At 40.7% G+C, this 129,548-nt stretch overlaps 1 protein-coding gene across 3 annotated transcripts; it reads left to right on the top strand.

Annotated features, from left to right (window-relative positions):
• The first annotated feature begins 62,863 nt into the window (after positions 1 to 62,863).
• On the top strand, positions 62,864 to 123,801 carry Zc3h12c (zinc finger CCCH-type containing 12C). Of its 3 annotated transcripts, none has more exons than XM_052760335.1 (6): positions 62,864 to 63,016; positions 87,488 to 88,239; positions 104,831 to 104,970; positions 112,733 to 112,967; positions 115,753 to 115,859; positions 116,415 to 123,801. In XM_052760335.1, the coding sequence occupies exons 1-6, from the start codon at positions 62,993 to 62,995 to the stop codon at positions 117,809 to 117,811; spliced, it is 2,655 nt and encodes an 884-aa protein (XP_052616295.1). In that variant the 5' UTR covers positions 62,864 to 62,992; the 3' UTR covers positions 117,812 to 123,801. The 3 variants fall into 3 exon arrangements, with proteins under 3 accessions (XP_052616295.1, XP_052616299.1, XP_052616297.1); XM_052760339.1 differs by lacking the exon at positions 62,864 to 63,016 and adding an exon at positions 63,389 to 63,487; XM_052760337.1 differs by lacking the exon at positions 62,864 to 63,016 and adding an exon at positions 82,276 to 82,500.
• Positions 123,802 to 129,548: the final 5,747 nt, after the last annotated feature.

Genomic DNA, 129,548 nt, shown 5'->3' with positions numbered 1-129,548 from the left:
GCCTTACCCCAGGTAGATTGACCATGCTCAAGTAGATGGCTTGACATCCATGCACATTTGGATAGTGCTAAGTTTAGACTAAGCAGGTTATATTTTTTAAAGGAAATGAAGTTGGAGTGTGGGACATGGCAAGAGACCTGGGAGAAGTTGCGGGGGGCGGGGGGGGGGGGGCGCGTCTGGGAGTACATATGATTAAAATCATTGTATACATGTATTAAATTCTCAAATAATAAATAAGGCCACTAATTTTATGTTCAGTCAAAAAGCAATATACTTTATTAAACATTTCGATGAAGATTGTAGAACTGTAGTTATAGGAAGGCAGGTAAGACAGGAAGAAGTCCACATTTCCATAGAAGATACATTCTGGAGTAAAGACACATCATGGGCAAATTAAAAGTCAGATTGCTTACAACTTCTAAACCTGCATGGGTATTATAGAAACCAGCAAGGAAAGATATTACAGAAGCCGACACAGTAGACGGTACAACAGCATGGATATGGTTTGTGCTTGTTAGGGTTACATGGTACAGGTAACAGATGTCAGCACTGCCTAGTGAAGGCCGAAGAATGCTTTAGAAGAAAAAGAGAGAATGTATTAGAAGGGTATGAACTTCTCATGGGCACTGGAGACAGGGAGTCCGACTATAGCAATGTCTTATAACCAGGTGGTCTGATCAAGGAGCCTTGCTAGGAGGGAAGTCCAATGATCTGGAGCATCATCGCTGCAGGAATGAGACATCGGATTGGCTTAACGGGCACGTGCACCATTGTCAGCCCTTGGGGAGCAGTTAATAGCACCCTGAGCATAGTCCCAGCAGACATTCTCTGGTAAGAAGAAGACAATTGAAGAAGAAGAAGAAGAAGAAGAAGAAGAAGAAGAAGAAGAAGAAGAAGAAGAAGAAGAAGAAGAAGAAGAAGAAGAAGAAGAAGAAGAAGAAGAAGAGAAAACGAAGAAGAAGGGGAGGGGAGGGAAGGGAAGGGAAGATGAACATAACTTGGGCTGTTTAATAGGTTGTGTTAGGTTTCCCTGTTTTCACTCACGTACAAATTCAGGAGGCTAGAGATGACTTCATCTGCCTGTCTCTCTTTTACCTCTCTTGAGCTAATCAGGCCTCGGTGGGAGTTATGCAATAACCCATGACAACGACCTAAAGACACTTGTAAACACAGTGACTACTAAACTACCTTGCATGAGTTCAAAACTAGCACATTGATAGGGAGGATGCCTTTCAATTAGCTCTTTCAGCTGAGACCATCTCAATCCCTAACCCTCAGATCATCCCAACACCTATAAGGAGCGTGAGTGACCAGCCTAGAGCAAAAGGGTAGCAAGAGGTCAAGTCAGGTAGACGCTTTAAAGAGTGACTGAACGGGGCTGGAGAGATGGCTCAGTGGTTAAGAGCACTGGCTGCTCTTCCAGAGGTCCTGAATTTAAATTCCCAGCATCGACATGGTGGCTCACAACCATCTATAGTGGGATCTAATGTCCTCGTCTGGCATAAAATATATGCAGAAAGAGCACTTATACATAAAATAATAAATCTTTATAAAGAAGTTACTGAAGAATAGAACTCAACAGCTGGGGAGAATGAACTAGTTCTAACCAGTTTGCTACTGTATTAAATATGCTCTGCATCTTGCTTTTCCAGATTTTAAGAGTAAGAATTTCAAACTATAACTAATATTAAAGTTCAGCTAGTTCACTCTTTCCAATTTTACAACTGAAAAAAATAATAAATAAATTCCAGTGATGGGGAATGACTTGCCCAGGATAACACAGCTTTAAGGCAGGGTTCAGTCTTTTTGTCCCAGTTGAATACTCCTTTTACAATGACAAGGTTGAGCTATAATGGAAATAGAAATGCCACTACAGGTGGCACACTCCAGTGTAAAAATCCCTTGGCTCTATGACCTTGGTAAGTCATTTATCTTTCCTAAAGATCAGCATCCTCATCTTATTATTAGGAATAATGATAACTCTGCAGTGGATTCTTCCAAGGATTCAGAGAGGAAATGTTTGCAAAAAGTTTAGATGTTGCTCAGCATCTGCAGGCTTCTGCAGGCTTCCCATGAAAATACGTTCACTCTCTGGTTTGAAACACTTTTTGTTGGGTATTTTCCAAATTCTCCTCCTGATGCAGTCCCAGTGTTTTTAGAATCAAGCATAAACACCCTTCTCTGATCTTCAAAAGACACATGAAGTAGAGTGGAGGGGATACAGTGAAATATGCAGTTGAAGAAAATGGGTGAGGGGGACCAGAAAGTACTTAATTCACATGCTTTGTGTTTATTCATGAAACCACCTAAAATAAAATGTTTTTTTTTTTTCATGGAAAACAAACATTGGTTTTCCTGGGGCCCTCTTGCATTGCAACTAGATTGAGGCCTCTAAGCCAAGTGCATCGTAAACTGAATATTAGCGTCCCCTTGCCATCCTGCTGAACTAGAGGAAGTTAAACTTGTGATTCCTCTTTCATGTGCTACATGCATCACACAAAGAGGAACTAAACCCAAGCTCAGATCACCTGCTAGAAGTGAAGCCCGAGCCATCACTGTATGGTCCCTGCGTGTGCAACCACTGATTGAGAGAGGGTCATGTGATAAATGGGAAAACTCCCAGGGAAAGTAACCGAGAGTACTTTTATTGTCAGCTGCCCCCTCTTTCTCACTCTCTCTTCCTCTCTTATTCTCACAGAAGGCCTTATTATGTATCCCAGACTAGCCTTATAATTCTCTTGCCTCAAGCTCCCAAGCATTTCTATACACCAGCAGACCCGTGTTATTTTAATTTTTGATGCATAATCATTGTCTTACTCAGAAATCCAACTAGACTTGGAGGAAACTGTGAAACACAAGAAAGTGCAGTGTGAATACAAGGACTACATCCATTCACAGAGGTGGGTAGAGGCGTAACTTCTCAACCACAGAAGGGGTGGTCTAGTTGTTAAGGTAAACACTATAGTTGTCCAGAGTTAACCCTGATAATCATTTTGCTGGTTATCATCTTCCATGGTTTCTAGAACATTTATAGCCTCTTTTCATCTTCCCAAAGACCCCATGCTTGCCGTCCGACCAATCATCCTTAGTAGCACAGATGAGCTCGGGGAATATTGTTATGCGGCATTAGGGATGTGCTGGTCATCTCCATCCCACAGCTGCTCTTATAACTTCTTTTAACAATGAACATATTGAGACTTGATGAACAGTTTACAGGGGACATTGAAAATTAGACTCAGTATGGAAGTTAAAAGGTTTGTCATTTCCAGTGTGTGGTTGAAAGGGTCCCTGTTTTCAGAGAATTATATTTAGAGTAGCCAAATCATATTTCTGAACATGAATTGGAAGATACTCTCACTGACATTATTCTTTATACAACAAAACATTAAAAGCCTGGCCAAACTGTAGGTTTGGTAAACAGAAGTGGGTCCAGTCCTCATCTGCTTTTTGTTGCTATAACATAATGCTTGATGGTGGATAATGCTTAAGGGAAGAGAGAGAGATTTATTTGGCCATGATTCTAGCACCTGTAGAGTCTGAACAGCATGGCCTTAGCATCATCTGGGAACACCCCATCTGTGTCATGACACAGTGGAGGGATTGATGGTTGTAAAAGTCATGTGGGCAAGCAAGGAAGCAAAAACACAGGAAGGATCAAGCTATTTATAACAAAATTACTCTCTCAGGTACTACTCTGGTCCTGTAAGGACTATTTAATCTACTCGTTCCCTAAAGACCATACCACTCAATGCTATCATACTGGTAACTACGTTCCTAGTATATGAACCTTGGGGATTTGCTTAAACAACATCCAGTCTAGGAAAATCATTACATGTCATTACCTTTAACTACAAGAAAGTCCTCCATGTTATAAAATATAAATAGTATGTGATCCATTTCTATAAACTGTAAATTGCGCTGTCAAGAATCTTTTCTGATCAGAATGGATGATGAAAAAAGCACCTCCTCCCCTAACCCTTAGCATATGACACGTTTATTTACTAACTTTTTTTTTAAATAAGTACTTATTGAGTCTCTCATAGTGGTCACTTATCATTCTGGGCCAGATGAGGTCCTTGCTGTCACTAAACACACAACCGCATAGAGAGGGGCAAGCCTAGTAAAGCCGTTAGAACAAGTGGGAAGAGTTTTCTGGCAGTGTGATGTGTGGTTGCACTCAGGAGGGATGTCAGCTCCGTCTAGAGGCACAGCATGACCTCCCAGAAGATACTCATATACAATCTGAGATCTGGAAATTTGGGTGAATTAACCAGTTAGAAATATTTCGCAGGCAGAAGTAACGAAATGCGTGATTATCTAGAGATTAGAAATTCCAAAGAGCTGAGATGCAGAGTACAGGGAGGTTGGGGTGAGAAGGGAAAGGGGGGCTTGGAGGCAAACTGAAAGTGCTGAGTTCTTTATGAGCACAAACAGCACACGGTCGGTGCCTTAAGAGCCACAGTCAGGGGAGAAGGCCTTCACAGCACAGTTCACACAGCTACCCCTGTGGCTCCTTTCTGAGACTCAATCTTCCACAAACACTTGGATAAAACTGACTTTGTACAAATATCATTCACAGGCTTGGATATTTGTTTGTTTGTTTATTTGCTTGCTTGCTTGTTTGTTTGTTTTGAGGCAGGGTCTCTTCCTATTCAAGTTGCCTCAAAAAAAAAAAAAACTCAAAACTCAAGTGAAATGGCTGAAATAATGTTTATGAGGACTTCACTCAGACCTTGATCTTCTTCAGGCACATCCCACAAATATTTAACCAATTCTCAAAATAGTCCTATAGAGTATCACTATCTTTATCATGAGGAAACGGTAGAGATATTATTGGAAGCCAGTATGACATGAGTTCATAACACCCTCCTAATGGTCACATGTTCCACATCTAAGTATCCTGTCTATATCCCATGCTCTGACAAGTCCATCAAGGAGCTATCTGTGAACAAAGGAAGTGAGAACATTAGGGATTAAGCACAGAGAGATATTAAAAATGTTAGTGACTTAATAAAGTATTAATTGGTAGAGCTAGATACATTGAACATGAAGTGCAATAGAGTTCTCTTTAAAATTGATACTTTTAGGGCCCAAAGCAACGAAAGTATCCATATATAATGATGACTGGCCTTGATCTAATGAGTGGTAACCATGGTATCCCTTTAAGTGACACCATGGCAACACTGCTGCCTTCCTGTTCTTTGCTTTTCTGCCTCTTCTTAGGTGTCACTTCTAAGGTCTTTGCAGTAACCCACTCCAACACGGCTTTCTTCCTCTCCATCTCAAGAGCCAGAGGGTCAAAATGAAGGCCTTTCCTCAACCTCACCTAAAATAACAGCTAGGGAATTAGGAAATTACACCATTCGTCAAAGGGGAAATTCAGGAGACTCTCATTCCACAGTTGTTTTCCCTTGTCCTTCCGTCTATTGAGCGTTTCTTGGGTTTGTTGTTTTAATAACAACATGACTAGCTATGTCATCTTTGAAAAAAATACTTCTTCCCCTTTTGAGGCCTATGTTTCTTCTTCTGTTTAAAGGAAGCTTAACAAAAATTTTCTTTAGAGGTTACTCCAGGTCACTGTGCTTGATAGTTTTATGTCAACTTGACACAAGCTACAGTCATATGAGAGTCAAGAACCTCAACTGAGAAAATGCCTTCATAAGGTAGGACAGTAGTCAAGCCTATAGGGCATTTTCTTAATTAATGATGGATATGAGAGGGTCCAGTCCATTGTAGATGGTGCCATCCCTGGGCTGGAGGTCCTGGTTCTATAAGAAAGCAGGCTGAGTGAGCCATGGGGAGCAATCCAGTAAGCAACATTCCTCCGTGGCCTCTGCATCAGCTCCTGCCTCCAGGTTCCTGCCCTGCTTGAGTTCCTGCCCTAACTTTCTTCTGTGATGGACTATGATATGAAAGTATAAACAAAATAAACCCTTCCCACTCCAAGTTCTTCTTGCTCATAGCGTTTCATTACAGCAATAGAAACTCTAAGACAATCATCAACTCTAAGAAACTATTATTTTCCTTGGCTTATATTTCAGTTCATCCAGCTACAGTATATGGTTGAAAGAGACATAAGGGGACTTCTAATTCTGCTATACATCTTTGTTTTTCTTGGTTTTCTATATCTCCTACCTGAAAAATACTCAAACATTTGCCATCGTTGAGACCCCTACTAATCTCTGACACACAATTGCTTTCTACTGACTACTCATTACCTACCTCAAAACCTAGGAAGCTCACCACTTCTAGAGACAATCTACTTACTTTGAATGAATATATATCTTCTGGTGTCTCTTCTTTATACTGATATAAAGATTCACTGCCTATAACTGTATTCAACAGAGTCAAGCACTTCAAGCCATATGAGAACTAGGGAGGGAAGGGACCTACTACATAATAGTTACCAAGCCATAGAGTGTTGGGGCCCTTAAAGATCCTGGGTGAGCTTCCTTTTCACGATACATATAAAAAGTAATCTCTGTGAAAACAGAAGACAAAAATACTGACCTTGTGAACAGGAGGAAATGGGTGAAAGTGAACCAGACCTTGTTATGAACAGGGGGAGTGTTTGTGCTTTTTGTAATAAATGATGAGAGGTGACAAGGTCTAACCTATAAACAAGCCAAGAATTCTTCTAATAATGAGAGAGAGAATGTGAAAAACTCAAATGAATCAGCGTCATGAATCAGGCTGCTGAGCAGACCTGACAGTGAGAAATGTGTCCCAGAGTAAGGGTCATGCTATTAAGACAAGTGTAGCATCCCTGTCCTCTGATGAAAAGCCTTGTGAGCTGTCTGCTCTCACAGGGTCAGCCCCCCACTCACTGCCACATGCCCTGGGAGAAGGAGTCGAGGTCATATCTGAAAAGACATTTGTAAGGAAAGTTCACTATAGAGTGACCACCTGCCAAAGGTCAAAGGCTGGGTTTAGGGGCATTCTTTTATTGGTTCCTCTTTGTTCTATAGGGGAATGGAATATTTTGAGTAGTGCAAAAGAGAACATCAGAATAATGCTTCATCTCTGATTGGCTGTGACCTTAAGTAGGTCCCTTAACCTCTCCATAATTTTTTTCTAGCCTCCAACCAAAGGAATGCAATACAGGCCCACTATTGGGGGTCACACATTATTTCTTCTGTCACAGGCACAGTGCTCTTTAAATTCTTTCAATATGTAAGCTCCTCTACCCAAATTATTTCCTTTGACAAATGGCCATAGTAGTGAATATCACAGCTAAGAAATACCTAGGACCCCCCAAGTATGTAGGGGTCTTTCGCAAATCTAGCCCAGAGCTACCAAGGGAGCAAAATTATGCTAGAGACTATGAGTCATTTGTGCATCCTGTTACTAAGAACTCCCTCCCTGGAGAGAAACAAGGCTTCCATAACAAATATAAAGCTATGGCAATTTTTCTTTTTCTTTTTAGGGTGATCTTACCTATAGTGCACACTGGGCCTCACATGAACATCTAAAAGGAATTCCCAAGAGTCTCAAAGGTAGAGACCAGACAATTGTATCATGGTGTCTAGAAGTTGCCATTAAACGATCCCCTTGACTTTCTAGGTAGGCAAACCGTTCTCAGATAAGCATCCGAAGTCTCAAATGAGATGCTTAGAGCTTTCTTCATCCCAGTTCCAGCAAAGACCAAAAGCAATATTTGGATAAAACAGAACAATCAAATTAGTTTGTTGCAAGAGACTCTAAGTCTTTTCCTCACTCTCCCTTGTGTGATGAACCAGAAAACATCAAAAGGAGTGGCCCCCCCAGCAACCCATCTGGCCCCAGGGTGAGGCGTCTACTCTACAGCTCTCTGGGTTAATGACGTAAGGCAGACTGGATACCCAGGTGTTCATCTGTAACCAAAACAGGCAGGACTCTTAAAAGTAGTAATAAAGCATTTGACTGTTATAAACTTATATTGACCATGGTCTAACCATTTCAATAAATCAGGCCTTGGGATTTGTACATGGAGTCTCTGGATAAACTATGCTCTCAGGATACTTCCCAAGTCCACGTGCTGTCGGGTTGCGAATGTGACTATGATGAATCATGACAAAACAGCCTTCACAAGAACCTCTCCTTTCTCTTCTGCACCTTGGGGTTTGCTTTAGTCTGAGTACACCATACAGTCCAGACCTGTTTTCATGAACAGTAGAAACACTAGTGGGATTTCACTGATCACCCTAAGGACACACCTGTAAGAACATCAACTGTATTAACTTAAAACAATCCCTTCTGTGTGTGAGAGAGATTGCCGTGATTGGTTTAATAAAGAACTGAATAGCCAATAGCTAGGCAGGAGGCATAGGTGGGACTTCAGGGCAGAGAGAGGAAGTAGGAGGAGGTGATTGAGGCACAAAGAGATGCCATTGAGATGCAGAATGAGTCTGACACACAAAATGGGAGAGAGGTAAAAACCATGTGGTAGAATATAGATTAATAAAATGTGAGTTAATTTAAGTTCTAAGATCTAGTGGGGAAAGCCTAAGCTAAGGCTGAGCTTTCATAATTATTAATAAGTCTCTGTGTCATTATTTGTGAGCTGGTGGCCCAAAGGCAAGTCCATTATGAATTATATCAGCTATGTACACTCCACTTTTTTTCTAGTTTTCCATGTATTTTCCACCACTAAGATAAACAATAATATATTAAGTCTGATTTTGTTAAAGACTTTTATTTCTCATTCCTGACCAAATATTTCCAAAGATCCTCTGCATTACAAAGAATACCCTAACTTTTTAGAGTTACTTTTTCTAACTTAGTGTGCAATTTTCCTGTGAGCCCACACTTCGCCTGTTTCTGTATTTCCATTCACTCCCTCCACACTGATTTGTACTCCATGTTGTGCCTTTGTGTTCCCGTCCCAATGGTCTCATCTTCTCTTTGTTTCGGATAGCCCCAGCTCCATTCCACTCATCGGCCCTCTCATACAGCAGCCAACACCTGCTGCTCTGAGTTTCTCTCTTTGTTCCCTGGGTTCAATGCACAGCTTCCCTCCCATCTCTCTCTGCCTCCTGTCCTTGTGCTGTGGGCAGGGCCTCTTTGTCTTTCCAGGCTGCTGAGCAGAGGCTGCCTAGGCTTTAAGAGGGCCGCCAGGAGTTGGCATTTGGGCCACAGCTAGCTATGATCTAACTGTGCTTTAATCAGCAGGAAACTTACAGTATTCTAGAAGAAAAGAGGGACACAAAGAACATGCTCTACCTCAGCCTTTGCCAGTGTTCTAGAAATACAAGGCTAACTCTGTCGAGTGTATTCAGACTGGCTTACTTTTGATCTGCAAACAGGACTTGTGGTCAAGCTTCTGGAGTGACTGTTAAAGGTCTTTTCCTTTTTTTTTTTTTAATTTTCTTTCTTTCTGGTTTGCCATTGTTGTTGCTATTGTTGTTTGTTTACTTTTGTGAGTGTCTCATGATGTAGCCCAAGCTGGCCTCAAACTGACAATCCTGCTTCATTCTCCAGATGACTGCGATTATAGGCACGAGTCGCCGCACTTAGCAAGCCTTTTCCCTTTTTGTTACTTTCTCTGTGTGTTCATGTGCATGCACATGTGTGCCGGGAAGAGGGAATCTCAACTGAGATTGGCCTCTGGGGCTGTGTCTCTGAGCAATCATCTTGACTGATAATTGATGAATGATGTAGGAAGGCCCAGCCCACTGTGTCCTGGGCAGTAGAAGAAAGCTAGCCTAGCAAGCCAGTAAGCAGCATTCCTCCATAGTGTCTGCTCTCGTTCCTGCTTGAGTCTCTGCCGTGACTTCCCTCAGTGATGACTGTTACCTGGAAGGGTAAGCCAAATAAACCTTCTCCTCTAATTTGCTTCACATCAGAGTGTTTTGTCGGAGCAACAGAAAGTAAACTAGAGCAACATGTGTGCATGGACGTGTGGAAGTGTGGAAGCCAGAGTTCAGCCTTGGGTGTTGTTCCTCAGACTCTCACCTTGTTTTTGAGGCCCAGAGAGTGCTGAGTAGTGGAAGATGGCGGAAGCTCCGAGGATCTGCTTGTCTCTGATTTCCCAAAGCTGGGATTACAAGCAGTTACCACCATACCCAGGTTTTCCTATGGGTTCTGAGGATGTAATTCAAGTCCTCATGCTCGCACAGGAAGCATGCTACCAACTAAGCCATCTGCAGAGCACAAACCTTCTCTCTTCTACTGCCATTCTGATCTGCCATGGCGATGGTCGTTTCCTTTTTCTATTTGTACTTATCTGCGAACAAAGTCCTTTCACTTCCTTGTGCTGTGCTTTGCCCAGATGCCTTGCTGAAAGATTTTTTTTCTGGTGATTGTTTAATCATCTAATTAGAGACAATAGTCCTTAGTTGAGCAATCCCACATGGAAAAAGATACACTAGACTATTGCTGTTTGTTTTAGCTTTTTGGGGGACCCGCCACCCAGCTACTAAATAAATCACACACGGAGGCTTATTCTTATTTATGAATGCCCAGCCTTAGTTTGCTTAGTTTCTTGCCAGCTTTTCTTAACTTTAAATCATTCCATCTAACTTTTGCCTCTGGGCTTTTCCTTTTCTATTCCTGTACACCTTTCTTTGTTTCTTACCCCATGGCTTGTTGTGTAGCTGGGTGGTTGGCCCCTGGAATCCTACTCCTCTGGCTCCTTTCTTGATCTCCCTCCTCCCAAATTTGTCCTATATATTCTCTCTGCCTGGCAGCCCTGCCTGTCCTTCCTCTGCCTTGCTATTGGCCAGTTCTTTATTAGACCATCAGGTGTTCACACAAACACAGTAACACAGCTCACAGAGTAAAACAAATGCAACATAAACAAAAGTAACACACCTTATAATAATATTCTGCTACACTAGACCTATGGGTCATAAACACCTGCCAGCATGGCCTGATAGGGGCATTTACAAGCAGTTTACCCTATTAATCAGCATGCATTTTTGAGCACATAGTAATTGCCTGTTAGATTTTTGAAGGATTTACAGATGTGTCCCTTGTCCTGGAGAAAGCAAGTTGGCTGGGGAGACAAGACTAATTCACCAAGAGATAAGTGAGGGGGGCGTGCTGGAAGAGAGCTGGGCTACAGATAAAGGCAGAGGCAGAGCCTGGGGAAAGTGGGGAGCACTCCTGCTTTGCACTGAGCCAGGAAGGTGAGTAGAATTAGGAAGGATGCCCAGAGACAAGGAGACCCCAAGGCTGATTGTGATGTTTATCACTTTACATGTTAGAATGCTTCAGATATCTGTCTTTGGACTCTGCTTTGCAGTCTTCCCTGTGGCTTTAATACTAACTAAGCTAGCAGGTTAATGTTTCTGAAGTCTATTCAAGCCAGGCTCTCCCGAGTTCCACACTTCTACCTCTATTTACTTGCTCCTTCTACTTGGTTGATTAGTAAACATTTCCAACTTAACAATCAAAACAGAATTCTTTCTTTCCCCTTTGTAAAACACCACACTCCAAAGTATTTCTGTTTCTCATCTAGGTGAATGGAACCACTAGTCAGTGTATTTGGGATGAAGATCTGGGGTCAGTCTTGATTCCTTCCTTACACTTAGTTCAGTTAACAAGTTCTGTTGTTCAGCTCAAAAGCATTTCACGCTCCCTGGCAGGCTCTTCCATCTCTGCTGTCTCCAATCACTTTCCATTTCAACAGAATAAAATGCAGTTCCTTGGCCTGGTGCTGCATGATCTAGCTCCGCTTCTTTTTCTGACCTCAACCTTCACTGTTCTGCCTCAATCACATGGACCTTTCAATCCTTCAAACACCTCAAGTTCAATCAAGCCCTGGTCCTTACACAAGTTGTTGCTTCCACCTATAAAGATCCTCCTGTAACTTTTTGTGACTCCCGTCTCCTTACTCTCTTTGGGAGAAAAACCTCTCAGACAAAAATAATAATAGAAAGTAAAATAAAATCCTTGACTATCTCAATAACAAAACACATTCCTCTCTCTTTATTTTCTTCATGGTGCTTACCTGGAATTATATATTTGCTTATAAGCTCATAATCTCTTGCTCTACCTGCTCTAAGTTTTATGAAGACAAATCCTTTTCCCACTGCTTCTTCTCCAAGAGCAAGAATAAGGTTTATAGGTGTGAGGTGAGGGACTGATCATTGGCACATGATGATGGGAAATGAGGACAGAGATTCGGTGTGAATAGCAGATCACAAGCAGAGCAGAGACAGAATTCAAGGGTGAAGTAGAGCCTGACTTTATTTTCCCATCCAGGCAATTTGGATCTTGGAATCAAGAGAAGCCCTCCTAAAGAAGGGATCAATCACATATGCACATACCAGCATCCCTACACTGTCCTCCTGTCAACTCTAGTTATCCTTGAGGGATCTGGTCCAAGACCCCTATAAATACTAAAATTCATGGATGCTAAAGCACCTTGTGTAAAACAGCATAGTGCTTACAAATAACCTTCTGTTTACTCTCAGTCATCTTTAGATTACTTACAATGCTTAATACAACATAAAAATCTGTGTGAATAGTTATATTCGTTTGGTGGGTATTGACAAAGAAAAGAATGTCTAGATGTTCAGGAGAGATCTAAATTATTTTTTAACTTGAATCTACACATGCAGAACCCAAAGTTATGCAGGGCTAACTCTGCATACTGAGGGCATGAGGCACATTACCGTATAGGCAGGAGAAAGTCATTCTTTTCACCAATTTGATGGAAATATGATTAGAACTTGAAGCATAAGGGCTACCATTCCCTGAGCCCTTACTGAGCACCAGGATTTTCCCCTAAGCATGTTACACTTACATTATTTCATTCTCATTTGCACTATTATAAAGCAGCCCTCACTGTTCCTTCTTTGTAGATGAGAAAGACTGAGGCCCAGTGAGGCCGTGTGACATCTAAGATGACAGAGTGGCTAGTAACAGAGACAAAATTCAAGCAAAGGACATCTTTAAGCCAAACCCAGTGCCCCTCCAGCCTGCTGTGTGTCCACAGGAAGCAGCAGCAGCAATGCTGGATCAGGAGCTGACCTGTGATCTCAGAACAGAGGGGCGGTGGAAGGTGTTCTGGGCACAGCACTTTTCAGGGAGTATGGGCATCAGCAGGAAGAGGGAATCTCCTGTTAGTCTGTGTTTCCATGACAGACAGCAGTAAAGGAAAAGTAAGCCAAGACAGTGTGTGAATTTCATTATCAAGTGTGTCACCCATAATGCAATGTGGGCCAACTCTTCAACCTTGGTGTAGCCCAATGAGACCCTTTCCTAGAACCACATGTCTTTCCTTTAGTATGCTTGCTTGCCTCTGTTACACATTTTATTGTACATAGAATCTTCTATCATTAAGGACAGTATCTGTTTTTATTTTTGATTCTCTCATCAGATCAAAAGGAACACAATATCTGGTCACTCATAATGATGCTGAAGTTGATTTCTGGGTTAAAGTGACAGGAAGTAGTCCTCTTCATTGTAAAGTACACATCCCCCTTTGTGATTAGCAAAATATAAAATTAAGCAAAGAATAATATGGAGTACTAATTTGGCTGAGAATGACTACCCAAGGTGGATATGCTGTAGTTTATAGTCTGGCAGTTTATGGGAAATCACACCTTGATGCCCCAGATCAATCCATCTGAATCTTTCCTGGCACTAAATAGGTGTCAAGGGCTTCCAAAGCCCCTCAGAGATACCAGTGAACAAGCGACCTCAAGAACCACAGATCTGTCTGCTGGATGGCATTAGCAGCCACTGACGAACTTGCCTCAATTTATTTACAATGAGTTAAAAATCAGTGACTTGCTAACTCTGTAGCTCCTTCCCCCTGCGTTAAAAAGGAAAGCTTCCCTTGCTGGTTTCTGTGGTTACCCCATCTTACATAATCACACCTGAAGATTTGCAGAGAGCAACCACAGATGGAGAGAACATGCAGCATTTGATGTAATCATATTTTAATTAAAAATATATTGAAAAAACAAAAAGAAAAATTTCCATCATCAATGAGGCTATTTGGCAATTGCAAAACACAATTCAACTAAAAAGGCAAGATAAACTCTTAATATTTTCTGGCATATGCCTTGTTACTTTGAAGAAAATCATACATACATTCACATCCCTTAGACATCAGAGACTTAGACAGACAAGATGCTGTATTTTGTTTTTTTATTTTTCAAGACAGGGTTTCTCTGTGTAGCTTTGGAGGCTGTCTTGGAACTCAATCTATAGACCAGGCTGGCCTTGAACTCAGAGGTCCACCCGCCTCTGCCTCCTGAGTGCTGAGACTAGAGTGCATCATCATCGCCCAGCAGATTATGCAATTCTTAAGACTTCCATTCAAATGAGGTGTATGTATGTACTCTGAAACATTACACACATATGCATGTGGATAGATGAGTACATAGTCTCAGTTGTAAACATTCATTTGTGTCCTGGTTCTGGCCTGCCCAGTTCAGCAGTCACCTATTGGAACAGTAGCGGAAATGCCCATTTTGTTGTATGTCCTCAAATTCTTTTCTTCTATTTTCCAGTCACTTTGTTTTTCTGTATACTTCAAATGACTTAAAAAATTGTGTTCTCCCTTATATTTCTGCTCCCAGACTTTTCTCTCTTTTAATTTATGTGTGTTGTCTTCTATTTCTTAGTTCTCTGAGAGTTAAGTTTTTCTACGCTGCCTGGGAAATATTTGCCCAGAGGTTATCTCAGAATGTGTCTTCATATCTTCCAATATTCCTTGATAAAGACAGACAATGGAAGCTTTCAACCCAAGCAGTCATGTGGTCCTCAGATACGACCCACTTCACAGCACATCTGTCAGGATTTGTTGCAAGACCATTTGACCTTCCCTTCCTGCACCGTGGCTGGGCTCACTCATTCCACACGCATTTCCTCTGCTTGGTTCTCAGATGCCATTTTTAACACCAGCATTTCCCTCCATGTTCCTGGAAGCAAATGATTCACTTGTAAACGTTCCTTTGGCCTTGAAGGTCTTTTGCTGTAATCTGTGACTGTGAGGGACACAGAAATCATGGTGCAAAGACAGCCAGTACACCAAGAGCCTGTTACACCCTTGAGTTGGTGGTCCTTTCCAAGATACTTCATATGAGTTTTGAAAAAAAAAAGAAAAAAGGGAAATTTCCTTTCCAGTTTCCCAAACAGACAGGTAAATGTCTTCATAGTGTCCAAGGAAACGAGATAGGACTTGATACTCAACCATACCAATCCAAACTCGGTACTGCAAGAACATGTCTTGTTTATACTTGACTTTAATAGGTATAACCCTTTCTTTCAGCTCAAATTAAACTGATTTGGCAGCTAGAGTCAGGGCACACTCTTAATCACAACACTCAAAAGACAGAGGCAGACAGAGCTCTATGAGTTTGAAGCCAGCCTGGTCGACACAGAGAGCCCCTGGCCAGCAAAGTCTACATAGTGAAACTCCGTCTCAAAAAATATATATACATAGAGATATATAGATGATAGAGAGAGATAGAGAGATAGAGAGATAAATGAAACCTATTTTAGCTAGGCCTGAAATTCCAACACTCCGGAAGCTAAGGCAGGGGGATCCTGAGCTTCGGGTCCATCTGAGCTACAAAGCAAAACCTTGTCATACCACACACACACACACACACACACACACACACACACACACACACACACACACGCACACACACACACACTTTAAAACCTGGTTTTTTTTTTTTAATTAAGTCTACCAGCCTTTTTAACAAGTCAGCATCTTCCTCATGTGATTCTCTGCTGCTAGGTTTGAATTATTTGAAAACCGTGAGAAGTGAGATAAGGAACCTTAGTTTCTCAATACTCCTGTGACTCTCCTAAAATCCTACTAAGATAGCGCACCCACATTTTCTGCCACAAGCACCCTGTCTCCCGTGGTGTCAGCTGACTTTCAGGTACCTCATGGACTGACTGGCCCATAACCTATGAACTGGAAGAACTTTTCAAGATGAGCCAGGCCAATCAGAGTCCTCTCCAAGAAGATGAGTTATATGGAAGTCAATAAGATGAGCCATTGGCAACAAAGCAGAAAATGAAAGTTAAGGACTATCAGACGGTAGGAAAAGCTGAGACAATCTTACTAGACCAGATAAAAGTCAGTCATGAGAAAGCAGAAGCTTACAATCAGTTACTATTGCAGAGTGTTTCGTAACATCTCTGTTGCAACATGTAGTATTTAGATGCACAGTTTATATGCATGTGTGCTTCATGGCATCTGAAAGAATTTGATCGTGTTGTTCCATGACCAGCTCAGCACACTTCACTATTCTCCTGGCTTGAGAAGAAAATTCCATCTCAATCCAGGACATTCTTTATGCCCAGAACATACCTAAAAATTCCAGATGGAATTATTCTAATGGTGAACACTTTCACTGGGTACATAATAGATATCATTTGGGTAGGAACAAGCAGAGGGACTTCAGAAGTACTCTCGACTATATCTAGAAGATCCTAAGGCCTCCAGGCTTCTGGGATTATCCTTCTTTATAAAAACACAGCCAGCAGCTTGGTCCATCGTCCCATTTCCTGTGGGAGGACCAGCTTCCTTCCCCAAAAGTGGTTCATTTGTTCTCATTAGCACCTCACCTCAGTAAGCTTTACCACTGTATTCTCGATCTGGGAGTCAAACCCTGTGTGTACAGAACAGTGGCATTACTCAGACAGTGTACTCACAAATGAGACACCACTGTTCCTCAATGTTCCTGGGTGTTTATCCTTGCATTTTGTTTGTATCTTAATCCCAACATTCTTGCTTGCTCCCGAAGTCTCCACCCCCACCCTTGGCGGCTGCCTATACAAACTTTGAACTATTTGTTTTACTAAAGAGAAGGGCTCAGATGTCTTTTTGTTCCAGGTCCTCACAGGTCCAGTCGCCTGTGATTATCAGTCAGCATCCATTTCAGACCAAGCCCTTCATGCATTTTGCTAAAGAAACATCAATCAAACCAAGGGCAAGTTTGAATTATTAATTGGGTGAGGGGTTGAGTAGGCACCATGGAAAAACATGAGGTTTCAGCAAGGATTTGAAGGAGATTGAGCAGCTGGTTTGCTGAGTTTACCATTATGTTGCTGTTACACTGATAGTGCTGTTTGGGTCAGAAATGTACACTGAAGTCTTGGAGTGGAGGAGGGTGAGAGAGAACAGAGCAGCAAGTTATGGTCAACTTATTCAGGAAAAAATAAATTCTTGTATTGAGTGTGTAGCTTTTCTGTGACTTTGTGGTTGTTTCTAAGTAAAATAATACAAATGAAAGCTCAAGTCTATCATATGGATACTAGTGATAAGGGCAGAGACACTATTGAAGAGGTTATTCCGCCTCCTAAAATGAAAAATGGTGGTGGTTTAAAAGCAACGTTCGCTCTGTCAAGTGATCGGATAAAGAGTTGACACACGGGGCGAGGTTCCTTTGACCTACTGCTGAGTTGTTTGAGGGATAGGAGAGGAAGAGAGGCACTCAAGGATTGCAGGGTTTGGGTTGCAAGCTTCTGGGAAGATTGGAGGAACACGGACACAGAAAAGGCTACATATGTGGCAGGCTGAAGTCACCAGAGGGAGAAGATCAAGGGTTCAGTTTGAATGGGCTGAGTTTAAGATTGGACACTAAAATAGGGCTTTGTCATGTGAGTCTGGAGTTCCGAAGAGTCAACATAGAAATTGTACATAAGCAGCCGCATAACATGAGCTCAGCCTGGGTGTGTATATACAGAGAGAAGAAAGCTACAGCCAGTCGTCAAAGCCTACCATAAAATCCACATGTAGCTATTGCTTTAAAATATTGCTACTTAAAAGGATCAATTTTATTGATAATTGACAGAGCTTAGAAGCAACCAAAATATTCTTTGATAGATGAATGGATAAGTGTTTTTATATAGACAGTGGAATTTTATTTAACACTGTAAAGAAATGAGCTCTCATTCCATGAAAAAAAAAAGCATTGAAGAAACTTAAGTATGTATTATCATGTGAAATAAGCCAATGAAAAGAATCTGTGTGTTTTATGATTCCAATTATTTCACTCTCTAAAATGGGCAAAACTGCACAGCGAGGAGTAAGTGTGGCTGCTAGGGGTTTGTGTAAAGACAGGGATACACAGATGGAGCACAGACTTTTAGGCTAATGAAAATGCTGCCAATATTATGATAACAGAGACGTTATGATGCCATTGTCCAAATTCATAGAGTGTATAACCCAAGAGAAACTGTAATCTGAACTTTGAGCTTCAGGGGATGATCAAGGGTCAGTGTAAGTTCATCAGCCACAGCAGACATGCCATGCTGGTGTGGGATGTGGATACTGGGGAAGGAATCATGACATAGACGTGAGTTTAAGTCTTTGCTAAATATCCCCTAAAGATACCTAGATGAAGGGAAGAAAATTTGTTATACTAAGACTAGTATTTGCTTAAGTTCTCCATAAGTTTTTCAAAGTATCATTTTTATGGGATAATAACCAATATTTCCAAGTGGCCTTTGATTTTTACCTTGCTCCAGGTAGTTCTCTGTCTTGTAGTCCACCTCCAGATCATGTCTTATGATCCCTGACAAAGTTACCCTTTTATGTGGCATAGGTATCATCACATCGTGAATCTGAAGTCAGAAATAGAGAAAAAAGAAAGAAATCATGATGCTGATTTTCACAGAATAAACACTGGTAGACATAACAGAGGGCAGTAGATGGTCAACGTTTCCTAAGACAAAATATGGGTGTGATTGGTATTAATAGAATGTTTTATGGAATTAATGTGTTTAATAACTTGTAATGACTCAAATGCTCAGATACCTCTCAAAGCTTACTGAACTCTAGCCTTGGAGGAGCCCCTCTGGGCTATCTAATTTCCTGTGTAAGAGGACATTTGGGGCAAAATTTTTAATATCTTAACCATTCTCAAACCTGTTATGCTTTGTCATTCCATTATTCATTATTACAGCACCATCTTTATTCTGTTCTTTCTTCATGGTGTACAGGAAGCCTCACCTGCCCTCACACTGCAGCAAAGGATTTAATTGTGAGCTACACTCAAGGTGCTCGTGAACTATACACAATAAAGCTGTAGTCGTAGCCAGCAAAGTCCTTGCTCCAAAAGCAGTTTGGTCTACAACAGAATTCACCAAGAAGTCCCAAGTCTTTTGTTAAAGTAGAGACTGGGCAGTAGGGAGTGGAATACTGTCAAAAATAATTTTGATAATTCCTCCTGACTTCAACCTGGTCTCATCCTGTCCCCTGGTTCTTTACTTCTTGGGGCCTTCACTTCAGGTACAGTGTAGGTGGAAGTTTCTGTCCCATAAGCCACTCCCAAGTAACCACACAGAGTCTTAATATTTACTATAAATGCTTGGTCAATAGCTCCAGCTTGTTACTAGCTAACTCTTACATTTAAATTAACCCATATTTTTTGGGGGGGTGGGGGTTTGAGACAGGGTTTCTTTGTGTAGCTTTGTGCCTTTCCTGGAACTTGCTTTGTAGACCAGGCTGACCTCGAACTCATACAGATCTGCCTGCCTCTGCCTCCCAGGTGCTGGGATTAAAGGCGTGTGCCACCACTGCCCGGCTAACCCATATTTCTTATCTATGCTTTGCCATGTGGCTTGGTACCTTTTCTCAGTATGGCATACCCATCTTGCTTCTCTCTGCATCTGTTTGCTACTTCTCTGACTCTGCCCTTCTTCTCCCCAGTATCCTTAGTCTAGTTCTCCTGCCTAAACTTATCCTGTCTAGCTATTGGCCAGTCAGCTTCTTTATTAAGCCAATCACAGCAACATATATTCACACAGTGTAAAGGAATTATTCCACATCTCCCCCTTTTTGTCTAATTAAAATGGAAGGTTTTAACTTTAACATAGTAAAATTATATATAACAAAAAAAATATTAAGTAAGAATTACAGTTACAATACCCAGTCCATTTGTATTTGGCAAATTTAGAGAAAACACTCTATTATTTATCTTATCTTTGTGAGTCTAAAGTTTTATACCTAATTTACCTTTTTATCATAACTAAGGAAAACTTTAAGTCTAATTGTTTAGTCTTTAACCCCATCAAAGATCCCAGAAGGGTGAAGTGTTACCCAATGAAAGGGATATCTGACTGCCTGGACAGTCACACAAAGTTCTTCTGTGATGTTGGGGTTTCCAATTTTGGCCTACAGGCCTAGTTTATCTGACAGATTTTTCTGAGAAGCAAGGAATTTTGAAAGACCATCCTACCTTATTTTGGCAAAGTTTGGCAGTTGCTTTTTTTTTGCATCCTGCTGGTTTACTTTGGACAGTATACTTTCAGCAATTGAGGCAAGGGCAGTTTCTTCGCAAGAATGGCTAGCTTTTGCCATAAAGAAGACCAACTCCTCCAGGCAATGGTGGTGTGTGCCTTTAATCCCAGCACTTGGAAGGCAGAGGCAGGTAGATCTCTGTGAGTTTGAGGCCAGCCTGATCTACAGAGTAAGTTCCAGGACAGCCAGGACTGTTATATAGAGAAACCTTGTCTCAGAAAACCAAAAAAGAAAAAAAAAAGACAAACTCCATATGGGGTTTCTTCAATGCCCATTATACTCTTTTAAAGTAAATTGGTGCTGTGAGGAGCAGATGTATCCCACTGTCAAGGAAAGTCTTACATTATTAAAACATTTTAAATGCAATATTCTGTAGGTCTTTGAAGTGTTTGAAGATCATCTATCTATCTACATATATTTGTTTGACCTTGAAAACATACCTAATATGACTACAAGTTTGATTATTGTAGATGACTACTAATCTGTATTTCTTAATTATACATTCTATTTTTAAATGAGCTGCATAAACATAATACCCCAAACAAGAGAAGAAAAATACACACAGTATAACAAAATTAACTTTAAATTTGTATCAATAAGCCAAAATCCATACCAATGTAAAATATTTTGAGATTAATGGTTGTTTTTTGGATTAAAGTAGATTCAATAATCTACCCTTTTATCTCATCATTTCTATATCATATCCCCCTTTTTTCCTTTAGGATAAGATCTTTGAATTTAAATCCTTTGTCTAGCTTTTTTCCTAACTATGACCAATAACAAGTTGTAACCAACCCCCCTTAAATGATAATAAACATCCATAACCCATCTTTTGGGAATCTGGGCATCATTCTCCAGACTGCTTCCTGGTCTGGGAGTAGTAGACTCTTTGGAGGAACCCTGAGAAAATCAGGATAATTGTTAAGTCTTGGATGGAGTGTTCTGTGAGGTTGGACTATCTCGGTCAGCAGCCTTGAAGCTGTTTTGGATGCAGGATTGAGGAGACTGTAACAGAAGCATTTTGAGATGTTGGATCACCTGGACCATCTGTTTTCATTGGTATCTGGTCTTCTTGTTTTGAATACATAAACTTTTTTTTTTTTTTTTTTTTTTTTTTTTTTTTTTTTGGTTTTTCGAGACAGGGTTTCTCTGTGTAGCTTTGCGCCTTTCCTGGAACTCACTTGGTAGTCCAGGCTGGCCTCGAACTCACAGAGATCCGCCTGGTTCTGCCTCCCGAGTGCTGGGATTAAAGGCGTGCGCCACCACCGCCCGGCGAATACATAAACTTTTAAAGATAACATATATCTGTATTAATACTAGTATAGATTGTACAAGTCAGCCAAAGATTTTTTTTGTTTTATGTTTAAGCAGGTAAAATATACATGCTGTGTCTTGTAGTTCTTTTAGGTTTATTTCTTTATGTCTGTAGTTAGGATTTCAGGGAGTCTTCCGTGATCAAACCTGACCCATATCAATATGGCATGGATCCACAGCCTCTCATTTCCTGTGGAAATAAAAGCATAATCTCTTCCCCAAAGTAACATATCTTTTGACTTCCATTTTGAAGTCAAGACATTTTAAACTGTATAGGTTCATTTAATCCTGCAGTTTTCATAATCACATGTCTCTTAGTAGCTATTGCTCCTTTCTCAGTAGTCAAAAAATTCAAAAACAACACAATAACATACAGGATCCAGACTCTGTATATTTTCCATCTTTATGTGCCTTTTTTTATATATTACTTTACTCCCTTTTAAAGGACTTTGCTTTATTATTTTAAAATTATATTTTTTTCATCTATGACTTATATTCTCTTCCTCTTCTCTCTCCCAACCCTATGTATATTTTTAAACACACTATAACCTATTCAGAGGCTTTTTTCTGTCTGGATCTATTTTTACCGAGCATCTGATTATTTTTTGATTACATGAAATGAAACTGGTATGTCAGCCATCACCAGTGTAGCTTAGCTTAGTGTATGGCAGAAGTGCACAGTGGCTGGCTCTTCCCGCAGGCAGCTGCCAAGAGATGCACTCTGTACCACAGCCTGTGTGAGAGATTGTGGGAACCTGCCAGGCAGCTTAGCTCGTGGCATGCTGCCAGCTGCCAGGAGGTGTGTTTCTGTACTGTGGCTGGCATGAGAGACATGAAACTAGGAAGCCGAATTTTGCTACAATTTTGTGGGTTTAGAACCTTTTTAAAAGCTTCTTTAGGCCTTATGTGGATATAGGTGGTGGACATTTGGGTGCCATTTGTAGGTAGAAGTTTCTGTCCTGCAAACAACTCCCAAATAACCACACAAAGGCTTAATATTAATTATAAATGTGTGGCAAATAGTTTGGGCATGTTACTAGCTAACTCTTACATTTAAATTAACCCATATTTCTTTTTTTAATTCTTTTTTTTTTCCTTTTTTTTTTTTTTGGTTTGGTTTTTTTCGAGACAGGGTTTTTCTGTGTAGTTTTGGTGCCTTCCTGGATCTTGCTCTGTAGACCAGGCTGGCCTCGAACTCACAGAGATCTGCCTGCCTCTGCCTCCCAAGTGCTGGGATTACAGGTGTATGCCACCACTGCCCAGCTAACCCATATTTCTTATCTATGCTTTGCCACATGGCTTAGTACCTTTTCACAGTATGGCCTGCCCATTTTGCTTCTCTTCGCATCTGCTCACAACTCCTGACTCTACCCTTCTTCTTCCCAGAATTCTGTTTGGCTTTCTCCCTAACCTTATCCTGTCTAGCTATTGGCCAGTCAGCTTCTTTATTAAACCAATCACAGCGACTTATATTCATACAGTGTAAAGGAATATTCCACAGTAGAGGCTACCATCTGCCTGCTTTCTGTTCCTTCTTGCAGCCATACTTTTTGAACTATACTTTATCCATTCTATTTTTCTATACTGGTGAGAAAGCAAATGAAGCTGAAACTGAGGCAAAAACATGCTAAGCAGAATAAAGGGACATCATACTCTAAGCTACAAAGTTCTTAGAATCAAACATGAAGGGAAAGCTTCATGAAACCAGAGCTGGCTATGATTTCTTGGATCTGATGTTAAAAAAAAAAAAGGCAACAAAAGTAAAATGGATGAACTGGACTTCGTCAACACAATACATTTGTGCATCAAAGGATACACTACCAACAGATTACAGGCAGCCTATAGAATGGAAAAAAAACTGTATGTAATTAGTGATCAACATTCTGAATATATAAAATGTCTACAAAGCAACAAAAATATACAACCTGATTAAAAGTGAGGAAAAGGCTTGAAGAGGCATCTTTTGAAAGATACAGAAATAATCATCAAGCTCATGAAAAGATGCATGGCATCTCTAGTCACTGGGGACATGCAGATCAAACCACAATGTAATGCTACTCCATGCTCACTAGGATGATTGATACTAAGAACAAAAGCAAACAAAACCACAGCAGGAAGCATGGAGAAACTGGATATGTGACATTGCTGGAGGGAGTGTAAAATGACCCAGCTCCTCTTTAATACAGTACAGCAGTTCCTGGGGAAACTAAACACGATCAGCAATTCCACTTGCAGATGATGCTAAAATAATTGAAAGCAGGAATCTGGATATGTGTTCACCAGTGGTCAGAGCAGCATTAGTCACAATCCCTAATTGTGAAAACAGCTCAGGTATCCATCAATAACTGAAAGAGTACAGTTTAATGTAGTCTATGCATTGATGGACTATTATTCAGCCTTAAGTAGCATAAAACCCTGAACCTTGAGACTATCACGCTTAAGTAAAAGAGCCAGTCACAGAAAGGCTAACATCATATGTTTTCTCTAATCTAAGGAACCTAGAGTAGTCACTTCACAGAGACACAAAGTAGGATGGTGGTCCCCTTGGCTGGGTAGGGGGAGAATGAGGAGCTTGTGTTTCACAGGTACAGATGAAGATTTTGGAAGACAGATGACAGCAATACGAATGTACTTCATGCCACAAAACTCTACACTTAGAAGTGGTCTAAAAGGATACTTTTATGCTCTGCACATATGCCATATTAAAGAACTGTCATCCAGCTTGACACAAGGCAAAATACCAGTTGTGATTTTTTTTATTAGTCTCACGATCTAAATTAAAATGTGTAAAAACCAAGTGCTAAGAATATAATAAAGGGAAGGCTCAGCTACTGTGTGAAGTGAGGAAAAATTAGACAAGAAGCAGAAGTATTGGAAAGAAAAAAATGAAACATTGTTTATGCAAGGCATGATTATGAACATAGAAACTTCTAATGAATCTACAGAAAAGAAAAACCAACACTAGAATTAACCAGAATAAAATCAGAATTGTTTGAACATATAAAAAGTCTAATTGTCATATCTCTTCCAGCAAATGATTAGAAATATGTTTAAAAGTAGGAAAAATCAAATTGCTAGAATTATACTTAACAAAAAATACACACGATTCTAACTAAGCCAAAAGCTATGAAACACTAAAAGAAATTCATGGGAAGCCAGGTAAATGGTTATGGACAAGTATTTAAAGACTCAATATTATTAAGATACCCATTGTTTCAGATTTATTTGTGGATTCAATACAATCTATATTAAAACTAGGCACATTTTGGCAGAAACTGACGAGACGATTCTAAAATGCAAGAGAATTAGGAACAACACTGAAACCTGACTCCCTGCTCTAAAGGTTTGTTATAAAGCAATGTTAACTGAGACAGTTTGGGGAACACAAGACAAACAGGTCAACAGAGGAGAATAGAGCAGCTCGGTGATAAATCTTTACATATGTACTTGGCTCATTTTCTACAAAATGTTTCCACAACACTAGAATATATTTATGTGGGAAATGAATCTTTCTCCTATTTGTTCTATATTCAATTTCTTTGAGGTAGTCCATAAACTGAACCATAAAAGCCAGAACTATACATTTTCTAGATGTAAACATAGGAAAAAAAGTTTGTGACTTGGGGACAAACCAGTGTTTCTTAGAAAAAACATAAAAGCATTACTAAAATGCTAGCAAATTGGCTTTCATCAAAATTAAAAGTTTCTAAACTTCAAATAGCATTAGTGTTACACTTCTAATTAAAAAATCAACAATTATAAAAGAGTTAGTGATGGAAGCAATGTAAGTGGCCCCTAGAAGCTATCTAAAGCTGTATGACTTTGCTAGCAAGCATGAAAAAAATATTACCACAATTTCCCATCAAGTAAATAAGAACCTAACTTATTTGTAATATATAATAACAGCAACAGCACACAAAAATGGGCACTTTGAGAGAATCAGTTGGAAAAATATTGAGGAAGGAAATTTTCATTATTTAATAATGTTAGCTGTATATGACTGTGTCCCAGCTATTCTATTTCTGAGAAACTCTTACATTTTTGTCTACAAGCACAAACATATCTGTATTGGGCTCTTTATTAGTTTCAACTAAAGCACTTAAAACACATTTTGATATGGGAATTATAAATAACTAGTTTTGTACACCATGAAGCAATTATATGGAGCTATATAACTCTTGCCAGGAGTTATACTAGACTTCTGATATACACACAAAATTTTTCATATACACACAACAGTTATAAAACAATGCACACAGAATGACCCTACCTGTGCATCTCTAGTGTATGCATGTATATATGTGTGTTTTGTATAGTTAGATATCACTACATAAATATTTAAGAATAGAGTTGGCTACACTTCAAAAATTTAACAGTGGTTGCTTCCAGGAATGGCAAGGGACACAACTAAGTATAAAAATCAACTTTAACATTTTTTTCTAGAAGTGTTTTCTTTCATTTGAATCTGTCATTGGAACGTGCCTCTTTCATCAAACCAGACTAAGTGGCATGACTACTTATTCAACTATTTGGAGCCACAAATATTTCCTAAGGTTCATTTCAACATGATAAGATTTTTTTGTGTGTGTATACTGCTGTTGTCATTTAAATAAATGAATAAAGGGAAGGGAAAATGCACATGGAATATGTGCCCAGTTTTCAGTTAAATGAAGCTGAATGAGCAGATTAGGCAGGACTTGAAGGATTTGTGCCAGGCGGTGCAAGGAGAGGGCAACACTCCAGCTTTGCCCACCTCTAATTGCTGCACACCCATTAGGCTCTTCTCTTTGCCGTTTGTCCATGAGTGTCTCAGTGTCCTCAGTCTTAGAGAAACGGAACCTCCTACTTCCTCCTCAACCTTGGGACCCTGGCTATTGAATGTGATGAGCTTCTGGAACTCTGTGCTTCTCTGAATACATCAATGACATTTTTGCTTGCTAGAAATAAAAATTCCACAATTTTCAAGGGGCCCTGAGAAATGTGATGGTACAATTCTGTGCTCCCATTAGTAATGTTCTATAATCCTGATTTCTGGCACACATTACCAGAAAAATAATGACCCAGGCATCCTTTTTTTTTCCATTACCGAAAACCCCATTAGCAGTTTTATTTCAACAGAGTGCTTTTTCCTGTAAGCATTACAAACTGTTTGAAATCAATCTACTTTTTTTTCCATAATTGGATACACAGTTGTTAAAAGTTTCACTTAGTTTTTTAAAGTCATGCTTTCAAATCATCTTTGCATTGATTTACTAAGAATATATAATTTTAGCAAAAAGTTTTAAAATTTTCTTTCAGTCTAAGACAACATTTCACTTTCTAATCACCAAAGCAAAACTGAACAAAGTCTGTAAGTTGGCTAGTCACATCTGGTTGATATTACCTTCCTGATCTTAATATCTGTACTATGGGTTTATAAGAGTATTTTCTTGTTTGTTAAGAAATATACATTGAAGCATTAATGATTATTATATTGTGACTCACTCTCAATCGTATCGGAAAAAAGTTATATGCATACACATACAAAGAGAAAACTATAAAATGGATCATAAAGCAAACACAGATATCTGTCAGAATTTGGTAAATGTGGAGAGGAGGTAATCAGAAATTTTAACATCATTTTTGCAACTTCTCAACCTCCTCAACTCCTTCATTTTGTTCTTTGTTTTTCTGAAGAACCAAACCTATGGCCTTGAACATACTGGGTGTCTTAATTAGTATTTCTATTGCTGTGAAGAAATACCATGACCATGGCAACTCTTATAAGGAAAAGCATTTAACTGGTGTGGTGGTATTGTGTTCCCCAAAATATTGTGCACCCTAATAAGCTGGGGTCAGAGAACAGAACAGCCACTAGATATAGAGGTGAGAAAATGGTGGCACACATGCCTTTAATCCTCTCACTTGGGAGGCAGAGATCCATCTGGATCTCTGTGAGTTCAAGGCCACACTGGAAACAGTCAAGCATGGTGACACAAGCCTTTAATCCCAGGAAGTGATGGCAGAAAGCAGAAAGGTATCTAAGGAGTGAAAACCAGGAACTAGTAGCTTTTGGCCTGGGTAAGCTTTTAGGCTCTTGAGCAGCAGTTCAGCTGAGACCCATTCTGGATGAGGACAGAGAGGCTTCCAGTCTGAGGAAACAGGATCACCTGAGGAATTGGCGAGGTGAGGAAGCTGTGGCTTGTTCTGCTTCTCTGATCTTCCAGCGTTCAGCCCATACCTAGCTCCAGGTTTGTTTTTATTAATAAGACTCTTTAAGATTCATGCACAAACTGGGGCTAGCTTACAGTTCAGAGGTTTAGTCCATTATCATCATGAAGGGACTATGGCAGCATGCAGGCAGACATGGTGCTGGAGAAGGAGCTAAAGAGTTCTACATCCTGACTCACAGGTAGCAGCAGGCAGAGAGAGAGCCACTGGGCCTGGCTTGAACATTTGAAACCTCAAAGTCCACCCCAGTGACACACTTCCTCCAACAAGGCCACACCTTCTAATAGTGCCACTCTCTATGAACCTTTGAGGGCCATTTTCATTCAAACCACCACACTGGGCAAGTGCTCCACCACTGAGCTATACTTCCAACACTATTACAACTTTTTAAAGTCTCAAATTATTTTAGAATAAAATATTACCCTCAAAATGTTTATCAGTTCATTGAAGTGTCCCCATATGCCCCTCTATGCCATACAGCAGCTGCTTTCTCAAGGAGTATTGTTAATTCTGGGTCTTGTGAAGCAATACTGTTACCCTGTGCTACTGAGCATGTGAGAGTCTCAGCCACTGGAGTGTCTGTTCCTGTGTCAGACCATGATCTGATGGCTTTAGGGGACAGTCTAAGCTTTCTTCCATCTCTTCAAGCCCTCTTCTCCTGTTATCCCCACAGCAGCCTGCTTTCCCTGGGCACATTTCTTTCTTTCTTTAATCATTATGGAATCCTTAGTCTTCTAATTATTCCAAAAATCTCCCTCTCACCTGACTCTCCTCAGCCCATATATGTGGTAAACTTAGATGCACCCTCTTTCCAAAGGCCTCTCTTAATTCTTTATCACCTTGTTGACTTTACAATCTGGTTTTTAAGATAAACCTGTCTCAGCAACCTTTCTTCCAACTCACCCCAATGAAGAGGCATTGTACCGGCATCCAGCTAGATGACTGATTTTTTTAAACTAGTGGTTTGGTTTTATGTAGGTTTCCAGTGAACAGAGGGAAAAAAATGAAGAAAATTAGAGGGATGATGGAAAGAAACAGACTTTCTCCTCCCTTGCCTGTAAAAATCCACAGGGAATAAAAGAGGTTGATATGTGTGTATAAAACTACAGGACAGTATTAGCTACTTAAGAGCAGGGTCTTATTCGTGATCTACTTCTGATTTAAAATATGTTGAACCACCAGCAACAAAAGAAATGCTCAAGACAAAGATGACTGAGGTAATGGGATGATTCCCAAACAATCTTTCAGGCTTTTAGGTCAGATGAGAGATCAGCAACAGAGGATGAAGGGAAACCTTGTCTCCCTGGTGAGTTCAAGATCTCATTTGCATATCACGAAGGGTTAATCAAGTGCCTGCTTGGTTTCAGGCAGCCATGAAACACAGGATAATCTGGGTTCTGCTGCTAACACTGTGCTCAAGTATTGTGTTGGATCAGATAGAATGCCCAGAAAGAAACCCAGGGTCAAGTTGAGGAGCCCCCTTCCAGTCGTCACCTCCCTCCAGGAAGGAACAGAATTAGTTTCTGTACCATTTCCTGAGGCCAAGTCTCAACTCCCTACATTTGAACAGTTAGTATTATACAAAGACAACATACAGTCACATGAACAGAGGTGACATTCAGCACTGTTCGTGGAAGGATTGATGAATTAATTGTATCTTGAGTGTAACACACATTGATAAGCATTTATGGACACTGCTTGGATGCTTAAGTAATTTGACTACCCAGTATTATCCAGGAAAAAAGTATTATTTCTGCAGTTATATTTCTAAGCTTTTCCAACTCCATACCCAACTTGCAGTCTCCTCTCTCTATAGGCTCACTGAATCCTTTATAGATATTTGAGCACTCAGCTGAGACTGAAGACCAAAAATTAATCTAGGATTAAATCAGAGTCAAATGCAAATGCAGAGTCAAATAACTTGGATAGCCAGTTCAAATGTTTGCAAGCCGATGACTGACTCAATGCCATTGAGCTGCACTGTATAATTTTTTGGTTTCTAACTCGTTTCATTTATTCATGAAAATAGTTATTGAAAATTTATTATGAGTCAGACAGCATCCTTAGCATTGGAACTAGAGCAAGGGGCAAGCTAACCAGTCCTCGGTACTTATGTTCATTCATTCAAATAGCAGGTGTTAATTGAAGGACTCTTATGTTATCAGGATCTTGACTGAGCATACTTTCCTCCATGAGGTTAGTATTCTAATAGAGAAAAAATGGAAATAAATAAGTTATGTGATCTGTTGGAAGGTCATAAATCTTGGAGGAAATGGGTGGGAGAGGACAGAAACAAAGAAATCAGATAGGAAGTGTGGATTGAGGTATAATTTTAAGCACCATTGTCAAGGTAGAAATAAGAGAAAGTTGTTTAGTAGCAAAATCCAACAGGAGGTGAAGGAGCAGGAGAGAACATTCCAGAAGGCAGCAAATGGAAAGGTCATAAAGTAGTAACACCCTGGGCAGTGGGATGGTTTGCATCTAAAATGTCCCCACGTGCCCATGTGTTTGAACACTTTGTACCTAACACGTGGTGCTGTCTTAGGAAGGTTGTAGAGCAGTGGTTCTCAACCATCCTCATGCTACGACCCTTTAATACAGTTCCTCATGTTGGGGTGACTCCCAACCATAAAACCATTTTTGTTGCTACTTCATAACTGTAATTATGCTACTGTTAAGAATTGTAATGTAAGCCGGGCGGTGGTGGCACACGCCTTTAATCCCAGCACTCGGGAGGCAGAGCCAGGCGGATCTCTGTGAGTTCGAGGCCAGCCTGGGCTACAGAGTGAATTCCAGGAAAGGCACAAAGCTATACAGAGAAACCCTGTCTCGAAAAACCAAAAAAAAAAAAAAAAAAAAAGAATTGTAATGTAAATGTTTGATGACCCTGATGGACGTAGTCAACCCCTGTGAAAGGGCCACTAAAGGGGTGGAGACCCACAAGTTAAGAACTGCCGTTGTAGAACCTTCCAGATGTAGGGCCCCGCTGGCAGATGTAGGCCACTATGAGGAGACCCTGATTCTGGTTCCTATTTCTCTGAGCTATCAAGAAGCCACTCCACAAATTCCCAGACTCAGACCATGTCACTCAATTACCAACCAGGCTTTCCCATGCCATGATGGAATGTGTCCCCATCAGACTGTGAGCCCGAATGAGCCTCAGGCATCACAGAAATAAGAAAAGCAATACATCATCAGGCTTAATAACTAGAAGTGAGCAAAAAAGGGAGAGACGCAAGGGGAGGAAGAAACGCATGGGAATGTAACCGATAAGACTTTGCCTTTGACTGGGTCAGAGGAAGGTATTTTTAAAAAAAATCTCTCATGGAGCAAAGTGTGCTGTAACTCAGCATCTGTGAAAAAAGATACAGAATGAGAGAGAAGCAGTGTGGAGGCTTTGGAGTTTGTGAGAATGCAAAATACCAACAGGGCAGTTGTGCACTATCAGCAGAGGCCCATGCTCTACTGGAAAAGATCATTTGATTCTTGCTGTATTAGAAATATGTTCCTGAGTAAACATGGTTCTAGTACCCAAAAGAGCTAGGCCCACAGAGTACTCACCAGTATTCTTGGAGACAAGCCTTCTGAACACAGTGGAGAGATGTAGTCTCAGGACTTTGGACTGTCTTTCACATCTGCGTTAGTATTTCACTGAAGTAAAAAACAAGGTGGTCAACCAGAGTAGAGATGGATTGGGAAGTATTGTGGGAAAATCCACCCTCTCTGCATGAGGATGCACCTTTAAACAATCCCATGGAAAAACTCCTACATTGAAATCTTAGGGATAGACCCAGTTTTAGACAAAAAAAAAAAAAAAGAAAAGGACCAGAAAACATCTTTACACACACACAGCATCTGCAAAGTCCTTTGAATACCACACCATGCACAAACGAAGTGACGTGGTTTGTCAGGTGTCCATGATGAACACTGCAAGTCTCTTCTCTAAGGGCTGTTGAGATCTGAATCAGGCAGATACCTCTTTGTTCCTGGAAGTCATTTAAATTTAGGTCACTGCATTAGGAGTAGAGTGCCATAGCATAGAGCATGTCCAGGATGTCAGCCGGCTGACACGCTGGTGAAGGGAAGAGAATGTGACTCTAGATCTGCCTCATGCTACCCACGGAATTCCAGTCACCACCTTCCTTCTAACTGCTTACCATCCTGGGACTTGAGAATTCTCAAGACTTTTCCAGTCTTCCCTTCTCTGGTAATAATAGCTCAGCCCACAGTTTCCACAACAGGAAAGCATGCTCAGGATGCCCTTGCTTTCCCAGCCAGATTCCATCATCACCTGGTGCCACTTAGAAACAACTAAAGTGAAGAAAAAAAACACCCTGTGGTAAATATTTTCCTTTTGTTTAGTTTTATTTCTTCAAGACAGGGTTTCTCTGTGTACCTCTGGCTGTCCTAGAACTTGCTCTGTAGACCAGGCTGACCTTGAACTCACATTGATCACCTGCCTCTGCCTCCCTGAGTGCTGGGATTAAAGGTGTACACCATCACTGCCTGGCCAATATTTTTAAACTGAAATATTTTCAAGCATTATCTGAGATCCTCTGGCAGACCTGTTTACTGCCCAGTTTTTGACAATATTGCCTGGCATTTTATAACTGTTCTTCTCATCGCTTCTCGGCCTTTTGGCTAAGATCAAGTGTATAACTGTTCTTCTTTTGCCAGGCTGTGCTGTGCAAAAGAAATGTAAGGAATAGGGAGGTATGACTGTCCACCCATGCAGTCTACCTAACCAAACAAGGCACATAGGGAGCCAGCCTGCCAGGTGCAGCAGAGAGGCCCTTAGCTCCCAGGGAACTTACCTGTGTGTAGCACGAATCTTAAAAGATCTTATTAATAAAAACAAACCCAGGAGCCAGGTATTGGGGTAAATTCTGAAATATCAGAGATCAGAACAAGCCACAGCTAACCTCACTTCACCAACTTCTCAGTTGATCCTATTTCCTCAAACTGGAAGCCTCTGAGTCCTCACCGGAATAGATCTCAGCTGAACTGCTGCTAAAAGCCTAAAAGCTTAAAGGGCTAAAGTTCCTGGTCCTCATGCCTTATATACCTTTCTGCTTCCTGCCATCAGGTCCTGGGATTAAAGGTGTGTGTCACCATGCCTGGCTGTTTCCAGCGTGGCTTTGAACTCACAGAGATCCAGATGGATCTCCGCCTCCAGAATGCTAGGATTTAAGGTGGGTGTGTGCCACCATTTTCTGGCCTCTATGTTTATCTAGTGGCTGTTCTGTTCTCTGACTCCAGAAAAGTTTATTAGGGTGCACAATATATTGGGGGACACAATATCACCACACCTATGGCCTCATCTTAGAAGCCATAAAGATTTGTTCCTTCCTGGAGAATTGAAATTTTTTTATGTGTTTTCTATTTTTAACTTCTCCTTCTAACTCAGTCACTTTTTTTTAATTTACTGAGACAATAAATTATTTAGTGGTATTATTTCAGCATATTTCATTAATATATGTATATCTTAAATATCTTCTTTATATAGACTTTATCTTAATAGAATTTAACCTGTTTTGTCCTTGTTTACCATTTAAATTTTACATTTTGATCATATTAAAAGGCTTATAGTTTATCAAGTTTCTAGGCTTAAGTATTTTACTGCTTTCTGTAACAGACATATTTATTTCTGTTTAATCTTTTCTTTAGCCAGTTGGAGTAAGCCTCTAACTTTACATGGGCAGCCACCTACCTTTAAAACTTGGTCTGTAGCCCAGGCTAGCCTCCAACTCATGCTAGTCCTCTTCCACAGGCTCCTGAATGCTGGGGTTTCTGCTGTGTACCACCATGACCAACTTTGACACAGTTTTAACAGACACTCTCCAATCCTCTCCAGTTTCCAAATTCTCAGCTTAAAACACTAACCCAGGGGCTAGAGAAATGGCTCTGTGATTTAAAGCACTTGCTGTGGTCTCAGAAGACTTGAGTGTGATTCTCAGCACCCCCATGATATTTCACAATCATCATCTATAACCATAGTTCTAAGAGGATGGTGTCTTCTGACCTTCTCAGGCACCAGACACACACATAATACACATGCATCTATCCAGGCAAAACATTCATACACATTAAAGTAAATGAATTTTCTTAAAGTTAATTAAAAAAAAAACCTTTATCCCAGAAAATCCAAAAGTTACCCTTCCTTCCTTGGACAATAATTTTCTATGCTGCCAACGGTGGGTAAACACAATGGCCCACTGCACAGAGACTGTTTAATCAAGTGAATCGGTATGTGGAACAGTAGCTACAATAGTGTTTGCTTCTTCTGCTGTCATCCATCATGTTCTTCTCTTTTTCTGTTTTTTTTGTTTTTGTTTTTGTTTTTTTGAGATAGGGTTTCTCTGTGTAGTTTTGGTGCCTGTCCTGGGTCTCGCTCTGTAGACCAAGTTGGCCTGGAACTCATAGAGATCTGCCTGGCTCTGCCTCCCGAGTGCTGGGGATTAAAGGCATGCGCCACCACCTCTCGGCTTATGTTCTTCTCTTGAAGTTTCTGTGATCTGAAGTCCATGGTCCCTCAGTGTAAAGCCAATGTGGGGAAACCATGCCTTGGAGGGGTTCTGGGGAGGGAGGAGGGTTCTTTCACACTGTCCCCAAGCATATTTCAGCAAAGGAATTTTTCAGACATTATGGTATTCTCCTAAAAAGGAACCACATGGAAGATGCACCACAAACCTCAACATGTAAACACTCTCTGCTTATTTGTAACTAATGTGATTAATCTAGTCTCCAAATTTGGCATACAAGTTCCATTCTTGAGTGGGTCTTCCACCTCCTTTACTTTGGCTTAATGTTCAAAGAAAAGTGAGCCATGATAAGAATCATCCCTAATAAGGATGAAGGTAGCTAGACAGATGATAGGTAGAAGACAGATGAATACATAGATAAATGAGAGATTGGTAAGTAGATATATAAACAGACAGAAGGTAAAAGGACAATGACAAACTCAGGGTCATTCCATCAAGCAGGGATTTCCCCTAGAATGTTTGTACTCAGATAACATCTTACAACCACATTATGTTTAGGTGTGCTTCAGGATATTATTCTACTTACAAATCCAAATTTATAATGACCCCATCGCCAGTCATGGAAGCCTATTAATTTTCTTAGAGACAAAGATAACAGAGAAAAAGTTAGCCTGGTTTAAAACCTTGTTAAATGGACTGTCACTCAACTCCCAAGATCACAATGTAACAACTTGCTTGTGTATACCTGACTCCACTCTTTGATGAGATGAACACAATATGCTTAGTGTTTATTCTCCTACCAGGATGCATGCTGATTGTTCAGGCGTCTTATCTCTAGTAACTGTGATATTCATCTCTGAAAATTACAATGTCAAGATGAACTGTAGTCTTGCCAAAACATTTCCTCCAACAGGTTGGGCCAACAGGATCATTTCCATTTGGCATGGCTGCTTCTCTACAGAAAGCTATTTTAACTAAATGAAATAAAAATCTCCTATCTAATCGGTAAATTTCACCAGGCATTGCTGAATAGAAGACTCTGAAATTAGTCTACTATAAATTTTATTTCTTTCATAGATTTTTCTAGTAGTTATCTCTTCCTTTCTTATTACTAATCTTGGAATGCATATTTTGAATCACATTGAAAATGACCATTTTTATTGCCTGTACAAAATCATTCTCAGAGGAGTAGGAAAAGGGAAAATATAAAGTATTAAAATTAATGAAAACATATGAACAAACAGCTCAAAAAAAAAAGAGCAAGTCTAAAAGGTCAACAACTGTGTAAAAATGTTTAAATTCACCCAGAGTTGGGTAAATTTATGGTAAGAATAGTCTTAAGATGTACTTTATACCAGTCAACTGAAAAGCTTGAGATGATGGTAACACTGGCATTTGGTGAGAGATATAAAGATATTACTGAAATGTGTGGAAAGTGAGATCAAGATATGTTACAGCTTTTGTGGACAGCAAACTCATATATTTACGCACTCATCAATGCCTCATCTCACTTGCGGGAACCAGCCTTTGGAAACAAAGTGCCAAGACTTCAGGACATGTGTAAAATCCAAGAACTGAAAACAGAATAGAAGTCTGTTAATGGGGAAGAAGGCTGAATACATGGGAGTCCATCCACAGAATTCCAGAAGGACACTGGGAAAGAGTGATGGATGAAGATGGCTCCAGGAGCTAGCTTCTTCAGAGTACAGGACAACTTCAGAGAAAAGGTATTTGAATCTATTTGTAGAAGGAAATGCAGGTAAGATGGGGGGGAGGGGGCAGCCTACCTGGCACACTGCACTTCTAAATAAGAAGCATGGCACACCATGCTCCTGAGTATTCCCAGAAGTCAGAACACTGAATTCTGAAGTAGTGTGGGTAGTCGGTAGTTAGCCCATGGATGAGTCTGCACTCTCCATGTCTCCTTTCATGTGCTTCTTCCATATAGAGACCCGGGTGGTATGAGCTCTCACTGTCCTATCCGAGATAATATGCTAACCAATCAGCCGACAGGCTTCTACTATATGAGTAGTTGCTCATGTGCTATAAAGCAGACACTGTTCCCTGAAACCATCTCCAGAGAGGTTCATCTCTGCACCCTTTACCAACCCACAGACATTGAAGCCTTGTTGGGGGATGCCTGGTAACCAAGGCATCTATTCCCATGTTTAAGGGATTATTTTTTAAATCTTAACATGATTAATAGGTTGCTGTGGGATAATGTTTTTGTACACTGGTTTAATAAAACGCTGACTGGCCAGTAGCCAGGCAGGAAGTATAGACGAGCAGACTAAAGGAATGCTAGAAAGAGGAAGAGCTGAGTCAGGAGTCGCCAGCCAGACACAGAGGAAGCAAGATGTGAAGGCAGAACTGAAAAAAGGTACCAAGCCACATGGCTAAACATAGATAAAAATTAAGGGTTAATTTAAGTCTAAGAACTAGTCAGTAATAAGCCTGAGCTAATGGCCAAGCATTTATAATTTATATAAGCTTCTGAGTGATTATTTTATAAGCAGCTGCAGACTGTGGGGCCAGGTGGGACCAGAGAAAAACTTCCAGCTACTATAAGTAGATGATGTTGATAGACAGTAAGATAGATGATGGATAGGTAGGTAGGTAGATGATAGAGATAGATAGATAGATAGATAGATAGATAGATAGATAGATAGATAGATAGATGCCAAATAAATAGGCCTATAGACAGTCATATAACTGTGGATTCAGACATGTAAAAGAACTCATTAGGTCTTAACATGGGACCACTTGGGATAGTCCTGGTTCATAAATGGAATACTGAAGTCTTAATGGAGTTGGGACTGATATTGCAGGCACTCATGATAAAAAGAAGATATATAATATCCTATTCATATAAAATATGCATATAAATGAATGCATAAATATAGTTAACACATCATATATTTTACTTATGCTGCCATAATATATTTGAAAAAATGGTTAGCAAAGTTTACTCATGTCTGTCCCAATTGAATTTTAGGCAAACTATACATTTTCTTTTATTCTTTATGTTGGTTGAGTTAGTTAAGATAATGTTATTCTACTAATAGTTTATGTAACATTACTTCCTGTCATTTATATCCATAAGTATATTCATGTGTATTGGGAAATATGTTCTATATTCTTTAATTCATATTTTCTATACTAATTAATAGTGAAAATTATGAATGAAATAAATTAAATAAGACAATGAATGACATAAATGGGAAAAAGTCCTCTGCCTTCATAACCTTTACATTAGTGGTTCCCAGGCCTATGTTGACATAGAGTTACACTGTTAAAATTAGGTGCTCAGAGCCGGGCAGTGGTGGCACATGCCTTTAATCTCAGCACTCAGGAGGCAGAGCCAGGCGGATGTCTGTGAGTTGGAGGCCAGCCTGGTCTACAGAGCGAGATCCAGGACAGGCACCAAAAACTACACAGAGAAACACTGTCACACAAAAAAAAAAAAAAAAATAGATACTCAGGTTCTGGGAAGATGGCTCAGTGGGTAAACTGCTTGCCATATGAGCCCATGAAAGCCAGGTACAGTCGCTTGGGTCTGTCCTCTAAGCACTCCTAAAGTTAAGGTGGTGGCTGAGACAGGAGCATCACCAGATGCTCACAGTTCAGGTCCTCTCATATATGCAACAGTGAAGAGAGACTGTCCCAACAAGATTTCCTATGCCACATAGTCCTGCCATGATGTCCTATGCAGCCACAGACCCAAAGCAATGGAACCAAGCAACTGGGGACTCATGTCTCTGAAACCATGTAACAAAATGAACTTTTCCTCCTCTTCTGTTGATGACCTCAGGCATTTTGTCACAGTAACAGAAAGCTGACTAACACACAAGGGTAAAGAGGAATACACAGTAATGTGCTGAGCTGAGCTGAGGACACTGTGACCACTAAGAGATTAGAGAAAAGAAATTAGCAAACAACTGAGCAGAGTTTCTCTGGGTCCTTATTATTTAAAAAAAAAAAAAAATGGAGTGAACTATGCCCCACTAGTATTTCAGTCCCCACACATGAAAACATTTAATCACATTCAGACAACCATGTGACCACTGGGGTAGAAAGAAGTTCTCCTGCCTAGGTTTAGAATGGTTCAAGAAGCCAACTGGGGGAGAATAGAACAGGCACCTCCATTACAACCAGCTTTATCTCTTAATGCCCCGTCACTGCCCTTCCCCTCTTGAGGCAGGAAGTGGCTCTGGGCTAAGTTGCATGAGCTCAATATAGCCTCTGGTTATTTATGTTCACACAAAGCCAGGGTAGGAGTCAGTGGTCCCCTGAGAAATCAGATGCTAACCTCCATGTGTTCTAGCTCCACTTCTTTTCAGTTCACACATTCATAATTTAAAATTACTTCAGGCAATCTGGAGGATGTCCCTTAGCACAGACAGTAAGAGTAAGCATCCCCCCCAAAGGATATTAATATAATGTTGTTATGAATCAAGGAAAGGAGTCCATAAAATTTGTTCTCACACCTACTGCCAGAATGTCTCTGTATTAATATGCAAAAGCTAAAAGCATTGTCTCTGATATTCCAATGAATTAAACTGCAAAGTTTAGTGCAGAATAATCCCTTGTACATTAATTTGATTTGTTTCCGGGTAGCACATTGTTCTTTTAATTGGTCCTGGAAAATAGCCCAGAAGCTGAAAGACCTAAGATCCATCTCTCCTCCATCAGTTCCGCCATCACCTCGAGTGGACAGCAGACAGTGGACCACTCTTTTGGTTGTTCCCTGTGTGGTAAAGAGTCTCCTGTGTGCTTATCACGTTGTAGCTACTTCCAGTCAACGCACGCTGCCCACCTAAACTTGTGAAACCATACGGGTGCACAACAGAAACACACAGAGTTCTGTTGTGAGTGCCGCGTTCCCTTACCAGAGCTGGCCCCAGCCACCTCCTGTCCCATGCCTTCCGAGCTGTCACTCTCTTCCCATCACTTCAGTCTTTTATGCTCTTTTGATAGTTCCCTGTCAACAGTCTGTCTTGTCACCCCACGTCTCTCCTGCACCTAATGGTGGCTCTCCTCTTCCAGTGTCCTGAGAATAGTCATTGGGCAAGGGATACTTCTAATTTCTCCACTGGGCCCCTGGCACCTAATAGCCTGCCTAAGGAACTTAGAAAAGCTTCTGGTCACATCTCTTTCTAATCTATCCCCTAAGATGAAGCTTGGGGACTCTTACTACAATAAAGTTCTTACACTAGCTCTTCCTTGTTTAAAATTCTTCATGGTTCCTCTGACTGTCAGCATGGCTAACTATCGGCAAATGTGGCAGGCTCTCCTTGCATTCCAAACACCACTTCCCTTCCTGCCTCCTCTACTACTCCCCCATGTTCATTTCTTGTCTTACGCACGGTGGTATACTTGCATTTCCCCCACCTAACCAAAATTTCATACCCGTGAGTACTTCCTCCATCATGTAGTAAGTGAATTCTAAATCTTCAAAATTTGTGTTGAGCATCTATCTTTCTAGAAAATGTCCTCAACTTCCTTTCTAGAAAATCCCCTGGCTTTCTCTGAGCAGAGCTTGCCATCTCATTCTTGATGGCTCCATGGTGCTTTCCATGAATCTTATTCCAGTTCACTCTTATCTCTCTTCTTTAATGTTAGTCTTCCTGGTAACCCACAGACTCTTAAGAGACAGGACTGTCTTGTTGTTTTTTTAATCCCTAGTTCCCCACATAATATCTGATTAAGGATAATTGTTTTATGAAGGAACTAATGAGTGAATAAATGAATGAATGTCAGAGTGAATCCAAAATACATCCCTGGGAAATTTTTAGTGCTACTTTGGGTATCTAACTACTGGAGTTGATTTATTTTTATGAGGAAAGGAATGAAAGGGAAGCACCTGTTCTGTAGTTTGGGGCTCAATCTTGATGGAAAAGTCACTGTTGAGTATCCTACTGATTCTCCAGGAATTCTGAAATAGCAAATGCTGGAATAGGAAAAAAAAGGGGGGGGGGAAGGATGAAGATTTTGCCAGATTAAAATTTAAAAGCTTTGCTTTGGAATCATTTTCAAATGTAGTACATAAGCAACAAGGAACGAAACCATGACAGACAGGAATACTCTCAAGTTAGGAAGGAGGGCTTATGTGCATCTGAAGGTTGTGTTTTGAGAAAGGGCCCCATACACTCCTGTATTTACACTTGGTCCCCAGTTGGTGGCGCTGTTTGGAGGGGTTATGGAACTTCTAGCATATGGAGGTTTGCTACTTCACTAGAGGTGGGCTTTGAATGTTTTTAGCCCCACCCCACTTTCTGTTTGTTCTCTCTGCTTCCTGTAACTGGTTGAGATGTGATCAGCCAGATTCATGCTCCAGCTGCAAGCTGCCATGCCACCCCTCCAAAGTTATGGGTTCTAACCTGTGAACCTTAAGCCAGAATAAACCCTTTCTTCCTTAAATTGGGTTTGATCAGAGTATTTTATCATAGTGACAGAAAAGTAATTCACATAGCTGTGTAAGTGATGCTGTGAGGGAATGTGATATTGGTCAGCAGGCAGGATGTTAGCAGGGTAGAAAAAATTCCAAAGGAGTCTAGAGTTAGAGCAAGATGTTCATAGCTGGTGTTCTTTCTGTTTTTTATCACCACAAAGAGAAATAAGATTTTTGTGGGTGACATTGGAGAATTAGAAAACCCATAAGATCTGTTTTACAACTTAACAAATATAGAAGCTGCTTTTTCATGGTTCCATTGGATTTTTTTTTAATTCTAGTAAGTTAGACAGAGAAGAAAACAGGTTCCTAGCACCATGCTTCATATCATTTAGATGCTATACTTTCGATAATCCAACGCATTGCCACAAACAGAAAGGGTCATCCAAGAGTGAGGTGGAAGTTCTTTGTATGTTAATAATACAATGACAGTCTGCCCTCTGCTATTTTTATTTTCAAAGCATGCATCGATCAACCAACCACAAAGACCACTGGCACATCAGACCCTGGAGAGAGAAGCCTTCCTCAGCACTATCTGCCTCCTGCCAAGAGCCTTTTGCTGAGAGAGGGATTACTTACCAAGTATCTCGTGGCCTGTAAACCCTCTGTTCTAGATAATGTGTTATAGCCTTGAGTCATATCAAATTGTCCAATGAGTGGTTTCTCAGCAAAACCTGTAAGAAATAGCCATCAAAAAATTGTTACTTGATCTCTTATATCAAATACTATTGGAGTCATTCAAGACAATGCCTTATGTGAAGTTTCATGTGTGTTATTTCTTTTTTTTTTTTTTTTTTTTTTTTTTGGTTTTTCGAGACAGGGTTTCTCTGTGTAGCTTTGCGCCTTTCCTGGAACTCACTTGGTAGTCCAGGCTGGCCTCGAACTCACAGAGATCCGCCTGGCTCTGCCTCCCGAGTGCTGGGATTAAAGGCGTGCGCCACCACCACCCGGCTGTGTTATTTCTTTTTTAATAAAAAAAAAAAAGGAGTAGGAAAGTTCTTGCTACTCAAAAGAAATTGTGTGTATTCTCTCCTTTCTATTCAGGTCAAAGAGAATTGCATGACAGAACCTGCCGACTCCTCTGCACCCACTTATCCCTGCTCACAGTGCAGCTCTGTCTGGCCGTTACCAGTTCAAATGGCCATTCTAGACCTTGCTTGCTCTTTTTGATTTTAGAAGCCAACTATCTTCAATCTTTCTTAGCTTTTCCCTCCAATTTTTGTTAGACTTGAGTCTTTTTGATGATAAATTCCCTTTTATTCATTTATGTGGAAAAAAAAAAACAAACATTGTATTGAGATGTCCTGGGAGCCAACTGCCTGCCGGTGTAAGAGTCCGCATGAGTCCTCTCTTCTGTTACTATAATGTAGTACCTGAGGCATGCCAGCTTTTTGAAGAAAGGAGATTTGCAGTTGTGAAGATTTGGGGCAAGGCACTTCCATTCCTCAGCTCTGAAGAGGGCCTCAGAGCAGATGGTGTCACAATGATGGTAAGATGCAGAGGGGAAAGATCAGCTCTGGGAACTGGAAGGATCCCTGAGAGGCGCCATGTCTTAAAGGCTCCGCTTGCCAAGATCCCCTCGTTTAGAGATGAGCTCACAATACACGCATTTTGAGGGACATGCAAACTGTAGCACATTCTAAACTAGAGTTAACTTATGCCTGGCTAGCCTGAGCTCTTGTGCAGATGCAGAATCTCTATCTCAAAATTCCTGGGCTCTGCTCTGCCTGCAGCAGCCCCTAGAACTGATTCATCTGGGGCATCCTGCAGACATTAGCGGACATGCACCCAGCGGGCACATGAATAGTAAATCATGAAAATTCTCCTGCTCATCAACCCCTTGAAAAAAGGACAAATTCTTTCAGAAACTATAGAATTTTGAGGCCATTTTTAATTCCCATGATGTAATCTTTGTCTGTCTTTCCACCCTCTGTGTTCCTTGGTTTCTTTCCTTAATTAATATCAAGCTTCCCACTTTCCTGACCACAGGACGTTTCTGAATCCTGGATGACGTCAGCCATGCTGTCTTTTCTTCCGATTCATTTGTCAACTCCTCCATCTGACATTGTCGTTAAAACCGTGTTTGAAATCCTCTACCTCTCTGACGCCCATTGTCATTGCCCCCAATAATCCCTCCTCCTTCTGTGCTGAGGGCAATAGTGCAACAGTTCCCAGCTTGATTTGTTTTTAAAGATTTTTTTAAATTTTATTTTATGTGCATTGATGTTTTGTCCCCATTCATGTCTGTGTGAGGGTGTCAGATCCCCTGGAACTGGAGTTACAGACAGTGGTGAGCTGCCCTGTGGGTGCTGGAAATTGGACCCAGGTCCTCTGGAAGAGCAGCCAGTGCTCTTAACTGCTGAGCCATCTCTCCAGCTCCCCCCCCCCCCAGCTTGATTTTTGAATGCAGTTTAATCTGAGTTTTTCACCTGACTCTACCAACTTAGTCACTGTACGATACTCAATAGTTTGTTTAATCTTTCTGGGTCTCTGTTTTCCAATCTGAAAAGAGGGCAATAATAGCATCTGTCTCATTATATTGTTAGAGTTAAATGACATAAAGAATGCCTCACACTTAGAATACTTTCTAACACATAAATACTTTTATCGCAGTGATCATGTGACCTTGGACTATACTTATTTATCCAGGTTCACTCTTTTCCACTAGACTGTCAACTTCTTAGAATTGGAACCATACCATAATGCCCAACATCCAGTAAATATACAACATGTGCATTTCAAGTTAAACTCCATAATAAAATAAAGAACAAATGGCTTAATTACTATACTGTGATACAAGGAATTACTGATTACAACTTGTGAGGACAACTATGTGGAGTGCAATTGGAGATCCTCCTCCTTTTCCAATGCCTTCTTTAACATGTCCTATCCCTCCCAGCTTACCATCGGTCACTGATTATACATTAATTACTGACTATAGACCAAGTGATATGCTATGCAGTAGAAACACCTACATGAGCATTGAAAAGAGATAAGAAAACAGTTATGTAGACAAGTCCAATTCAGTGATGTGAATGGGTGAATGGTTCATAATGAGATATTATACAAAATACCATGGAATATTTTAGGAGAGACAGCTAAGTTACATTTTGGGGTAAAGAAATGAAATAAAAAAAATCTCCCTGAAACTGGAACCACATGATTTGGAGATGTACTCTGCCCACTGTACTAATAACTGATCAATCAGCTGCCCAGAGGAACTCCCCGCGCCCTTATCAATAGTAACAATCATCAGGACACTTTGGAGAGCAGTGCTGTGGGTCTTGGGCAACCCTAGGTTCCTTGCAGCATTACTTCCTGAAGGGTATTCATTTCTTATAGCTGACAAAGCTAAATATGAATGTGTTTTTAGAACCATGGGGTCCCTGTGGCAATACTAACTAGGTCCTCCTTTGCCTCTTAGGATTCACTGCAATGACTCTTTCTAGTTCATGTAAGAAAACATCTGATCATAAGATCCAGGTTGTCTCTAAACACTTGCTAAATTGTACACCAATAGATGATGATGATGATGATGATGATGATGATGATGATGATGATCTGAAAAGCCTTGGTTCCAACTCTTGTAGTCTGTACTTTCACATACAGCATTCTCTTTTACTTGTTTATGTGTTAAGTTTTTTGAGACAGGTTTTCTCTGTGTACTCTCAGCTGTCCTGGAACTCGCTCTGTAGACCAGGCTGGCCTCGAACTCAGAGATCTACCTGCCTCTGACTCCCAAGTGCTGGGATTAAAGGCATGTGTCACAACCACCATCCAGTTTACAACATTCTTAGCCTCTCAATTCTTCCATTAATAAAACATTTGTTGAACATATAGTGGTGAGGCAGTTATTACTAGCTCCAAGGTTAGCAAATCCTGAATGTTTAAATCCTTTATTTCTTTTCTTCATTATCGCACATGGGGGCGGGGGAGGTGCTTATATAGTAAGGCAATTGGGGGCAGAGTTGATACACTGAAGAATGCAACAATCAATAGGCTCTCTCACCAGTTTTAAGCAGCTTCTGCCCATACCCTGAGTCACTCCATTCTCGACATTCCAAGGAGTATGCTGAGAGTCTCCTCGTTTTATCTGAACACTACACTCAAACAGTTCTCTTGAATTCGTACTTTTTCCTTTCTGTGTGAAATGTAATGCTTTGTGCCTCCTGCCTTCCATATTATATGATTCTAAATGTTAAACTTGGCTTTTCTGGTAAAGTTTGAGAGCTGTGGATGCTGACAGAATTGGCTTTGGATTCTGGCTGCACCATGAATGAGGTGTGTCACCCTCAGCAAGCTCCTTGTTATCTCAGAAGCTAGTTTCCTGGTCGGAGTAGAATTGCTGTAAAGATTGCATGTTGGGCCTGGGAATGCAGCTCAGTTGGTAGAGTGCTTGCCTAGCATGCAGGGATTCCCGGGCTCCATCACCAGCATCACATCAACTGGGTCTCCCCATACACCTGCAATCTCAGCATCGGAGGCAGAAGCAGGAGTATCATAAATTAAGGATCATCTCTAGCTATATAACAAGGCCAGTCTGGGCTCCACACGACCCCATCTCATAAAACTAAAAATCAAAAAAGACCGCATAACATAACATTTATAAAAAGCTGTCATTACTCTAATAACTAAGCATTGTTCCAAGTGTCTCAGAGGGGGCATGGGGATAAATATCCTAGCACTGTGCTATCGGGAGTTCTAACATGCCCCATTTCTATCTCCCAGTCATAAAGATAAAGGGCTGTTTCCTTCCCAAACCCAGCCATGAGGTGTTATTAGCTCCAGGCCTCTAGCCTTCAAAGCCCTCTAAGCATACCATTAACAAGCCCCATGTGACCGCTTCCCTGAAGCAGACAGCACGCTGCACTCTGCAGTAGCTGTGAACGTACCTCTGCCTCTGAGTCCAGCAGAGCCGGCGGCCGACATGAAGGACACGGCCAAGATGAAGGACGTGGTGCACAGCGTACCTTTTTAGTTTACAAATGAATGAAAAGGGCACACGGAAAAGCAGCCTTGCCACAGCATCTGGCTGGAAAACAACAGTGACTCATAGGGAAGGCAAAGACGGAGGAAGCACCAACGAAGGCCACTCTTCTTCTCATTACCATCACTTGGGAAATATTGTCTCCAGATGGAAGGAGTAGAAAAATAAGCATGAAAAAATGTCCAGGCTTTTGAGGAATGTCTAATTCCCATCAGATTCCCTCACATGAATTAGCCATTCTAGGTGCTGGGAGGGAATGCAGAAAGACCACAAAGCTATTAGAGATGGCTGTGTGTGGCATACAGTAGCATCACAGCCAGTACTGCAGATAAATTGTAAGATGACTATTCGATGCATTTGATATGAGCTATTACAGTCTATATTCTGGTTTACAAAGATGCTTTACCAGTGGAAAAACAAAATTGAAGCTTCTTCACTACCTGTATATCTTGTCACAGGTCTAGACAGAAACCTCAAGCAAAAACTTAATGCTAGAGAAAATCTTTAATGCTCTATTTCTCCTTGCTTATTGTTGTTGTTATTATTATTATTATTGCTCATTACTTAGGGCTACCTAATCTTGGTGTGTCTTAAGTATAAAAGAGTCCTATTACCTTTACTTCAAGTCTATTTCTTATTTCAGTGGGTAGTTATTGAATATATTTTATGCATTTGTAATATTAATGAGTACATATTTGTGCAACAAAGAGACACCTTGATTTTTTGAACATGTGTGTATGTTTGTGTATGTGTAGGGAGAGTGTGTATATGCACATAGGGGCCACAGGAGGGCATTAGATGTCCTGCTCTATAATTCCCCTGCCTTATTCCCTTGAGACAGGGTCTCTTGAACCTGGAGCTGGGCTGTTGGCCAGGAAGCCCTAGGGATCCTCCTGTCCCTGCTCTCCACAGCACCCTGGTTATAGGCCAGGACCTGATCATGCATGGCTTTATAAGTGGGTATTGGGATCTGAACTCAGGTCCTTATGCGTGCATAGGAAGCACTTTTACCCACTTAAAAATACTCTTTCGATGATATTCCTCAGGGAGAAAACGGCAATCACCCACCCTTTAGCATTGTGGGCCCACCCTGAGAACTGCTTTGCTGTGTGACTTTGTTTTCTGTGCACTTACTGTGATGGCTCCAAGGTCAGCGGGTTAGTGAGTGACCAGGTGACCAAATCTTTTAAGACTGAGATGGGAAAGAAGACTGGGAAAATGAAGAAGGCATGGGGAATAGAAAGAAGCCACTCACCCTTACATTTCTGTGGGGGGCCAGCCCCCACTTTTACCTGGGTACTCTTGAGGAGTGAGAGAGAAGAGATTTAGATAGAAATATAAGAGGGGAGAGAGAGACAGACAGAAACAGAGGATAGCCTCGGGAGGGCCTGGATCCTTATCCACTGGCCCAGAATTTTATTTAAAAGGGCTATTTATAACAATGCCAAGGGGTGAAGCAAAAGACCTCCCCCTTGTTAGATACAGTCAAGTGTAAACCCTTCCAAACACCCACTACCCAGGCCCATGGTCAAATCATCCTCTTATGCAGTCCTGCTGGTAAAGCAAGCTCAGATCTCACTAGGAAACCTCTGTGGGCTCCCACACATTTCTTGTTAGCTGAGAGTCAAGAACTCAATACTACTGGCAGGAAACAGACAGAAACCCACTCTGAAGGCTGCCTACAGAAAACATTCAAAAAAAGTGGTAAAATATCAAGTGACCCAATCCTGCTTAAGCCAGAGCATATGGGACCTCTAACTTAAACTTCATCAGCATTCCTCACTGATCCTAACATCTGAATAATATACCTCATAAGCTATTTACAATTTTATTTACAAAAGGAAATTCAACAGAGATAAAACAAACATGTAAACCAAATCATTGATTTGGATATACTTAACCTTTAAACTTTGTTTTTAAACTCTGTTTACTCTTTAAACCTGGCTGTTAGCTGGGAGATGGTGACTGATACACATCTTTAATCCCAGCACTCAGGAGGCAGAGACAGACAGATCTCTAAGAGTTGGAGGCCAGTCTGGTCTACAGAGTAAGTTCCAAGACAACCAACACTACACAGAAAAACCCTGTCTCAAAAAAAAAAAAAAAAAAAAAAACCTGGTTGTAGCTTCCGAAGTCACAGAATTGCAGATAGAGCCGTTATTAAGATGCTTAACATATGTCAGTCTTTATGCCCACACTAAAATGTGTATTATCTCTCTCTTATCACTTCCTTAATAAATCCAACTTTGCTTCATGCTGACTCAGCCTGAAGTACTTTTCTGCTGTTAGTCAAGATCCCAGGGGTGCTTCAGTGGAGCTTCCAGAGACAGGAAGTCGGCAGGCAGCAATGAAGCTGGAGCTCTGTCCACTGCTGGCGAGATCAGCATTGTCTGTGTGTGGACTATTGTTGACCAAAACATAATGAAACCAGTATTGCCTTTACTTTCTTGGAGAACTCTTAGAAACTGACTAGAAGAATTTGAGAGCTAAAGTCAAACTACTTGGGAGTTCTGTGCCAAAATATCTTGTAATTATTCACTGGACTCAAAGGATTCTTACAAACTGTGTGTACGAGTGCACATGCATACAGGTGTTTATCGTTTTTATTTCATAGCCTCTAACCCTGCTTTCCATCTGTGGGAATCATCCTGAGGCAGGTGCCTGCTGGTACTGTAGAAAATGACAATGCTAGGTATTAATTATCCAGCTTCTCTCCCAGCAAAGGTTTTGGACTGTGGCCTAGACTCTCTGACTGGAGGCTCTCACCATAGTTTTTAAGCAAGACTCTAATAACACACAAAGAAAGGGGATAAATCTCTTCTAGTGTGCCCTGGCAAGGGCAGAAACTATCTTTTTTCACAAGTCTGAGTGGCCACCTCATGTGGCAGCATCCAGTTGGAGGTGAGACCATAATAGCCATGCATGTCAGCAGAGGACTGCATTTGCCTGGGATCTTTCTGGGTGTTGGACATGGTGGATGGCTCCACAGTCTTCAAGCCTGATCCTCTAGCACTTCTAATGATCATAAAAAGTAATTCCTCATCCATTGAGAACTTCTGTGTAGATGTAATGGTCTTATTAAATAAGAAACACAGAGCCAAATGCAGAGTTAAAAGCCCAAAAGGTCAGAGCAGTAGCTAAGAGCTGAGACTAAAACTGCCTTCTTACCACCCGCTGCCGCTGCTGTCCTTCCCCTGAGAAAGAGACCTACTTCCTGTGTGTCTGTCTTTTTATTGACTTTCTGTTCTGCTTTCTCATTGGTTGTAAACCCAACCACATGACCTCCTGGTCACTGCCTATCTATACAGACCTCCAGGTCTCTATGGTTGGTATTGAGATTAAAGGTGTGTGTCTCCAAGCTGGCTATGTTTTGAACACACAGACTCTGCCTGTCATGTGATGGGATTAAAGGTGCCACCACCGCCAGACTTCTGCTTTGGCTTTCTATTAGCTCTGACCCCTAGGCAACTTTATTTATTAACATACAAATAAAATCACATTTCAGCACAAATAAAATATCACCATACTTCTGGATTTCTAGGCTGACCTTCTCATTCCGTCAGACTTCCCTTTATTTTATTCTTTCTTTTTTTCTATTCCTTGTCCAAGTTCCTTACCACAACATTCTACTTCTCCAAAAAGGAGCCTTGACAAATATTCTGTGCTTGAGAATTGCAGAGAATAAAAGTTAAATGTTGTTACTATATTCAAGAGAAGTATATGAAGTGATGGATGGGTCCATAGCTCAAAGTGATGTTATATTGTATACAACATGTATATATAGACTTCTGTTAGTCATATTTTTTGTGGTGCTGAGGATCACGCTCAGGCCTGAGGCTTATGCTATGCTACTGAGTTCCTTCCCTACCCATTACTTTCTTTGAGACAGGGTCTCACCATGTAGCCCAGATCTGTCTCAAATTCACTATCTAGCCCAAATTGTCTTTGAACTCATGATTCCCCTGTCTTTGCTTCCATAATTAATTTTTTAAAAAGAAGAGTCTTAGTCTACTTCATCTTCTTTGGAGATAAACTCACAGCAATAAATTGCATACATTTTATCAGAAAGTAGAACAGTGTAAGCTCTACATCCTGCAGCTGTTCCATATTCTCCGTCATGAGCAGGAAGAAATTTTCTTTCTTTTTGTACTTCTGAAAGAAGACAAACTCTCTGGTGAGAATTACATCTGTGTCCTATTCCCAGAGACTAGTGTCCCTCTAAGCAGAATCTGTAAGAGCTTTAGGAATTCATTTGAATAACTCAATTATAACTGTCTCACCTACTAAACAAAGATGCTTGGGGTAAATGTAGTTAACCACAAAATCTAACTCCTGTTGAATTATGAACACATCATCTTAGCAGAGAAAAGGCATGCATGAGTGAGATTCACCAGCTTGCTGAAGCATGCAGCTTATCACAAGCGAAACTAGATTGCTCAAACTCAAAACCAGCCTCCAGAATTCAGACCTTCTGTTTTTCCACAACTAACTGTATCTCACAACTGTAATGTTAACTATGGTGCTTGTCACCCACGGACCCCAGAGCCACCAGTGAGGATTTGGATGAAGGAGCTGGGTAGAGAAGACAGTATATACAGTGCATGTCCTGAAGGCTTTGCCCCAGTTCGGCAGTCTTCTGTGTTCAGGATGAATTGATCACACCTCCCTAGCTTCCAGTGACTGAATAGGAGCAGGCAACGACAAGGAAGCCAGTCAGCAGCTTGTCACACATAGTTTTGACTCAACAGAGGTGATCTGTGTAAACCAGATTCTAGCCCAGTCTTGTTCTTTCTAACAGGAGCTTCCAATTGACTCAACCTTTCTGCACATAACGGCTACATACACTATTTTGATTACTGACTGGGCGGAATAACCCTGTTCAACTTTTTCTTTCACCACGCTGTGTAAACAGGTCCTAACATGGAAAAAAGATCACACATCTGGAAGTTCCCCATCTACTTTACCATCTGACAGCTACTTTTCCTCTAGAAACATTTGTTCCTTGGACTCCATGACCCCAGTGCAATCTTGCTTCTTTTTCTACTTTTTGTGTTTTCCTTGATCCATGTGCTAAAAGGCATTCTGAGTATTTTGTATAAATTGCCTTAAGGCATACAGCAAACTTACAAAACAAATATTATCTGTATAGTCATGTGACTGATGAAGACTGCCAGACACAGGGGCAAGGCAAGGGTTCGTTTCGTATCAAGGTGATGGTAGAGGAGAAGAGACCGTAAGTTGCCATTTGAAATGTCTCTCCCATGTTCGTGCACTGAAAGCTTTGTCCCCAATGTTCTTAGGTGAGATTTTTGTATACGATCAGATCTTGGGTGCTCTTATTTTATCAACGCAGTAATCCATTGGTGGATTCTTAAAGTAGTCTATTATTGAGGAGTAGTGACTATTTTAGGAGATGGACGTTATTTTCAGGAAGTTGGTCATTTGGGGACTACCCTTGAAAGGTACCTTGGGACTCCAGCCTCGTTCTTTTCTCTGGCTTTCCTTTCTGGGTGTCATGACTTGAGCAGCTTTGTTCTGCTGTCACATGCTGCCTGTATGATTTTCTGCTTCATGCTGCCTGTATGATTTTCTGCTTCGTCATAGGCCTAAAAGGTAATGGAACCAGCCAGCCACCAGCTATGGACTGGAACTAGGAAGCAAAGTAAATCTTTCCTGTGAGTCTTGGGTATTTTTGTCACAGCAAGAGAGAGCTGAATAACTCAGTGTATCATAGAGGTAACTTGAAGGAGGAGACAGTAAGCAAGATGCCTACGTAATTCGATGATTTATGCTGCTGTTTGTCTGGTCTACTGCTCCTTCTCCAGTCGAACATTCTAGATACTCATCAAGTTCAATCTGTCTAAAACTGAATTAATTACTTTTTCAAACACGCCTGCTCTTCCTTTCTCTGGTTTTTTGTTTTTTTGTTTTTTTTTTTTCAAAAGATGACGCTGTCACTATTATTAAATGTCTGGTACTTTACCAAAAGAGCCACCAGTCAGAGAAACACAACAATAGTCAAGATCCTTCCAGGTATTCAATTTGTTTTCTCTGACTTAATCATTTACTAAACTTCCCGTGCCCTCTTTTAAAGCTACTCAGTGGCCAAGGTTGTCTGTCATCAAGTCTAACATTTATTGAGTATTTTTCCAAAAGTCAAGGTTTGTCCTAAGCGCTGTGTATGTGTCATCCTGTGTAGTCAGTACTCCCAGCAGCAGGCCTGTGAGCCACAGTGGTTACAAACAGATTTAAATGCTGGCTTTGTTGTGTGACTTGGGTGAGCACATTCCTCTCTTCTGTGGTTTATCGCGTGGGACTCTGAGAGCCTAGAAGAGGGACATCTAACACATATAGATGAGACTAGCAAGAGTGGAATGAAATGCTGAGATAAGTCTTGCCTCACTAAGTTATTAGGAGAAAAGTGTTATAGACCAAGAGATCAGTCTGTCAGTGATAACAAAGGGTCCAGAAACTTCCAGATGCCAATAGCTTGACCAAGAACGTAAAAGGCATGCAAACTAAAACGTCTGCAAGGGCCTGACAGGTCAGATAAAGAAGGGAGGCTGGGCTAAGATAAGGCAAGGGGAAGATAAGACGTCCCAGGCAAACGGGAGAAAACATGACCCACTTAGAGCAGCCAGCCCATACTTGGACCAAGAGCCTGCCCTCCCAGACCATGCCCCTCTACTGACCATATGCCACTCTTTGAGCGCTCTCTCTCTCTCTCTCTCTCTCCCTCCCTCCCTCTCTCTCTCTCTCTCTCTCTCTCTCTCTCTCTCTCTCTCTCTCTCTCTCTCGCTCTCGCTCTCGCTCTCGCTCTCGCTCTCTCTCGCTCTCTCTCGCTCTCTCGCTCTCTCTCGCTCTCTCGCTCTCTCGCTCTCTCTCTCTTTCTCACCACAATATGCTGCTTCTTACAAAGGATCCTTAACAAGTTTCTGCTCTCTGGAGTCTCTTTCACTTGCTCTTTGTGTGGCTACATCCGTAACATCACCGGAGCTCAAGGAGGGTTAGGAAGAGATCCTCTCTCTCACCACCAGCCGCAAACCAGCCTCACACCTGGTAGTAGTCTACTTTGTTTCTTCAGAGTACTAGCTGTTTCCTGGAATTCCTTTTGTTCCTTTGTTCATTTGCATATCCCATCTGCTTTTCTAGTAGATGTGAGCCTGAGTTTGATCTCCAGAACCCTTGTAAAAATACTGGGAGTGGTGGTGCGCTCCTGCAATTCCAGTGCTGGGGAGGTGGAGACAGGAGGATCCCTGGGGCTTGCCAGACGGCCAGTCTAGCCTAATTAGTGAGTTCTATATTATCCTCTGGCATTTATGTGGCAGAAGAATGCATGCGCGCGCGCATGCGCGCGCGCATGCACACACACACACACACTCACACACACACACACACACACACACACACACACACACGGTAATGTGTTACAAAATAAGTCTTTAGAGGAGTAGGCAGCAGAGGACCAAAGAAAGAGACTGATCTGAAGAAACAAGGAGGAGTTCAGGGTGCAAATTGAGACTTGATCAGACAGCCGGCTGCTTGCTCAGGGGAAGGGGGTGGGGGTGGGATGAGCAGCGGACACCTGGCTAGCCCAAGGCTTATCTCATCTCTTTGTCTCACTGCTTTGCCTCATTCTTATGCCCAGGGGAGACTTTGCTGAAGAAAGTGCCTGCGGATCTACATCTGTCTGGGTTTCCTGTGATGTGACCTAATCATACTATCATGCCTGTTGTCTTTCTACCTAGCCAGATAAGCCTTCCTTCATTTTTGCCTACAGATAAACAGACTTCCATTCATATACAACCACTTGGTTTCTTATAAAATTATTTCATCTTTATCAATACAGAATCTCCCATTTTTATATTCTGAACTTCCTATTCCAGAGCTCTCAAATCATGGTCATGTTATGACCCTATAGTGTTCATATTATGGTAAGAGGACTGAAAGTGGCCAGAATGTATATAAAGGGAAGATATATGTGATACTCTAAATAAGGTGATATATAGGATGGCTTCTCGAATCAGGTGATATTTGAACAGAAACATAAAGAATATTAGGGCCGGGCGGTGGTGGCGCACGTCTTTAATCCCAGCACTCGGGAGGCAGAGCCAGGCAGATCTCTGTGAGTTCGAGGCCAGCCTGGGCTACCAAGTGAGTTCCAGGAAAGGGCAAAACTACACAGAGAAACCCTGTCTCGAAAAACCAAAAGAAAAAAAAAAATATTAGGGAGAAAATCTTGTAGACACTTGAGAAGGGTTGTTTGAGAGAGAAATACCAGAATTGTGAAGGCCAACGTGACTGGTAGAGAATGAGCAAAGAAAGATGGAAGGTGAGTTGTCAAAACAAATGGAAGCAACTTTCTTCCACTTGGAAATTCTCAAGTCACCTCAGGAGGTCGTGGTATATGTAAAGAGTGCTTGGTATACAGTGGGGATCAATAAATGTTTATTGACTGAATGAATCCCCATTATATACAGATTGTTTTGAAAACTGAGTCCGAGGATCCCAGATAAGTGAATGAGTTCTTGCTTCCAGCAACTTGGGCATTTGATTTTATCATCAAGTATTTCCTCTAGGTTTGTTTTTCAGTTGTGTCTCATATTGTAAAACCATAGTTTAGGATATGGAGTATGTTTTTTAAATGTCGTGATTCTGAGCCCAGTGCTGGTGCTCAAGACTTGTTTGCTTGAGTTAAATACGGCAGTGAATACAGGTATAAAACTTGAGAGCAAAAAAAAATAGTAAAGGGTGATCGGTTATCTGCGCGATGGGATTAGACATGATTTACGTTTTAGAAACAGCATGACTTTAAAACTTTCTGCAAGGATCATGTATCCATTATAATTTAAAATAACATTAGAATGCTTAATGTTCCCAGATTTTAAAGCAAGTAAGAGCCTCCTCTACCAACTCTTTCTTACTCCAGTTCCACACAACTAAGTTAGTTGTGCTCAGTCTCACAACAGAGGGTCTCAGAAAATGCCAGCTCTTGCCTTTGAACGTAAAGAACCAACCACTAAAAAAACCAAAAGGGATTGTAAAGACCGTCTCCAAATGTGTGTGTACCTACAAAAGCAAGTTTTAGTGAAGCACACCACTTCAGCAGCTCTCTGTCCTCTCAACATCGCCAAAGCTTGGTGTTTATTTGTAAACTGTAGCTGTCCAAACTAGGATCAATGGTTCCTGAATCCTTCTAGAAAGATCTTCATCAGAAAGTTGATACTGCCTACGGCAAACAATGCTCGCTTAAAAACAAAACAAAACATAACAAACAAACAAACAAAACTAATAGGATTTGTAGGGATGGGAAGATGGCTCAGTAAGGTAAAATACTTACCCCCAAGTGTAAGATCCTGAGTCTGGATCCCCATCACCCACACAAAAAGCTGCGCATGGCAGTATGTACACTTAATCCCAGCTCTGAGAAGGAAGACATAAGAAGATTCCTGAAAGAGAGTGGGAAATATCTAATCTTGACCTCTGGGTTCCACATACATTGATGCATAGGCACACACACAGGAACGATGCACACCTCAACACAAAGATACCGTAAAGATAATCCAGGGGACCTAGTCTTCCTCAGTAAATCTGTGTATAAAACTCAAAAGCTAGAGGAAGATGCATGATGACTGAAGAGCTGGGGAGGCAATTCAGGGCACCACCAATACAGATTCAGATAAGGAGACCAAAATGATGGACCAGAAACACAGAAGTAGATGAGTACCTTTAACACTCTACACTGGCTATAGAACAGAAAAAGGCAGAATAAAAAGGTCTTCTGGAGTCACTTGCACCCAATCCCTGACCTGTGATTGACAAAGATCATGAAATCCACAAAATGCCTTCAACATGTATATCCCTTTATAAGGCTTTAGTCATTTCCAACCTAATGCTGTGGCTCTTACATACTAAACTCATAAAGATGGGCTTAGCATCTCTTGCCTGGAGTCCTCCTTTCTGATTCCTAGATAGTTTTACTTTTTGAGACAGTGTCTCACTAAGCAACCCAGCTGATCTTGACCCCTCAATCCTGATGCCTCAATTTCCTGAGTGCTGCGATTGTAGATGTAGATTACCATACCTGGCTTCTAGATACTCTTTTCCCAGGTATCTCTAAGAATTTCAGTGTTCAGACAGAAATACTGAGAGTGTACTGAAATACTAATAGAAATGCTGAAAATGAAGTCAGTCATTTTCCACTGACTTCTACGCAAAGGTCGAAAGTGGGTGCTCAGAGCTATCTGGACTGATTGCTTCTCCCCGACAGTCTGACATCAGCCACCCAGCTTACTCATCTTCCCACTCTCCTGGACGCTGCAGCCAATCTAGACCCTCAGTCAGGGTGACTGGATCCACCCCCACTCCTCAAGTCTCTGGTCCCACAGTGACTCAGCAGCCAGTATGCTCTGCTGATAATCCTGCACTTCCTGTCACTGCAGCCCTGGCTACAAGGCTGACTTCTCCTTTCTTGTTGCATGCTTTGTTGCTTGTTTGCAAGGCAGAGTTTCATTTCATGTATTTGCTGACCAGTTGGCAACCTTTTTATTCTCTTCCTTTCCTCCTCCTCTCTTGTTTCCTTCTTCTTTTTCCTCATGCCTGTACTACCCTGATATCTGAGTCGCTAATTCCTTTCCTTATTTTCCCATGCTTGAGTATTTTTTGCTTGAGTATTTTTCTGATTTCCCATTCGCTTTGGGATTTGAATTTTACCTTGACCACGCTTTCAAAGGCTACAGCCCTGAGTCCTAGCTCCTATGGACATGCCTTCCATAGGAGCTTCTAACTGATCAAATAGAAATAAATAGCCACAGACTGGAATGTTGGGGTGTTCCAATTATCTAGAGCCACCCTGAGTGTCACATCTCTGCTATGACAAAAGACTTGGAGGTCTTTAGAGGAGCAAGACAGAGTCTCTGCCTCCATGGAACTTCATGTTGTGATACAGGAAGACAGTAGAATAAGCAAATAGAATTACATGTGATGTACATTATGAAAAAACACACATGTTCAGTCTGCCTGTGCCTGTATCTGACCTACCATGAGGCCTCCAGTCTATGTATAAGCACTTCCTTCCAGTCTCTAGGGCTATGAGAACATCCCCTCAATGTTTCCCTTAATTAAAGTAGTTCTTTCAAAAATCCTCATAGAACCTGAGGTTACAGTTTTAACTAAAGTGTAAGCACTGTGACTAATCCCATTAATTCTGTCTGGGAATCCTTAAGCAATCATGGGTTCTCCCTTTCCACATGATCATAGACATCTTTCCCTTGATTGGGAAGCCCCAGACTCCACACGTGCAACTCACAGGGCTTCCTTCACTTCCTCTTACTCGTCACTGGGAATAATTTTTTCTTTTCTTATTTGTGACCAAATAGGGGGCTTCTTTGTGGTGTATTTATACATACATACAATGTACTTTGATAACTCTGTCTCTTGTTAACCCCTTGCCTGTTCCCACGAGCCCTCTTTTTCTTTTCAGATAGTTCCCCAGGTGCTTGAATCTCTTAAAAACAAAACAAAACAAAAACAATTTGTTTCAGCATATGAGAGGAAAAAGTGCAATATTTGTCTTTCTAAGTCTGGCTTGTTTTGCTTAACATAATGATCTCATGTTCCATTCATCCTCTACAAAAAGCATGTTCTTCATTGTGGGTGAATAATACTCCATTGTGTATACACCACATTTTTTAATCATTTCATCTGTCGACTGGCACCTAGGCTGATTCTATATCTAGGTTATTGTGAATAGTTCTGTGAGTACATCAGTATTTCTATAATGTGCTGATTTCATGTCTTTGGGTGGCGAAAGAGCTTTGCCATCTAGTAGTTCTATTTTTAGTTTTTTGAGGAACCTCTATGCTGATTTCCACAGTGACTACTTTTGCATTCCCATCAGCCATGTGTAAAGTTGGAATTATTTCTATTACTTTAAAAACACCTGACTAGGTACGGAATTCAACAGAAATGTATCAACAAAAAGACACATTATCAATAAAAATTTCCTTTTAAACAGTGTTTTTGAAAGGTGAATTCATAAGTACAATTTAAAATTCAAAAACCATGAACATACAGAACAGCAACAAAATCTCTTTTACCCCTTCTTTCCAATTATTCAGTCCTTCTGCCTGTAGACAACCAGGTCCCTTAGTTCATTGTGTGTTCATCAGAGATACCATGTGCTTATGTAATCATAGACTTCCCTTCACTAAGAGGCTAAGTACACTCTACCTTCACTTTTCGGTAAACAGTGTATCTTGAAGTTTATTCCATAGACATAAAGCAACTCTAACAGCTGCATGTAGCACCAATGAATGGGAAGAGTATGTTAATTTAAATAGTATCCCATTTGTGTGCATTTAAACTGACTGTTTTTTTCTTAACCTTTGCAAATAGTGCTAAGTAATGGTCTTTGAATGTGACCTTAGACTCTAGCCTGTTTTCAGCTAGCCCGATTTTGCATATTTACAATTCTAAGTACCGGTTTCCTTTTCAGACAGCCGAGGACTGTTGAGGTAAGGAAGAGGTTTTAGTTCACTTGAAATCCCATCTCTGAAGAAATCCTCTGAAACTTCTGAGCAGTGTAAATGGCAGTGGCATCGCAATCACAGTCCTCCTCAAGATAGCAGCGATATTTCTGTTGTTCTCAGGTCCCCTGTGTTTGCCAAACATGGTAAAAGTGATGCTGCCATTCCAGGCTCGGGGAGAAAAAAGCACATGGCTATGACATTGGCGTACAGAAAACTTTGCCTCTGTGGCTCTCTGGTGACTTTCCCTGATGGCCTCTCTCAAATGCTGGAGGAAACAGTCACACCGCTGCTATGGAATCTGTGGTTACCCATCAGAAAAAAAGAAGTCCTGGGATTGGTCAACAGCACGTATCTTGTGTCTTCCAGTTTCCTTCTCTAAGAACACAGCATTAATAAGTAACTGTAGCCGCCCCTGAGACTCACTGGGCAGGAGTATGCCGTATTGCCCTGTGTGTCTTACATAGGGCATGTGCTTAGTAAATAGTTTTTCTGCAGTAATGCTGGTGAATGAAACGAGGTTTCATTTATAGGTTGTTGGAATTACAGAACATTATAAAGGAAGCTGTGAACGAAGCCCTTCACCAGAGGAAAGCATTTTTGACTCAAGAGCCGAAGACAAAGGCACACTGAAGGAACTGTTAACATCGGTCCAGCTAAGGTAGGAATGGTTGGCAGAAATGGGGAGGTGTGAGGAAGAGACTCCAGAGTGCTAAGAAGTAACTCTTGCAACTCCATGTATAGCTACAGGTCCATAAATGACCCGTAAGAAAAGCCCCAAGATACCACTCAGAAACCTTTGAGTATAGTAGAAACATTTGCCAAGAATGTGTGGCCATTTTGAACCTGATAGCTAACTGTTAGAAGCCTCTGGAGCTCTTATGTAAGGTAGGGAGCTAATGGAAATTATTATTATTTTATCTTTTTTTTTTTTTTTCCGAGACAGGGTTTCTCCGTGTAGTTTTGGTGCCTGTCCTGGATCTTGTTCTGTAGACCAGGCTGGCCTTGAACTCACAGAGATTCACCTGCCTCTGCCTCCTGAGTGCTGGCCTCCTGAGTGCTGGGAATAAAGGCAGGCGCCAATACCGCCTGGCGGAAGTTCTTGACGAAGGCAAGCCATGGTGGCATGGGACAGGCATCTCAAATTGTACCTTTTATGGTTCAAGCATAAACCTAGGTGTGTGACAGTCTGCCTAAGAGTGTGTTTTAGGAGGGAGAAGTGCTGCCCTCACAGCCGTACATCCAAGGGCATTTTTATCAACTAGCGATGCTGTTCCAAGAGCTGGTCACTGTACAGAGATGGCCTTTTGAGTTCTGTAACTATGTGCAGTTCCAAGTTGCAATTCAAGGTCCAGGCTTGATTTTATGACTGAAATACAGATTTGCTCCCCAGAACTGATAGTAAGAAGGTGCCGTCCTTGCCTGATGCCTGGTGAAGCCTTACTATCAGACAAGCAGAATTTGATCCCTGATCTCACCCAAATGACAAGTGGCTTCAGATTAAGTGATGTTTCCTTTCAACACTCGAACTTCCTCTGAACCTGTGAAATTGTTTTGTTTATTTCTCTTTCCTTACAAGGAAGTATAGCCTGGGGTAAAGAAGATGGTGTAAGTGGGATTGCAGGGAACCCATTTAACTCAGAGCCACAGAAAGTTCATTTTTATTAGAAATTTTCTTTCAACGCTGTTTTACAAAAATGTCCCATCGTATCTGATTACTTTGTAATGGAGACCCTGTTAGATTTTTGTATTTTTTTCTCTTATTAGCAGGTAAGTGCCTCTACTAAACTATCTGCCATTTTTAGATAACACTATGCCATTCCTACATGCAGAACCTGGTATTACCTCAAACGCACAGGTAAAAGCAAATGATCTGAATTTCAGAAGTTGTTTCTTTCACCCCACACTGCCTTTACATCAGGTTTCCCATCACATTCATTTGACTGCTGGCTCCCCTTTCTCAAACCGATCTCTCCATGGAGTGTATTTCCAGATATCCGTGGGGCCTCTATGTCCTAAGTCACACAATAACATGTCTCTTCCTTTTCTCTCTCACCTTGCTGTTTGCATCATTAGTTCAGGTTGGTTCTACCTTGAGCTTCAAAATTTGCTTCCCATTGCCTTCCAACCATCCCATCAATATACCAGCCTTGTCTTCCTAAAATAAGACATTTTCCAGATGATCTTCTTAAATCTGTCACAGATTCTCCACTGGTTTGTAGGCTGCATGGAACCATATATCTACCTGCATCTCTCTCCTTTCCCCTCTCTGCCACTCCTCCTTTCTCCCCCTTTCTGCCCTCACAAATCTCTATGGTTCTGCCCTTCTGCCCCTCTCTAGCCTTTTCTTTGAATCTCTGTTCCCCAGGCTTCCCTGGCTCTTCATTAACGATGTCCTTGAATGCGATTATTATCTCCATACTCATGAGAATACTGTTCACCTGTCATAATCCACCTCAGATTTCCCTTTTCAAAGCTCAGGGTCATCTTTGGGTGTTCGTATCTCCTCAGTAAGTAACAATGTGATTGAGGGCAGTAATTGCATCTTATTCATATAATAGGTCTTAATTCTAGAGTTGAACAGTCTAAACTGTAGTCCTTGCCCTCTTGATTATCTGATGACTGTAAACCTAGTCTCAGTTTTCTCATCTGCAAAAAGGGAGATTATGGCAAGTAGCCCTCTATGTGGGTTTTGTGGGCATTATATAAGAAAGCGCGTGTGAAGACTAGTATTTGGAATTTTGTAATCATCCAATAAATACTAGCTTTTACAAATAATATTCACCTTATCTCCAAAGTACTCAAAAGAGTGCCCTGGTCTTGGAACTTGGCTGAGTCAATGGCAGGGCACGGCAAGAGGAAGGCTATGTGGGCAGGACACTGTAGAATGAAGAAACTTCCTGGTGTCACTAAAGTCCTGTCACAGTGGCTGGGACTGACTGTTGTCTGCCAGCCAAATTCCTTCTAAGTCCCTGCTGCCCTCTTAGTCCTGTTCCAGAGATACCTGTGGGTTTGGCCCAGAGTACAGGGGCTGCCTTCCCAGAGTATTCTAACTTTCCTGCCAAAAATCTGACCTGCTGCAGAGAGCAGATTGCTAGTCTTCCAGGGGTCTCCAATGTGATACTAAAACTGTGGACCACCGACGCCAACCTCCTGTCTGCCATTTTATTGAATAGAGGCCCCAAGACTGGTCTGCTGAAAGTGGAGAATGGGCTAAGGCATTCTACTTTCTTCTCTCGGGCTGAGAACGTCCACAGGCGTCCTGGTAAGGATGCTTTCAGCTGGGACCTCTTCAAAACTTAAAGTGCAGTAGGTGCAATGGGGCTAGATGTGCTGCTCAACGGAGCCACGAAGGCAAATTTCATTTTTGTAAAAAGAAAAGAAACATTAAACTCTACAGTTCGAGCTTCAGTAAACATCATGAATGCTAGAACATTAAGTAGCCCGAGATCCAGGCTTAAATGATCTATGTCCTATTGAAAACAGTTCAGAAAGGCAAGAAACAATTCTAATAAAGGCGAGAAGTGTAATCAAAGGCGCCAAAGGCCAGTCCTGAGACAAACACGTGCTTTGTATGTAACACATAGGGATCTTTCTTCTATTCAAGCTGTGTAAAATTTTAGAACTTGTATTGCCTGACGATAAACAGGGTCATAATACCTACCTCACCTGGCTATAGTGGCAATTTCATGAGATAAGGAAACTACTGATGGCGGCACATGGTCCATTAGTGTCTTTTCCTCCTGTTCAGAATTAGATGCATCCAGCAAGGTCAAGAAGTGAGACTCCTGATAACATTTCCATAAGCAGATGAATAAGATGATGGGAACATTTCCGAGAAGTTGACCTAGATTGTGCTAGGTGTTGTTCACTTCTCTGAAACAGAGCTCAGAGCTATTCACACGTGTCCATCTCGGTGCACAGGGCTGCCTGCTCCCAGCCCAAAGAGATCTGAGCTTATCTTGGGTTTAACCTCAATTCCGAAGTGATTGCCATTTCCAGCAAAGCCAGTTCCCTAGCTGAAGGAAGTCCTTCCCAAAGGGTGAAATCCCTACAGCTTCATTTGCTTAAATTCCCTTACTAGTTTTATTATGCAGGGTGTGGTGTTTTGTTTGCCCCCCCCCCGCCCCATTTCAGGGTATTAATAATAAGTCAACAACAAGGAACATGCCCTGAGAAAGCAATGCGATTTCCTTGACTGCTCAGAGCATAATCGGAGCTGGTGCAGGGTGGAGATGATGTGGCCAGTTCAAGAGGCACCGTCCGGGGCAAAACCGGGGAGTGGAGAGGAGGGATCCGAGACCCCAGGGTTGGGCCCGGAGGGGAAAGCGCGGGAGGGGAGGAGGCTCGGGTAGAGCCCGACAGGTTCCAACAGCTCCCCTCACCCCTCTCCACGCCTCCCGGGTTTCCCCCCCTTGGCTTCGGGTTTCCTGTTTCAGTTCTCGGCGTTCTCCAGCAGCAGGTGCTGGTTTGCCAAGCTCCGCTCCAGTGGCGGCGAAGGAAGGCAGGAGAGCGGAGGGGAGGAACGCGGCACGCGGCGGCTGCAGCGGCTCGGGGCGGGCGGGCGGGCGAGCGGGCGAGCGAGGAGCGCGGCGGCGGCGGCGGCGGCGGCGGCGGGCGGCGGAGCCCCGGGGGCGCCTGAGAGCCGCGGCCCTGGCGTGCGGTCCGCCCAGCGGGCGGGCGGGCCGGCGGCATGGGGGAGCGTCCCGCTCGGCCCGAGCCCTAGCGGCGGCCGCGGCGGCCCGGCGCTGAGGCGAGAGGTGGCCGCCTGGCGGAGAGGGGGGCCCGCGGCCGGCCCGGCTTCCAGAGCATGTCGTGATGGCTGCGGAGAAGACACTGCAGGTGGGTGGCGCGGCGGCCCGCGGGGTGTGCGGAGGGCGGAGGTGGCCGCGGTCGCCTTCCCTCGCCGTCCTCGGTGAGCCACGCTCCCGAGCCAGCCGGCGCGGGGAGGCCCGCGGGGCGGGGAGGCCGCGCCCGAGCGCCGAGCGCAGGATCCGCCGGGGCCGGAGCGGCCGCGCTCAGGGAACTCCAAGGCCCAGGCGGCTCCGACCCCCGAGGTCGAGTGGCCCAGCGCCCGCCGCTCGGGAACGCGGAGCGGGAAAGCCGAGCGCATCCTGCCCGCGGGCGGCGCCGGCCCCGCGGGGAATCCGGGCGAGGTGAAGCCGGGCCCGGCGGCCTAGAACGCCGGTCCAGGGGCGCCCGCCCGCCCGAGGGCCACCGCCAGCGAAGATGGAGGCGGGCCCGGGCGCCGCCGAGGGAAACGGACCCTCCGCTGTGATCCTGCCGCTCGGACCCTCGCGCGCCGCGGGTGGGGTGAGGCATCACCCGGCATCTCCATGCAGCCCGCCCGCCATTCGCTTTCATTAGCCATCCTTTCCAGCCGTCCTCCGGCGGGTCCTAGGGCAAACCCTTCACCCTTCGTCCCCGTGGTCCCCCGCTCCTCAGCCTCCCGCCCAAAGCCCGCATCCATTTCAGCTAGGCTCGTTTTTTTTTTTTTTTTAACTCCCTGCGCGCGACAAGGTGTTCCTTAACTTGGAGAAATGAATCCCGCTTTTCTGCCCTAAACTGTTTCATCCTTTACTAAGTCCTTACAAACAGCGGTTGCTTCCCAGTCCTGATTACTCTTTAACTGGGCTTCCTGCTGTTTAGGGTATCCGTTAACACTCCGAGGTGGGGGTTGTGTTCTCAGTTTTGTGATAAAAGAGATGAAACCGTAATCCACATTTAGGGAAAGTTCTCCTATTGGTTGCAAGACGGTCTTGGAGTATCTCCAGCTCCATCAGACGCTTATTGATTCAGATTTCTTCTTCTTTTTTTTTTTTTTTTTAAAAACCGCCTTAGAATAGATGAAAAGATAATTGGGCCTAAGCGTTGTATATTTAGAAATGTGAGAAAGTTGTACAGTTCTTCACTCATTTCCTTACTGAGATTTTCATTCTCTACTTCAAATATAAACAGAAAACAGGAGACATGCCTCAAACACTTTATTTTTTGACTTTCCAAGACGTATTAAAAGATCACAGCTAGGAGCAGTGGGACACAGCACAGGCCGGTGATCCCAGCACTCATCTGAAGCAACAGGATTCTAAGTTCGAGGCTAGCCAGGGCTGGATAGGAGGATGTATCAAACAAAATCATGGGTAAAGGGCATGACTTAAGTTTATTTAGTCTCTTACATGTATAATTAATTTTGCTTACAGTTTCTTAATCTTGGTGTCTCTTTGGAATAAATAGCTTCACTAAAGATTTATTAAAAACCAATCTTATTGTTGGTCTGAGCCCAGGACCAGGCATCTTCCAGATACTTTCTGTTCACATCTTTTCTTGCAGTTCATTATTCTATAGCTGTCTACTTGAAGGTACCGTAAAGACATCAAAATGGTCTGTTTTGTTGCATCTGAATCCATGTTGGAATGTTTTCCTTTAAAATCACTTTTACTTTCAAAGTAAGTTGCAATTCTTCTGCTGTCTGACCATTAAGAAGAGGACACACACCTCTGATCCCAGCATTTGGGAGGCAGAAACAGGCAGATCTCTTGAGTTTTAGGCCCGGCTGCTCCCCATGGCAAGTTCTAGGCCAGCCAGGGCTATAAAGTATGCATCCTTGTCTCCAAACAAGCAACAAAACAAAACCAGGAAACATTATAAACAAAGTAAATGAGCATTTCTTTTCTTTTTGATATTTGGGGTTGAACTCTGGACCTCCTATAGGCTAGGTTTTCTACCGCTGGTTTGTATCCCATAACCCAGTTTGAATGACAACCAAGAGATCAATATTTTTAACTTATATATAATAATGGAAGCCTAATGGAGCTATTTCAGTATAATGGAAAATATTAAAGGATGGGAAATAGAACTTGGAATGTTTATGTGCTGAAGGGAGCTTTTATTAGTCACTTTCCTTTACCATTTTTTTTTTTTAGATGATCACAATAAAAATATCCTGTTTTGGCTGGGCAGTGGTGGCGCACGCCTTTAATCCCAGCACTTGGGAGGCAGAGCCAGGTGGATCTCTGAGTTCGAGGCCAGCCTGGGCTACCAAGTGAGTTCCAGGAAAAGGCGCAAAGCTACACAGAGAAACCCTGTCTCGAAAAACCAAAATAAATAAATAAATCCTGTTTTATATTTTGGGCTTCTTTGGAGATGTTTTAGTGGGCTACAACTGCCAAATTGGAGCCCAAACGGTTACTAGAATATGTACCTCGAAAACATTTTTTCTAGTCTGAAATTGAATTACCTTGCTGTCTTTCTAGCAGAGTTCAATGGTCCTTGCATGTAGCTACTGTATATGTCTAAAAGTGTTGCTGTGGATACCTGCTTGGTGATTTGGTTTTTATCTAAGCTTAGAAGAGTTCTTTCATTCTGATTTGAAGTTTTAAAGAAAGATGTTGAGAGAATTTTTAAAAAATCTTTTTAGACTGTGAAGTAACAAACTGACCTGCCAGTTATTGCTCATTGGAAGTTGTTTCATTGTTCAATAGTTATTTAGGTTTGGAGTAAGGGCCCTAACCTCTAGAGGACTTCTTACTAACAGGTAGGACATAATACTTCGTGGAAGTCCCTATGTGCTGTGAGTGAAGAAGTGGAAAATTCAGATTCTGTGGAAGGCCTCAAAATTAGGCTCAAGTAACTAGTACTGAGAGCCATGCCCTAGCAGGCTGCAGGGAAAGTGCAGGGGCTTGTCTTGGACATGTGGTGGTCATGTGGGATGGTTTGTATTTGGAAGGACAGTACCAAATGAGTGAACACTGAACACTGAAGGAGGACTCCAGGTTTAGCCTCCCACTGTTGCGAGCCTGGTGCTGACCTGCAGTGTATCAGTTACTCCAAAACAACTTACTGCTCTTAAGTGCTGATAAGCCTCACTCCCTGCAGCATTCAACTGTAGTTAACATTGACAGAGTGAGGGTTTCCAACCTAGTCATGCTGCATCTTTGTTGAGACAGTATTAAAGTCTCTGTAACCTAGTATATTATCCTGCATATTATTGTGAAGGTGAAACAATGCAATAGCATCATCCTTGGGAGTTTGTTTTTAAGACAGCAGAACACTTTCTCATACTTGGAGTTATATTATTTAAGGAGTTGAATCCCCCTTCCAGTTCCTATAATAGTGTGCATCAAGATTTTACTTATTGTATTAACAATACTTCAAATATTCTTTCTAACAATGTTATTTTATGTAATCATCCTCCTGCTCTCGGACATTTGTGTTTTCCTAAAATTTCAGTATCATAAAACTTCAAATCATAATGGTTTGATTGACTATCGCAGTAAAAATATGTTTTCAATGTCTGTGGTTTAAGAATGTATTTCTAAATACAATGATTGAAAATAATACATTTTGACCACAAGTTGTATTGATTTGTAATCCCACTAACAGAGTAAGAAGGCTGATTTCATCATGCTTTAATTAAAGGGTAACTTGAAAAATGTTTGACAGTTGGGCTGGTGAGATGGCTCAGCTGGTAGAACTTGCTGCCAAGCCTGATGACCTGAGTTTGATTCCTTCCACAAGGTGGAAGGAGAGAACTATCTCCTACAGGTTGTCCTGTGACCTCCCATGAGCACTGGAGTGTGCACATGAAATGGATAGCTAGAGGTGTTAAGAATTTTGGTCCAATTGACAGAGATTCACTCTTTAAGTAGCTATGCAGATTGTGTTAAATGTGGGAAGTGTGAAGAATTAATTATGTTGACTACATCAGTGATATTGTCTTCTCTATTTGTTAGTAGCTACTCAGTGATACTGTCACTCACTTTCTCTAATTTGCAAATGATATCAGCTCTGCATTTTGAAACTAAATGATAGCAAGCTAACCTGATACCTAAAAAGTCAGTGTCAGAAGGCCTAGTGGGTGTGTCCTGCCTGCTACCTACATGAGACCCAGAATGGCTAAGAATGGAGCCCAATACAACACTCTAGACTTGCTTCAAATGAGGTTTTATTTGTTTTGCATTATTTTTGGTAACTTCATTGTGTAGTTCTCAAGCCCTGCAAATATGTTGTGTGTCAGTGTGTCAGAAGTTTGGACACAGTTGGTAGAGGCTGCTCTGATAGTATAGGTTGAGGAATGAAGATTCATATTGTATGGAAAAGACTAGCTCTAGCCCTGTCATTTTTCTGGCTCTTACCCTAAGTAAGAATATAAATTTTATTTCTGTTTCTACCCATCAAACATTGTCTACTTTGTAGCCTTGCTTTTACTGGTACAAAATAATAAATGAGGGCAGGTGAGATGGCTTGGTGTGCAAAGGTGCTTGCTTCCTCCAAGACTGATGTCCTGAATCAAGAACCCTCACAGTCTAGGGAGAGAACCAACTCTCACAGGTTGTCCTCCAGTCTCCACAAGCATTTTATGGCATGTGTGCAGCAAGTCTTTCTCTGCCCACCAGCCAGCTCACAACATTGAGACTTCTTAATTATGAAAGCTTGGCCAATAGCTCAGGCTTGTTTCTAATGAGCTCTTATAACTTAAATTAATCCATATCTTTTAATCTACGTTCTTTTACGTGAGTCTGTTACCTTTACTCAGTATTGCCCATGCTGCTTCCTCTGCATCTCCTGGCATCTCCCTTCTTCTTCCCAGCATCCTCTCTGTCTGGAAATCCTGCCTAGCTATTGGCTGTTCGGCTTTTTATTAAAGCAGTCAGAGGGTCACATTGTCACAGTGTACAAAAAGATAATTCCACAATACATGTACTCTCTCTCTCTCTCTCTCTCTCTCTCTCTCTCTCTCTCACACACACACACACACACACACACACACACACACTCACATGCACACACACACACACACACACACACACACACACACTCTCTCTCTCTAAATAAATGTAATAAAAATTTTAAATGAATGAAAAATGCTAGACAAGGCATTAAGTTAGTAAGAAAAAAACATTTAACAGTTATCATTGGTTTGATTGGATAGGAGCTTTTATTTATTTATTTTGTTTTTTACTTAATCCCTGGCTCTTAGTTGTATTGAGAGTAATTGAAGTTGCCAGATGTAAAACTTCTGTAAAATCAAGCTTTTATTGTTAGAAATATGTAAGCTTATATTTTTGGGTTTTAAAAAGTCCTTTAACTCTATTACTTTATGTCTTTTAGGATGAAGCTAAAATTAGTTTTTGTTCTTAGTCATCTGTACTCATTTCCTATTCAAAATTATGTGGGCTTAATTTTATCCTATTCTGTGAGTTAGTCTGTTTCAGATCTTGGCTTTTACTTCAAAATTTATTTTCATTGTTTCATACACTTACATTCATATATTGAATGGTTTGCTCATATAATTGAAGCCATCTCATGTAACTTACCCTTTTAAAATATTTGTGTCATTTTCTTCGGCCTGAGTTGATCTTAGGAATTACTTAATTTTAAGATGACTAGTACAGCTATAAAAACAACTTGAACTGTACAATAAATGGTCTATTTAGATGACATATGTTAGTCCTTTTTTTGCTAAGACGAAAGTGCCTTGAGTAACACAGAAGTCATGAGTTCCAAGTCAGTTAAAGTTAGCAAGGGTACATACATAGGGAAAATTGTCTCAAATAAAGAGTGGGTTGGTTTGTTTGTTTCTTTTGGTTTTGGTTTTTCAAGACAGAGTTTCTCTCTGAAACAGTCCTGGCTGTCCTGGAACTCACTCTGTATACTAGACTGGCCTTGAACTCACTAAGATTCACCTGTCTTTGCCTCCTGAGTGCTGGGATTAAAGTTGTGAGCCACCACTGCCTGGCTAAGAGGAGTGTTCTCTAAACTCCATTTCAATTATTATTATTATTTTACCACTTCAACCTATCTCTTAAACTTAAGTTTTCAGTTTAATATTTTGGCATATATTTTATCATATTTGTCAAACATATAAAAGGTGTAAAATAATTATGAAAACACCTATAGTTCTCCCTGAGAGATAATTAAAATGTTAGGTTCTCAACCTGTGGGTCACGACCCATTTGTTGGTAGAATGACCCTTTTATAGGGGTCACCTAAGACCATCAGAAAACATAGATATTTACATTATGATTCACAGCAGTAGCAAAATTACAATTATGAAGTAGCAACAAAAATAATTTTCTGAAAAAAATAATTTTCTGATTGAAGATCACCACAATATGAGGAACTGTGCTAAAGGGTCATAGCATTAGGAAGGTTGAGAACCACTGCTTTCAGGGATTATTTTTACTGCCTGGATGACATTGAACATATTCAAATAGTGTGGTTTGATTTAAAAAAAAAGAGTCAAATAAGATTTGAAATGAAAAAAGAAACTTTACAACTGATAACACAAAATTAAAAAAAAATTACTGTGGCCTATTAGGAAAAATTGTATGCTAGCAACTAGGAAAGCCTGAAAGAAATGGGTACATTTCTGGACACACAGATTCTGATCAGTTTCCCCATAATACAGTTGTGGGACAAATGTCTGTATAGGGATCTGTGCCCAAAGTGTGCTACATATGAGTTTATTTTTTATTTTTGTTATTTTAGCTGTGTGTGTTTGTGTGAGTGTATGCACACAAGTGTACAGGTGTCTTGAGAGGCCAGGTGAGAACACCAAAATGCCCTAGAGCTGGAGTTGGAGGCAGTTGTGAGTCACCTGGTGAGTGCTGGAAACTGTGGTCTCTTAACTGCTGAATCATCTCCCCAGCCTGTATTTTAAACCATTTTCTGATAGTGATCAGGCAGCTGACCTCTAGAGAAGTTACACTGATTAGCACCCTGTTAGTGTAGGAATATTCGTTTCTACGCACCCATCATTGTTTGCATGGAGTCTTCACACGGCCTTGTTGACTTGCTAGATGTGAGTGGCCGTAGTGCCACCAGCTCATTTTATAGTCAGGGAGCCCGAGTCTGCCTCCCTGTTGTACTGCTGCATGGTATGTGTGTGATGGGGGACAAGTTTCTTTCTCATTTCCCTGAGTCACTTTCCTGCCTCCCAAACGGTGACAATAACAGGTTGTCCTGATGTGACCATGTGAGATGACTTTGGGAAGGACTGATGATGTACACTGAAGCACTCAAGCCTTAGCTGTCATTCTTTACGATGAACAGCTTCTCATTATACATAGCATGGTAATGTGGGCATCCTGTAATTTGAAATCAGAAATGCTCGAAAATGCAAAACTTCTCAATGTTAACGTGGTGCCTCAAGTAAAAAAATTACATGCTATGAAAATGTATTTTATGAGTAAAGTGATTAGAATGTTATATGTGACTATATGTTTAATATGGAATGGCCTCTTACTCAGTTTGTTACATTTGTTATCTCTTTAAAAGATAAAATTAGAAGGTAAAGTAAAATGCTCAGCTACTTATTTTACAAATACTGGTTCCTTACAGACACATTCACTTACCAAATCATTGTTTCCCCCATAGTCTTTAGGCATTGTTTACCAAACTCCAGTGGGCTAAAACTTGTTAAAAGTGAGAAATGCAGTTAGCAAACCCTAACCCTGTATTCCTTAGTGAATGCTTTTTAATTTTTTACATAAGAGACTGAGATAAGCTATTTCTATTCCACCCCCCACCCCCACTAATGCAGAGGAAGGGGGATTCAGGGAACCAAGGAGGTCCAGAGACCAGGAGCAGCCCTAAGATGTGGTTTAGTAAGCTGTTCTTGTTACTCTGCTGTATCTCAAGAACCTTCACACTTAAATGCCTAATTCTTTGAATCATGCAAGGATTCTAACACTCACTGACCTTTCTTGGGGAGTTTTGATTTTTGGTACGAAAGATCATGGCAGAGGTAAGGAAGGTGGCTGTGGGCTGGTAGATGGCAGCATGAAGCCTGAGTATCCGAAGTGCTGAGAGGTCAGAGAAGGGCTAGGGAAGGAGGCAGAGCAAGCACTTAACCTTGTCTCCTGAAGCCTGGATTCCCTGACAGGCCTTCTTTGCCTCACTCTCCACTCCCAGTTGGTCCTGCCCCTGCATCATGCAGAACCTTGAAAGACGTATAGAATTGAGGGTGGAAGACTAGCTTTAGCAAAGGATCCCAGGGGCCATTGCTTTCCTGACAGTCAAGTCTTATCCCCCTTTCACAGATGTCCCTCTTTTTTGGGTACTCGTTCAGTTAGTCCCATGCATGCGTGCATCCATTCAGACACAGGTACTCACCTTTAATTGCTGAGATACTCCTCCTCTAAGGTTCCTGTCCCCACCTCAAAAAGTGGGGAGGGACAGGTGACTCCTTCTTTTGAAACTATTCCTATCCCTTCCTACCATCCCCTTAAAAAAGAAATGTTTCTGTAGTTTAATCCTTTCCTACCAAACATATGTCATCTCTACTGAAGTATGCACACTTAATTTTTTTTCTGTGCAAAAATTGAATCTAGGGCCTTATGCATGCTAGGCAAGCAATCTACCATTGAACTATATCCAAGAGTTCTTAACATATGTTCCATTGATTCCCCGAAAGGTCGCACGTGCACAAGACACACACACACACACACACACACACACACACACACACACACACACACACACACACACCAGAGAGAGAGAGAAACTTTCAAGAGCTATATTCACCTATATGACCTGTCTGAGTCACTTAGCATATCTCTTTCTCATGACAGGCATGCAAATAAATGAAATGATGAACTTATTCGACGCTGGCTTAACTTCCCGTTTGCTTTGAATTTCTAATTGTGGACCATGTTATTTTCTCACTTGTCATCAAAGTATTACTTTAAAACTATGTTACTTAAACAGACTTGCAATAGTTTAATCAGCTAGCTAACATATATAATTTATATGTTCTGAATTTCAGTTAAATGACTATTAATAAAACAAACTACTCATTGTTGAATTTTTTGCAAGTCAAATGATTCTTTAGGGATATTTTTAAATACACTATTTTATTCAGTAGTAATATCTGAGGGAATTACTATGGCTTTAACTTTTCAATAGTTAATTTGTAGGCCCATGAACAAAGCTAACGGAAAAGTGTGGCAAATAGCAATGTATTGCTTTAGGGAACTTCTGTGGTTAGAAATGCCAAGGTTAATGAGATGGTGCCATGCATAGGTAGGAGGAATGACTGCTCTTGGTCTATCACAGCTGTGTGCTTTAAAGAAAATGTTAATATCTACCATCTGTATCACTAAACTGAAACAAATGGTCGTGTGCTATTCCCTCGAAAAACACTGCTTTCCTTTTAGGCACTTGTAATATATCTTGTAATTGTAATTTCATTCATTCTTTCTGCCAGTCTTCCCCATTCCCCCTCAGACAGATCTCACTATGGATTTGGCTGGCCTGGAACTCACTATGTAGATCAGGCTGACTACAAATTCATAGAGATCCACCTGTGTCTGCCTCCCTAGTGCTGGGATTAAAGGCTTGTACCACTACACCTGGCCCAGTTACTATCTTTTCCATTATTCCTGCCCACCAGTAAATCAATATATTTCTTCTAAATTACTGATTGCCAACAATTTTCATACATTTTTTTCACCAGGTACTACTAACATTTTGTAATTAGCATCACCAGCTGAAGTCTTTTCTGGCCATGTAATTTTGGTGTTTCTTACCAAAAAACAAACAAACAAACAAAAACTGTATCTTTGGCTTTTCTGAACTAAATGTCATATCTTTTTCCCTGGAGAAACATAGTTCTGGATTGTTTTTGTTCATAAGTCCATGTGATGTGATATCATGAACAAAGGAATATAATAGGGTATGTGAACTCTGAGGCATTTGATTTTGCGGTTCTGTAAACAGGGTAAGAACAGCTGGTGAGATGCAATAATAGGCTGTTCCTGAATGATGTTCTTTCTTCTTAATTAGTTAATAAGGAGAGAACTTTAGAATTATTTCCATTTGAATGTAAATAAATAGTATAAGCTATTTGATTTCTTGGCTCTTTAAAGAGGTGGTGAGTGGGACCCAATGAGAGCCTTCGCCTGCATGTTATTTTTTAATTCTATAAAGAGAGAACCCTTACGATTAGTTCACTGAGAATATAAATACTGTAAGTCAAGATTTCTACTTTTTCGTACTATAGTTTCACTTACACGCATTTTAAAGTACATGTTTCTGCTTTTACTGTGTCACAGGCACTGTTACAAGTTATGATGTGTATTAATTCCACTGGTCCGTGCAACAACCCTATTCTAGCAATCATGTTGAACTGAGAGATGATGAGTAACTTGTAGGTACTAGGATAGTTCGGGACAGAGCATTGACATGCTATTGTGTGTTACATCTATACATTGTAAATTTATAACTTATTCTTACCTTGTTCATCTTCTCATTAGATTCCATGCTGCAGTTAACTATACCCTAGGATTTATAGTAAGCATTCAGAGACAAACTTCAGAATACCAGTGAATCATCTTTAGAAATAGCAGCACCTAAATAGGAACAAGTGGTTTCACTCATTTTTGTGGCATTGGCCATTGAGAGATACTGTTGAATAAACTAACCATATCTCGTTTAAGTCAGCAAATACTGGGGCCCATGTGTTGCAAATGGATAAGTTATAGAAAATGACAAGTCCTCCCCTCATATTTATATTAGATAGTCTAGTAACATATTCATAATAATGAGTTAAATAAAAACGTACATGATAATGTTTGGTGTTGAGGTAGGAGCTCACCATGTAGTCTAGGGTACTGGAACTCATGACCCTCTTATCTCCGCCTCTAGTATGTGATCTGCTTAATAGATCATTTTAATGCAATCAGCATTCCTTGCTTTTTCCTAAACTTTTGATAAAGGAGAGAATGTATTTGTGTAACTGATTTTTGCAAGGCTATACATAGTATGGCATGCATGTGATATGCATTAATATAACTAATACTTACTGACTGGTTATTATGCATCTAACACTATTTTAAGGGTTTGATCATTAATTTTCAAAATAACCATATTATATGCCTTTATTTTCTACAACTGGGGATACCTAGGCATGAAGAAATTAATTTGCCCAAGACCTTAGGTAGGTCAATAGATAAGTAGGTAGATAGTCAAACACACACATGTTCTCTGTTAGTGAATTATTAGTAAATATAATCTTCCACCAAATGTATGCATATATGTAACTATATTTTTATGTCATATGTAGCATTTTAAAAACCCAGCCATCATGCTATAGGGTATCGGGGTCAGCACACACTCATGCATGTGCATGCACATTGTTCTTTAATATTACAGTACAACTAGTCAGAAGTTGTGATGCAGATGTAAGAGTTGATTGGGAAGATGCAATCTGATCTATATACCTGGAACACTCAAGGGTCACGGGGAAACACTAAAGGACAAGTTGAGTTGTAGTTCACTGAAGTTTCATGTCTCAAGTGTTTTCTAAGGTACCAACAATAGCTCGTCAGAAAACATAAGGAGAAGAAAACAAAACAGCAGAATGTTCTAAGACAACTTTCTTGAGACACCTTTGACCTCATAAAGGACCCTGTTGAAAAAACAAAGCCAACTTCCCTGGACTCACAGAAGTGCTGCAGCAGCAGGGTCCCCAGGAAGTTCTCAACAGCTCTCGCTAAAAACTTTGTCAAAACAACCAACACATGGAAGCATGTCCATACAACCACGGCCAGGATATGGAATTGGAACCAGGAGAAATAGAGCAGTAGAGACTTGTACATATAGCGTACCTAATCTATTGTAATCAAGTTTTTCATTTATTGTCCAAGTTACAGAAATAGAAAAAGATCAATGGAACATGGTGCAAATAAGCCCAAGTTTGTACGCTACGATATGGAACTGGCCTGGCACCTCTCTATCCAAAACCCCCTATAGTTTGCCACCTCAGAATAAAGGACAGATTCTTTCTATGACCTGCAACCTGGGGACCCACGGCCTTTATGAACATACTAAAATGTGGGCTGTTTAAATCAGAAACTCCAGAATCCTCATTTGGTTCAAATGCAGTGTCAAGTTTTGAGGAGCACTGCCCTTTAACACTCTGGTTTCCTTGGCCTTAGTTCCCGGTCCTTGTCACCTCCCCTGCCCCTCCATACACACTGTGCTGTAAGACAAGAGGATGAACTTTGACCCTGCAGCATCCTTCTTGCAAGACACTGAGGACATACTCAGTTTAGAGGGAAGCTGGTATTAAAAAATTATAGGGCTAGAAGAATTTTCAAGAAGGAGAGCAATTACACTGGATTCTTGTGATTCACTGTAGCTTTGTCATATAAAGTTCCCACAAATAATTAACTAGAGAATACTGAGCCATTTCCTCCCACAGGAAATACAGCTGTCTCCCATTGTCTGTTGAAGATACTTTCTAAGACCCTGATGGATGCCTGAAATTTCAGATAGTGCTGAGTGCTACAGACAGACATCAATGATGGAACTGCCTTTGATTTTGAAAGTTAGGATTATTCTTTGTGACCTGTTTCACTAATCAGCTTTAACTAGTATGCCATGTGGAATTAATACAAAAGAATAACAGACATGCATGTAGCTTTTAAAAGAGCTCCTGCTAGATTTACATATCAGGTCAGTTGCACTCCAGGGAAAAGACAGAGCTGCAGTGTTACCCCAGTGGAGGCCACATAACCAGGAATGCAGAGGAGTGTTCAGCACGAGGAGTCTTGGGCTTCCTTGAGTGTTAGCCCTACTTTGACATGCTCACTCTGTCATATAGAAATAAAATAACGGTAGCGTTTCTGTATTCAAATTGGCAAAGACCTGTTTTTATGATTACCCTTTTACTGAAGAATCTTCAGGTATTAGTACACTGCTCATGCTAAATCATTTGTACACAGGCGTAACTGAAGACAAATTATGCTCTCCAGAAGCTCACCTGTTTCATAAATAGTGCAGTCTAGACTACTCATGCTATAGATGTTCAAAGGAGCTGGGATCATTAAAGTCTAAGAAGATCTTATGGGAAGTGAGCCTTGAATGACAGACGTGATGGGGAGAAGTAAGGCAGACCTTTTAACATCTGTACCTTTGCTTTTGCTGTCTCTTCCCTATAAGTGAAATGAGAAATAAGATAATAGAACCAGAGGAAGCCCAGATCATAGTCTAGAAGACAAAAACCATCAGCAACTTGTGATTTGAAGCTGCTTATCTGTTTAGCCGGAGAGTGATGTCATTGGCAATGACTGTCAGGAAGACACTTAGGGGTAATTAAGGAGATGCATTAAGAAACAAGTCTTCTAAGCCTGAGAGGAGGGTACGCTTTGCCTACCTGGAGGTTATTCATGTCTGTACAGAGGGCAGCGCTGAGAAGAGAGAAACAACTAGGAATTCATTAACTAGAACTTAACTGAATGAAGCAGCTGAGAAGTTGACAGAAGGTGAATAGTTTCTAAAAGGCACTACTGCCCCCATGGAGTCCTTTAAGCAGGTGAGAGCCATCACACAGCTCAGATGTGAAAGCAAACCAGTGCTGTGTTCCAAGGTGGTACACTGTTGCATGTGTATTTTTGTTTTATAAACATAAAAATTAACCTGAAATGTGGGTTATTTTGATTTAATGTTATTACTGACCATTTTCTTCCCTTTGTTTTTGTTAATACTACCTCATCAGATGAACTCTCAGCATACTCCATACAGTTCTGAGGGAGCTGCCAATCACAGCCCAGACCACGCTGATTGAATGAAAGGATTAGCTCATGACCCAAAACCGCACTACTAAGACTGTCTCGGGAATTTGAATAGCCTGTCCAGAATCATCAGATGAAAGTGCTCTAGAAACATGACAAGTCAAACCCCGAGTTCTGTCCTTGTCTTTGGCCTTGCAAAAGGCGTACATGTTGAGTTCTTTCTTTGATTCTTGTCTTAGGATTACTATTGTTGCGATGAAACACTATGACCAAAGCAACTTGGGGAGGAAGGGGTTTATTTGGTTTCCATATCACAGTTCATCATCAAAGGAAGTCAGAACAGGAACTCACACAGGGCAGGAACCTGCAGGCAGGAGCTGATGCAGAGGCCATGGAGGGGTGTTGCTTACTGGCTTGCTTCATGACTAGCTTGCTTTCTTCTAGAACCCAGGACTACCAGCCCAGGGATGGCACCACCCACAATGGGCTGGGCCCTCCCACATCAATCACTAATTAGGAAAATGCTCTACAGGGTTTTTAGCCTGATTTTTAGGAAGGCATTTTCTCAATTGAGATTCCCATCTCTCAGATGATTAGTCTGCATCAAGTGACATAAAACTAGCCAGCATAAGCCTGTTTTTTAAATTTCTTTTTCTTTAGAAGTCTGTTTTTCCTGTGGGCAAAGATTAAATTCATATACATTCATTATTTTTTAGTGTGTTGTTTAATTGTTGAGACATCTTATTCTGAAGCCCAGGTCAGCCTTAACTCAGCATTTTACCTACCAAGTGCTAGGATCACAGATACGAGCCACCACACCTTGTTTCTTACTCTTTTTTCTTTCTTTTTGCTTTTTTTTAATGCTGGTATTGTGTATTATTTTTAGGGGCGAGTAAATCTTATACTAAAGATTTTTGATATTTCATTCTTGGTATGAATTGGTAAAGTTTTTTTGAATTAATACAGTACTGGCTTATTTTGTGGCTGTAGAGGAAGATGTATCAGTGATAATTTTAACCTACTTCCCTATCTGCCAACAATGTTTAACTTAACAGTGAGAAATGCCAACTATCTTATTGAAGAAAGTGGGAGCAGAGGATGTGTTTGGAATTTGAAATCTGCACTGTTCCAGCAGGGCTCTTTCCATCAGGTTTTGTTTCCATCTGTATTATAATGTATTAGTGTATTTTTTGTTGTTTTCTTACTTTGCTCTTTGGGATGAGGTATTTGTAGGTTAAGTTGGCCTCCAGTTTGGGATTCTCCCACCTTCACCTCCTGAGTGCTGAGACTATGGGTAGGTGCCACTACATCTGGCCTCTTAGTATATTGCTAGCCAGCCAATATGAGTATTTTTCTCAGGTTATGAGCTTTGTTTAATACAAAATCATTTATATTTGATGATTTACCTTAATAGAAGATTCTGGTTTCAGTTCATATCTCTTCTCACAGTTGGTGTTATATACAAGATATACTTTCTATTACTTTTTTTTGGATGGATTATATTTAGGGCCATATCCAAACATGAACTAATGTTGAAGTTTTCATCGTATGCCTCCTCTTCCTGGTTTTCACTGGACAAAAGAACTTAGGAGAATGTATGATTTTTTTGGGAACGTGCTAGGATCAGCATATAAAAAGTTATATTTATCAGCCGGGCGGTGGTGGCGCACGCCTTTAATCCCAGCACTTGGGAGGCAGAGGCAGGCGGATCTCTGCGAGTTCGAGGCCAGCCTGGGCTACAGAGTGAGTTCCAGGAAAGGCGCAAAGCTACACAGAGAAACCCTGTCTCGAAAAACCTAAAAAAAAAAAAAAAAAAAAAAAAAAAGTTATATTTATCAGCTCTTGATACAGTTGACCCTGTGAGTTTAGTTGATACTATGCAGATCTACAATAATTTGTATTTAGTTCATATAGTCAGTATTATCAGTGTTGTGATTCAACATTTCAGATAACACTTAGAAAAATAATTTAATGTATGGAACATCTCATGCCTTCCTAATAGACTCAGATATGGCTATGAGTACCCAATTCATCAGTTCCATCTTTTTACACTATGTATGTAAGGTATCGTTTATGTTTGGTTAGTTCATTTTCTAAAACCTTGAGAAATAATAACAAATTTTAGCAAGAACTATATCTTGTAACTTTAGGGGCACGATTGGGGAATTTTGATATAGTAATCTTTCATGATACTGCTGTTGCGATCAAGAGTGCTCATGTATTAAAGAGAAAGGTAACAGAAAGTCAATTTGAGTCACCTCTGGCCAAGAGACTTGCTTCCAAACACAGCCTCAAAGCACACTTGTTTCCCTTTCATGCCTCAGAACATGTACAAGGACTGCTTTTCAAATGTCAGATCCACCCTTTGCATTGAGAGATCGTAAAGAGTACCAAGAGCTATGCTGGCTCCTTTTCCTTTTGTTATTTTGTTTTATTTCTGTCATATATGTGCAGTCGTTTTTTGCAATGACCCAAACAGAGCTCATGAGGTACAGCTGTTTGTATTTGTCCTGCAGTGGGAAGTGAACTAGGCAGGCCTATGTGACATGTGACTGAAAATGCCACACTGGGCCCTTTTCACCTACAGATGTTTTAATGTGCTTAACATTATCCAATACTAGCAACGGAGAGGGTCTAAATATCACAGCAGGATCTGATTAGCTTTTTCAGATCACTGCCTTTATTTGCTGTTTGCAAAAAAGCTTAATCCAGTGCTGTAGATGAGGCTTCCTGCTGTGCTCTGGGGTAGTTTTCCTTCTTTGGGATTCTTCCTGCTGCAGTATTAAAGCTGTAAAGTAGTAACTATGGCAGCAAGTGATAAAGAAAGAGACTGTCCATTCATACTAGGTGGTTTCCTTTTACAAACAACAGAAAAAGGCCTTAATAGAAATACTTAAGTGCTGGTCTCACTGTGTCTTCTAGTCAGTGCTTTGCAATTTAGGTATTTTTGGTTATAGCTGTAATTACTTTGCATAGATTTATGCTGTGTTCATCATTTTTATCTGATTAGGCTTATTGCTTTCAGAGTTGATACCTTTTTGACCTTTTAAAAGAGCTCTGGAAATGGAGGGAGGCAGAGATAAATTTTAATTTTCCTCAATTCTGTGACACTCATATGCTTACCCCAAAGTGAAGTTTTGCATTCTGTGTACTTGACATAGTAATTTACAATAAACTGTGACAATAGAGATACTTTATCTTGATTTTCAGTGGGCTAATGAAATTACATCACAAGTTTAACTGCTTCTGCTATATTGCTACAGTGCTTGGCAGAAAAAGAATAGTTCTCACCTCGGAAATTAATATGACATCTAGAATCTAGCAGTTACTTTTTGTTAAAAAATATTGTCACAGAGCTGACAAGATGGCCTAGTGGGTGAAGGAGCTTCCCAGGCCTGACACCCTGAGTTTGAACACTGGGACCTCCATGGTAGAAGGGAAAACCAACTGGAGAAAGTTGTTCTCTGATCTCCATACTCACAGTGACACACACACACACACACACACACACACACTCACTTTTCTAACATGTGGAACAACAAACCAGTAAAATATTAAGTTCTGTTGAGGGAAAACATCCATGGACACGAACAATGACCTACAATATCATACTTTGTTTTCTTTCTGGAAACTAATTTCAAGTTTTTAGTGAGCAGGAGGAATGTTTTTGGTGAGATAGCTGAAAATTTTAAGTGTATGAAATAGATCTTTCTTTCATTTTGTAACTAGAGAAAAGTCTGATTGGTGTTTGAGTGGACTCGAAAAAGACAAAGGCAGAAGTCCCAAACTAGAACTTTCTCTTCCTAAGTTTTCACAAATGGTCCCACTGTGAACAACCGCTGTTGATGTGTGAGAAGGGAAGTTGTCTTACATTGTTTGGAGTACTTCAGTTTTCTATCTTTTGAGTTCAAGATCATAGTTTGTGGGTTTTTTTTTTTTTTTTTTGGTTTTTTGGTTTTTGAAGTCTGAGCTTTGCATAAATCAGCAGTTCTTGGCCTATACTGGAATTTTATTTGCATTTCAGTGAAAAGGGAGTGTGTGTGTGTGTGTGTGTGTGTGTGTGTGTGTGTGTGTGTGTGTGTGTGTGTAGCTGTGCATGTCTGCCCATGCTTGTGTGTGTATTGGTTCTACACTACACAAAAGAGTAGTCTACATCACATAAGTAAGAGTAGCTGTAGATTTTTCTCAGTAAGGAAATACTACAATGCCTTGTAGTGTTAACATTTGGATTAAATGTTTTCATAATCCTAGCTCACTCAAGATATAGCCTATGCAGCACTCAGAAGCAAATAGGATTATAAACACTGTCACGTGTAACATAGAAGTAAATTAGAGGTACTTATTAAGTGTACTTTAGATGTCCTTCAAAATTATCCCAGTATTTCATTTTAGTATTAATATATTCTGAACTTAAATTTGAGTATTACAACTTTAAAATTTTATGAAATACATTTTAGCAAGTATGTTATGAAAGATTTTGCTTTTATTTAATTAGATGGCTAGCCAGTATCTATAATAAGAGGGTTTTAGCCGGGCGGTGGTGGCGCACGCCTTTAATCCCAGCACTCGGGAGGCAGAGCCAGGCGGATCTCTGTGAGTTTGAGGCCAGCCTGGACTACCAAGTGAGTTCCAGGAAAGGCGCAAAACTACACAGAGAAACCCTGTCTCGAAAAACCAAAAAAAAAAAAAAAAAAAAAAAGAGGGTTTTACATTGCTATTTGGCATAGTTCATCTGGGCTGGCCTGATGATTTTAAGTTGAAGTTAGTTTTGTTAAATTTATACTTTACATTACTTGTTTTCACAAACTTAGACTAAATTAGTATTTTATTTTATTACATTTCTAGAGAACTCGCTTTTTAAAATGAATTCTATTTGTAAATTCATAAGCCTTTTACTTTGCAATCTTCACCAGGTCTCTTTAAGTTTTATTATATTGTAATATATTAACAGATATTTTTGTTGTTGTTGTTTTGTTTTTTCCAGACAGGGTTTCTCTGTGTAGTCCTGGCTGTCCTGGAACTCACTCTGTAGACCAGGCTGGCCTTGAATTCAGAAATCCGCCTGCCTCTGCCTCCCGAGTGCTGGGATTAAAGGCGTGTGACACCACCTCCTTTCTAACAGATACTTTAAAGTGCAGATTCTCCACTATTGCCAGAGAAACAGATCGACTCTAACCTTCTGCCTCATTTCACCGGTCACTCCCTTATTAAAGGAGATTGTTGCAATAATTAAGTACTACTTTGACACACCTTATTTTCTTTATCTCTCAAAGAAAAATGAAACACTAATAGACTAGCATATAGCCTCAACTTTTTTGGAAACATGCAACTTTTCCTGCTTTAAAATAGAATTGCTTTCTTTGTTTTCATGCATTAAAAACAAGGAGGAAAGGCTGGTCTGCCCAAGCCAGGTGTTCCTTGTTGGCAGCCTGCTCCCTAATGACTGCTCTCAGAGAGCAGCTGCCTGCTAGTCAGCTTTGTATGGCCTATTGTTGCTGCACACCCCTTGTTAATACACATGCTGCCCGGGGCAGACCCAAGAATGACATCAACTTGCTTATCTTAGAAACCTACGAACCTGACGCAGGGTGCTGAGGTTGCCTTGCATCTGCCTGCCTAACTAATTGTGAGCTCTCTGGCCTGTGATTGGCTGGAGTTCCACTCGGTAATAGGTTAAGCAAAGACATTGCCATTCCATCTGTTCAACACTCATTGTTCTTCTTGCCTGCCTGGAAGTCTGCAGCTAAAATTGTGTTGTTACTGCTGAAGCTGCCACAGAAACCAATGTCTTTGTACTTTCCTGCTAACGTGAGTATCTGCTACTTAGTGCTTTGGAAGTTAAACTTTGCTGTAAGGGCTATAATTTCATCTCTGTGAAGGCTAGGAAGCACCACAAAAGAAAACATGCAAATGTGTTAGTGCCAGTATACCAGAGAATCTGGTTCTCTATGTAAAAATATATCTGTGAAGCTGAGTTTTTTATTTTTATGTTTGGGGATTTTGCAAATAATTACTTGTAGCTTCATGAATGCTTTCAAGCCATGAGCATTACACACAAGAATTTGGAGCTTAAGACAAGTTACAAGGAAGTTCTAATATCGTGCTAAACAACAAATTTAGATTTTTATCTTGTCAAATGCTTATGTTTCCTAAGGCATCACTGCCATAGCTAGTTCCTGTGAAATGCTGGTCAGATTCAGTCAATTTTTCTATTGTGTTAAGAGTCTAGTTTGCAGAGATGGATTGATACTGATAGGTGTTTCCAACAGCTGGTTTTAGAGACGATGATTAAGCATTCAGTTGCCTTGTCAACAATTTCAGTATTCATGTAGAATTTATTTCCTCTCTCCTACCTCTTTTCCTCTTGTGTTAATTTCAGATATTAAATTGAAGGTGCCATTTGAGTTACTTTCAAGAGTTCTGTAATGGGGAAGTGAGGAGTCAGTTCAGGGCAGTGGTGGGATGGGGAGAAGAACATAAAGGGTTAAAGAGAGGTTTTCCTTTCCACCACATGCCCTATTGTGTGAACATATGCATAAGTCTATTGAAAGTTTTCAGAAGATAGGCAGGCCACCAGTTGCTGGTCTCCTGCAGTTCCAGTAGACATCTGTTGCCCCAGAACATTAACCAATCTGTTCAAAGGGACATCCTTCCTTTGTTAGCTAGAGAGATGAGGACAACAGTGCTCGCTCAAATACAATGGTAATTAAACACGCAAAGACCATAGCAGTCGGTATTTATTACATATTCATTATTTTATTTTCATTGTTCTCACAGCATAGCCATTTGGATAACAACCAAAACCTACTTTCATGGCATTGTAACTTTACAAACAAATAATTGGATGTAACAAGTTTGTGGTCTAATATTCCTGATCACTGTGCTCTTTAGAATGCTACACTAGCTTTACCTGGTTCGAGGTGAGTTGTTATCCAAGTTATCTAATTGAGAATTTTCAGTCCTTTCACTAGAGGAATTCCAGTATATGCAGTAAATTTCAGGCCAGTACCCTTTATGTCCTAAACCTGCTTTTAGCCACTACAGTTATTTTTTGACAAAAAATGAGTTTTTCAAAATCATCATCGACAAAAATAGCATAATTCATTCTTTTTCAACAAATACTATTACTTAATTTTTTAGTAGGTAGTATTTATCAAGAAAAAAATGAGTTTCTGATATAATATATAATATCTAGAGGTAATCTATGGGTTGTTGAAACTGGAAACATCTTTTAGATTATTTTATCTTTGCCCAGTACCTTTTGTGTTCAAGAATATATATGTATAATGCCTCTGTGATACAAAGTTTCTAATTTCTTCTCAAAGTTTTCCAGCGACTCTGGAAGTACAAACTGGTTTGCCTTGCCTGTGACACTTGGACTCTGCTTTTGCATGAACAGAGGAGAGTTACCCTTACTAGCGGATTTTATTTGAGTTTTATGAATACTTACATAAGCTTGGGTTTGACTGAATATTCATATTTTAGAAATTAAGAAAAAGATATTATTTATTACCTATGATAAGTAACACATTCTGGTGAGTCTTTTTCTTTTGAAAACTTAGTCATTGTTAAGAGGCTGAACAGAAGTAAATATCATGGCATTCTTTATTCTGTAGTTTTGCATGTTAACTCCTTGTAAGCTTTGCATCTTCTATTACTATTTGTATCTCTTTTTAAGTCTTTAGGCTAACATTTAAATTTTTACTGAATAATTTTAAGATAGTGTCAAATTCTGGATTGTTTTTAAATGCCTTATTAAGTCTTGGCAACTTTTTTCTAGCTACAACTTGATCAAAGTGTTCTACAGACTGAAGCTTTAAAATCCAAATCTTTACCATTTCAGTCACTACAAATCAGGTTATTTCAGATGTTAATTTAAACCTATTTATTTTTAACATTGAGAAACATTATTGAAAAATATTATAAAACACTATTTAAATAGTATGTACAAATGACATGAATTGTCTCGAGTTGAAAGTGTTCATGTTTGTTAACTATTAGACGGCTTAATATTACAGAAGCCACTGAACATGCACATCTCCCTGCCTAATCACTATAGCCATGTGCTGAAGTACACAGAAGAGCGGCCTCAGTGCTGCCACTGGGCCTTGTTCAAATACTAGACTGCAGGTGAAATAGAAGATTGACTGGAATGCAGTTTTAGAGCGGCCTCACTTTCTGTTTCAAATCTTTGCAGTACCTGGGTTTGTCACTTTGAAAAGTGAAAATTAACAAAATCCATATATCCTTGAATCAGAAATTTCATTCTCATGTTTTTCACTGTCTCTATTTTCTGTGTATTCATCATGTCCAATACAGGTCCTGTAGCTCAAACACACAACAAAACTCCTCAATATTAAAAATAATATTCCCTAGTTCGCGACTCAGCAATTTGGTCAGCAAGTCATTATCTTGAATTATCTCACAACAGCAACTTATGCAAAACCAAAACTTTTCAGGGGAGATCAAAACTGTTGCCATTCAGTGCACTTCCTGCAGTCAGAGCAGATTGTGGGGTTTGCAGAACAATGCTGTCGGAGCTTCCAGATTGGCTTGGCAGCTGCATTGTTCTCGGAGGGTAAACCAGACGCACTTAAGTCCCAGTCTCTTTTAGAGGCTTTTGTTCATACCAAATTATTCTTTCACTGCACTAGCATTCATGATGGCATGTTAAAGGAGTGCAGCTTAGCAACCATCTTCTGGTTGCCAGGCAGCCCAGCTTCCAATAGATTTTCCTTGTTTAAGATACTTTTGGTGGGAGCTTTACTAAGGCCACGGTGTAGATTTTTCTTTTAACTTTATCCCATTATTGGGATGCTGTAGTGATTTGTTACTTGCATTATGGTGTTAGTATATTACTGTAGTTAATAAATCACAGGGTGTACAGATTTACTTTCAAAATCCCTTCCATAATTCTAGGTAATTGGGCCATGCATATCCATATTAATAGAAAAAGTTGAAATGGACACAGCTTCATAATGAAGCAGATGCTCTTTATCAGTGGGGCATCCAGGAACTAGGAAAGTTGGGTGTTTCTTTACTGAGTATTGTATTAGTAGAACAGTGGTATTCAAGTTATTAGCAAAGAACAAACCCTGAAGAAAATCTTATAGAAATGTGTAGGACTTCTACCCCAAGGAAATATAGAAATTTTGTAATTTTTAAGATTGTACGGTTTCTAGTATTTATCATAGTTAATAAAATTCATTATACTGTATAGAAATATTTGATCCTGTAGTGGGTTTATTGGATAAACTTTAAAATTTCTCAGAAAATCAGCATTTTCTTTTAATAGTTATATAATAGTTTTCTCCTGGTATATTTTGTTTAACAGGTTCAGTTTTAAAGAAAATGTTTCTCCAGCTTTCTTCATTAGATTATTCAAATAGGTTTTTTATGACAACCTTAGGTTTTGCTACCCCTGACTTGCCAATTAATGATAGAACACCAGAGTTGCCTTAATCAATAAACTCCTGGTGTTGATGTAGTCCTCATACCGAAGTATAAAGAAAATGTAACTTTACTTTTCTGACCTGTCCCTAGTAGAACACTAAATTATTTCCAATAGGTCTTAAAGAAAAGTAATGTAACAACAAAAACATTTTAAACAGTAAAAATATTCCTGCAGGGAAAATGGAGAAAAGGTGAGTTTTTAATGAAATGCAGGTATGTTGTCAATTAATCTGATGCAAAACAAAAATACTTTCTATCATAAAAACCAAGAAACTGATATGACAGGGTACTTGTTTGCCTCAGATTTTATATACAATATTTAATTTCACTGTTCTCAACAAATGTATATAGAAAAAACCTTTTTTCTTGAATGAAATAGACTACAATGTCTCTGCCACTTAATAAAGGATCATAATACTTAAAAGTATCTCCTGTTACAATGTTCAGTATTCACGAAGTCATAATTATTAATAAAAATTATGTTCATCTCAAAATGGAATGTAATTAGCCTTTTCTTCTTCTTCTTGAGACAGGGTCTTTCTGTAGCACAGGCTGGCTTGGAACTCAGTATGTAGCCCAAGTTAATCCCAAACACACCATCATCATGTCTCAGTGTCCCAATCACTGGTATCACAGGCATACAGCAGCAGGCTTGGCCAGAGATGGAATTAGCTTAGATTATTCAATTTCTTACTGACCATTTTAGAATATGTGACCCTTCATTTCAATATCTAAATTAATTTATTTTTTAAGATTTTCACATATGTACTGTATTTACATCATTTATTTTTCCCTGTCTTCCCTTCAACTCCCTTCATGCGACCCCCTCCTTTCCAAATTCATGCTCTCTTACTCTTTATATATATATATACATATATATGTATATATATACATATATATTTTTTACTTCTACTTTATTTTATGTGCATTGGTGTGAGGGTTTCAGATCCCCTGGAACTAGAGCTGCAGACAGTTGTAAGCTGCATGTGGGTGCTGGGAATTGAACCTGGGTCCTTCGGAAGAGCAGCTGGTGCTCTTAACCACTGAGCCATCTCTCCAGCCCCGTTCTCTTATTCTTTAATTGTTACACACCTAAGTATCTACACACATACAGAGAGAAAGAGAAAAAACTTTTGTAAACTCTCCAGTTTGATTTTGTGTTTACTTGGCTGCCTTGGGAGAGATTCATGAAAAGGAGTCTTGGCAAGTTTGCTATGAGTGATGAGAGACTTCAGACAAAATACAAAGTAGCCATCCAGTGGTTTGGCAGTTCTGACTTGTTCACTGAGGTAAGGTTCAAACAATAAATATGATATATTAAATATTTGATAATTTTCTCTAGGAATACGGGGTGCTCTGCATTCAAGAATTCAGGAAAAGCAGCAAAGTGGAGTCAAGTGTGCGGAACAGCTTCATGGGCTTGAAAGATCACCTGGGGCATGACCTTGGCCACCTTTACATGGAGAGCACTGACCCGCAGATAAGTGCAGCTGTGCCTTGGCCTATGGTAGAGAAACCGACAATGGATACAGTCAGTTCAGGGAAGGAAGAGAAAGAGGTGTCTGAAGAGAATGTGAGCTCCGGAGACTCTGAAGAGAGCACAAGTTCGGATCCTGAGTCAGGACAGCTGAGTAGCCTTTCAGTAGAGCCCTGCCTGTTAACCAAGACTCACAGGCAGTTATGTCGGTCCCCCTGCTTAGAGCCTCACCTGCTCAAACACAGTGACATTTTGCAAGACTTTAAACCAGATGGGTCCCAGACTCCATCCAAGGATGTGAAGAAACCCCCTGATGTGCTTCGAGAATACCAAACAAAACTGGAGTTTGCACTGAAGTTAGGTTATTCTGAAGAACAGGTCCAGCTTGTGCTAAACAAACTTGGTACTGATGCTTTAATCAATGATATATTGGGAGAACTTGTCAAACTTGGAAATAAAAGTGAAGCTGATCAAACAGTTAGTACTATAAACAGTGTAATGCGGGAAACATCATCACTGGAATCTCAGAGGTCTGAATCTCCAATGCAAGAGATTGTAACAGATGATGGGGAAAATCTGAGACCAGTAGTTATTGATGGTAGCAATGTGGCAATGAGGTAAGTTTTCTTAAAATCTTTATTGAAGATATTACTAAATCTTTGAAAGTTATTTTTAGTTCTTTGGCTGTTTTCCTATTCATAGTCATTAAAATCAGTATTACTAAACATCTTTCAATATTAGCTTTTAGAAAACATTTCTTTTCTGTCCTTGAATATTGTTTTTTAGATATTTCTGTTTTTTTCTTCCTCTGTCTAAATTGCTACAGCTTAAAAATTAGTGTGTGTTACCAGCTTAGTGTTGATTGTGAGTTTCAAAAGAACTCAAGTGTGATGGCATTCACCAATTCTGGAATCTTAACCAAATAACCTGTTTTTATATGAAAAGAACTTAGGAAAACACAGTTCTTCTAGAAGATAAAACTCTATTCTATAGTTGGATAACAAATCAAAAGTATACTTTTCAGTTCTGTGCTCCATTCAAGAAATGTAATTCAAACATAATTCTTTAGGAACTGAGGGAAAAATGAGAGGAAAACATTTTATTCAAGTGAATTTGATGCCCTAAAGTTTAGAGTGAATCTAAATTCAGTCACTCTAGTTAAGTGCCCACAATATTCACTGCATTTAAGGATGAAAAGACACAAAAAGACCTAAGATCTTCAAGAGCTTAGAGCTTTATCTATTGTGTATCAAAAGGAGATCTTGGAGATACCTCGCCAAGAGAAGCTGTTGGAAATTTTTTTTTCTAGCAGTGTTTTCAGTGTCAGTACAATGCAAACTACATATTATTTTAAATGTCTTAGCACTTATACTAAGACATTTAAAATAACATATAGTCAATTTTTAAAGTTACTAATAAGACAGTTAGCATTATTTTTGTGATAATGAGTTTTTAGAATGTGGTACAGTATATCTCACCCTGGAATTGCTATATTTTACTACTCAGTAGCACATGTGGCTATTGACTGCCATAGTAGGTAGTCATTTTAAAATGTCACATATCCATAACCACCTGAAATTCAAGGCATAGCTTGGACATTCATTCATAAGAACTGTTTATTTGACAGTGTTCTATACTGAAATCTTTTTTTTTTTTTTTTTGGTTTTTCGAGACAGGGTTTCTCTGTGTAGCTTTGCGCCTGTCCTGGAACTCACTTGGTAGCCCAGGCTGGCCTCGAACTCACAGAGCTCCGCCTGGCTCTGCCTCCCGAGTGCTGGGATTAAAGGCGTGCGCCACCACCGCCCGGCTATACTGAAATCTTAAAACAGCTGTTTCCTGTAGATCACATAAAGTTTGAAGAGGACTAGTATGTACCTTCTATGCGACTCTTTCAGATGGAGGCAACAGGATCTTTCATTTATCAGCAAATTAGATTTACAGGATCTAAACTACTTACCACAGCTAAACATTATTCAAAACTAAATGTGTCTGACTTCAGTGGGTACACCCTTCATCATATAGTAGAAGAGGAAATGTGGCAAAGGTTCTAGCTAAATCTTACAAGGCTTTAATGGAGCTGGGGATATAGTTCAGTGGTAGTACACTTGCCTAGGATGTATAATTCTATGAGTTAATCCCTAACAATGCAATAAGACCTTAAATGCTTTGCAATCCAAAGATAATCAAAGGGTTTTTAATAGAAGAACGTTTTACACCAACTTGTCACTTTTGTGTAGCAAGTAGGAGATAATTTTTAATTCGAACAACACATTCTATTGATGAAGAGAACCTTGACAAGTACCAGAGAGGTATGAAGCATACATGTGACTTTGAGAAGTCTTTCAGTAAGAACCCCTCTGCTGTTTGATCCTTTCCAAATTTGGTTACAGAATGATAGTTTTTCCTATAATAACCCAGAAGTACCAAATGATTACCTTGGTGATAATATGTATAGTTCCAAAAGTCGTGAAGAAAGTAGTAAGGACAGTTGTAGATCCTTTAGGGGAACACCTGTTGTCATGGGTATATGCCAGAATTACCAGAGCTACCTTCAATCCCCACCCTCGGGAAGCAGAGACAGGCAGAGATCTCTGTGAGTTTGAGGCAGCCCCTAAGTTCCAGGGCTACACGGAGAAACCCTGTCTCGAAAAACTAACAAAACAAACAAAAGAACATCTAGTATTCTAGACCTAAAGAGCTTGATTCAGTCAAGTGAAGGAAAGCCCAAATACCTATCATTTTTGGCACTGTTATTTTGATGGGTAGACGTTGTTGAGAATCAACAACGTTAAAAAATATTGATATCTAGAAGGCAGCGCAAAGAAGGAAGGGCTGGCCCAGAGTTGGTAATTTGAAAGACACTGTTAGAAAAATTTGTAGTGCTATAAAGATCAAGAGGCAAAAAAGTATGTCATCAAACAAAAAGAAGAGGAAGGCTTTTAAGAGAGAATATCCTGTGTTGTACCAAAACAAAACAAAACAAGTCACAGGACATCACAGCCAGGAAATTGTCTTTAAGAATCCCATAAGGTATTGAAGATAGAAGCCTAACTGCTGAACGTTAAGGAGTTGATCTAGACTGTTACTCTAGAACAGTGGTTCTCAACCTATAGATCATGACCTCTTTGGTTGCATATCAGATATTTACATTACAATTCATAACAGTAACAAAATTATAGTTATGAAGTAGCAACAAAATAATTTTATGTTGGAGGTCACCACAACATGAGAAGTATTAAAGGGTGGCAGCATTAGGAAGGCTGAGACTCACTGGTATTAAAGGGTGGCAGCATTAGGAAGGTTGAGAACCATTGCTCTAGAAGGTTAACACAAGAAGAGAAGGGCAAGGAGGAAAAGTTGGGGAAGGATTTTGTTGAGTTTAATCTGACATGTTGAACATTACCTACAGAAAAGCTTTAATGCAAGACACATGGCATAGTTAAAACATTTCAAACAATCATTTTTATAGAATTATACAAACAAACATCTGCCCACACCTAATTTGGGCACCATTCTGTAGCCCTTGCTATAAAAATGGGGCCATGCAGATCCATTTCTTTTCTTCCTCACATATTTTAATCTGACACCTAAACTGAAGTGCTTCAGGCATTCAGGAGAGAACAAGTTGACAGGAAACTATTATTGTAGCAGTATTATTCTGTCAGTCACAATAAGACATTTTACCATGTCTGTAATTTTGAAAGTACCAGAATTCATGAAAATTTATAGGGAACTTATACATTCTGCCATTTATAAGTTCTACCTACAGTTACAAAGTCATTTATAAATACATATTTACTTCAGGTCCAAGATTTTTCTGTAACAAAAATACAGAGAGATTGCCTCCATTTCACGCTGCATAAATATTATATGCCTTCACTTTTAAAATTCATTTTCATTTCATGCCAAGCTTAGTAAACCTGTTTTGTATCTACTATATCTGCACATATAATAGATTATATGTGATAAGTAAATATGGAACTAGTTAAGAATAAATCTTATTTTGCTATCTTTCTTATTTCCAGACAGATTCTATAAATAAGAAAATGTATTTCATTCTCAGTTAAATGCTAACCACAGACTTGATATACCCAGTCATATTTATATGCAAATTTAAAGTAGGAGAGCAATACCATTTTTATTCAAAATATAAAATGGGATGAGGATTGAACACAGGACCTGATGCATGCTAGGCAAACTACCACTAAAATTCCCCCAGCTATATTGTGGGCTTTTACAATACTTAGTTCTCTGGGGCTGGGGAGATGACTCAGCAGTTAAGAGCACTGGCTGCTTTTCCAGAGGTCCTGAATTCAATTCCCAGCAACCACATGGTGGCTCACAACCATCAGTAATGGGATCTGGTGCCCTCTTCTGGCCTGCAGGTGTACATGAAGACAGAACACTCAACACGTAAAAAAATGAATTAATTTTAAAAAAAGCTGAAAATTAAAAAAAAAAATTAGAAGACAATACCTAGTTCTCTATGTAATAATCTTCTCTTTCCTCCAGTTGGTTAAAGTCTCATCCTGCTTTCAGATTCTTAAAGGGAGAATTCTTATTTTACATTATTGTTTATCAGGATGAGAGATGTTTGTTACCAATGCTTAATGTGTCATAGACAGTCAATAAATTACAGGTACTCTTACCTTAACCAATCTCTCAATCGAGAATATAATAACAAATGAGAATTTGGGCTGAGGCTGTAGCTTACTGGTAGAGAACTTGACTCCCATGAATGAGGCCCTAGGTTCAATTTGAAATAGTGTATGTGTGTGTGTGTGTGTGTGTGTGAGAGAGAGAGAGAGAGAGAGAGGGAGAGAGAGAGAGAGAGAACAAAATCTTAAATAGTTAATCATGGTTTTATTTTTATTCATGAACCATTTTTTGAGAATTTCATGCATAAGTACACTATATTTACATAATTTTTACCCTTCCCTCTCCCCTCCAACTCCTTCCATTTTTCCCCAGCCACATCCCCCTCTCAACTTCATATTCTCTTCTTCTATAATTATTATTGTTTTATACATACTTACATGTGTATATACACACATGTGCATGCACAGTCTGAGTCTAAATATTATTACCCTCTGTACATGAGTTTAGGGATGACCACTTAAGTAACCTATCTGGGAGCTTGTTCCTGAATAAAACTGTTTTTCCCTCTCTCAGAGGCCATTAGCAGCCTATAGCTCTTCTGCTAGGTGTGTGGCCTCCTGAACTTTTTCCCATCTATGTTCACATGCCATCTTTATGGTCTTGTGCAGTTCATAGCCATAGTAACTTAATAGTCCATTTTGTTCTTAGAAACTGTGATTGATATGTTTTAATAATTGCATTGATTTCAGTCATCATGCCTCCAATGACAATTTCCATAGTGCCGTAAAGGAGTCTCCAGAATATATATAACATGGGTCCCAAAAAATATAGAGCTTTTCTGTTGCCTTAGGGAACATGCTGCCTCTTTGAGCTTAGTTAATGGTTTTCTTCTTGGTGGTGATGATAGTTGATGTTAGTGTTGTTTCTGTAAAGTGTTACAATGATAAGAATTGAATAAAGTCTGTTGAATGCACAGTTTGCCACAGACTGACAGATGAATACTCAGTTAGCCTACCGCAATTTGATAGCTACTTCACTACCAACCAGGTATAGGATCACCAAGGACCAAGAATGCAAAACTAGAAGGGTGAGCTATTTTTAGAGAAATACCTGAACTTTCCTGTAAAGTGATGGGAACCAAAGAAGTGCTTGCTTTTGAGTATGGAGCAGAATAAAATTTCTGTTTAGTAGAGAGCTAGCTAGTCTGTGAAGCTCTGACAAATGGCTGCAGCTAATATCAACTCTTTTTAAAATGAGCTAAATTATTTCATTTATTACTCATTTAGCAAACAGGCCTCTTTCCTTAGTAGTAATATTTCATAGTTATAAAGTTTATACTCCATTTACAGTTATGGAAACAAAATACAATATTTACCATAATTGCTGGAATTCTTGTTATGATTACTATTTCTTCAAAATCTGTGATTTCATTAAATTTGGGATAGCTCAGCAGTGGAATATAAAATTGGTCTTTCTCCATATGTTCCCATTAGTTTAAATTAATGTATTTCCTTAAATCCAGTTATTTTACATTTTTTCAGTTTTCGATGACGTCATGTTATTAAGAAAGTACATGAGCTATCAGGGGTAAGAATTAGCTGCTGTTGGGACCCCAAAATGTTTTATTTCTTAGTATGCTTGTAGGGCCTAATCATCTGACATTCAAATAAACTAAATCTCTACAGTCTACTTAAGTCTCTTTCAGATTTTATATAAAATAAGAATGACAAATAAGAAAAAGGAAAAAAACAACAAGAGGGCTGGAGAGATGGCTCAGCCATTAAAGGATAGGCTCACAACCAAAAATAAAAGAAAAAACCAAGAGCCTTGTCATTACTGCCACAAAACACGGTAGCACACATTTTCCTGTTACATTTGGGATTGAAACTTCTGAGTCTTTTTTTTTTTTTTTAAATACAAAATTTCTTAATTTGGATTTTTTTCCCCCCCGGAGCTGAGGGCTGAACCCAGGGCCTTGCACTTGTTAGGCAAGTGCTCTACCACTGAGCTAAATCCCCAACCCAAATACAAAATTTCTTATGTGTGTAATCTGCTCTATGAAATTACATAAACTTGAGAACTCTTAAATTTCAGCAGTGAACATTATTTTGCCCAAGTTAAAATTCACCTTTAGTGGTGGGTTAGTTGTTTTTTTCCTGTTGCCTGTTTACCATTTAAGTATAGCACTGACTTACAGTTATTAAAATTCTAATGCTTTGATTAGACTGAAGGAGAAACTAACTGGCTGGAGTTTGTTCAGATATGTTTTGGCTCCCTCAATAAACCTGTATCAAAATCTTGTAAAATAGACCTTCCTGATCCACAGGAGTGGCCACTAGCAGCTCTGGCTATGTATCTCAAAATATGTCTAGTTATAATTGAGACGCCAAAGTGTGAAACATATACACATTTTCAAAGCTCATTACAAAATATATGTAAATTATTTCAATTACATTTATATTGATTATATGTTGATATGATTATATGTTAACTGAAACACATAATAAAATTGATTTCAAGTGATTTCCCCTTTTTAATATGCTGTGCTAGGTCACTTAAAATTACATATGTGATTCTCATATTTCTGTTGGACAGTCTCTCAGTAGAATGCTAAGTCCAACTTGCTACATGAGTTCAAGGGCAGTATAATTTCCCTCAGGTATATCACTGGTATTACTTGCAAGTTAGCTGACAGTGCCCTATTTCTCTTTCTGCTTCTATAGAGTATAGAAAGAATCCAAAGTGGGATGTGTTTTTATTGTTTAATTGTACCAGTGTAGAATCTGATTGAGACAAAGCCTAATTTTATCCCAGGATACCCTGTCACTTTAAGTACATAATTCTAATTGTCATTGATATCACACACTTTGAGAGAGCAGTGGCAATAACCTCTCCTATTGCCTTACATGTGTTTATTTAAACCATAACCTAAAAAATAGCAAACTAGTAAGTTAATTACAGATATTCACATAAGTAGCATTACTGATGACAATAACTGAAAACGTGGCTAGCGTCTACATCTCTACTTTTACTAATGCACATGTAAATTTTTCCTTAGCAGATATGTTTCCTTTGTCATCTTTAGACCCGTGGCCCATTCAGATCTAGATTAGCAAGATGTGCTTCCATGTTAATCTTCCTCAGATCACGGACCTTGTAAGATAAAGAACATCTTCCTCCTCTTCTTCCATCTTCCAAATCTCAGCACTACCTCTCTTGCTGTGTTCATAATCAATTTTGGTTGAATGTTTTCATTTTCCTAAATCAGTGATCTTTCAAACTTTTCTTTTCCCTGAAAGCAATATAGTCTTGCAAAACTTGCTTGAAAGCAAAGTGGGATTCTGTTTGACTTGGGGCATGTATGTGGGGCTTTGTTGCCCACTGCGAAAATGACCTTGCCCCTCTCCCCAAAAGAGCCTCTCTGCCCTCCTGTGGAGTTTTGGCTGGAACACAACTTGTAACCCTGATTTAAGCGATCTGTAACAGCAGGGTTTACTGTCCTGTGGTGATGGGTAGTAGTAGCAACCCGAGAATGAGGCTGAGATCCAGTGATTTGCTGCTGTTGGGAAGGAGATTAGAGACAGTGCTATGGGCTAGCCGTAGGAGTGACAGCAGGCGAGCCTAGATAAGAAAACACATGCTTATTAACCTCAGTCCTGCGGGACAAAGGCTCCAGATGCTTTCAAGTCCACAACATGAAATTAATTGTAGGTTCTCTCGAGTACAATGTGATTTAACTAGACTACAAAAACAGAAAATAAAATGTTCTGCATTTCTGTGTTGAAGGTGTTAGTAATTCTCGCTACCTAAGACACAGCATAAATAAAAAATACATTTTCTTCTAAAAATTATTAAACATTGAGGATTTTTAAGACATTTTTAGGTTGCTTTAAAATTAAAATCTATTTTTATATGTCTAAGATGGTTCATGCATAAGGCAAAAACTTGAAAAATAAAATGAATTTAAATATTTGGAGAACACCTAGGCTTTATCTAAATACTTTAGTGTTCCTCAAATATTTAATGTTATTATATTACTATTACTCTGTGAACTCTTAATTTTCTGTAGTATAGATCTAAACAAAAAGGGCTTGAGTACTAGAGATTGGAACATGGTTCTTAATCATTAAAAAGTATTCTTCATCCTGTCTGTCTTTCATTCTAGACACTTTGCTAACACTCTCCTATGTAGGGTGTCATGATGGGTAGTTTGGGATGAAGATCCATCAAGTCTTAGGCATTTCCTGTATCCATACTTCATCTTCTAGGAAAAATATCATATAAAGACCCATTTTAGAATTTAGTAAATGTATAGGTCAAGTATTGTTGTTGTTTTAATAAAGAAATACAGGATTGCAGGAAAGCATTGAGGAAAGTTCTTGAGTCCTCTAAGTACATTGCTCATTTTGGGGGTTTCTTTTGAATATTAGAACTGTTTAGTGACGTCCCCAGCCCAAGATACGTAAGAATCATTATACTGTAGGTTGAGACTGAAGCTTAATAGTCTTTCCCCCATTCTAAACCAAGTGTCCTTTTCTAGACACTGAGGACTAGGGCTCACGAGAAACTGAGGGAACTAATTTTTGTTAAAGCCTTCAATTTGCTGAACACTCAGACAGGCTTTTTATATATATTACTGTTTTTGAGTCTCACAATCATACAAGGTTTTTAATATGAGAAATTGAGGTTCAGAATAAGAATTTGCCCAAGATCTATAGAAAAGTGGTCTAAAAACTGACATACCTAATTCCAGAGACAATCGATACTCTTGAAAATCTGTCCTATTTTAAGTATTAAAACATGCCATTCTGGGTACAGTTTTTATAACTGGGTTGTAGATGTTGTACAGATTATTTTTAAGACTAACTTTTCTTTAATCATATAGTTAATATATTTATGCAATAAGTATAAATATATTTTATATAATTTTATGTAATAAAAAGTCACCTCTAATTTCTAAGGTTCATTACAAGCATTATAATACAAACTGTAGTGAAATGAAATTTTAAGGAAATAAAAGGATAATTGAAAAGTAGCACCTGTGTTCTTTCTTGCCCTTGGCTGCCATATAAATCATTAAGAAGAAGCAGTTCCCTTAATAAATGACTTTACTCCTATTTTAGATTCTCCATCATTTACTGCTTGTGTCTCCCATTGGATGATGACAGTTACAGTTCTAAAATAAGCTTTCTTTTCTTTGGGCTAGCCTAGTTAATGTTATAACTGAAGATAATGTGATATAGGGAATTGCATTTACTAGATAAGGCAGACCAGGGTTGGTTTATCATCTCCCTTTTCTGAATCACAAAAACTACAATTCAATAAGTGGTTCACTGAATCTTTCTCTCTATAAAAAAATCTACCTTTATAACCCATTAAGCCTCAGAGGTAGTTTAATGGCATTAATAAGCAAGTATACCTTAATTCTCCAGTGGTAATTATGATATAAATTATTATAAATAAGTTTTGACTTCTTATGAAATTGCCTCCATGTTGAAGACAGAAAAATAAAATAGATGTTTTTTTCAGATATATTGCAGTGGTAAATATAAACAAATTAGAGATAATGCTTTTACATCTATGAGAAAAAGTGATCTCACAGAGTAATTAAAAAGTAGTAAAAGTCTTAAAGAATACATTTATTAGTCAAGATAATTTGTATTCATCTTATCTCCTGCTGATTTCCAATTTACTAAGAATAGGGAGTTGCATATGCCTGAAACTATGATTGCCCTTGTGGAAGTAGTAAGACTGAAATTAGCCAACCCAATACTCAATGGTCCCTGTCATAGCTTCATCTATAAATTAATTTCACCTTTCTTTCCTGCTCAAGGTCTATAATATAGTCTAGTATATTTGCTTAGGAAGTCTCATTGACCCTTATAAAAGAGTGGCTCACTTTCCATGTGATATTATTGTTACCATTAATGTAGGAAAGCAGCCTGTGTTCTTCACAGTCCGTCCCATGGCATGGAAGACTATCAGTATTCACTGCCATTGAAATGGGTACATAATCAGCAGCTCAGGTGACTTGTCTCCCAGAAGCTTCAGAATGTGGAAGCTCTTGCTTGCCACAGCAGGTGGCAGGTGTGTTTCCCACGGGGTCATGGCCTCGAGACACGAGAGAGGAGCATGAGAAGTCTTCTGACAGAACTTAGTTATAGTTACTCCGTGACTTCAGAAGACAGAACAGGCAGAAGGCTATCAAAAGAAATTGACCAGTTATTCCTCTTATTGCAAAACATTGCCTTCAGTTTTCAAAAGAAATTGACCAGTTATTCCTCTTATTGCAAAACATTGCCTTCAGTTTTCACAAGAAAGACAGGGAAAGTTGAAGGCAAACCTCACAGGCAAGCATGTGGTGGTTTCCTTCCCAGCCTTGAGGTGCCACAATTACACCTATTTTGTTGCTTTGCTCATTTGCCAGTTGCTTTCTGCCTGCTTCCTGAGAATACAAGCATTGGAAGAAGGCAGGAGAGCTTTAGAATTGAGTTTCAGCCTGTGCCCTCCTCAGTCTCTCCCAGCATTCCTTTTCCCAGGCTTCTTATCATCTTGGCCTACTGACTTTGTATTAAAAGTCTCCTCTTACTTGACAGTGGTCCTAGAAGAAGGTTTGCTCCCTGGTTGTGTGTGTTTCTCTTGGGGTGTTCATGGGGGATGCTGAGGAGGATCAAACCAGGGCTTCACATGCACTAGGCTACCAACTGAGCACCATCTGTTTCCTGAGCATCCCCTAGGCAGACTTTTAACTGATAGGCAAGGTTGCAACTTAAGTCACCTTACCTTCTCTATCGCTCTCCATATTTTCCCTCTGCTCTTACTTAGGTTTGAGTTTCCAGTAACATGGTTGCCCCAGAGTATAAACGAGTCAGAGTCTGTTTCAGTCTGCTCCTAACACCGTCCTCAGTTATTTGAAACAATTCCCAGTGGACCACTGGTAAAGCTCAGTGAGGGACTGAGCAGCCTTAGTGGGGCTTTTCCTGCATCACCTCCTTCAGAAGGATTTCATGAGCTGCTGCCAGGATGAGGGCAGCCAGAGCTGTTGGAGGAGATAGCCAGCTTCCTGAAACCATGGCATAATTATGAAGAGGGTATCCTTTACCCCCGCCTTGCTTGTTTCGCTGGTCAGGCAAAGTTACCAAATGTGGTATCTTCATGCATAGGGCTGTAAGCTGAAAACATGCCACAAAGCACCTTGGTGAGTTTTTACAGGTTTTTCCAGAGCTCTAGAAACTAACTTTTAAGATGAGTCATGTCAGCTGAGAAACGAGGCCTGTGAACTCTATGTACCTGGTGTTCCAGATAGTCCTGACTCTTTATAAAGACATTTGAGAGCCTTGGCCTACTCTACTGTTGTTCTCTTGATTCTACTCCCTATTACCTCCGTTTGCCTCATTATGAGACCTAGAAAAGGGGTGGATGGATAGATATTTATTTGCATTGCCTATAGAATGTGTGGATAACTAGCCCTTCAAAGGGGAGAATTGTAACCATATCAGATTAATCTAACACAGATTCATTTTCTAAAACTCTCCTAAGCTGAACATTCAAAACACAGCTAGAAAAGAAGAAATGAAGAGGAAGGAATGTGGACTTTGACACTGTGGATTGGAATCTGTTCTAGAATTAAAGTGCAGGTTGGCATGTGGATTCCTGGTAACTTGGACAAGAGGACCCAGGAGTCAGAACACCAAACAAGCCTACCTGGAGCTCCAGTGACTCCAATGTCTTCTTTCTTTTTGAGACGGAGTCTTTCAGTAGCTCTGGCTATCCTGGAACTCACTGTGTAGATCAGGCTGTCCTTGAACTCACAGTGATCAGCCTGCCTTTGCTTCATGAGTATTGATTGGGATTAAAGGTATACCATCATGCTAGGTTCTCACTCAATCTCTGTGGCCGCCTAGATCATCATTTTTATTCCCTGAGAAATACAATAAGTTCCAGAAATACAAACAATGCTTTTTGTTTTCAATGGAATTTATCTAAGAACCTCTGTAAATATATTAATTTATTTGCCTCAAATGAGCTCTGGTCACTGTAAAGTAGGATTCTCAAGTATACCAACTCCAAACACAACAGAATACAATAAGCCTCCTGTTTATAAGAATGAGACCTGGGCTTCTCATACCAACCATCAACAATTGTTGAGTCCAATAGGACCTTCAAGCTCTCACCCATTTTGCTCCACAGAAACTTAGTACTTACAGTAAGGGTTTGGAATTTTCCCTGGAAATCCAATATAATTGGGGAGGGGGGCTCTTAGTAAATAACTATTCATGGTCTCTTACTTAATCCAAGATGACTCCAAATCCTCCAACACACTCATCTACCATGAGGTTTGCATAAGAGATGTCAACTATACTTATTATTACAGTATTGAAATCAAAAGAAATGGATACCCAAAGGAGCATGTTTAATTATAAATACAGGATCAGCTTTTTTTATTGAGTGTGAAGACACTCTGAATGCATGCATAGAGTTCATAAATGCTTGTAAAGCTATAGTAAATTGTCTGCTCTTTGTATGTAGAATTAGAAGTGTGGTGCTTTTTTAGTAGTCGGTGAACAGTTGATTTGTCTCTATTGCTACAGTATGCTTTTAGATCCCACTTTTTCAGACTTACTCTGTCTTCTCCTTCAGTATCCCCTCAGCTGCTCCTTGTATCTATTACATGTGAGAGGTCATACCTTGCTCCATGCCTCAGTAAAGAGAAACCTAGTTCAGTGTCCCCCACACTCTCCTCACTGTCCAAGTCCCATCTGCAGTTTGGAGCCACCTGGTGGTTTTCTGTCCAGACTCATGTATTATTAGGGATGATTCTGAGACTTGGCGACTGATGGGGACTTCTATCCAAGGCCATTTTGTCGATCTGTGAGTAAGTATTCATTTTTAATACTGTATTTTCATTAATTCTTCGAGAATTTCCTACAATATATTTTGCCACACCTAGCACTAGTCCAGGGATGGACCTGCCAAGGGGCAGCAAGATGATGAAGGAAAGACAAACACAGAAAGGTTGGGTTGGGTGGACTCTACTCCATTCTGATGGAGAAACCATAGCACCAGGAAGCTCAGCATGTTTGTTACAGAGTTAAACAGAGGGGGGGGGGGGTTGTTGCATACAGCTGAACAGGAGGTGGAATTATTATACACAGATAAACAGGAGGCAGAGCTTTTGGAGGACAGCTGCATCAGGGAGATGGGTTGAGCTAACCTTGGTAGGAGCAGTCTCTGGAGGGGAGCAGTCTTCAGGCTGTAAATGTCTGGGCAAGGGAGCTTTGTAGACGTTTTTTTATGTACACTATCAGTATGAACACTCAGATATCCCAGCACACCACAACTACCAAGGAAGGCCCTCCCATTTCCCATGGGGCTGAGGCTGTGGGATCCTTGGCATGCTGTGGCCACATCAGCAGCACACATTCCTCAGGATTTAACTCACTCAGGGCTTTCTCTGCATGATACATATTTTTATTATATTCACTCCTCTCCCCCAAGGCTCACCCTTATCCCCTTACCCCCTCCCAGATCCTTGTCCTCTTGTTTTTAGTAACCCAGTGAGTCCACTTTGTGCTTCTCATAGACTCACAAGTGTGGAGTCATCCACTGGAGTATGGTTGACCTACAAAGGGCCACACCCGTGAAGGAAACCGACTTTCTGCCATCAGGAAGCAGTCAGCTGTCTGCAGCTCCTTAGGGGTGGGGAATCATGCACCCTTCCCTCCTCCCATCCCTCCTCTATGCTAGAATGTTGACTGGCTTGTGCAGACAGACACAGCTACTGTGAGTCCATGAGTCCTATCATGTTCAGAAGACCCCGTTTTATTCTGGTCTTCCCCAGTCCTCTGGCTGTCTCGACCTTTTCTCCCCATCTTCCCCAATGGTCCCAATTCTTAGGATGAAGGAGGGTATAGGGGTCCTATTTGTATCTGAGCACTCCACGGACAACATTCGTTTTCTGACCTGATCAGTTGGAGGTTGGATCAGAAAATCTTGGATACTCATGACTTACCCTGCACTTGCCTTTTATTTTTTCCATCCCCTTTCAAAGGCAGTAACATTGGCTTATGTCTATTTGAAATCTAAGACTAGTTAGATAGAAGTCGGTGACTAACTGCATTAAATTCAGCTTTGGGTTGCTGTAGGGTTTTACTGTACCTGGATGTAGAATTACTCTGTTTTAGAGAAACTACGCCCTCAACTTTGTAGTATTGCCAAATTGTTCTCCCAAATAGTTACATCAGTTTACACTCCAACCTGTAATGTATGAGTTCCTATTTTCACACATTCTTGGCAACATCTGGTGTTTGCAGATTTTATTTTTACCCATCTGAAGGGTGTGAAGTAGTGTCTCATTTTGGCTTTAATTTGCATTTTTACCATTGAGCATTTCGTGTTTATTGGTCATTTGGTTCCCTCTTCTGTGAAGTGACTTGGCTGTTGATGTAGCTCCCATGTGTTCTTGCAAAGATGTTCTCTTAGTTAATCTTTGCAGGGTTGTATGTGTCCATTAGATCAGTGTTCAAATGGTTGTTCCTTTCTTCTGTGTCTCTTAAGTGGCAATTAGTATGAGTATGGATTTGCTCATTTCTTCTAGTACTCCTGGGTTCTTCTGCCTTACTAATCCAGAGACAGAATCTAGAAGTATTGTAGTTTCCTATGTGTGTGTCTCTTTGTAATAGCTTTGTAAATCCCTAAGAATGTTTTTCCTATAAGTATATTTTCTCCTAGAATTAATAGAGTAATGCCAGTTTTCTTTGATTTATAGTATGCCTCATAGAAGTTAAGAAGAAGTTCAAGTACAAATAGTAGAAAACTTCACTGTAGTTACTTAAGCACGTGGAGAATTGTTTTTTCTCAGAGAACACGGTTGGACGTGTGTGCACTGCTCAGAAGTGCAGACTCTGTAACTTCGCCCTTTCTGTGGCCAGCCTTTGCCCGCTATCCTGCTTTCTCCCTCAGAAGCTTAGGGATGGGGAACAGAGGGAAGTGAGACAGACAGCCTTGATTAGCCAAGCTAGGTTTGTGGCCTCCAGTCTCCTGCCCTGGCACCTCTAGAATTTAAATAGTCTGCTGTTTATACATAGTGTATCAAAGTTCTTTATTAATGAGCTTACTTTCTAGAGTGAGAGTGACAATTATCCTCTCTCAGCAAATGAAGCACCAGAAGGAGAAACGTGTGCAGGCCTGTACTAAGAGCTGGAAGAAGCAATGACATTGTTGACTCTCACTGCCAGATAATACAGTTTACTAGCAAAGCACAATACAAATAGATCTCCAACTATTAAATCAAAGTAACACTGTAGTTAAGGGTTACCAAGTGGGGTGTGTTTAGGAGTCCTTGTTGTGTATAGTCTCTCCAGAGATAACTTGAGATTTTCCTACTTTTTTGGGTTTTTGTTTGTTTTTTGTTTTGTTTTGTTTTCAGAAGAAAGATGAGATTTCAGTCAGTATTTCCCATGAAACCTAATATCACATTGTACCTTTTGCTGTCCAGCAGCCTGTCTTACTTAGGAAATGTGACCTCAGATTCTTCCTTCTCCCATCCTCTGAACATTTCAGTGCATCTGGTTTCGCCTCTAGCCTTGTCCTGGACCATTAAAATAGGCCATGGACTATAAGCAGTCTGCACTTGCACTTTCAGCCTTCAACATCTTCAAAGCAAGTAGATTTTATTTCTGTTTTATACTAAATTGATTTCCATATGTTAGAAGGTTCGGTGCTTCCAACTAGGACAGTATATAATATCTGGTACGTGTTAAAAGTTAGCAAAACATTTACCTATATTATTTTATTATGCCCTTTTTGTTCCAAGAAGAAAAAAAACATATGAGAAATGAAGCCTACAATGTTCATCCGGGAAGAGAAGGTGACGTTTAATCTTGTCTGACACAGTGTATTGAGCAGAACTCAGGCCAGTTCTGAACTGTACTAGCGGTGCCAGTGTGGCCATTCTGTTAGCACTTCCCTGGTGCCAGCTCTACTTATACCCTTTGTTCTAGTAACTAAATATGACACATTCTAATGTCCTTAAAGAAAAAGCTTCCTGCTTCGGATGCACTCTGTCGCCTTCTTTTCCCATTAAATGAAATACATAATTAAAATTCTTTGAAAGGACAAATATTTTAGAAAATGATCATGTTTTCCCCACTGATTTTTATTTATTTGAGTGTGTGTATGTGTGTGTGTGTGTGTGTGTGTGTGTGTCTGTCTGTCTGTCTGTCTGTCTGTGTGTCTGTGTCTGTGTATGTCAGTGTATATCTATGTGTGTCTGTGTGTGAAAGGTTTCTCTATTTTTTACTGAAAATCTTTCTGTTGAATACTTTTTTTTTACCCTAGCAACAAAAAGAAGTTGTTTCTTTTTGATTAGTTAACCCTTGTAGCATAAAAACTTACCTTTCTCTATTGTCTATATTATCTTAGTTTTCTTTTTTTCACACAGATTCTGATTTTAACTAAGTTAATTGAAGTCAACAGCTTTAATTTTTCTGAGTTGTGTAACTTTAAATTTCAAATTTCTTCCTATTATTATAATTATGTGACTGTTTCTTTTTATAAACTTGAATTTAGGTTTTGTTGTGCCTTAAGTATTCTAAAATAATTTTTCAGCCATGGAAACAAAGAAGTATTCTCCTGCCGAGGAATAAAATTGGCAGTGGATTGGTTTTTGGAAAGAGGCCACAAAGATATTACGGTTTTTGTCCCTGCTTGGAGAAAAGAGCAGTCCCGACCTGACGCTCTCATCACAGGTAAGCTTGTTGCTAGTGGCTGTTCCTGCCCGTGACATACCCGTGCAGGCTTGCACGTGAGGGGTTCTCAGACTATTTCTGTTTATTCAATCTATGTGACTGCCATTGTCTTGCATGGAACATTTTTTATTTGCCAGTTTGAAAATGATCTAATTATATTAACTAAATACTGTATTGATTAGTTACTTTTCTGTTTCCATGATAAAATATGATGATGGAGTGAAGTTGGCAGCAGGAATAGCTTAGAGTTCACAGCTCAAACAGAAAGCAGTATACAAAGAACACAGTGGGAATGACATGAGTCTTTGGAAACTTCAGAGCCCACTCACAGTGACACACCTCCCTAGCAAAGTCACCGCTCCTAATCCTTCCCAGACAGTTCCACCAATTGGGGACCAAATAATTCAAACATGAGCTTATGGGGACCATTCTCACTCAAATAGCATAGCTATGTAAGTTGGATAATTTTCATTTATATGGAAACTTGGACATCAAATTTTATAAAATTCTGACTCTCTTAGGCATACTATTCTAGCTTTGGCATTCACTCCGTAGTACTTGAGAAAACACACCGAAGCTCTTCAGAAACCACTTTCGTCATCTCTATGAAATTAGCCTAGGCAGCTGTCAGGTTCTAATGGCTATAGGACATAAAAAGTCTGTTAAGACCCTGGTGTATGTGACCCAGTCCAAAAAGAGGAGGTGACCAGAACCCAGTAATACATTTATTTTTGCACTATTTTGTCATTTTTTTTTAATGTATGAGTTTGAGACAAACATGCCCTCTTTAACTGTTAATTGTTGTTGAACATTTGATTCAGTTATAGTGACTCACAGGCAGCATTCAGTCCTTCTCTCTCCCCCCTGTAGGCAGAACTAGAGAACTTTTCAGAGAAAGGAGGAGTAGAGGGAATGAAGGAGACATAAACAGACGGCTATGCTTCCAGTGAGAAAGATTGTTTAAAGGTTTCCTTTTTCTCTGCTGTCATTAGGCAATGTTAAAATAGGATGATGGGAGTTGGCAAGTATTGGTGGAGGCTAAAGCCATAGGTTCTGCCCAGTCCAAAAGAAACTGGGGACAAATGGCTATGTGTGGTGTCTATTAGCATACAAAGAGCTTGCTGGCCTCTAGGATCACTCAGTGCCTGTGGCTCTTCTCAGCTCTTCTCACCCTGCTCTGTACCCTAAACTTCTGCAGCTCCTGGGCTCCCCTTCCCCAGTTTCTCTCTCAGAGATATCCCTGCACTCTCTTGCTTCTCTCTCAGAGATAACCATGCACTCTCTTGCTCCTCTCTCAGAGATGACCATGCACTCCCTTGCTCCTCACTCACTCATAGATGATCATGCACTCTCTTGCTCCTCTCTCAGAGATGACCATGCACTCTCTTGCTCCTCACTTACTCATAGATGACCGTGCACTCTCTTGCTCCTCACTCTCTGAGATAACCATGCACTCTCTTGCTTCTCTCTCAGAGATTACCATGCACTCTCGTGCTCCTCTCTCAGAGATGATCATTCACTCTCTTGCTTCTCTCTCATAGATAACCATGCACTCTCTTGCTCCTCACTCAGAGATGACCATGCACTCTCTTGCGCCTCACTCAGAGATGACCGTGCACTCTCTTGCTTCTCTCTCAGATTACCATGTACTCTCTTGCTCCTCTCTCAGAGATGACCATGCACTCTCTTGCTCCTCTCTCAGAGATGATCATGCACTCTCTTGCTTCTCTCTCAGATTACCATGTACTCTCTTGCTCCTCTCTCAGAGATGACCATGCACTCTCTTGCTCCTCACTCTCTGAGATGACCATGCACTCTCTTGCTTCTCTCTAAGAGATTACCATGCACTCTCTTGCTTCACTCTCAGAGATGACCATGCACTCTCTTGCTTCTCTCTCAGAGATGACCATGCACTCTCTTGCTTCTCTCTCAGAGATGACCATGCACTCTCTTGCTCCTCACTCTCTCAGAGATGACCATGCACTCGCTTGTCCCTCTCTTATAGATGACCATGCACTCCCTTGCTTCTCTCTCATAGATGACCATGCACTCTCTTGCTTCTCTCTCATAGATGACCATGCACTCTCTTGCTTCTCTCTCATAGATGACCATGCACTCTCGTGCTCCTCTCTCAGAGATGATCATTCACTCTCTTGCTTCTCTCTCATAGATAACCATGCACTCTCTTGCTCCTCACTCAGAGATGACCATGCACTCTCTTGCGCCTCACTCAGAGATGACCGTGCACTCTCTTGCTTCTCTCTCAGATTACCATGTACTCTCTTGCTCCTCTCTCAGAGATGACCATGCACTCTCTTGCTCCTCTCTCAGAGATGATCATGCACTCTCTTGCTTCTCTCTCAGATTACCATGTACTCTCTTGCTCCTCTCTCAGAGATGACCATGCACTCTCTTGCTCCTCACTCTCTGAGATGACCATGCACTCTCTTGCTTCTCTCTAAGAGATGACCATGCACTCTCTTGCTTCACTCTCAGAGATGACCATGCACTCTCTTGCTTCTCTCTCAGAGATGACCATGCACTCTCTTGCTTCTCTCTCAGAGATGACCATGCACTCTCTTGCTTCTCACTCTCTCAGAGATGACCATGCACTCGCTTGTCCCTCTCTTATAGATGACCATGCACTCCCTTGCTTCTCTCTCATAGATGACCATGCACTCTCTTGCTTCTCTCTCATAAATGACCATGCACTCTCTTGCTTCTCTCTCATAGATGACCATGCACTCTCTTGCTCCTCTCTCAGAGATGACCATGCATTCTCTTGCTTCTGTCTCATAGATGACCGTGCACTCTCTTGCTCCTCACTCACTCATAGATGACCATGCATTCTCTTGCTTTTCTCTCATAGATGACCATGCACTCTCTTGTTTCCCTCTCAGAATTGACCATGCACTCTCTTGCTCCTCACTCACTCATAGATGACCATGCACTCTCTTGCTTCTCTCTCAGAGATGACCATGCACTCTCTTGGCCCCCTTGCGTTTGCCTCTCTCTTTGCTGTTTTCTCTTCTTCTCTTGCACCGCGCCCCCTCCTTCTCCCCCCTCACTACTTTCAGCTGATGATTCTGGCTGTTCTGTCCCTCATATCTACAGTAAAAACTCTCCCCTCAACCATACCTTGGAGGGTCATGTCCTCATTTATACAGACCCCTTGTAGCTATGTGAAACTACAGAGTGGAATGCCTGTGTGGTCCAGCAAAAAGAATCAAAGTGTTGAAATAACTCTAGAAAAAAATACTTGCTTAGATTGTTCTTACCTTATGCCCTAGAACAATAAACGTTACATAGGTGAGGAATTAGTTGTCAGAATTAAACCGTCAAAGATTACAGTCTTCGAGGTGGGAAGGAAACCGCCTTTCTAAATTTAGAGATTTCAGAAGTGATATGAAGGAAAAATTGACGTAATTAACGCAAACTTCAGTCTCAGTCTTTTGGTAGACTCCCTTAAGTACCTACTGATTACATTTTAAAATACACTAAGAATTCATGCCCTTAACATGAAGAATCCACACCCATTGAGAAACGCAGAGCTGTTTCTAACATATAAGGAGTAAAGTGCTTGGAATAAACAATTCACAAGAACCAAAAGAGGAGAAAGAGTCCAACCTCAGTAGTTAAACCATACAACTCTAAACAACCACTACTTTCCATCTATCAAATTCACATTGAAAGCCAATATTCAATAACCAGACAGTGGTGGCGCACGCCTTTAATCCCAGCACTCGGGAGACAGAGTCAGGCGGATCTCTGTGAGTTCGAGGCCAGCCTGGGCTAAAAGCGAGTTCCAAGACAGGCACCGAAACTACACAGAGAAACCCTGTCTCGGAAGAAAAAAAAAAAAAGCTAACATTCAGATCTTTGAGGAAGCCACTCTTACACTCAGGGAGTACAAATCACCACAGCCACACTTGCTTCTTTTTATCTTAAAATGTTGACACAGTAGTTCCTGCTCCATTCAAAGTTTCTGGAATTTGAGTCAAGTAAGGTCTACTGTGATCTAAAAATATTAAATGGAAGCTTCCAGAAATAAACAGGCCATAAATTTAAAATTGCACAGTGCTTTGAGTCATGTGATGAAATACAGTGTTATCCTGCTCTGTCCCATCCAGGAAAGGTATCTTCCCTTTGTCCAGCATCTCCAGCCTTAGGTGCTCCTCCATGCCCCTAACCATTACCTGGTAGCCCTCTTGGGGAAGCAGATTGTCTATTGCAGTGCTTATGCATAAAGTAACCCTTACTTTATTTAACAATAGCTCAAAGCTAAAGGGTTATATTAGCAATTTGGGTATTGACACAGAAAAGCTGTAAAGTACACTCTTGAAGTGAAAAGGTAGAACTTCTCAAGTTTATAAAGAAGGGAAAAGTATATGCTGAGAAATATGTTATATGTTAACAGTATATTGTTAGAATTGTTCCATTTTTGTGATGGTTCATTTTATGTCAACTGGACACCAGCTAGCTTCATTTGGGAACAGGGAACCTCAGTTAAGAAAATGCCCCGACTAGATTAACCAGTTGGCAAACCTATGGAGCGCTTCCTTGACTGATAATTGATGTGGAAGGGCAGTACCACCTGGGCTGGGATGCTGTAAACAAGCCTGCTGGTCAACTATGAGGAACATGGAGCAAACCAGTGAGCAGCAATCCTCTATGGCTTCCCTGGGACAGTGGCCTGTATACTGTGAGATGAAATAAACCCTTCCTCCCAAGTTGTTTTTCTTCATGGTGTTTATCAACAGGAGGAAAACCAAGACATGTTTTTATAAGTTAATTTTGCTGTGCCTTATTTATAAATTGAGTTTTAGCATAGATATGTATGTAAAGGAATATATATGTGTATATATATATATATTATAATATACATGATTTTATACTGTCCGTGTTTTCACTTGTAACTGGGGGTGGGGTGTCTTGGAGTTTTTCCTAGTGAATAGGGGGCAGGAATTACTGTGCTCTTAGATTTTCACATTCCACTTTAAGGAATGAGTCCCAAGAAAATAAGAAGGGATATATATAGGTGAAGGTTTAGAACCAAAAATTCAATGTAGTATTATTTTCAATAGAAGGAAAATGAAAACCAATTGTATATTCATTAAAAGAATAGTTCAGTAAATTAGAACATCCCTCAATGGTAGAATATTTAGGCAGAATTTTTTTTTGATGTGTGTGTCTGTGTGGGGGGGTGTTCTCACCCCTGTCTGCACATCTGGTGGCAGAGGTCAACACTGGGTGTCCTCCTCTATTGTTTGCTGCCTTCTAGCTTATCTAGAGGCTTGACTGGCAAGCCACTGAGCTACTGTGTCTGTGTCCTCTGTCTGTGTTTCCTCAGCGCTGGACTCGTAAATACATGCCACCATGCCCATCTTTTATATGGTTACAGGGATCTGAACTGCTGGAGATTTGAACTCAGGTCTTCATTGTGAACCAAACATTTCGCTCACTTAACCATCTCCCCAGCCCATAGATAGAAATTTTTTTTTAGAGAATATAGTATTATATAAAACTCATGCTTTTTATTATATATGTATGTATATAAATTTCTGCTTTTTATTGTTTTTTCCTGTATATATTTTATATATGCATACATATATGTACATATCAACAGAAAATATGCCAAAATGTTAAATAACCTCTTAAGTTGTGTTTTTATGGGATGTTCATTTCTGCCTATTTCATAAGTACCTTAAAATACTTTGATAAGCAGTGGTAGGGTACAGTAAATTAAACTAAAATGAAAAGACAGCAGCTGGGCATGGGGACACACATCTGCAGTACCAGAATTTGGGGGGGTTAAAACAGGAGGATCTCAGGTTTGCCTGGACTACTTAGCAAGGCCCTATCTGAAAAAGAAAATAAAGGAAAATAAGAGTGATGTTGAATTATGCAGATGACTTTTGTACTTCTTGAGGAAGGGAAAGTATGAGATCAAGAAGGGAAATAAGAATCTACTGGTTCGTGCATGGCTGAGTCCCAGGGAAAAGTCCCAACATGCCGGGCCCCAGAAGACATCAGAATGCAGCTTACTTTGTATGATGCTGGAATGGTAGTCATAGTCTTTCAAGTGTTTTCCTTCCCAAAGTAATAATTTTCTTGACTGAAGCCCTCAGCCACATAATCTCTGGTGAATGGAATAGTTCAGTATTCTTTGACTGGGTCTAAATAAATAAATCATACATTAAAATTCAGAGTCATGGGTTCAAACTAGCACTTTTGCTAATCTCCTTTTCACTTAGCAAATACTTAACATGTACTGGCTATGTTAACTTATTAGCTATAGACTAAACTTGTATTTTTAAGGTGGAATTATCTACGTGTCATCCTAAGAAGTTTTTTCAACCTTACAAGCTGTTTCATAAGTGCAAATTAAACAAGTGATGGTGACTTAGGCTGCTGCCTTTACTCTGTCAGCTTCTTCAGTGAGGTTCAAAGCAAACAACCATTGTTCAGGAAATAAAGGCCCATGAGTTACTCGGGAGCAAGATACAGGGAATGAGCTAGAAACTTCAGAGTATGCACCCTTTTGTGGTTCCTTTATCCGTCCATTCCATAGACATTCATTGAGTAGCTACTAATGTGTTTCATGTACTGGATGGATACCGAGCCCAATGAGACAGGGCACTGTCCTGTCATAACTATAGCATGCTGGATTCTATTATTGAATCCGGCCTGTAGGGTTTGTGCTAATTTTCTGTGAATTTGAAAGAGCTCGACAATTGCATATGATTGAAATATATTCATGTTAGGTTAAAGAACAAAGTCCATGGGTGGAGGGGAGCTTCCTGGCACCACCTCTCCGTATGTTAACTCCTTTACTCCTTACAGCCTGCCCATTGCATTTCAGAAACAAAGAAGCAGGTTCAGTGAGATTGGGATTTCCTCATGTGAACTGGAGAAAACCTTGAGTTTTATGCATGATTGCTTATTCTGACACCCACATTTCTCCCACTAGTCCATTCTTAACTTCAGTGACCACTAGGTAACAGGTAGTAACTATCTGTAGACTCTTTGGTGGGTTTTTGGAAATTATTAACTGACATTTGTTACCGCCTTTCAGAGGACAGGATGCAGAACATGGTGCTATGTTTGTCCCAGCACTTCTGACCCACTGCCTTTGTTCCCGTGAACCTGTGTTTCCAAATGGTTCTTCGGCTTCCTTCATTACAACTTCAGATTCTCTCACCATCACATCTTCTATTTAGAAAAACAAAACTGTAAAACACACCCACAGATGAGAGGAAAGTGCCTGTTGCTCAAAACCGAACCAGCCTAGCAGCTTGGTGTGATTGTCCCTGTGGTGCAGTGCCTCAGGAGCTGGAGCGTCACGCTAGTGCTGTGACTGTAGCTCTTCTGACTGATGTTTCTAAAGGATGGTTGAGAGTTCTAGATTACGCTCTGCCCCTCAACTGGGAGTTGTCATCTCTGCGCTCCAGCTCCTGTGAAACCTCTCCAGGAAGCTGGAGTGAGGACTCAGTGGTTCAGAGCACCTGTTCTTGTAGAGAACTCGGGTTCAAGTCCCAGCACCCAGATGGCACTCAGTCATCTGTAACAACAGTTCCGTGGCATCTAAGAATCTTGTCTGACCTCTATGGGTACCACACACACACATACACCAACCTACATCAAGCAACACACTCGTATCCATAAAATAAATACTTTTTCTTAAAAACATTCTCATTGTATGAAAGTCATCAGTATTTAATTATGTATCTACTCCTGAATTTCTACCCTGTTGTTATTGCAGACCAGGAAATTCTGCGGAAACTAGAGAAGGAAAAAATCCTGGTCTTTACACCTTCACGGCGCGTCCAGGGCAGGCGAGTGGTGTGCTATGATGACCGGTTCATCGTGAAGCTGGCTTTTGAGTCTGATGGTATAATTGTGTCCAATGATAACTACAGAGATTTGGCAAATGAGAAACCGGAATGGAAGAAGTTCATAGATGAGCGGTTATTAATGTATTCCTTTGTCAATGACAAGTAAGTAAGCCAGCTGTCCGTAGCAGCCACAGTACTAGCCTTCCCATTTTGCCACTGACCAGACCTGAGACTGGTGTCTTCTCACCACCAGTCTCCCATTAGTTCTGATGGGAGCCAAAACTGAACGCTATAGAAGGACAAGTGTGAGCTTTGTGCCCCTCCCCGAGTTGCTTTCACAGGACTGAGGCCAAAGAAGGTTCTTAGACTCTGTCTGAGGGACCTGGCTGACAGAACCATCTATCCTGCGCCCCCCATCCCCTGCCAGTGCCTGTCAAGTCAACTTAGAGCATGATAGCTTACTAAACACACACATGTTAAAAGTTGTGTTACCGAGCCGGGCGGTGGTGGCGCACGCCTTTAATCCCAGCACTCGGGAGGCAGAGCCAGGTGGATCTCTGTGAGTTCGAGGCCAGCCTGGGCTACCAAGTGAGTTCCAGGAAAAGGCGCAAAGCTACACAGAGAAACCCTGTCTCGAAAAACCAAAAAAAAAAAAAAGTTGTGTTACCAAGGAAGACTGTGGTCATGATCACAGCCTTCAACTTGATAAAGGGACAAGTGATATAAACAGGCACAAGTTATAAGACGTAAATATATTTCCAACCATGGAAGACGTTTACCTATTGTTAATGTAAACCCCAAAAGAGTTTTCTACCTGATTAACTCACAAAAATATGAACACTTGTGCTATTAAAGATGCGTAAACACTGGAGCTGGAGAGATGACTCAACAGTTAAGAGCATTGGCTGCTTTTCTTGAAGACCTAGGTTCAATTCTCAGCACCCACATGGCAGTTCACAACCATCTGTAACTCCAGTTCCAGGGGATCTAGCACCTTCTCCTGACCTTCCTGAGCACTGCATATACATGCCGCACAGACATGCAGGCAAACACCCATACACAGGAAAATAAGGAAGTTTAAAAAATTTAAATGCGTGAAAAGTGTTGTACGATTTAGCAAAAGTGAGCAAAAGCTTCAAAAATATGTTTACACCCTCAACCTTGCATTATTCCTTAGAATATATTAATGAGGAAAAAAGAAAGATCAAATGAGCTAATTTCTGTATTTAGAATTACAGGATTCCAAGGCGACTAAGCACACATAGAAAAATCAGTCAAGTATAATGCATCCCTGCTGCAGTATTGCTCAGCGATTCACTGAGAAATGTGGACAGTGGCTGTGTTGGCACACGGCTATGATCTCAGCATTATACAGGCTGAGACAGGAGAATAACAAGTTCAAGGCCACTTGGGCTGCATAGTGACACTGTCAAAAGTGGAGGGAAGAAACATGGAAATAGCTTTATGTAGCAATGCTGGGGATGGAATATGTGGCTAGTCACATGCTCTACCACTGAACTACATCCCTAACCCCTCGTTTTTTACGGAACATTGCCATTTTGCTTTTGTAATAGTAACACTATTTGCTAAGTGTTTTCTTTAGCCATTTTGATTGTTCTTCATTGAGTTTTTATATTGTGCACATTCTCATTTTGTAGGTAAACACTTGGGGTTATTTTAAGTTAGAACAAGGATGTAACAAGTATTAGCATTTATTTCTGTGCATGATATGAATTCTTCTTTCCTCCATTTGATACTCAGTCCAATGATAAGCTGTGTCCTTAGATTTCGTTCCTTCTCTTAGTAGTAGGGGTCAAAGCCAGGACCTCACATGTGCATGCTAGGCAAGCATACTGCCACACTGAGTTACCACCTTACAGCTTTTGTTTCTAAGTGTTTTTGAGGAAGGGTTTTATTTAGGCTGACCTTGAACTCATTCTACAGCTTACGGTCCTGTTGCCTTAACCTCCTCGAGGCCCTCTGCCAAGTAACTAGGATTTCAGATCTGTGACATCATACCTGATTGATTGATTCTCTCTGTAGCTCTGGTTGTCCTGGAAACTCGCTTTGTAGACCAGGCTGGCCTCGAACTCACAAAGATCTGCCTGCCTCTGCCTCCTGAGTGTTAGGATTAAAGGTGTGTGCCAGCACTGCCTGGCTCAGATCTGATCTTAAAAAACCATTTTTCTTAAGATGAGATCTTGTTCTGTTATCTAAGCTGGCCTCAGAGGCTTGCCCTCCTACCTCAGGCAGCTGGGCTCACAGGCGTGCTCTGCCTCCTTACTTTTTCCATTTCGGCTGAGAAGCCATTGCTATAATGGGAAGAGAGCAGACTTCAGAGTCATGTATAATTGAATCCTGACTTTGTCATTGGATGTTAGACACAATGTGACTTAGTTCATCTGAGCCTAAATTAGAACTCTTGATTGGTCTGTAAAATGGAGCTTGAACTTGGGAATGAAGTGGCGTGTGCAGCACATCTGGCAATAGTGGCAGCAAGTGAGTCTCTTGTCCTCACTGCTGTCCCTCCCCCTTCCCTGCTCAGCTGCTCCACTCCCCCCCAACACACACGCACACACACACGCACACGCACATGCACACGCACACGCACGTGCACGCCCTTGGAAAACTGGTGTTCCTAAATGCTCTGGTAATCATTTTTCAAATCCTTTCAAGCATCCCAAGACTGCGAAGAAGAAGAAGAAAATAAAAAGCATTGTTAGGACATGCTGTCTCAACATTGATGAAATTAAAACAGATACAGGTTCAGGAGAAAGCTGCACTTTATAGGAAAACTTGATGTAAAGTTTGGGTTTCTTTAATCTTACACATATTAGCCAAGATACTGGGATTAAAATTTCAAAGAAAATAGAATGAGTGACTATATCACTGGGATTAGATTAACCTTCTTCTGGGGTGTCATTTTTTATTATTGTCTCTGTGACAGGTTCATGCCCCCTGATGACCCGCTTGGAAGACATGGCCCAAGTCTAGATAATTTTCTAAGGAAGAAACCCATTGTTCCTGAGCACAAAAAGCAACCTTGTCCATATGGTAACTGTCCTTATGAATACTTTACGTGTACTTTTAGAGCACAATATACTGTTAAACTTTGGCTAATATAAATAAACATTGAAAAATCTCAGATGGTATACTATGTGGTTCTTTTGATTATAATTAAATTTAAGAAAGTGTGTTAGTCTGTTTTTACCTATTTGGGTTCAATATATGAATTTCTCTGAGTGACAATATGGTCAGAAAATAGTGGTAATTCTGTTGGAAGTTAGTTTTTATGGGAATGAAACTTGGCAATTCTTCTATCTAGATACAAATCAGAGAAGCATAGCTTTATCATGTTACAGCAGTATAGTTGCTCTTGATAGCAGAATTTCCCACACAGTTGTAAAGACCTGGAAGAGAAAAGGCAGATATGAGAGTTTCCTCAGTGCTCTTCATAGTAAGCAAGGAGACCGAAGAGCGTGAGGAACAGACTAAGACTCAGCCCGCCTGCCATTTCTGCCTTTTTTGTCAGGAGCAGATAGGCGTGCTTCACTAACTGTGCAGGATCTCGTGGTGTGCTCCTTTGCCTAACTGACTCTATCTCCCTAGGAAAGAAGTGTACCTACGGACACAAGTGCAAATATTACCACCCAGAAAGGGGCAGTCAGCCGCAGCGGTCAGTAGCTGATGAACTGCGTGCCATGTCTAGAAACACAGCCGCCAAAACCACAAATGAAGGAGGACTGGTGAAGAGCAACAGTGTTCCTTGTAGCACCAAGGTTGATAGCACTTCGGACGGTAAGCGAGGTGCTCCAAAGAGGCAGTCAGACCCGAGCATAAGGACTCACGTCTACCAAGACATAGAGGAAAAGCTTCCCACCAAAAACAAATTGGAAACCAGGTCTGTACCTTCCTTAGTTAGTATACCGGCTACTTCTACTGCAAAACCCCAAAGCACTACATCTTTAAGCAATGGCCTTCCATCTGGAGTTCATTTCCCACCTCAGGATCAAAGACCACAGGGGCAGTACCCTCCAATGATGATGGCAACCAAAAATCATGGAACGCCAATGCCTTATGAACAGTATCCAAAATGTGACTCTCCTGTGGACATTGGATATTATTCCATGTTGAATGCATATTCCAATCTGAGTATCTCAGGCCCCCGAAGTCCTGAAAGGCGTTTCTCATTAGACACTGATTATCGAGTCAATTCTGTAGCTTCAGACTGCAGCAGTGAGGGGAGCCTGAGCTGTGGGAGCAGCGACTCCTATGTGGGGTACAATGAGCGCTCCTATGTCAGCTCTCCTGACCCACAGCTGGAGGAGAATCTCAAGTGTCAGCACATGCACCCTCAAAGCCGCCTTAACTCCCAGCCCTTCCTGCAGAATTTCCACGACCCCTTAACCAGAGTGCAAAGTTACAGTCACGAAGAACCAAAGTTCCATCACAAGCCTCCTCTTCCACACTTGGCTATGCATCTGCAGCACCCTGCTGTGGGTGCCCGGTCCAGCTGTCCCGGGGATTACCCCTCTCCACCAAGCTCTGCACACTCTAAGGCACCACACCTAGGGAGGTCCCTAGTGGCCACAAGAATAGACAGCATTTCTGATTCTCGACTCTATGATAGTTCTCCTTCAAGACAAAGAAAGCCTTACTCACGCCAGGAAGGCCTAGGAAGCTGGGATAGGCCAAGCTACGGGATGGATGCGTATGGCTATCGGCAGACTTACTCTTTACCTGATAACTCCACACCCCCGTGCTATGAGTCATTCACCTTCCAGAGCCTGCCTGAGCAGCAGGAGCCCACCTGGCGAGTCCTGTACTGTGGAATGCCACAAGATCCTCCGAGGTACCAGGACAACCGAGAGAAGATTTATATCAATTTGTGCAACATCTTCCCACCTGACCTTGTAAGGCTCGTCATGAAAAGGAATCCTCATATGACAGATGCCCAGCAGCTTGCTGCAGCCATCTTAGTTGAAAAATCTCAGCTGGGTTATTGAAAAGATGATGCATCTTTGTGGTGTTGAGTAGTTTTTTGTTCAGCTCAGATGCTGAGGGAGGTTTGCTACAATAGCACATGTGATCTCCTTCTCAGCAAGGAGGTTATATAGTATCCATTTATGTGAACTACTGTATCATGGAATCTGTATGGAACCCCACTTGGTGGACGGATCACGGGATTGCTTTACATTCAAACTCTTTTTTAAACATTTCCTTTTTAAAGCTATACACTTGGCTGGAAGTTTCTCCAGTTTGATTTAATAGATGTATCTGTGATCTTTGATATTCCTCTTTGGTGCATCAGGGGTTTATATGCAGCACTTTTTATCCTTGTTTCCTGTCTTATTAACTTGGTGTTTGTCTGTCAACTGCAAGCAATTGCAGTACCTTCAAAATGTGGAGGTACTGGACTAGACCTAGCAAACTATTTCCTCAAGCCAAGCTTAACTAGAATCCTTTACGGCTTTTTAAGTTATTTTTATTTGGGGAAAGTGGGCTTCTTTGTGCTATAATCATTATTTATAGAAACAAAGATATACTACAGCACTGACTTTATATTTTAAACAAAATGTAAGTTACCAGTTATATTAAAATGGGTAATAGTATATATTAGAATGATTTTCAGTATGGCACTTTTTATTATTTTATTTTTGTTTGGATGTTTCCTGTTAAGAAAAGTAGTTAATTTTAAATGGTCAGTTTAAAAGAAAGCAGATGCAATCAATGGAAAAAATATTTCCATTTCCTTTTTTATGAATAAGGCAAAAGCCTTAACTATTACAGGTTAAAGCTTTGTTTTCCAGCTAAAATGTGCTTCTTGACAGTAGAAATGAGATGACTGAAGCCCTGGCTTTCCATTAACGTGTGTTTTGATGTCTGTCTTTCTGTGGGAGGCACAATACTGGATGAATAACCCTTTCACAGTTCTTGCCTGTTTTTAATGAATCTAAGTATTCTCAATGCAACTTTTCTATTTAATACACTCTAGCTTTCCTGCTATTTATCAAGGCTGGCCTGAGGTGGTCTGATGATGTGTTGAGGATATGCAACATTTATTGATACTGCACTATAGAAATGGCAATGGAGGACATGTAAATGGTAACTTAAATTTTTTGTAAGATATTGTATATTTTCCATTTTCCTGAAGGTAGTTTTTTGGGGGGCCTACTATATTAATAAAGGCCAGACTCTTGCCACAAATAGTGTAGTTTTAGATACAGACTAAAGTCTGTTCTAGTATTAGTAAGGGATATTTCTGGTTGCAAAGTCATGGGTTATGCTTGCTGTAGTGACATTTCTGAGGATTGGAAGATGGGTTATGATCAGTGCAGACAGTGTTGTGCTGGACAGAACTTGACTCTGAATCACTTCGTGTAAAGGACAAGTCCAGCTCTGGTCTGTCATCAGCCTGGATGCTCTGGGCTGGGTGGTCCTGCAGCCTGAGAGAGGCAAAGCCCTGAAAACCAGAAAGTACCTTTTACTGTTGATACAAATTGTATCTTTTTAACAATAAGAACTATTTTGATTTGTAGATCTAGTTAAAAACACAAATGTGTAACTATAATTAGACTTTTGGGCAACATTTTATCCCTTATTTAAATACAAAATTTTAAAGTAAAATTGAAGACTAGAATAGGATAGAAAATAAAACTAACAATTAAGGTAAATAAAGGTGTCTGTCTTAGTTTTATATATTAAAGTATATTAAATAAATTTATTGGCATTTTCTTTCTCCTAAAACTTACCTAGTGTGAACTTATCTTAAAATAAAGGTAAAATGCTGCCTGAAAATAACGTCCAAGCATCTTCGACTAGGATAACATTTTCACTACTTGTGTGACACTGTGTGTTGCATGGAGTAGGATTTGGGTACACAGTAAATGCTTCTAAACGGCATTGTGCATATTAGCATATCCAATAATCTGAACCATGTTCAGCAAACTTAATTCAGGAAAGTGATGTTCTACAGTTACTGCTGTTGTGTTTGAGTGAGTGTGGCGCACATCTTTACCAAGAGTGATGCAGGTGGTGCCACACCAGCCATTCCGAGTGGTGTCTGTCTGAGAGTGGCACCACTGACTTGTGAAACTGTCCTTGACTTTGTCAGTCATTAGCTGAAGGACAGGTGGAATTGTGGAGGCCAAATGGGCGTCAGAAGCAGGGTTGCAGAGGAGGGCTCCTTCCAGCCCGTCTCCCCAGGCAGTGTGCGGCTGGAGTGGGGGTCCCTTCGGGTGAGCAAGTCACTTTTGCTTCATTTTAGCACTGTGATTATTTGGAAATGGGCAAACTTGACTAGAAAGACTTAAGGGAGACCTTAGGGAAGAAGGATATGACTTTTCAGATTTGGCCTTCTAATGATTTTAGCTGACTAGTTACCCTCCTTTTCATCCTTTCTAGAACCCATGCCACTGTCATGGAGTGGGCAGCCCTGAGCCACCCACACCTACGTTTCTCAGTACCATTAGCTGTGTGCTAAGGAAAAGTTTTCTGAGGACAGGAGGACAGTCTGTCCCCTTTAATGAAGCACCAACATTGCTTGCAGAGTTTAACATAATTGGCAGACTTTAGCTACATCCAATTCTCAAATATCTCAAGTAATAAGTAACAGGAGTCCGTTATTAAGCTCATAGCTGATCATAAACCTTAATTTTAGCTAAAGTATTTCTTCCCAATTGCTAATTCCTATTCACCAGATTTTCTAAAATAAATAAATAAACAACCTGAAAATGGTGTGTTAATAAGTAGTAAAAATGTCAGAATTGGTCAGCTGATAAAAAGGACTCAGACTGGAATATTCTGCCCCTGAATATAATAGACAGTTGACTGTACTTCATGCAGTAATTAGCAGTTTGTTTGTCCCTGTGTCTTAGTCCAGAGGGAATAGTACCTAACTGGCCAAAATGGCCCTTAGAATTTCCTCTTTTCTTGCATGTCATACAGATGTTTTCAGTCCCGTTATCCTAATGGGAGTTTGTCACTGACCTAAACAGTGGAAGTAATGGTCACCAGTATAAGATAGTTGACACTGGTGGAAACTTGAATTTTGTCTTTTTATGAAAATACATTTATGAGAATATGTAATATTCCTGAAGAGGGTGTTTTATATATACACACATTTGTTATGAAGTATTAAAAAATGGGGGGGTTGTCTTTTAATGGATAGCATTTTCCTGCTTGAACTATGTTTCTTTGAGTTGTGTGACCAAGTCTAGGGTCTGTTTGACCAATGATAAGATTCAGAACTACTTACATGGAAGGAAACACTTGGTTGGTTTTATTCTTGGTATTTTAAAGATTATTTTGATAATTTTAATAGAATGTGTAATTTTTAAATACACAAAAAGTAGTATTGATTATACAAATGATTATTTAACATGTCTTTTATGGATGTATCTATGTATATAGACAGTAATATATTTATAAAACAAATATACTTTATGTTGTATTTTTTAGTTTATAATAGATGTGAGGAATGTGTGTGTGTATGTATATGTATATGTATGTGTGTATACACATGCACATATGTATCAATGCCTGTCTGCTGTCTGCCTTTCTGTATGTGAAAGCTGAAACCCTTTCCCTGACTTACTGGTATATACCCTAAATTGTATTTGGTTTGTGTTTCTCCTTTTTCTATCCTGTTTCCTTATTCAAGAGAAAATAAGAGGGACAGTTTTCTAGTCTCTCTGTTGCTGGGTGGCTCTTCCATTTTATTAATCTCTAATCCTTAGAGAATGCCTGACATCAAGCAGATTATGGCTGGAGATAATGATTATGTTCCAAATATATTAAAAGTGAAAAATCCAGCTGTAGTGTTAAAGTTTCAGGATACACACCAATGAACAAAATAAAGCATAGAAGACTAGTCACATGTACTTCAGAATGTGAGGAAGCTTTGCGTGTGAAAGCAAAGACATTGTGTTCTAGATGCTTTAGGAATTAAACTCTAGGTGATGTGCCAACAACTCTTTCTGTGTAGGATCTGGTAATAAATAATTCAGGCTTCTCAGAGAATCAAATAGTCTTTTAAAAACTGCTCACCTTTGCCTTTACAGTGTAGAAGCCACAGGCAACATATAGATAAAAATGTGACTTTTTAAAATAAGATTTTATTTACAGAAACAAGCATCAGGTTTTTACCTGTGGGCCATTCCTCAGCCCTGCCCTTAAGGGAGAAAGCCAGACATATTGCGCAGTAAGTTCTGGTGTGTGTTAATATAATGAATACTAGCTGTATCTCAGCAAACATCTAGAGGTAATCGATAGTCACTGGCGTCCTTCAGAAGATGATGTGTGACAGTCATTTCAAAGCACCTTCCTGCGTTTATGCTAAGTTCATCACACCCATCATTTCAAATGTTTCTTGTCTAACCAACAAATCTGCCAAAAGAGTACTGAAATTTTTCTTTGAGCTTTGAGTTTCTATTTATGAATAAGAATCCTTTATTTTTTGTTTTTTAATGGCCTCGTGGACCAAAAAAAAAAAGTCTGTTTTAAAACTTAGCCTATAATTAGCTACAACTTTTTCAAAGATTGTATTTGTCAGTTACATTTTTCTGTTGACTTTGTCTTCTGATACTCACCAGACCTATCCTTCTTTACAAGTGGTTTTAAAGATTAACATACTGTAATTTCACAGTTTAGGGTTTTTCTGTAATATTTAAAACCGAGTAGTCTAACAGCTATAATGAGTGTATTTCTTACATTGTCACTCTTAATAAGAAACATGTATGTCTTCTTTCTCTGTCCAAATGCCTACTATAGAGGTTTTAGATATTCTAGGGACTGCCATGGGAGTGGTGTTCTTATGATCACCTGTGAGTCTGAATTGATTGGAGGTGAACACTGCTGAGCATGCTCATTCCCAGGGCTTCATCCATGGACCACAGCAATAACACTATCTTCATAGGGTTGTTAAATAGCTAGGAAAACCGCCACCCACTTCAGTAGTTACACTGTCTTTTAAAATTGGAGTGCAACTCTGGCTTTCCAGTGTTTATTGTTTCTTCTGTAATGCTCTCACCTCCTTGCCTGTTACTCCTGTTTTGACAACACTGTCATATTTATACGTGACTTTTCCCCTAGAATCCGCAATCCTTCAGATTTAATCACAATGTCAGGTTTTGACCATTTGGCGGTAGAAAATGTCTATGCATGTTTTCATTCTTTATAAACTTGTAAAGTTTCATTTCTTAAACCATGTACTGACTTTCTATCCAGGTATTTCAGGTGAACAACAAGATGTTTCCCAGCAGAGCTTTACCACTCCTCTCTGAAGCAGTTCATGTCTCACAGGAAAAAGAAACCCAATGGTTGTTTTGTAAGCATATACACCCATATTTGTGTGTGTGTGTGTGTGTGTGTGTGTCACACACACACACACACACACACACACACACACACACACACATATATATATTTCCCCTGGGTTTTTTAAATTATAAACTTTTTACCTTCTGTTAAATACCCACAAATGGTCAAATACTACAGACATGGTATACCCTCTCTGTCAGGTTTCTTTTCGCTCCTGACTATAGTTGTATGCTGGTAGAGAACTTCCTTATTGATCCTTCGCTTTTCTTATAGGAAAAATAAAGTAAAGAATATGTTTAGAGCAACCATTTTATAAACATATTATTCTGTTTATCTCTGTCTGTTCTGTGTGTTTCTGTAATGGGATTTTTACAATCCCAAAAGCAGTGGAACCAGCTATATGATTCTCCTGTAGAGGGGGAAATACTAAATAATCCTTTTTCCTATGATAGGTTGTTGTTTCATGAAGAAATTGATCTCATATGACAGCATAGATGCTAAATGAACAAAGTATTTTCCTTCTCTGTTCCCCTGGCTTGCCCGAATTCTGTGGTTAATGACATTGGGCTTCTCTGTAGGATGTGCACATGTTCAGCATCAATGTAAATGTTAGAGCCACAAATAACTCCTATTAAACTGAAATTAAATGTCAAAAATAACTAGTCATGACTCAAAATATGGTGAGAGTGTTTTCTTTCTGTTTGTCTCTAAAGTGTTTTGTTTCTGGTGATTCTGAAATGTCTGGTTGTCTAGCTAAGACTGTGATTGCAGATAAGGACTTTGTCCACTGAGTTTATAGAAAGGCTGGATGATACAGTGTCCTTGTTCTGATGAAGGCCAGCAAGGATTAAAGGGTATTGAGAAGACTTCTCTTGGTGGGGTAGTATGGTACACCAACTTGGGGCACTGATGCATGTGAAGCTTGTTTAGAGACCTTCAAGGTCTCTTCCATGTAGTTAAGCTGGAGTCTAAAAGCAACACAGTCAACATGAGTAAGTATTAAAAAAGAAAAACATAATAAATTTTATCTTGTTAATAGTTGAGACTCAAAACGCTAGATCACTATAGGTCGATGTTTCATTTCTTCCAGAGGTTAGAGGAGACAGCAGGCAGAAGTTAGTAAGTGATGCTCGTGTGCTTGAACCCATCTTGTACATGTTAGTATGATAACAGAGACAGTACACACAGTATGCAGAAACAAGCAGATCAGCTCTCAGAGTCTTTCCCAAACTCCCTCGTAAAATGGCAGTGACCCCTGTGTCACAGGTGCCTGTCCCCAGTGCATGATGGGGGGGAGAACTCAAGGGCAGGTGCAGCTGAGTATGGTCCTACCTGGCCCTGCTCCTGAACCTTGAAACAGGGACTTCACGTGATCCCTGCTGTTCTAGAGAGCTGTGTCTTCCTGACCCGATTTTTGATCATTGGGAGTATTCCACTGCTGCTGTGGTCATTATAACAATATGTTCTAGTGATGTTATGATTAAATTCTGGGATTTTCCTGTCTTCTTTGCAGACCTTTGCTTCCCTCTGACATTGCCCCTAAAATTGGTACTTTCCATTGGCCAGTGCCGTAGATTCTTCTGCTCCTTTGCCCATTTACTTCTCTAAGTTGGAGCTCAGAACTTGCAGACTTGGACTGTGTGTTTTGGTTCAAGCTGTCATGCACACTGAAGTATTGATGTTCTCATAGTTGTCAGAGAATTCAACATCTCCAAAAGCAATGAATCAACAGCAACGTTTAGTGGGAGAGGCTTCCAGCCTTCCCAGGACTACTTGAGCCCAGAATAGGAGATGGCCTACAGTGCTAAGTAGACTTAGTACCTCACTTTCCTCAGGTCTAGAGGAAAGTTAGCACACACTGATGACTTGAAGCACTCATCAATGAGTGAAAGGGGAGGATCACAAAAAGCAACTGTAATGGCAAATTTATTTAAAAAAAAAAAAAAAAAACCTGGATCTGAGTTTTTACCACATTCCGTCATCTCCTAGTTCTGAGGCAGCTGCAAAGGTGAGCATCCTTAACTCTGCCTCCTGGAGAGAACCCGCCCAAGGTTGTCAGGGATATTGGGCCAATTGCCAGGAACTGTAGGGCAACTGGAAGCAACTGACTTTGAAAGATTCTCCATCTCTCTCACAAGAACTTAACATGGCGACGCCTTGGGAAAAGGCTGGAGCAAGGACACAATGGCATGAGCATGAACTTCAGAGCAGTGCCCATGTGAACAAGACTTTGACCTTTTGTCGGGGCTTTCTCCCCTGTAGATGGAATCATGTCCACCTCAAGGATGTCAGTGTGGCTAAGGAGATGCCATATAGAGCGTCAGGCCGTGCGCTGGGGAGGGTAGAAGGGCTGGAATGGGAAGTTCCTTTGCAGCTCAAGGCTGTCCCCTGCCTTCTTGCCTGTCCCTCACAAGGTGCATCCTGCCCTCCACTGCTCTCAACTCAGCCACCACTTGTCCCTCTGCTTTGTGCTGGATGCCTCTGGCCATATGTGTGCCCAGACTCACTTATTTCATTATGCCAAGCTCTTAAAATGTTTTAAGTTGGAGAGGGCAGCAGATACTGGGCCTTCTGGATATTTCTTCAGCATGCATGCAGTCTTCCAGCTTGGAAGGTGTATTATCTACTCCGACATTACCTCTTTGAAGCCTTCCTGAGCTTTGAACATCCTAACACTCCCTCTCTAACACACCCCGTTTTACATTGTCTCAGCATTGTCACTGAGATTTAGTTTCTGTATTGCTCATCTCCCTGCCCTGAAATAAATACGCCATGAGGGCATGGACCTGATTTATAGCTGTCTCAGTTTATCTGTGATACATGACCAGACAAAGTCCTTTGGTTGCCCCATCTCAAACATCAACTTGGGATATGTCTGAGCTGCCCCATGAGCACAGCTGCACATCTGTACACATGGCTCAGGGTTTGACCCTAACCAACTTAAGGCTACTTACTGCTGGGCCTTTCCTTAGATCCATCACTTCCCTGTGACCCAGAGAGGCAGGTCGGCAGAAAGCCAAGATAACTTTGGGTAGTGGGGTCTCAGGTCTCATCTGGGAGTGGGCCATATCCTGAGTGTTGATTTTATGATGTTGGATTAAAGGATATGCCCAACGATAACAGACAAATCAAGGGTCAGGTGGAATAGCCCAAAGTAGAGCTAACAGATCCCACAGAGCTAGGAGAAGGATGTACCCAAGACTAGTTTATTGTACTTCGGGATGAGCCTTACAAGGGTACAGTACTTCTAAAGCAGCTTCATAATCCCCAGCGGCAGACATCGTTTACCCCAGATCTTAGAGCTGCATTCCTTGCAATACAGGTAGTACCTGGTGATCGGGATGCAAGTCTCCATTCATAGGCATTTCACATCATGTTCTCTTCCTGTCTGTGCAGCCTGCTGTCTGCCTCTGGGCTGTTTTCCTGGACATTGGGCCAGGCATGGGGGTGTGGGGGCAACACCTGACAGACTGCTCTAGCTGATTGATTTCTTGGGGTGGGAGGAACCTTGCAACTTTCAGTTCTGCATTCTTCCCTGGTCATCATCCAGGGTGGTCCTTGCCCTAGCACTGGGTATAGGAAGAGGAGGTACAGAGGTCCCTGGGGAAGGCAGGACCACCTTTGTCCCACTGATCCTGCAGGGCTGGAGCTCAGGGTGGCTGTAAATGGTTGTTGAGTAGATAGGGGAAACAATGATATTCTTTTGAACAATGCTGTTCCTTCTGACTGCACACAATTGCTTCTCAGAATGTACCAAGCATGATTTCAGCCTTCAGAGCACTCATAAATACTCCTCAGGACTGGGTGAGCAGCTGTCCCAGGAAAAGAGGTCACATGAACAGCATGCATGTAATAGTTCATTCTTTCCCAATATATTTTGTTTTTTTATATTTTTGGAATCCAGAGAAGCTAAGTGGGGTGTGAAGTTACATGGCAGAAAAGCTAGAGAGACTTAAGAGTGCGCTTCGTTTCAGACCAACGCTGGCCTTAGCCAGCCCCCTGATGACAGCGGCAATGCATTGCCTCAGACCTACTGACTTGATGACCAATCAGCAAGAAGGAAAATTCAGTGATGACAATATGTGGGGCTCAGGGTGCAAGAGGTCTGAGTGTACATGTTTGGGGACTGCTGGGTCCACTCAGAGGCATCCCATGGCCCAGAGAGCATCCTGTGGAGGGAGGGAGGGAGGACTCCTGGGGTGAGGAACCCCACTGATGTGCTGTCTTCTGTAGTTTTGAGACAGGAGACTGTTAAGAAAATCACACAGAGCCCTTCTTCTCTATAACTTCTGTACTCTGGTCCTGCTAGTCACTGGCCTATTGAAGGAGCCAGGGATGTAGGCCACAGCCTATGGTCCAGCCTGGTCTCAGTCCATCCTGACTACTTTCCCTGCCATTTCAACCTCTCCAATGCCATGACAAACCCATGTACAGAGGCCACAGACTGGGGGAGGGTAGGAGGTACCTGATGTCCATGATGAGTCGATATTTGAGGCTTCAGAAGTCCCTTACATATTGGAGGATGCTTCGTGGAACTCCTGGTTTTCCTCCTGGATGTCAGTTCCACCCAATCCTAACAATCAAGGATGTCTCAGACATATCCCCTAGTGCCACGGGTGTAGGAAATACACACACTAGAGGTGTATGAACACAGGTGTGTCCATCCACAGAAATGCAGTTAGGCTATCCCCTGACCCTTCACAAAGGAATCTGAATACCAGGACAGTTGGAGATGCTCACACTACGATTTGGTTATGGTTTGAGTTTCTGGTGATAGAACCTTAGTCTCCATCTTGGCAACATGAAGATAATGGCACCTTTAAGAGGTGGGACTTCGTGGACAGTGATTAAGTCAAGGGCACCATCCTTGGAAGGGTTGTCAGGAAGCTTATGAAGTGAGCCTGCCCTCAGCCCTTCCTCACTCAGCCAAGTCTCTTTCTGTTTTCACTGGCAATACGATGGACATCCTAGCCCTCACCAGGACCACACAGCCAGGCTGTTCGGATGATCAGACTCCTAAGTCAAACAAATTTCTTCTGTCAAGTACCCGTGACCTATAGCTTAGCAGAAGAGACAGACTAACACCCTGCCTTAGTTTAGGTTACTATTGATGCGATGAAACACTGTGACCAAAACCAAGTTGGGGAGGAAAAGGGTTTATTTGATGTCTACTTCCACATCACTGTCCATCATTGAAGGAAGTCAGGACAGGAACTCAAACAGGGCAGGAACCTGGAGGCAGGAGCTGGTGCAGAGGCCACAGAGGGGTGCTGCTGACTGGCTTGTTCATCATGACATGCTCAGCCTGCTTTCTGATAGAACCCAGGACCACCAGCCAAGGAGTGGCACCACCCACAATGGGCTGGGCCCTTCCCCATCAATCACTAATTAAGAAAATGCCCTATAGACTCATCTCCAGCCTGATCTTATGGAGGCGTTTTCTCGATTGAAGCTCCTTCGCCTTAGATGACTAGCTTGTGTCAAGCTGACAAATCTAGCCAGCACACCTTCACCACACAGTCCCTGTGCTCACCTGTGTGTACCTAGAAGAGGCTCTGTGGCTACTTCTGCGTATTGCATTAGGCAGGAGCAGAAAGTGTTAATCCAATGGAAACTTATGAGGGGCAAAACGCCCTGGGAAAGTGCCCAGGAAGAAGGGCAGCTGAGGCTGTGGGTGAGTACCGCAGGCAACTTAGGGAGCCTTGCAATAACAAAAATGGAGTGTGTGGCAAGGAAGACATTTCCACCAGAGTGGACCAGATTGCAGGAACGCAGGGAAATCAGGAAGTCTAGGTGTGAATACCTGCAGAGGCTTGGCTGAGAAGCCATGTTGGGCTGTGACTCTGAAAGGCCTCTCTGGCTTGGTCTCTAGCAGCCATGATGGCCAAGTCTGGAGAAACATTTGGTATGGTTGTCACTAAAGCCAAAGGGGCGGAAAGGCATTTGAAGGAATTGTTGAGGGTTTGTTGAGTAAAATCATTCAGTAAAATCTGAAGAGTGCATGCAGATTAACTCCAGTTACATGAATTACAAGTAGGTGAAATCTACTGGGGCTGATACCCGTTTCCGGGAATTGCACCCATTAGGGTGTCCCCTCTTCTGCTTATTCCTCGGACTTGTTCATTGTGAGGACTTGTCATGCCAATTCCTGACCTGTGAATGTTTGAGTTTTATGATTCAGTGGGAAGCTCATATGGCCCGCTTCTCCCATCCTTGCTCAACGGCCTGATTACAGGTTTGTTTATCTGTGCACAGGACTCTGCCTGTGGTTTTACTGAGGGAAAATGGGATTCTGTCCTTAAAGTGCCATTTCAGGATCGATGTCCAGCTGGCACCCACTTATCTGATGTTCTACCCAGTCTGAAGTGAGTGTAATCCATAACCACTTGTTTGTCCCCAAGGCCATGGCTAGAAGAGGATATT

The sequence above is a fragment of the Peromyscus californicus genome, unplaced genomic scaffold, assembly GCF_007827085.1.
Source record: "Peromyscus californicus insignis strain IS unplaced genomic scaffold, ASM782708v3 Scaffold_11__1_contigs__length_118956290, whole genome shotgun sequence".
In the NCBI taxonomy this organism is placed as follows: domain Eukaryota; kingdom Metazoa; phylum Chordata; class Mammalia; order Rodentia; family Cricetidae; genus Peromyscus; species Peromyscus californicus.
This window is presented reverse-complemented; position numbering and strand designations above follow the sequence as displayed.

What these genes read in the sequence shown, in the direction of transcription:
- Zc3h12c (XM_052760339.1), top strand. Translation starts at nt 63,404, where the DNA reads ATGGAGGCGGGCCCGGGCGCCGCCGAGGGAAACGGACCCTCCGCTGTG. An exon ending in ACCTGACGCTCTCATCACAG is followed by an intron (nt 104,971 to 112,732) that starts GTAAGCTTGTTG and finishes TTGTTATTGCAG; the next exon opens with ACCAGGAAATTCTGCGGAAA. An exon ending in AAAGCAACCTTGTCCATATG is followed by an intron (nt 115,860 to 116,414) that starts GTAACTGTCCTT and finishes CTATCTCCCTAG; the next exon opens with GAAAGAAGTGTACCTACGGA.